The 142,771-nt window shown below is 50.9% G+C and overlaps 1 protein-coding gene and 1 long non-coding RNA gene across 8 annotated transcripts; one reads left to right on the top strand and one right to left on the bottom strand.

Moving 5' to 3' along the window:
• Window positions 1-38,742: 38,742 nt before the first annotated feature.
• On the bottom strand, window positions 38,743-49,183 carry LOC116659397. The gene is made up of 3 exons (XR_004314769.1): window positions 49,101-49,183; window positions 42,488-42,494; window positions 38,743-38,752 (listed from the first exon to the last, which is right to left on the bottom strand). It is a non-coding gene; the product is annotated as an uncharacterized LOC116659397 (long non-coding RNA).
• On the top strand, window positions 39,747-100,167 carry LRRN2 (leucine rich repeat neuronal 2). 7 transcript variants are annotated; one of them, XM_032466990.1, is made up of 4 exons: window positions 39,747-40,098; window positions 72,881-72,961; window positions 74,335-74,379; window positions 97,102-100,167. In XM_032466990.1, exon 4 carries the CDS (start codon window positions 97,345-97,347, stop codon window positions 99,481-99,483), a length of 2,139 nt encoding a protein of 712 aa, XP_032322881.1. In that variant the 5' UTR covers window positions 39,747-40,098; window positions 72,881-72,961; window positions 74,335-74,379; window positions 97,102-97,344; the 3' UTR covers window positions 99,484-100,167. The 7 variants fall into 7 exon arrangements, with proteins under 7 accessions (XP_032322881.1, XP_032322883.1, XP_032322882.1 ...); XM_032466992.1 differs by lacking the exons at window positions 72,881-72,961; window positions 74,335-74,379 and adding an exon at window positions 93,661-93,954; XM_032466991.1 differs by lacking the exon at window positions 74,335-74,379.
• Window positions 100,168-142,771: the final 42,604 nt, after the last annotated feature.

Genomic DNA, 142,771 nt, shown 5'->3' with positions numbered 1-142,771 from the left:
TAAGTCCTGAGCAGTGAATTTCTCTCTTGCTTCCTCCACTTCTGAGCTATGAAATTATCTGTTGAGCCATTCAGTAATTCATCAGATTATCCACATTTAGTCTAAATCAGATCTCATCTCCTCAGGCTAGACTTTGAAGTCCACCTTCACCTGACTCCCCTCCCCAGCCAGCTGTCCCATAGAGACCAGCCAGCTCGCTCACGCGCCGGGGCCCTTCTCCCCATCACGTGTTCCCCACGCGGCTGTGTCCCCTTCTGCCCAAGTGTAGCCCAACCTGATCCCCTCGTTCAGAAGCCCACCCTTCTCCGTTGTAACCCAGCTCGCTCTCAAAGGTCTCATCTCAAGTCCGGCCTTCACCATGAGCATCCCCGGGCTTCGGCAGCAAACAGAAGTATTTTACAATTAGAAGCACACCACTTGGCATTTGATTGTGCTCTCTTTGTTTTACATTTGTAAACTGTCTTCCCCCATAGGTGTTAAGCAACACAAGGGCAGGACCCCTGAAACCATCTCACCACGCCAAGCAAAGAACACTCCATGTTCTTCCCATCACGCATTCCCTGCACTGGTGAATTGTCCAGCCTCGTTTCCACCCTCCTCTCCAGCGCTCTCTCTCTCTCTCTCTTAATCCAAACCTTTAAGCCTTGCAACCCTTGGTCCCACTTCTCCCTGCAGTGCTCAGGGATTAGACAACCCTGGGTACATGGTCAGACTTCGGATTCTAGAAGATCAAGCTGGCTGTAAGCCCACTAAAGAGTTTATAAGTGGGGCTGGAGTGGATACAAGCCAGTCGGTAAGGGCTATGGAAGCAGGCTGGATGAAAGGTGGTGGGAGCTGGTTCAAGGAGGCACTGATAGAGATGGAGACAAGTGGGTGGATTCAAGAGATTATCTGAAGCACTTTCGCATCTACCAGATCCTGTGAGATCTGTCTCCTTCTACAAGCCATGAGTGACACTGAGTAGTAGATACAATTCGGATCTCAGTCTAGGTGATGCAACGGAGACTAGGAGGAGTGCAGTGGACTGCCCGGGTTCACACAGCTGGTTAGGATGGCCTTGGCACTCACACCCGGATCCTCAGACATCGCATCCAGGACTCTATCTGGTCCCGTGTCCTGGGGACTCGCACTGGAGCTACCACGGGGTGGGGAGCGGGTGTAGAGCTGAACGTCCCTGACTCTGCCACCTGCCTGAGGCTGTTTACACAGTTCTGATTGATTTGTTGGAACGTGTAATTATTTTTGCTGAATTTTTCCCACGCTCTATTTGTCTTTTCACTCTCCAGCAGACAAGCTACAGGAAGAAGCAGCTTGGGAGACAAGTGGGAACAGAAGAGCCTGCCAGGTCCTGGGATAGAAGGTGAAGGGATTCCAGGTGCCCGTCTTCTGGCCGCTTCCCCTTAGCTCCCTCGGCCCCTCCCTTGGACCCCCTTCCTGCCCACAGATGGGAGTGGGAACTCTTGTGCCCAGTCTGTCTTCCCAGGACCTCTCAGGTCTGTCTCTGACCAGAAACGTGCCAGAGGAGAAGCTCTCCAGAGTCCCCAGCTCCCTTTCTGCCATGGAACCATTTCTTATTGGCACATCTCTCAAGACACCGACTTTCTGGAAGAAAAAAGAAGGAAAGAACATTGTGAGGATAAATTGTTAATTTTCTAAGTTAAATATAACTCTGAGATGCTACCTCCCTAGCTGGTGGGACATTCCACTCCGCTCGGGGTAACCCCTTCCCCTCTCTAAGGCGGTTCGGGTGTTTAGGGTACTTACTCAACTCAGAAAACTTGGGGAAAGGCTTCTGCCCATTGTCCAAACCGGTAGGGTCCCTTCAAGGAGATGAGGGCTGCTCCTGGGGTCCAGTCCCTCCATGCCAACTTGGCCTTAGTGCTCTAGGCCCTGTAAGAGGGTCAGCTGTGTCCTGGGTAGCTGTGTGGGTGTGGAGGGCAGGTCTCCACCACTCACAGAGCCTGCCCAGTCCTCCCCCCCCCCCACTCTCCGCTGGGGTTCAAAGCACCCCCCCCAACCCCCACTGCAGTCCAAGCAGCAGCCTCTCTCTCCTCCCCTTGGAGCCAGCTCTGTCCCAGCCATGGCTTTGGTAATTTGCATGTAGATCTTCTTTTGTTTTCTGTTTTAAAATTAGAGTAGAGGCACAAAGAAGTGGTTAGCTCTCACCAAAGGGTAAGAAGAGCCTAAACCCTAGTATTCAAAGCTTGGATGATCTTCCTGGGGTGGATTCGTGGTGAAGTCGGACAGAGCGCTCACTTTTTTGTGACACAGTTTCTCAATCTGGTTTTCCTACCACACTGTCATTTACCCAGTAATTCACAAACACAATTTGTGATCCTCACCATTGTTATCTTAAGGTAGTTGTTATTAACCACATTTTACATGTGAAGAGGCTGGGAGAGATTAAAAAAATTTTTTTTTTTCTGTTCAAGAACATGCAACTATTGAGTGATGGAGCGAGGATGCAAAGCCTGACCTGGCCAAAGGCTTTTTCCACTACTCCAGCCACCACTGGGTGCAGTTGAGTTCTCTTCACCAAAGGTATCTGCATTATCAAAGCCCTGATAAAGTCAGGGAAAGAAATGCCCAAATAAAGTCATCAGGGCGCCAGTGTAATGGGGAACTGTTTTCTGGAGGCGCCTTCCAGAGCCTCTAAAACGTATACCAGGCCATAAATAAATAAATAAGCACAAACAAATACTGCACTCTAGTTAATGATAAGATGATAAAATGTTTAGAATTTAAGTGTACCAGTGTCTGCAACCTACACCAAAATGTGTCAGAAGCATAAGGACAGACAGATGGATGGATAGATGGACAGATCTGTGATCAAATACAGCAAAATGTTAGTTATAGAATCTAGATGGTAGGTGTTCACTACACAATTCTTCAAGCTCTTCTAGATGTTTTAAATTTTTCATAATAGTACAATCAGCGGGAGAATAAATCAGACAGGTGGGTGGCACTGATCTCTTGGCACACATCACCATGGCTTGAGGGAGTTTAGCCATTAGTCACTGAGCTCTTCCTACAACAAGAGTCCTGGACCACACACTTGAGAATACGCAATATTTGAACAGAGAGGTAGCCCTGCTTTGTGAAAATTTAGGATGCCTGGGAGGAAATAGGACAGTCATAAAATCAGCAGTTGTAAAAACAGTGGGTTCTTTATTTTCTGCCATAACTGAAGGGGAGCAGGGTTACAAGTGGCTTGTAACTATGCATTGTCCCCGAACCTCTTCTGATTGACTTTGATGCATAGGAGGGCCCAGGACAGTTAAAGAGGCAGAAAAGCACAGTGAGGAAAGATGCTCTTCAACCCCCTAGGGATTACAGAGAATTCCACAGTGGAAAATTCGCCCCCAGGTCCTTCAAGATGTATTAAAGGTGAGGGGAGGGTATGGCTCAGTGGTAGAGTGTGTGCTTAGCATGCATGAGGTCCTGGGTTGTCTCCAGTACCTCCATTAAAGAATAAATAAATAAATAAATACCTAATTACTACCCTCCCCCCAAAGATGTATTAAAGAGCAAGACTGGCTCCTTTTCGTGACAGGTTGGTTTAGTGGAATGTTTAGCAGAGTCCAAACCAAGCCAGTCCCAATTCTGCCCATTTATATCAACTTCAATGAGTCATATTCTCTTTGAAGCTTAATTTCTGCTTCTGTTAAGGATGCTAAACTACTGCTGGCAGGTCAGATTCTGCCTATGACTTGTTCTTACATAGCCTGGGAGTTAAGAATGATTTTTATATTTTTAAATGGTTAAAAAAAATCAAAAGAAGAAGAATATTATTTTGATTTCTTGAATATGTGTAAGCACATTTGACTGTCCTTTAGGATTGGATTACTGCGTTCTGTTGATTCTTATTTTGTGGTTGGCTTTATTCCTTTGATAACTATGTAAGTTTAAAAAGTTAAAGATCTAATCTGTTCTTTGAAACAATAATTAGTACATATATGAAAACTAAAAAAAGTGCAGTATACTGTGTATACATATTTATATGCAATATAAGGTGCATGTGCAGTTGAACTGTAATAATTCTACATAATAAAACTGGAAAAAATGGAAAAAAAAGAAACAAAAAAAAGAAGAATTCGTTACACATGAAAATTACATGAAATTCAAATGTCATCGTCCCTAGGTAAAGTTTACTGGAACACAGCTGCTCTAGTGTTTTTACCCATTGTCTATGGCTGCTTTCAGCCCATAGCAGCAGAATCAGTTACACAGAGACCATATGGCTTGCAAAGCCTAAAACATTTACTCTCTAGCCCTCTGCAGAAAAAGTTTGCTGACCTGATGTGAAATGGTCCAGCCCCTAACTTCACTGCTCCGTCTGCTTCACTTCACAGAATTGCTGTGAGAATTAATATGAAATTCGGGCTTAGTAAACTGTAAGGTTTCATAAGATGCAGGGTGTCACTACTGCCCTGACCTCATGTCTCTCAACACCATCCCAACAGAGGAGGGAGGGTCTGGGAGGAATGTTTTATATGACAGACGAGGAAACTGAGATTAAAGAAGGCAGACAGAACAGGCATGCAGAAGTCAACGCCCCTAATTCACCCAAGGCTCCCACAGCAAGGGCAGCTACGGACCTCTGCAAATCTTGGCGTGTCTGAGAAGGACGGAAGTGGGAGGGAGGACCATGCATTTTTCAGGCATATTGTGAGACAGCTGTTAAAAGATGCCCATTACTAAAAAGCAAATTACATAAAGTTAAAATTAAATAAATTATAAAAGGAAAGGCAAGAAATACTCAGAATTCCTCACTTCCTAATTATTTTATTATATTATATTACTCTCTCTGCTTTCGTGGTTACTTGTGTCTAGGGTATCTGCATATGAAAACACTATAGAATGGTGCACTTCTGCCCATCTCTTCCTGGCTTTGCATTCAGTGATGTTACGTTTGGTATCTTGAAATTAACTTTGGTGGGAGCATTTACACCTTGGCAATTGGCAAGCCCTACAAACCAGGCATGTCCCTCACCTCAGTGCTGGGGTGAAACATTTACCTGCACGTTTGCTGGGATCAGAGCTTCCAATTACAGGAGATTCAAAAGGCGGGAATGAGTGAGTGAGTGAATGACAGAGAACAGAGGGCGAATGCCATGAGTGTAGAAGAAGAGGGTCCTGGCCACTTTCTTTCTTGTCCCAAGAAGACTTTGAACCAGAAGAGGAGTATTTGGAAACCAAGTCTCCAGTATTTCCCCTGGGGAAACCTAGAGCCTTAGTGTCTGCACCATCATTCTTTGGTTGTACCTCCAGAATGGTGAGGCCTGGAAGAACGTAGTTGCATAAAGATGGGGACACTGAGGCTCAGAGATGTGAGTGACTCACTGGGAGTCAACCAGTGCCTCCAAGCCAGGTCTAGAATCCTGACCCCTTCTCCCAGACTAGCTCTTTGTAGGACACTGATACTGTTTTACCAATCATGTGCTGATGGCAGGAAATAGATGTGTGGGGTGAACCTGCATGGCTGTTGTCTTCCCATCAGTGAGGACCTGTCTCCCTCCCCATTTGCCAATAGGTGCCTGGAGGCTTTGCCACCCAGGAGAATCTGAACACCCATGTCCTCAACTCATCTGTCTGTCTGCAGCCCTCTTTCTCACAGCCCGTCAGTCATCTCTCTGGACCATTCTTCCCTATAACACAGACTCATTAAGAACACGGGGAATGTTCAACACATGAAGTGTTGGGCACCTGGCTGGAGTGACTGACTGTGGTGCCTTTGGGAAGCTCCCAGTCTTATCAGGCAGGCTGTCAGAGGGCACCTTCCTTCTCCAGTGAGAGGACCTTGCATCTGGACTCCTGAAGGAGCCATCAGCCGAGAAGGTGCACAGGAGGAGGCAGGAGACGAATGTTCAGGAGGTAGTCTGCCATCTAAGCACGTGAAATGATTTTAGATCATTGCTTCCATCTGTATCTTGTGACACAGTAGGCTCTTGGAAAGTCCTGTTTGGAAGAAACCCAAGAGATCACCACATCTGGTACTTCATTTTACAAACAAGGAGACTGAGGCCAGAGGGAGGAAATGCCAAGGGCAAAGTTGCATTTACTAGCAAGTGATGGTGCCAGAATCAAGCCCAAGTCTCTCTGAAGTTTGTTCTTTTCTAAAAACAGAGGTAGAACTTGGTCTCTTAACTCCAGACGCAATTTGAAATTCACAGAACCATTATTTATTTTTAAAAGTAATCTACTATATATCCCTGGAAGTGTGCTGAGTGCTATGAAATGAATTCAATAAATGCAGCCCCTGCCATCTATAATCTGGCTTAGAGTTTAAGCCTGAGAGATGAATGTAGACAGAAAGAGGGGCTTAGACTTAGCTAATGGGTATGTGAACGGAATTTACATTCTGTGACTGGTGATCATAAGGCTTGGTGGGGAGGGGAAGGCACAGGCGGGGGAAGCAACAACCTGAGTTCAAATCCTGTCTTTGCTGTTTATTAGCCCTGTGACCTTGGCCAAGCTACTCGGCCTCTCAAACCTCAGATTCCTGACAGTAAAATGGGGACAGTGATAGTCATTGAACAAGGATGTTGTGCAGATTAAATGAGATGTTTATAAAATATTTAGTATAGTACCTGGAACATAGCAGACGTTCAAATAATGGTGACTATGACTTCATGACGGATAGCGCAAGGAGCAGTGGGGCCAGGAACGTGTGAACTGGGGAAGAAAATGATCTGGTTACCTGGTGTTGGTCATAATAACCACAAAAATTCCTCCTTTTTGTGTGTCTCTTTATAATGTACAGATAGCCCTGCGACACAGAGCAGTGTTGGTCGTTTCCCAGGCTGACATACATTCATATTTATCAGCTGAAATGCGTTGTCCCAGTCAGGTTCTGGACCATGGGCTGCAGGGATGCAGAAGCAAGGCTGACGGGAAAGGCAGCGGCCCAGACTCCACCTCGGGTTCTCCGAGCTGGTGTCTCTTTCGGGCCCCACTCACGCTTCTCTTTTGGAGAAGGTCTGGAATACCCCCAAATGTCCAGGAGGAGAAAGGAGGGATGGGAAGCAGGTGCCACGTGCGGACTCACGCCCGGCCTCCAGGGCTGCTTTCCTGATGGCCCTTCCAGAGTTGGCAGGCATCCACCCCAGGCTCAGGGAGCCTCATTCCCACAGGACAGCTGCTTCTGGACTGCTGCTCTGGGCTCGGCGCCAGGCAGACTCTGGCATTCAACCCAGTCGAAGCCGAGTGCAAGGAACTAAGGACAGGACAGGTGAAGCATGTCAATGACAGGAGGGAGGTGGCTCTGCTGATCTGTGCGGAGAGAGTGTGCAGACGTGGGTGTCCACATGTGGAGCGTGGGCCGGCATCGGAGTGGCCGGGTCTGGTCAGGAGCCTTCGTGCGCGGTGGAAATGGAAGAGGCACGTGTGTCTGTGTGTATGTGAGTACATTTGTGGTATGGGTGTTTGAGTGTGTGCTGTGCATTGTGAGAATGGTGGGTGAGTGTGAAAGTGCGTGTAAGTTCCGTACATCCGAGATGTAAATAGATGGCAAAGAGGCTGATGCCATAAGCCACAGAATGAAACTCTGTAGACGAATGCTTTTTGCATGTACCTGTATATGTTGTATGTACGTGCGGTTTGAGCCCAGGTATTTGGCCTAGTGTGCTGTGTGCGTTTGTACACGAGGCTCTGCGTGTGAATGCTGAGTGTGTGACGTGTGTATCTGTGTGAGTTTGCGTGTGCTTCTGGCCAGGGCTGGGGACAGATGTTAGTGTGGGACAGTGATGGGTTCCTATTTTCCTATAGGCCCAGGATGCCCTGTTCCATAGTCTATTACAATTTATCCATCCTGAGTGAAATCCTAAAGGTCCAGATAAATCAAATAAGGCTTGGACTCCTAACACTGTATCCACTTGGCTGCTCACACCCAAGCCACCCGGAGACACCTCCCTGGTAGGTCCCACCACTAGCAGGAGTCTCTGACCCCAGGGTCGGACAACACAGTCTTTCTTGGCCTCCCCTCATTTCCTCCCTCAATGAGCAGGGCCTGCGGCGGGACCCCACCAGTCCACACTGGCTCCGCTCTGCAGTGCTTTGTCGCGAAGGGCCTAGAAAGGCTGCTTGGAAGGCCCAGATAAATTCCTTACTACCTTGTCATCTCTGAAAACTGCTTGCTCTAACAGGCCCCCTCAGCTCTGGCGCTGACATCCTTCTTTGCTCATTTCTCTCTGCTTTTGTCTAATGAGGTACAGGAGGCTGCTGAAACTGACAATAGAATTACCTGGGTTGCTAGATCCTGTCAGTCTCCATGAGGAGCCCAGGGAGAGAGCAGTCAAAGCACTGGGACGCCTTGGCGCTGTGACTGCGTCAGGGCTCACCGTGAGAGCAAACCAGCCAACCTCTCCTCGGACGCTCACCCCGGGGCCGATGAGTCAGCTTGGCTTCTAGCCCAGGCTGCAGCGTCCACCTCACCTGGCCGTGCCAAGCAGCCAGCGCCTGGGAGAGAGACGCACCTCACTGCTGGGGTCCTCAGATGCCACTTAGGCTCATGCTTCCGGAGAAGATCTGCCTGAGGTTGGCTCAACAACCTTTCCCCAGGGTAATGACTTGTGGAAAGTTCAAAGTCTTTTTGTGATTTCCTGGGTGACTTACCTCTTTTTGACCACCTTTGGTTTCAAGCTACTGATGGATTATTCGATACCTGGACCACCTCTCCGATCCTTCCACCATCCTTTTCCAGTTCCCATCTGTGATATTGTGATTTATCATAAGAAATCTATATTTGGTCTTCATCCTTGTTTCTGCCACAGAGCTCCTAAAACCTGTGGAATTTTCTAAGCAGTAAGACTCATAAAGGTGTCTTGATATTCATATGACCCTATAATCCTCATAGAGAAACGGTAACTCACGTTCACACAGAAAGCTCTGCATGGATGTTTGCAGCCGCTTTATTCAAAATCACCCAAAACTGGAATAACCCAAATGTTCTTTACCCAACAAATGGATAAACAAACAGTGGTACCTCCGTAGCGTGGAATACTACTTGACAATAAAAAGTAACAAACTACGGGTTGACGTATAAGGTGGATCAGTCTTAAATGCATTTTGCTAAGTGAAAGAAGTCAGATCCAAAAGGCTGCATATTGCATGATTCTGTTTATTTATATGACATTCTGGAAAAGGTATAACTATAAAGACAAAATATAGATCCGTGGTCGCCAGGGGTTGGTGGTGAGGAGTGGGACTGACCATGGAGGGACAGAACAAGGGCATTTTTTTGGAGTCATGGAGTTGTTCTATATCATGTCTGTGGTGGTCCATACACAACTATGTATTTGTCAAAACCAGTTGGAGCAAGGAGGGTATAGCTCAAGTGGTAGAGCGCATGCTTAACATGCATGAGGTGCTGGGTTCAGTCCCGAGTACCTCCTCTTAAAGTAAATAAACTTGATTACCCTTCCTCTGCCAAAATAAAGTGGTTAAATAATACAATAATTTTTTTAAGACTTATTGGACTATACACCACAGGAAGTTAATTTTACTGTATGCAAAGTTTAAAGAAATAACCAGAATGCTAGGGGAACTCAAAATGGAATACACTAAGAAACCAGGTTGTGTATAAATGTATACAGTGTATATCCCTACACAGAAGGGGATGGGAACGAAGAGAAGTAATCTAAGTAACTTAGAAAAACACATTTGACTGGATATGATAAGACGGAAGACAAAAAGGGTCCCGTACTCTAGTCAGTAAATCTGCTTCTCATGGGGCTCTGCATACTGGTTTTGTTTTGTTTTTTTTTTATTTTTAAAGTTTTATTTTTTGGGAGGGTGAGGCAGTTAGGCAATTAAGTTCGTTTATTTGTTTGTTTGTTTGTTTATAATAGAGGCACTGGGGATTGAACCCAGAACCTCGTGCATGCTAGGCGGGCATTCGACCACTAAGCTAAATCCTACCCTCCATACTAGGGTTTAACAAACAACTAAGTACAGTTACTTCTTATTCACAGTCGTTGTGGTCTGTAAATCACTGTGAACACTGAATTGGCAAATCGTGCACCATGCTCCTGGGGAAATACAGGGTTGGCTTCCTGTGAACCCCTGGTCACAATATTTTCATCAGTCAATACATAACTTTGTTTATGTGTGTTTCTAATTAAAGTCACCTTATTAATATGCATTATTGATTGATGAACACTGAGCTCACGGCCAACAGCACCATCGCCGGAACAAAGCTCACCTAACTCGCCTGTTTTCTCCGTCAGGCCATCACAGCCTTCCTCCTCCCAGAAACACCAGGCGCCACTTCAGCACTGTGCTTGGGGACCATTTTAAACAGCGAAATCACCAACAAAAAGCACAAAAAGGAGACCAAGTTTGGCACCAAATAGACCATGAAAAGGACAATTTACAGTATGAGAGCTGAAGTAAGGAGGCAGAGGGTTGCCTCATTTGACCTCAGCTGGGAACAGGCGCCTCAGGCAACTCAAATTTTTCCTCAATCTGCACCAGTCTGTGAACCACCGACAAAGCGCCCTGAGTGTTGATTTGGAGGCTACAAAAAAGTGTTAATGAGTAGGCAAATTTGCAAATTCAGAATCCTGTTATTATTAGGGATCAACATACACTGTTGATTAGGGGAATGAGGTATTAAGCCAACTGTCTCCCTGAGGTCAGATAGGTCTCTAGAGTGCAACCAGACTGTCTGGAGGTAAAGTCAGAGAGTTCAAGCTGGAAGGACCCTCTGAGAGCAAGCACCTACCACGCACCTTCTACCGAAGGGAAGCTGCAGTCTGCAGAAGGAAGGGCAGGGACCTGTCCAGGTCCCAGTTAGCTCAGTCTGGTCTCCATTTCCCTTGTTGACATTCAGATGCCTCAGTTCCCATGTCTGCATCTGAGGCCTGAGAATTTTGTAGGAGTTGGGGTGGAGGGGAATAGGATGCTTGAAATCTAGGCCTCAGTTTACGCAGACTGATCACTCTCCTAGACCACCCATCTGACAGAAAGCACTTCTAAACACCTGCAGCCTCGGGGATCCCTTCCTTCCCATCAGCACTCACTCCTTAGGTGATCTCATCCATTCTCATTACTCTAAGTACCATCTATATGCAAATTTATATCTCCAGCCCAGACCTCTTCCCCTGAACTCCAGACTCCAGTTTCCAACTGCCTTTGTGACATCTCCACTTCGACATTTAACAGGCATCTCGAACCTAACGTCTCCAAAACAGAACTTGTATCCTCCCCCCCCATTCTTCCCCAACTCAATAAATGGGCGCTCCAGTCACTCAGGCAAAAACCTTGGGCATCCTCCTTGAATCCTCTCTCGTATTCTACATCCTTCCAGCCACCAATGCTGTCGGCTCCAAGCACTTCCTACCACCTCCATGGCTACCACCTGAGCCCTCTGACTACTGCATCTGCCCCCTGAGCTGGGATCCCTGCTTCTAGCCTTGCCCTGCAGCTTCTGCCAAGCCGCATTTGGAATTGTCCTTATGAAAAATCTTGTCGTGTCCCTGCTCTTCTCAAATCCTCCAATGGCCTCTCTCTCACTCAGAGTAAAATCCAGAACCCATATGACGTTGCCCAAGGCCTGAGTGAGCTCTGATCTCTCAGCCCACTCTTCCCTCTCACCACCCCACTCCCTGGCGCCAGCCACGAGGCTCCTCGCTGTTCTGGCCATCCAGGTATGCTTCAGCGGGGCCGGTGCTTACTGTTGCCTTTGCCTGGGAAATTTCCCCAGAGAGCAGTTTTGTGGGTCTTTGACACTTTCCCCCTGGATCCGGACTAGCAGATCTGGGTTGAAAACCCCTGCTTGCTAGCAGGATCGGGCCTGGAGTCAATGAGTTCTCCGGTTCCCGCCACCCACTAGTAACCCTCAGTTCTTTATGTGCTTTTTCCACTTCAAGGCTGGATTTCCATCTCCTCTCCCCAGGTTTGGAAAGTGTCCCTAGTCACTGGAGAATCTAATTACACTCCTTCTAAGCGAGCTCTCGGTCTCTGTTATGCAAATATGGCTATAATTGTGTCAGGCAGGTTTTGTTGCCTTTTTATCTTTCCTCCACCGAGTGTCGCCTCCCCCCAACCCCTCCCCACCCCTTTCAAACTGGAGTTGCAGTTCCCTTTATTTTTTTTATTGTGAAGTTCCCTGAGGTCCCCAGCTCCCCACCCACAGAAATCGCCCGATTACCCACCTCAGATCCCAGGAGCCATAACAGTTCTGCCTCCGGGCAAACAGAAGGAAAAATAAACAGCATTTAGTGGAATTTATTTTATTTCTTTGGAGATGCAAATCGGAAGTTTCCAGATGAGCTCTGGGAGCGTCACTGCAGGGTGGGGGAAGTTGGCTGTGGGGACGGGAGCAGAGACAGCGGGAAACCAGGCCCCTCTGCAGCCGCAGGGGTTGCGCTGTTTTTATGCAGAGCAGGATGGGGTGGGGGGGAGGGGAGCAGGAAGAAGCACCAGACCCCAAACTGTTACATCTGCTATTTTGTCTTATTGAAAGATTCCGAGCTCTCTGAGCAGAGGCAATTGGGAAACTCTGGCCCATTTCAGCCTTGAAATGGTCCATGGGCAGCCTTGGCCATGGAGTGCGTGCTTCCCCGTGCCCCTGAGAGGGGGCCAGCTCACTGCCACGGGATCATCCTGGACCACTTCCTTAGCTGCCACCTCCTGGTGACCCTTGGTGGCTTCCCCAAAGCGAGCAGAGCAGGAAGCAGGGAGATTCTGTTTAGGTTCTATCTGTTCATTCATTCACTCACTTAACAGACACTGAGTGCCTACTACACATCAGGCAATATTCTAGGTGCCGGGAAGACAGCAGTGCACAGGTTAGACGTGAGCTTCCACGCTGATGAAGAGGGATAGACAATACACAGATAGGTGGGTATGTTACAGCAGGTGGCAATGAGTATGAAGAAGAAAATCCAGGATAGAGAGAGACAGAGTGATGGGAACCTCGCAATTTGGAAAAGGCAATCAGGGAAGAACTCCGATAAAGGGATATTTGAATGGAACATTTTGCAAAAAGTAAGGCTGGAGGTCCAGGCCTGACTCCACCTGGCCACCCAGATCTCCTCCTCTTTGTGCAGACCCAAGGGTGAAAGTGTCGAAGATCCGCAGACCCTCCTAGGGGGAGCTCGGATCCCACCCCAACCAGCTACACGACCTTGAGCACAACAGACTCCCAGTAACTCCCCCTGTTAAATGGAATGTGAACGTGTGTGGAGTTTAAACCCGCAGGCAGTGTGCTCACCTTCCCAATGCGGGTCTTGCAGAAATTGTGTTGCTCCCAGTAGGGCACAAGGTTGACCCCCTTCAGGAGGAAGGTAGCTTTTGAGCTGAAAAGGCAGTTAACCCTGGGGATGGAGGAGGTTGGCAGCTGTGTGGCTGGGGCAGGTGACTGCAGAGGCAGAATGACTGAAGACAGAGGAGCTGGATGGGCTGAGGGTATTAATAACGTGGTCTTCGATCAGGCTCTCACCCTTTCCCAGCCCAAGCCCCAGTCCTCACTGTCTCCCCTCAAGGAAGCATAACTTCATAAGGGTCACCTTGAAAGCAGTATTTGTGCATATATAAAAATCATTTACAAGTGTCGGATTCTTTACTATTAGTAACAGATAATTTGTGTTATACCTCCCACTGGGCTATGCCCTTGATGACAGGGACCAGATTTTTATTATTCATATTATCACTTTTAATTTCTGGCACTTTAGCGCATAGTGGGTGATCAGGAAATGTTTCATGACTAACCAGATTTGACACTCTGTTCTTCCCCAGTGCTGTGGCATCGGCCAAAGGCAGGGGACTCCTTGAAACCAGACAATTTAGGTCTATAACCGGCATGACTCAGCAAAGGATTAAGGGCCTCTGGGGATGTTGTCCTCCATACGTGACTTCGGGGCAATGTTAGGATGTTGGAACCAATGCCCCTGGTTCCCAAGAAGACAGTGAATTGCAAGGGGCTTCTCTGAAACAGAACAGATCCGTCTCATCCTCACCTCTCATCTGGACTCCAACACTAGAACCTAATTGCTGCGATTAGAGAAGGAGTCAACAATTCTTCCTCTTTAACGGGTGTGTGTGTGCGTTTTCATCTAAGTTGTGGTTATGGCAGTATTTCTGCAAGTCAAGTGTTAGCTGAAGCTAGGAGTTTGTGTTCAGCTGGTCTCCATGGTAACCCATCAGCTTCCTTTGCTCCCCCCTCCCCCTCCTCTGTTATGGGGATACTCCTTTTCTAAACGGGAGGACTAAGGTTAGTGAAAGAGAGAAGGGGCGCTCAGCCACGCTGGTCCCTGCTGCTCCCCGACGCTCCCCTTGCTGAGGAGGTGTTGCTGGAAACCCGAGGCGTCTGCGTGTGGCGGGGCGCAGGTGGTGGAGGGCCTGAAGGGCTCCCAGCTCCAAGGTCACTGCCTCTGCCCCGCCAGGTTCCTGCTCAAGCCCCACCCCGCCCTGACAGCTGGGCCAGTGCTGTAGGCACAGCTGTGCCCAGGGACTTAATTACACACTTGGGATTCTGTTCTCTCCCAGACCAGGTATTAGTTTTTAAAACAGAAGGACGGCGAGGGGTTGGGAGGAAGACAGGAGCTGAGAGAGGCAAAGAGAGGGAGAATGGCAGACAGACAGAGTCGGAAAAGAGCGCAATAACCTTTTGACTTCTTGCTATTTTGAACAAACAGTAGTCCCCAGAGATTCCTGGTGGAGGGACAGTCAGAAGACAAGGGTTCAGACTCAGGACAAATGTAGCCTTAGCCCAAACACTTCCCAATTTGGAGGTATTGCAAGACATATGAAGCCATAAAACTTCCCCCTTCCCCCTGCAGTATATATATAAAGAGGGTCCCACTCTTTTTGCTTAATATTTTTTCTAATAATTACCTTCTGAGAACATGGGGACACATCCAAAGAATCACACATTTGAGATTCTATTTAGGCTAGATGACCACGTGCCAGGCACTGCTCTCACGCCATCACATGTATTAATTAACTCATTTCATCCTTAAAAAGCCTTTAATATAGATGCAATTAAGAGCCCTCATTTTACAGAGAGGGAAAGAGAGGCACAGAGAGGTTATGTAAATTGTCCCAAGTCACACAGCGAGCAAGTGGCAGAGCCAGGATTCAGACTCCAGGGTTTGTGTTTACAACCTCTCTATTAATGCAGCTAGGAAAGAACTTAGAGAACATCGTGTTCACCCATCTATCTCACTTTACTGGGAGTAAGGAAGTGACTTACGCAAGGTCATACAGCTCACGAAGCAGCAGATGCCAAGGGCAAGTGCTCAGATAATTAAGCCACAGCTGCTCCTTCCTCGTTTGAAAAAGGTCATCTGGGGTAAAGATCTTCCCCCCACCCCAGTTGCTGCCTGTCCCAAAGTTCGTACTCGTTGCTTCCTCGCCTTGGCGCTGCCCCTTCCCAGATGCCCCTGTCAGCCTTGCCTGGGTCTCACTGTACTGGGTGAAGGGGAGGAGGCTCTGCCCGGCCGTCCTGCTAAGAGTGACAGCGCCGCCCACCACCCTGTCATCTCTGCCTCGCTCATCCCTGTCAGACGCCTCCCAGCTCCCAGCTGTCTGTCAGCAGCTGCTCCAGGATATAAATAGCCAGCCTTTGGCAGAAGCACCCTGGCAGAGAGGGGTGGGGGAGGGGGGAGATGGAGTGGGGCTGCTGACAGGCAGGGAAGAAACTCGAGGGTCTCCTTAGGGCTCTGAGCCACTCCTCAGAGGCTGAAGAACAGGAATTGGGGTTTAGCAGGAAGCAGCCAAGCAGAGGCCTGGAGCAAACCAGCTCCATCATTCACCCCTCGGGCACCTGATACCAGCGGCATGACCCAAATTCGTCCCTCTGTCACCTGATTCTTGAGGAAGTAGATGAGGACCTCCTCTCCCCACAGTATTTGTGGGGTGTAATGATGCTAATTCTGTAAAGAGAAGACAGTTCTGGAGAGGAGAAGGCCCCTGAGCCCTGACAAAAGCCCAAAGCAAGGACAGAAATAAGAAGTAAAAGGGAGATGCTGGCCAAATTAGGAGGACAAGAAAATAATTGAAAATTCGACTAGCATTTATCAAGCCTCTAGCATATGTTGGGTGCTTTCACACACATCACCTCATTTCATCGTCTCTATAAGCCTGGGGGTGAGCCTTATCTCTGCTTCACAGATAAAGACACTGAGGAGTGATAAGGAGAATCAAGCAAATACAGGACTGGAAGCTTGTCGGGCTCAGGCCTCATGTTCTGCTGAGGCGACAGACACAAGAAAGTTAGTGACAAGCCCAAAGACACACAGCCAGGCAGTGGCAGGACTGACTAGAAAGGGCTTGACAGAATAGGAAGATGAATACATGTGTATGTATGTGCATGACTGGGACATTGTGCTGTACACCAGCAGTTAACACATCGTAACTGACTATACTTCAATTAAAAAATATATATATACAGAAAGGGCTTGACAGCCCCCAGCAGCCCCGGCGGCCCGCGCTCTCCTCCCCGGGCCCGGCACACGTGGCTGGCGGCTGCCGGGCTGATACACCGGCCCATCCAGCTTAGGTAAAGCTAGGGGCAAGGGCTTCTTAGTGGAAATGTTTAATAGACCTATTTTATCACTCGACAATGCTGCCCCCCCTAATATCTCTTGGGGGCAAGACGGTCCTCACACTTCAGTGTACATCAGAATCACCGCAGAGGGTTGAAACAGAGCCCCACCTGGGAGTTTCTAGATCCACCAATGTGCTGTTAATAGTTTTCATTTTCTCTATATTACAATGTTTTGAAATCTTAAAAACCTTCCTGGGGGGAGGGTATAGCTCAAGCAGTAGAGTGCATGCTAGGTCCTGGGTTCAATCCCCAGTACCTCCTCCAAAGATAAATAAATAAGCCCAATTACCTCCCCCATAAAGAAAAAAGAGAAAAAAATCATTTGAAATATTTATTAAAAAAAAACAACACCTTCCTGATGGAGGAGGGTGACTGCCCCTCCTGGGGTGAGTCAGTTCTTAGAGGTGGCAAAGGGCCTGGCTGAGAGTACATCTTCCTTTGATATGCAAACTAACCAATCTGGAGGCGAACCACCCAGGCCTGGACACCCCAGGAGGCAGTGCTTCTGCCTTAATCATCTGGACGTCAAGTACCAGGCAACTAGGGACACCCAATGGCTTGGAGCCCACTAGAATTATTCAAACTAGCCAGGAGCTCTGGCCTGCCCTGTCTCGCTTTTCCCATAGAAATCCCCAACAAAGGTCTTAGCTGACACTCCTCTTCCTCCTGCTCCTCCGGCCTCTGGACAATGCCGATGCTGTCTCGTGTGGCCCTGTGTGGCCTGCTTCCTGTTTCTAGAAGCTGGAAGTATAATAAACACGTTTTCCAGAGCCTCTCCTGCGTCTCTTCCTGTGGCCACACCTGACCCACTATCACATAAAAGAACTCAGTACAATAGGTCTGGGGTAAGCCCTGAGAATTTGCATTTCCAGCAAGTTCCCTGGTGATGCGGGGGACCCCACTTGGAGAACTATTTGGTCTAGGGGGCTCAAAGGTGACTGGGGAGGAACAGACAGATTTTTGTGGGGGCCCAAGAAACTTCTTGAAAGGAATGGAGTTAAGTCGCTGATCTCAGCATTTACTCAGATTCAGTTAAGTTGTGGTGGACTGAGCTGGTGGTGACTTCAGATACCACTGGTGAGAACGGACACCAAGTTCTCCAAGGGAGAACTAGACAGAGCTGCATAGTGTGGTCCCTGGGCCAGCATCTGCATCCTGTGGGGCTTGTTAGAGACGCACACTGCCTGGCCCCATCCAAGACCTGCTTGGTCAGAGTCTCTGAGGGTGTGGCCCCAAATCTGTACCTGAGCAGGCTCTGCAGAAATTCTTTTTTATTTAACATTTTTTTTATTGAGTAATAGTCATTTTACAATGTTGTGTCAAATTCCAGTGTAGAGCACAATTTTTCAGTAATACATGAACATACATATATTCGTTGTCACATTTTTTTTTCTCTGTGAGCTACCACAAGATCTTGTATATATTTCCCTGTACTATGCAGTATAATCTCGTTTATCAGAAATTCTAATCCACAATAAAACGTGGGAAGCCCTACCCTGGACCGATCATCTGCCCTAAACACTGGAGCCTAAGGTTACCTTGGTTATGGAGAGGCTGGTTCTGGCACAGAGTGTGGCTGTGCCTAGGACCTCTCCCCAGTCCAGCTACTTAGCCAGTGAACTTTGGGGACAGCAGCTGAGCACGTGAGTATACACTCATTCGCAGGATGTTACGGCCCCAAGAGTGGATCATCGCTTCACAGGTCGGTGTGGGAAACTGATCAGCCAGGGCATCGTGGCAGCAACCAAAAGCCCCACTGGACTGCCTGAGGCCACTGTCAGAGCATCATTTCAGGAGGCAGTGATGGAAGCATGGACCCGTCAAGCCCTCTAATTATCTACTCATGGGTCTCTTCCCATTTCACAAGCCCTAGGACTTTTCAAACAATTAAAAGGGGTGGGAATTGGGGAGGAGAAGAGGGCCTACAGGAAAGAGATACTGGACTTCCTGCTAAATTGGAAAGATGGATGCATAAAGAATTAACTACCAAAAAAAAATCTGTGACTTTATTCATACTCTAAGCCAGGGAAGAGCACATCACACCGGTTATCTTTTGATAAACTTCCTATTTTATTTATGTCTCTAACAGAGAGAGTGGTTACTGGTACTTGTAACTGAGAGTTCTAGGTAACCCTAGGACAAGGGGCAAGGAAGGGGGTCCTTTTAAGCCCAGCTTCTTCACCCTGCCCTGAAAAACCACAGAGTCCATGGTCAGAGATCAGCTGAAGATGATTCCTTGGAGGTTTGCTGCAAGGGAGAGTCCAGGCGAGGAGGAGGCAAAGATGCCCCTGAGCACTGGGGCACCTCCGGCCTCATCCTCCCTGCCACACCCACACCCACACCCACCTACACGTCCCTAGTCCCCAGGCTGGGTCCCACCCCCTGTCTCTGCCGAGGCTGCTCCCTCAGTCTGGAAGGTGGTCCTCCACCCTGCCCAGATGACAAAAGCCTATGCCTCTTTCGGGACTTGGCTTGGGGACCGGGTCTCGGAAGATTTTCCAGACCTGCCCTTTGATGGTGTTGTCATTGCTTCCCGGGACCCCACTGGGCACCAGATGTACTTCTGTCGGAGCACAAACATCCTTCTGCCAGACTGTAAATCCCCACGGGCAAAGATTGCTTTGCCTTTCTCTTGAGGCTCCACACCTTGCACGGTGAACAAGACAGTTACTACCCAGGTGGAGCACTTATAATCAGGTGCGATTTTTATAAAGTTGTCCAAATAAGGAATCAAACCTTGGATGATGAGCTTTGAAACGCCTGATATTTTGCCAATTAAACTACCAAGACTTCATCATCTAATCTGCTTCAGAAACACTCCTACCTGGGGAGCTCCCAGCTTGATGGGGGAACCCAGCTCCCTGCCCACAGGGAGTGCCAGTCTGGTAGAGGTGACACATCTCTTGCCCTCAGGAAGTTCCTGGTATGATGGGTAAATATATTGGTCATGACACTGTTGCCTGCCATTTATTGTTTCCTTTTCATGCGGTGGGAAAGGTGGCCCTTGGAAGTGCAAGGCTAAATTGTCACAGTCCAGGGGAAGAGTCCCACATCCTAGTACCAGATCTCAGAGAAGGCAGCTGGCCAGGGGCTCATCCCTCGGTGGGTGGAGCGGGGTGCAAGAGGGGCGCTCAGTCCTGCCCATCTACACAGAACCACTTTGCCATAGGAAAGAGCTCTGTTACAGGAGCGGGAGGATGGCCCGTTGTGCTGGACAGAAAAAAACACTGTCCCAGGCTGCCAGGGAGTCCTGGACATGTCAGTCCAGCCCAGAATGTAGATGTGGGGCACGTACGGCAGAAGCAAGTGCAGATCGATTCTCCAGAGTGCATTTAAATGCTGAGAGGGATCCTGGTGGTGGAGGTCAGCTGGAGTTAAACGGGGAATGCTCATAAGCGAAGGCGAGTCTCGAACGGAAATTGGAAGGAAGAAGTCACTTTGGGACAGAGGAGGCTGAGGGGTCCTTTTAGATGCCTGGGGACTGGAAGAGGGTGTGTTGGGGGGTTCTCTGAGGAAGGAGAAGACAGTTTCTCAGAGGATGCTGGAGACGTGGGGCCCTAGCGTTCCCACAAAGCTCGCCGGGGTCCTTTGCCCCTGGCTCTCAGTTACAACACAGGACGCCTCACCCTCAGTGCTTGGGACCAGCTTTGCTAACTGACAATCCTGGAAGGACTAAGAGAAACACGCACAGCTTTTCCCCTTCCAGGAGGAGAGGTGGGGCAGGGCAGGGCTTTAAGTCCCATGGAAATTATGAATAATGGTGGTGGCGAGAAGGAATTGACAGAGAGAAACAGACAGAGAGAGGTTTTTAGCCTGTGAAAGGAGCAGAGTATGGGATGGGAGAGAGAACAGGGGCAACCCTCACTGTTGTCATGGCAACACAGACAAATCCAACTGTGCCATAAACACCGCTGCTGTGTGTCTTTTCCTAAGCCAAAGCCCCAGGACAGAAAGGAATGGGGACAGCAGAGCCTGAGGTGTGGGGATCACCCCCAAAGAGCCTTCACCCCTGTGGCTGGACACTGCCGGGGGCCAGCGGTGGGGGGGGTGAGCAGGATCCCTTGTCAGGGGTGGAAATGGGGGCCTCCATTCAGAGGTCACCTCTCTCTTTGGAACAGACAGAGGAACGTCCCTCAACAAAGTGCCTTCATCTACAGAAAAGGATCTAACGGTGTGGTGTGTGCACCAAGAATGGTGGGGCTGGGGGGGGGCAGGGGAGGAGTCACCCATCAGGTGGGCACAGAAGGTGGCACAGCTCTGCCCACGCATAAGCCATGAAGCCCAGGACTCCTCACCAGGACCAGGGATCTGGCTAGGCAGGACCCTGCCCCATCCCCCCAGATCCCAGGAGGCAGAGCCCTTCAGTTGGCTGGAGGAGGGATGGCCTGGGAGGAGTCTCTGCCGACCAGAAGGAAGCTGGGTTTTCCCTTGCTCCCCTCTCCCCCTCTCCCTCCCTTTTCATCTTCTCGCTCCCGGTCCTCAGCTTATCTTCTCTCCACTCTCATTTTCTTTCCTGCTTACCTCTCCTCTCTCCCCGCCCACCCTGCTGCTCGGTCTCTTCCCTTCCCCTCTCTGCTTTAGTCTGCCTCTTGTTCCCTCGGTCGCACTCTTCTCTCCCCCCCCCCCCCACCTGCCTTCTCTCTATTTAAATCGATAGGAAGCCGGAGGAGTAGGTGGAAAACTACCACGCTGGGGACAGCAGGGAGGAAGGCTTTCGTGTCAGGCCTTTTTCTTCCTGCCACAGTAGAACCAGAGCAGAAATCCTGCGGGGGCATCACCATGGGGAGCCGGGTTACCCACGCACCCCACCCCAACCCCGCCCCTCGTGGGCTGGGCATCAGGAGACCAAAACTCTGCAGAGGAGGAAGGGTCACATCCCTGCCCCCTTTTCTGAGCCACCACCTTGCAGCTAATTGGGATTCCAAACTCCAGGGGAAACTGGAACTTTCTTAAGTGTGGTTCATCTTGGGTCCAGCCCCACAGAAATCCCAGGTATTCTGCATTCGTGGTTTGGCCAAAGCCAACCGAAAGCCCTCGTGTACAGAGTCTGATGAACATGGGAGGGGGAAGACATCTGGGTCCCTGCCCTGGGGAGCTCCCCGAGTTGCAGGAACCCCGGTGGCAGGCCTGTGTGTTGGATGGCCCTAGAGCTGGAGCTGGGAGGGAGGACGTGGGTTGCCTGAATGTCTGGTGTGGACCAGTTAGTTGGGAAGACTCTCCAGACTCGAAACTAAAGTTCAGTAATGAGGAAGGGCCTTTGAGTCCCATTCTATCAAAACAGAAATACTGCTTAATTTGTAAACCCACCCAGTGTGATGGGAGCTGTTCCTAATGTCAGTAAACACATTTCCTGAAGTTTACAGACCCATATCTTTGGGGGGCAACTATCCACCAAGGAGCCCCCACCGATACAGTGTATCCCAGGATGTCACTCTGGCCCCTTGTAGGAACTATTGGCCCAAGAGACACCACCAGATTGATCCAAACTTACATCCAGAGTCACCTCAAAGTCTCCCGGGTTCTAGAGTGTGGGCTAAGAGTGGTGAGAAATAGGCCTGTCACACAGAGAGCCTTCACTCCTGGTCCCGGACCCCACCTTGGGGGGAAATAGGGGTTCCTGGGTACCCTGGGTGGCAGGGGGGGGTCAACCATCAACCACCAACATCTGAAGCCGTGTGTGTGTGTGTGTGTGTGTGTGTGTGTGTGTGTGTGTGTGTGTGTAAAGACTGAACCACATATACCACAGAAAGAGAAAAAGATCAGATGAGGCTAGCCAGCGCAGGTGGTGAGGGCACAGGACGGGTAAGGCCTTAGGGAGTACTTAGCTTCTCTCTGCTCTCGGCCACAGTCTCTACCTGTTGATCATAATAGTTGTGGTGGTTGTTACAGAATTCTAGACATTCTAGACATTCTAGAGCACTCTGACTCTTCAGAGCTCTTATCTATTATCTCATTTGATCCTCAAAGCAATTTCACAGGGATCAGTTGCCTAACTTCCAAGATAAAAGCTGAACTCAGAGAGGTTAACTGACTTGCCTAAGGTCGCACAGCTTATTAAATTTGATAAAGTACTTCCCAGATGTTTCCAGTGGGTCAGAAATGTCCTCTTTCTCAAAAATAGATGGCATATTGCTCTGTAGCTCGCAGGTCTAAAACACATCAGGTCTAACACTGGTCTAATACAGCTCGGGAATTTGCCCCTCCAAGACGTCCTGAACTTAGGCCAGGGTGGAATGTGTGGGTAGCTGCCTTGCAGGACAAGGGAATAAGCGAAAAACTAAAATGCCTGGGTAAAAGCAGGCCCCGCAAGATTTGTGAACTGCATCTCAGTGGCAACTTGTTTGCTTGTGTGAATGCACACACACACACACACACACACACACACACACACACACACGTCACCTGGGTGCCCTCTCCCTAGGTGTCCTGGGCATCCTCTCCCTGCCTATTGGCATCCTGTGGCCAGGCCTGCTCGAGAGCAGGTCCTCGATCTAGAAGAGGGAGCAGCCCCCGTTCCTGTTCCCCGGGCCCTCCTCCCGTGGGCTGGGAACCCACACACAGTGACTTGACACCGGCTGAGAAAACACATGAGCAAATGCAGGGTGATCCCCCAGCTGCAGGCGCTTTGCACAGCCACGCCAGGGCGCGGATGGCAAGAGCAGAGTGCAGAGCTGGGGGTGCCGAGGCCGGACAGCTGTGTTTGGGGTTCAGGAACTAACTCTAAGGAGGAACGCTAGTCAGTGCCGCGATACACAGTCTGCACTGAGCACAGCTGGGTGGATGCTTAGAGCTCGCCACCCCCAGGCTCTGACCCAGATCCTGAGGAGCAGCAAGGTGAAGCTGCCAGAGTCCAGATGTTGTCCCTGCCAAGGGGGTAGAGAGAAGGCACTTCCACAGAGAGCTGGGCCAGTGGCCTCCTGCGGCCAAAGAGCCCCGTCCCCAGTTCTGTGGGGCTGGCCTTCTGAACAGGCTGGGAGAGAGGCCACTGCTCAAAGGAGGACACATAAATGTCGCATCAAGTCACTCTGAATTCCCGGGGGTCAGGCCCCCCGGCTTCTTCTTGCAGCCCTTCCTCCCCGCTGGCATCACCTGAGATCTTCTGGAGGTTGATTTAAACCAAGCTTTTAAAAAAATCCCCGCCTTGTATCCCTTGGTTTATGTCCCCCAGGCTCCAGCTTCCTGCCTGTAATTTGGACCACACTGAAAAGATACAAACATCTCTGTGTTTGAAGAGCCTCTGAGGAGCGGACAGCGGACAGAGGCTCCCTGGTCCTTCTGCGATGGGGGAAGCGCCCGGAGGGCCAGGGAAGCTGGGAGAGGAGGGGTCCTGCCCTGCTTGGGGAGCGGCAGGGGACAGCGGGAGGAACGCTCCCTGCTCCCCGCGCCACAGCTGCTGCCGCAGTTTACAGCCGAGCACCTAATTTATAAGCTGTTTTTACTGCTGTTGTCAAACAGCCACAAACCAAGGAAATAAGTAGCCAGAGGAGCAATGCCTTCCCTCGGCCTGGGCCCTCCCAGCCTGTCTGCTGTGTCAGGGCCTCTGCCTGAAGGCCTGGGGAGCTGAAGTGCTCTGTGACACCCCCTCCAAAGTGGCCCCCTCAGGGCCCTGTGAGGGTGGGAGACACATTCAAAGCTGGCTGCCTGCACTGGAAGCCTCAGCTGGGCACTCCTGGCCCCTCCAGACAGTGAGGGGGTGCCCGAATCTCCCTGCCTCCCGGCCGAGCCTACAGGCAACTGCCCTGCGGGTCCTTTCTCCCTGGTGCTGCCGGGCGGAGAAGTGCCAAGGATGATGATTGGAAGAAGGAAGGCAGGGACAATATCATTACCCCGGGGTTCCATGCTGCCTGGGGACAGCCCGGCCACCTCCGCCCACCCCCACCCTCAGGGTTCTTAAGTGACAGCACTTGACTGTGGGGTGCCATGTGCTTGTGTCTTTTATGAAACGATACTTTGCACTGCTTTGGGGCGCCCTTCTTGTCACTTCTGGGCTGGGCCCATAGTGGGCAGGTGACCTGTACATACGTGAGGGATTAAACAGTGTGATTCTGGGAGGGGGAGGGGGCGAGAGCATGTGAAGGAGGTGCTGAGTGCTTGGTGTGAGGGACCACCCAGGGAGGAGCTGGGAGTCATCCCGGGACACTCCCGCTGGACCCTGGGGAGTGGGGCCGGGGGACTGGCCGCATCTGACAGCTGCTCTTCTGTGGTGGGCCTGGAACAGAATGTGTTCGGTCAGATGTCGAGGCCCCAACAGGTCTCTGCAGTGAGCAGTGTCAAGGCTCCTCTCCTCGGAGCAGAGAAGCAGGACTGTGTCACCCAGGGTGTCCAGGAGTATGTCACCAAGCTGAGTATTGAAGGCTGAGGCTCCAGGCTGAGAAGGGAGACTGCTATTTTATGCCATGGAAATCGGGATTGTCGTGGTGACTCCATTGCTGAATCCTTTCTGCTGTGGCTCAGCAGATAGCCCAGGTCCAGCCAAGCTCTGAGTCAAGACCACCCTCTCTCTACAGCCACCCAAACCACAAGCTCACCCACGCCGTTCAGAAACCCCTCTCCCTAGAAGGGCCGGCCCCTTGCCTGCATCCTCTCACCCAGGCCCAGATGGACATCGGAGCCCCTCTGCCTTCTCCCTCCTGCCCAGGCCAGGCTCCCTCTGCCCAGCTGGGTTCCACTCGCTGCCTCATCACAGTCCTTCAGTTTGGGCAGGTTTGGGTAATTACGTTTATTTATTTTTGTTTATTAGCGGAGGTATGCGGGATTGAACCCAGGACCTCATGCATGCTAAGCATGCACTCTACCACTGAGCTCTGCCCTCCCTTCCACAGCCCTTCACTCTTAACCAGCATCACTTCCTACCTTCCTACCCACTCACCACCGCCCCAGTTAGTCTAATGTCCATTCAGCAACCTGCGTGGGCCTTCTCTGTGTAAGGAGGGTGGGAGATGCTGGGCAAGGGACGCTGAGTGACACCTTGTGCTTGCCCTTGAGGGACTCACAGTGGGGTAGAAAATCCTGTGTGATAATCAGCAATGATATCACAGAACATCTAGCCCCACCGCCTCACTGTGCGGAAACTGGGAAGAATTGAGCGGCTCACTCAACGTCGCAGAGCAAGTCAGTGGCAGAGCAAGGGCTAGGCCTGCGTGCTCGTTCCTGGATTATATTGTCATATGTATGGATTTGGCATCAGAACAACCTGGATCTGACTCCCAGCTCTGCCATTGTCTAGCGGTGTGACCTTTGAAAATTTCTCCAACATGCCTGAATCTTGGTTTCTTCATGTTTAAAACAGAGGGACCGATGCCTTGCTTATAGGGTTCCCACGATGATCAGAATAAGACGATGGAAAGCGCAGGGAAACAGAATGAGTTCAGCAGACGGTAGCACATGGGAGCAAGTGTCCATCTGGGTCTGAGCGCTGCTTCCTCACATCAACCCTCTGGAGTAAGCACTTTTACTTTTCAATACAGCTGAAGAAAATGGGGCTTCAAGAGAGAAAGCAACTTGCTCGAGGTTAGCCAGCTAACAGGGGAAGACGCACCACTGTGGGGTCCACCCTGCAGTCCTGCCTGTGGCTCTCCTGGTCCCCCTGCCTCATATACGTTCCCTCTGCCTCTCAACCTAGGAACATGTATTGAGTCCTTGAGGTTCACAAAACACTCTGGGGATATAGACCCGGATACAGTGAAATCCTTGCCCTCTAGGAACCTGTAGTTTGGGGAGGAAGGCCAGAAATACAAAAAGGCAACTGACAGTCCAAGTCAATGCCAAATAACTCCCACGTGAATTTGAATCCAGGAGGGATCAGAGCATGTTGGAGTAATCACGGAAGGCTTACAGAGGAGGCAGAGACTCCAGATGGGCCGTGAAGGAGGGGAATGTTCAAGGAAAAAAAATGGAAAGGTAGGAATAGACATTCCAGAAGGTAGCAGTGGAATGAGCGAAGGCCCAGAGACAGGATTAGTCTCAGTGTGGAGAGGAGATATTGTCCCACATTTACGTTATCATCTTTTCACTCACTCATTCGTCTCTTTACTTATCCATTTGTTCAACAAGTATTTCTCGAGCACCTACTGTTTGTCAGGCATTGGGCTAGACCTTGGGGATAAAGAAATGAACAGGGTGGGGATGCCATTCTCAAATAACTCAGTCTACTTGGAAAGACCAACAATACGATGTGAAAAGAGTTTAAGGGAGACAAGTGTGGGCGCTGGGACCAGGGGAGGGGCCCTCCCTCCATTCTTGTGGGGTCAGGCAGGAGTTTCTAGAGGAAGTAGTGACTAAGCTGAAAAGTGAAGGACACAAATATAGAATGATTTTAAAACACTCATACTCACTATCACTGGGCTCAGCGTTGTCAAAATAACTTACGTTGATGGAGTGCTCACTAAGTACCAGGGACTAGAGACTTACATATATTCTCTTCCAGTACTCATGACATCCCTTTGAGATAGATGCAATTCATTACCCCTGTTTAGAGGTGAAGAAACGTAAGAGTAGTTACAAGATTGCAACAGAAATTGACACAACATTGTAAACTGACTATAACTCAATTAAGGGCAAAAAAAAAAAAAAAAAAGAGTAGTTACAAGACGTGCCCAGAGTCACATGGCCAGGAAGTGGCACAGTCAATGTTCAGACTAGGTCAGAGGGATTTTAACCATTATGTCCTTAACCATTCACCATCCTAGAGGTCCGGGAGAAGTTTTCTAAACCCCATGGTGTGCGTGTTCGCGTACATGTGTGCATGTGCTTGCGTGAGTGTCGGTTGGGGAGGGTGTTTGTTTAGCCCACAGTGCTCCCCTGCATCACTCCAACTGCCCACAACCTCAGGCTCAGCCTTCCTGCCCTGGGGCTGGGCCAATCCTTCAGTGTAAACCTGGTGGTCCAAAAGGCTGGAGCCCCAAAATCAAAGAGTCCCCCAGAAGAGCCAGAGGCATCTCCTCGTTTTTCCTGAGCTTTCCCCATCCCTGCAGCCCCTTCTGAAGAACCAGCCCCAGGAAAAGCAGGAGGTGTGGGCACAGAGCTGCAGGGCTGACTCTAAATTATCGCCAGGGCAGCTCAGGGAAAGTCCGTCATCTGTTGTCACCAAATTCCCCCAATTAACAAACCAGAACGGTCAGCCAGAAATAAATTTGTGAAACTCTTTCTCCAAAAGAGGCAGCACGAAGTACCACAGTGGGCCGTAGACCAGCTCTGCCGTGAACTACAGCAGGGCCTCAGGGTCTTCATCCACAGAATGAGGGGCTTTGTCTAGGCAAGCCTAGTCTGCTTGTAAGGAGACAGGAAAAGGGGGGAGATGCGCTCCTGGATAATTGTCTACCTTCTGGGAGCCCCACAAGATCAGGATGCAAAATATGAGGGTGGGGCGAGGTGGGCAGTAAGGAGATGGTGTGTGACCAAAGCAGGACAAGCCTGTGTCTTTCCACGCAGAGACTTAGGGCACGAGAGAGATCAGAGCTACCAGGGCTGTTCACATGGGGAGGGGTGAGGGTGGCTAAATGAATCAAGCCTTAGGGTGGCTCTTTCAGGCCCCCTTCCCTGGGCCCCCCAAGGGCAGGCGGCGCTGTGTCCCATGCCAACTGCGGGGTGGAGCCTTGGATCACCAGCAACACACCATGGGTTCAAAGAATGCATGCGAACTTGGCCCCCAAATAAAGCAGCAGCAGAAGCAAGTCCTATGGTAATTGAATTCAGAAGCCTCCTTAAACTTGAAGGTGAAGCTGATTAGGCTTAGAATAATCAAATAAACAAAATATGTTTATAGTCCTACTTCACAGGGTAGATAATCCACTTAGAATACAACACCCCAAGAGGAGGCATAGGCTGGAAATACATAGAGCTCCCAAGCCAGATTACATTGATTCTGGGGAAAATGGATTCATTGTAGGTTGGAAGGAAGACTTAAAGTATTTTAGCTATACTCCTAATACTTAAGAATGCCAGGAGAATCTGGCCCTTCCAGACCCACCCTGGACATCATGCCAGAGATCAAAGGCAGACCAGGGGCCGGCAAAATCATAGGAACGAAAGCTGGAGGTTCTTTGAATAGAAACAAAAACAAAAACAGGAATTGGACTTTGGTATAATCCACAGACCTCATTCAGATTTCACCAATTTTACGTGTGTGTACGTGTGCATGTGTGATTCTGTGCAATTTTATCATGTGTGTAGATTTATGTTACTAGCACCCCAGTCAAGATACGAAACTGTCCCATTCACCCAGATCCCTCTGTTATCCCTCATCTCCTCCTAAACCACCCCTCCTCCTCGAACCTGGCAACCACTAAGCTGTTCGCCATCTGTACAGTTTTGTCACATTGAGAATGTCATACAAACGAAATCATGCACATTGTGAACTTTTGAAATTGGCTTTTTCGCTCAACACAATGCCCTGCGAGCCATCCAAGTTGCTGCACGTATCAATAGTTCATTCCTTTTTTGTTGCTGAGTCGTATTCTGTGGCGTGGATGTACCAGATTGTGTAACCACTCACCGACTGAATGACATTTTGGTTGTTTCCGCTCTGGGGCTATTACAAATAAAACTGCTCTGAACACTCATGCATAAGATTTTATGCGAACGTAAGTTCTCATCTCTTTGGGACACATGTCTAGCAAGGTGACTGCAGGATCATATAGTAAGTATATGTTTAGTTTTTAAGAAACAGCAATTGGGGGCAAATACACAGGAACATCTGGGAAGTGCAGGTTCATGATCAGAGGTGTCCAGGCCCGGCTGGGAAAGTTACTGACACTTATCACCCTACAGAGACAGAGGCTGCAGCTGACACAGCGGGAAATGGCCAAGAGCAATTGGAAGGAAGAGCTATCCGGACTCCAGAGCTATTCTGAGCAATCTAGAGAGAACTCAGAAACAAACTTTAAACACCAAAGTAACACTGGTCTCCAACAAAACCCTAAAGACACTAGAAAGACTGGCTCACCAGAATGATTTTCAGGCTGTAATCGTGTGCTGGTAAATCAGCATCCTTTGCATAAAGAACACAGTCAGAAAAACTTGCTTATTCGCTAAGAAGCTGTGTTGTGGTCCAGCCCCCACCTCCCTGGGATCTGCCTCCTCTGACCAGAGGGGCTGCCAAGTGGAAGCCATCAGACCACTCAGTCACTCCCTCAACAGATATTTTTTAAGACCTACTATGTGCACGGCACTGTGCTAGGCTTTGAGTCAACCAAAAGAAGCTGGTGCCTGGACAGGTGGTCACCATTTGGAGGTGAAACTAAGTTCTGCAGACCAAGAGAATGTCGAGCGCTGTCCCAGGGCGCCTTGAGAAAATTAGCATCTCCACCAGCTGGAACTTCCTAACAGAGGCTACACTGACTGCAGGACATGTGGAGAAGGCAGGGTGTCAGGGACCTTAGGAACAATGGCCAACTCTTATTGGGTGCCTTGTCACTGCCAGGCCCCAGCACAGTGCCAAGCACTTGATAATACAGATGGTCCCCGACTCAGGATGGTTCAACTTATGGGGTTTTTTTGACTTTACAGTGTGCAAAAGCGATATGCATTCAGCAGAAACCGTTCTTCAAATTTTGAATTTAGATCTCTTTCTGGGCTAGCAATACGCGGTATGAGTCTCTCCTGATGCTGGGCAGTGGCAGTGAGCCTCAGCCCCCAGTCAGCCACATCCTCACAGGGGAAGACAGCTGATACACTTAGAACTGTCCCTTATCCGTGCAAACTTTCTGTATTTCACTTTCAGTACAGTCACAATCAATTACGTGAGATACAACACTCAACACTTTGTTATAAAACAGGCTTTGTGTTAGATGATTTTTCCCAACTGTAGGTTAACATTAAGTGTTTTGAACACATGTAAGATAGGCTAGGCTCAGCTGTGTTGTTGCGTAGGTTATATTAAATGTGTTTTTGACTTATGATATTTTCAACTTACGATGGGTTTATCTGGCTGTAATCCCACTGTAAATCGAGGAAGATCTATAATATAATAGTGTAGGGTTCATGCAATGTTTACTTAATGAGCTTCCTACTATGTGCCCAAATGACTAAAGAAGACACCGATTTTATGAAATGGGAGAGTGACTTGGACAAAAGACAAAAGTGCCCTTGAATAGTCCCAGCCTGGATGGCTAATGCTTTTCTGCTTACCTTGTGCTGGACATTAGGGCAGTGAATCAGTGATTCTCCAGTGGAGAGGGGTGGGGAAGTTTGATCTCCAATTTGGGATTTATATAGAGATTCAAAGTCCATACTCAAAATGATACTATAGAGAGTGTGGGGCATAGCTCAGTGGTAGAGTTTGTGCTTGGCATGCACGAGGGTTCAATCCCCAGTGCCTCCATTAATGGGAAAAAATAAAATAAAAATGTTCTTTTAAAAAAATGATTCTAGAACTCTATGTTTGGAAATTTTACAATAAAAACTAGCATTAAGTGGGGCTTGATAAATGATCTTAGCTAGTGCAGATATATAAAAATAACCCAATTCTCAAAGAGGGCAAACTTCCGGGGCACGATGCAGAAGGTATGTGTGCTATTTTTATGCTCATCACAAAAAGAATTAGAGTGGAAAGAAGAAAATAATAAAAACATTGTATTAGGAGGTTATCATATTCAGCCTGGCCCATCCCACTTTCTCAAAAAGACCCTCTTCCAACCAAAGTCAGAAAGCCCCGGCCTCGGAGTACCAGGCAGGGGGCCATCCCATGTTGCTTTGATTGACACTATCCCCTTCCTCCAAGAAGCCCTTTGTGGATGGATGTCAAGTTGTTCCCTTTTTCTCTGAAGGTTCTGCAAGGAGAAAGGCATCTCACCGTTTGGAAGCTAACTGGAACTGGTCCTGCCTGAAAAATCCCCCCTACTGGTGAACTGGTCAGAGGGTCTATCTGAGAGGTAAGGGTCCTGCTGCGTCAAGCATTCCCTTCGGCAAATCTGATAGCAGGGAGGGCAGGGATGCTGGGGAGGGGAAGACCATGTGGCCTCCTCCCTGAAGCACCCACTAAACAGCATCTGGCAGCCCCTAGAATGTTCTGAACCTCAATCAGTGGAAAAGGAGCAAGATCAGCTTCTTCTCTTTGTCCTTAAGAAAAAAAAGATACATTCCAGATAATTTCACGGTGATGAAAGCGGAAGAACCGCTGAAGTAGCAAAGGAAATAAATTAACGCCATCTCAGCTAAAAGCACACACAATTAAGACCTGGATCTAAATGTGCTTTCCTGTGCATAGAGCATCTTGAAAATGACTTGCATTAGTCATCCACTCAAGCCACCTTACTCAGTGTGTGGAGAGATCATCTCTGACTCTGCAGGGCGGCAGGGAAGGAGAGGGGCTGGGTGCCCGACCCGGGTCCTCAGCTTTCTGGACTCCCATCTGGGGCCTGAAAATTCCACTTCTGTGCGGCAGGGGCGTCCAGGTGAGCCAGGTGCAACCTCTTCCAGAGGCCATCTTCCCTTCCAGGTGGGACCCACCCTGCAGAGGCAGGGGCCCGGGTCCATGAAGGGATGTGGACCATTAGCCACTCACGTGGAAGTGCACAGAAGCGGCCCAAGCCGCTGGACTCTCTGCCAGCATCCTGGCCTGCAAGGGACCCAGCATTTTGGGGGCTCACCCCGTCAGGTCCTGCCTTCTGAGCGATCAGTCTCCCACAGCTCAGGACGAGATGGCGTTAATTTACATCCTCAGCGCTCTCCTCCCTCCTACTTTTCTCCTCCTCGCCTTATAATTTTTCTTCTTCCTGAAAAGAAAATACCCAACAAAGGAGATGAGCCTACAGTTTCTGAAGAAAAGAAGACAGAAAAGCCTTCATGAAGTAAAAGACCCTGGGGTCCCCACATGCGGAGGCTGGTGGCCAGTGACAGGCTGCTCTTCATCCCCCCCCCCCCCGAGGTTAAAACACAAGTGTGGTTCGTGGCAGAAGGAACGATAAGGATAAAACATAAGGATGAGCTTTCTGACAGCGAAGATTTTAATCCCTTTAACAAGTGGCTCTCTGGTATTGTGGGATCGCTTCCGCGAGAGGCAGAGGAGTTGTAGAGGGGGAAGAAAAGGAAAAAATGAACAAGCAAACAAAAAACCCAGTGGACTTCGACCCGAGGACACGGGCCTGAGTCTAGTTTGTGCCTCTTCCCACTGGGAGACTAGTCACCGTGGCCTTCATAGGGACCAAGTGAGACCACACGCACTGAACCCTCTGAGCACGGGATCAGGGACTCAGAGTCAATTTTACACAAGTTGCTTATCATGAAGGACAGGAGAATAGACCAAGCTGACCTCTGCTGAAGGACTGTCTCATTTATGAATAGGACAGTGCCCAGGCTATGCCTTCCTCAGCCCTCTGTCCCTCTGTCCATTTTAAGACCTATCTATTAAGATTTAGGATCCAGGATACTTGCTTTAGGCTGCCCAGCCAGGCTGGGACTAGGGTGAGGCAAGGAAGTGCCCAGAACTGAAATTTAAGGAGGTGCCCACTCTCAGCCTCCTGCAAGTGCAGGGTTAGCACCTGAAAGCCAGTGCTTCCTTAAACTTCCCTCCCTGGGCAGCTAGTTTGCCTCATTCTAGCCCGAGCCTTGCTGCTCAGCCCTCTGCCTTTGCTGTTCAATGTGTTTCTGGATGGGAAGCATATAATAGCCTTTGATGAAGCTACAATCCCAGGGGGGTCATCGGGACTCATTAGTTTTTACTGATTCACTTCTCTCTAAAACTGTGGAGGTGAGGTGGAAAGGACAAAGCCAGACAGAGCTGAAGTCACCTGATCAATAAGGCTGTTTGATCCAGGGAACAACTCAGACACTTACCCCTGCCCTGAGCACTCCAGGGTGGAGACTAGGGGCTGAGAGGGGCAGGGGGCTATGCGGGAGGATTCTGTCCTGTGCACAGAGAGCATACGAGAAGTCTTCCATGAACAAGGTCCTCTGCTGGGCATTCTGGGGAAATAGCAGTGAACGATACAGTTCCTAGGGGAAGTTTATCATTTAAATAGGAAGGCAGGATACCATAAAATAACTTTTCAGACCAAGTGCAAATGATTGCAAATAAACATGAAGTGGCGTAAACAAGACTTCCTGCAGAAGGGAAACAGAGTGGAGTGACTGGAATCAGGAGCGAATTGGGGGAAACCTTACTGGAGGGAGCTGAATTTTCTCCAGTGTTTGTAAATAGTGTTCCTCAGAATGTGGCCCTCAGAATCATTTAAAGAACTGGGCAAAATTGCTGTTCAGGAGCCCCAGTTCAGACCTCGGGATGGGATCCATGAAAGCACATTTTAATCAGTTCCCCACGTGGTTCTTTTGCACACACCGTTTCAGAAGCATGAGTTTGGAAAGCAAAAGTAGGCTCAGGTGCTGGCTGCTGGAACAGACCCTGGGGATGATCTCTGGAGAGCCCTGGGAACTCTACGAGCTATGCTGGAATTAATTCAAATATTGGAAGTAAGACTTTCTTCTCTGAGAGAAAATAAAAAAGAAAATATAGGGGTCAGAGACAGTGCAAAGAGAAAAGGACAGGATTAGGATACATGGAGCCCCAGTTTTCTTGCTCTGTCAAACCATTTCTGAAATAAAATGTCCAGAAAGGAATGAGTCTGATTGGAAAAGAAGACATCCACAGAATTAATAGCAAGTAAAAAAAGCTGGATTTGAGTAAATACTTTATTCTTAACATATAAGATACCCCGTATGTATCTTGTTTGCAGACTTTGGGAATAAATAGCCAAGGTTTGATAGAGACCCTTGGCAAGAAATACATTGAACATCATGACACAGTACACGCATATGTTTTCATGAAACTAGAGCAGAAGTATTCATGAAATATATTCTATTCTATTTCATTTTTCCCAAAGTTCTTATTGTAACCCACTAATGGGTCTCCACCTGCAGTTTGAAAAACACTGAAGTAGATGGGAGGTGGGAGATAAACCCATTGGGACAAAGTCTTCTTGGCAACCTGTGGGTCACAGTGAGGTGGGTCAAGAGTCAAACTGAGACAGAAAGGAAGCAGGTGGGGCACAGCCATTCAAAAAATGACACAGCAATTAACATCAAGATGGCAGGAGATTCAACTCCCTTGAGACCTTGAGGCCCAAGATGGTGGGAGACTTGACTTTCAGTAGAACTTGAGCTTCACTAAACGCTCATTGTAATAAATTAGCATGGTAAATGGCACGCCCACCAGCACCATGACAGTTCTGAGGCTGGCCATAAAAGGTCAGAAAGTGGGCGGTGGCCCAAATCCTGGGAATCCCTGCCCCTTCCCCCAAAGACGTTGACATAATCCTTCCACTTGTTAGCATATGAAGTTACTCTCACAGAAACTAACAACCCCCACAGCTCCTGGCCTGTCTCAAAATAAAAAGGTCCTTGAGGACCTCTGGCACTGACCTCTCAGGAAGCCTAACCATTCTCATCTCCTGCCTTCAAGTATCTTCTCAAAAATGTCCTCCTCCAGAAAGCCATCCCAGATCACCCTCATCCAACTTGAGTACTCAAAGCCCTCTTAAATTTCCCCCATTGCTGGTGTGCATGTAGGCAGCCCTTAACTTAAGTTGTCTTAAGAGACATGCACTTCCACGTTGGCCAGGTGTCCCCACAAGTGATGCTGCCAGGTTGGGCTGTTTTTAGATGTGCCATGGGGCACAAAACCCTTGTTCCCAGCTCCGACCTCTGAGAGTCTCCCTCTTGCCAAGACAGGTTCCATGTGGCAAGAAGGGGGAGTCGCTCCAGTCTTCTCCATGGCTCCCTCTGCCGCCACGCCACCCCCTAGCATTTCTCCCAGGAATCTTCTGAATACATTAAATTAAACAGAATGGGATTTGGTTACCATATTGCCCAGTTTAGCTGTTTTATATACTCAAATTCAATTTAACAAATACAGAGTGCACGTGTATTATTTACAGTTGATTAAATATGGTGTTTGTGGTGTTTATACTCACTCTACAAAAAGTTGGGAGCCAGGACCTTGGTGAGGAATGTGATTTCCACGATCACATTGTTTCTGGGCAAAAACAGATTCAACCTACATCATTCTCACCCGCAGTGACTTTCCCAGGAATATGACCTAAGATACACTGTGAGGGCTCCCCGCTCCACACAGCTCTGCCATCTGCAGCGTCCTCCTGCCTTCCTGGTTCTCTGTGCTCCAGGGATGTCTGCATCCTGGGAGCTCCTTGAGGGCAGGGGCCAAAGGAAGAGCCAGGTTTTGTGCGGCCCTCTTAAGCAAAAGAACAAATGCAAAATTAGGTCCAATGGTGATATTTCTTTAGAACTAGAAAGATCACAACAATTTAGGCGAGACTTGGAAATTCAGAGCCTTTTCTTCTGACGTCTCTTCATTCAGTTTGCATGAATGTTTGCATGCAAATGCTTCCTGTTTGCAAACTGGCCTCCCCTCCCCACCTAGAACACTCCACTCCACCACTTCCAACTCTCATACCCTCCCCTCCCCTCATCCCTGCAAGTGAACAACCATAAAGCTGAAGCTTCATTCCCTTCACCGTGAACCTGCCTCTGACAGAGACCCTTGTGTCCTCCTTTCACTGCTGTTTGCCAATAGCCAGAATACAGGGCTCTGAGCCAGGCAGGGAGAGGTCAGAGAGCAATGGGCACCCCAGGCCAGTGTGTCTCAAAGCAGGGTTCATCCACCACCTGACTCAGAATCACCTAGAGAGCCCCTCACACTGGGGTAGGACCCACAAGTCTGCATTTGTGCACACGCTCCAGATGATGCATAAGCCTGAGGACCACTGCTCTGGGGCCACACTCTCTCCCTGTTTGGGTCATTGGTGGAACAACAGTCCTCAGTGACTCCAACGGCCTCATCCAGGGCCTCCTGAGGTGGGGGCTGGGCAGAGGCTGCATCCAGCAGTGGGGGCTCCACTGAAGGAGGTGGCGCCACACCCTCCCACCAGCCTCCCTTCTCTGACTTGGCTCATCTGCCAGGCTCCAGGAGGACCCCCTCCTCTCCTCACGCCCCCTACCACACAAACAGCACACTACTAGCCCTGTGTCTGATCCCTACATTAAAGAACCAGTGGAGTTGAGCCAACCATCATTTGTAGGGGTGTGTAATCCCAGCATCCTTCTCCCAAGACACTCTGGTCTCACAGAGTCCCAGGCTTCCTGGCAGTAAGTTATGCATAGCTAAGCCTAGAGATTAAACTTGGTGGGCAGAAGGTCAGTAACAGGGCCATTAATCCTCTGGGTAATTACCTAAGAGCTTCCAAAGGACCAAACTGACTATCCATCTTTTCCCAGGGAAGAATCTGGCTCAGAGTGGCAGTCATGGGAGATAAGTTGAGAGAGAGGGGGGCGGGGGGGAGACAGAGAGGGAGAGAGAGAGACCACCATTTACTGAGACATGCTATGTGCTAGACACATGTAACCCCTGTTACACCTCAAAGGAGCCTGTGAGTCTGGACGAACGCTCTTACTGCTGCTTTCATCTTAAAGACATGGTGCAGGGCAGTGGTTCAGCGCCTGGACTCCACCATCAGATAGCCCTGGTCCAGATCTCAGCTCTATTACATACTAGTTCTATAAATGTTAAGCCTTTTTTTCTTCTTCCTGTCTCCAGAGACCTAGAGTTGGAATTTTCAACCAGCCAAGGTATAAATGTGCTTAGCATCATGCCTTACATGTAGCAGGGTGCTCAACAAGTAGTAACTGCTATTACTCAAATTCCTATTTTTGCCCAGAAAAGAACTGGAGCTCAGAGAAGTTAAGCACTTTCCTGAAGCAACACAGAGTGAGTGATAAGCAGAGTTTCTAACCTCAGGCTCTAAAACCTACACTCAGTCCTACTGGGTTGTAAGAAATTTAGAGTCGGCTCAAGAGAAAGTTTCCTCCATTCTCTGCCCTCAGATGAACGCAGTCCCCAGCATGTGTCTTACAGGGCCTGCCACTTAGGAACCAGCCAAATGGCAAACGTGCCTTGCTTTTACCCCACTGATTCTTCAGTAATCAGTTATTGAACGTCTACTATAAAGCACTAGTCTTGATCTGATGCTGTGTGGGACAGTTTTAGCCCCCCAGAAGTTTACCATCAGCTTGGGAGCTAAGACCCACTACGCAGCATGCATAGGAGTGACACTTGAGTGTCACTGAGCTGGTAAAGGACTGGTAACGTTTCCTCCTTTCCATAATCAGTCTAAATACATTCACATTGTCATTCCGGATGGTGAGGTGGCTCCACTGAATTGACAAGGGACCCCAACACTCATGCTCAAAAGCTTGGAGTCAAGTTTTGAACTCTTTCAATTAGTCAGTGTCAAAATTCTGCCAAGTCTTCCTTACAAAGACCCATTGCATTTACTCTCCATTCTCACTGCTCCCCTCCCTTCGTTCCCACACAGCCTCCTCACTAGCCTCCCACCTTCCTGCCTCTTTCATCCCAAATCATACGTGCATGAGGCCATGGTCAAATTGCTCAGCCTGGAAATCCAGGCTTTTCATCAGCTACATCCACTCTGTGGACCCAATACTGAGTTGTAGCAAGGGCACTGTGGTTCCAAGAAGAGGGTTCAAATTCTGCCTGTAGATCTTAAACTCTCTGAGCCTCTATTCTCCTCTGTTAAATGGGGTAAGAGTCAACTCAGAGGATAAAATGAGAGAGATGTGTGGAAAGGCTTGGCATCCAACAGTAGCTCTATAGATGCCTTCCATTGCCCCATACCCTCCAGGTAACCCATCTGCTCTGCTGGTTTCCACTTTCCTGCATTTGCTGGTCCCTCTTTTCACTGCCAGTTCAAATCCTATCCCTCCATCTGGGCTCAGCTTGAAGCTCAACTCCTCCATAAACCCTTTCATGAATAACCCTAGCCTATAACAGCCTTTTCTTTCTGTATTTCTATGGCACTTCCTTTGCCTTGAAATGTTAAAATTTGTTTCATATAGTTCCAACTTGTCCCTCTAAGCTCCTTGAAGCCATTATGCCCCACAGCAAGGGTGGAAGGTGGGGGCATGGGAGTGGCTTAGGAAGTACAATGGGAACTTAATATGTGCTTATTGACCATATGAAGGCGAGAACTCCCTCTGTGCACAGAGAACACACAGACCTCCAAGCCGATTTGATAAAAGCCTCCAGGACGGAGTTACCATTGGCTGTGTCCTTGGAGAAGACAGAGCCAGAAACCACAGTTCCTGTTCTGTCTGGAGCTCAACTTACAGGAGGCACTGAGCTCAATCCCTGGATGCCTTCCTGGATGAAGGAAGGCAGACGGGACACTCTTCCTGGCAGGACTCCCGTTCCTTGGGCTCCACTCCACCTACTCCCGTATGGTTGCTTCTGCAGGCTCTGGTCAGATCCCATCAGTGGGGTGTGACCTGTCATGAACCTGGGCTTGTCAGTCCATTCTGAGTGGTCCAGGTTGAAGGCCCCATTAAGGCCTGGGCCTCAAGTAGTTGGCTCCAGCAGGAGAGCCACTCTCCTAAGCCCGGACCAGTGACAGTGACCCAGCCTTTCTAAGCCACCAGGTAGCAGCCCCGCATCCGCCTTCCGCATCCTGCCCTCCTTTCCCAGTGTTCACAGCGTCCAGCCTGCAGGAGGGACAGCCCCCACAGCCAGGCCCTTGAGTGGGCGGGCCAGTTCCTGCCTAACACCTATGTATGTACCTTGACATCTTTGCTAAGGGTCAGGATGGGAGCTTCCAGAATGGCAGAGCTGCCCAGGTCAAAGGGCAATGCTGGAAGGGAATGAGAACTGGTGGTGATGGGGGGTGGGGTGGGGTGTAATTCACTCCATTCTTTAGGATGAAAGGTGCCTGTCCCGTGGACAAATTCTAACCCACTCTCTGCATTCCTAAGTCCGCCGTTAACTTGGGGGAGGGTAGCACCACGCAAAGCAAGAGCCTATGCCTGTGAGCTGCACCCATCCTCTGAAAGCTGCTTGACTTCCCCTCTGTCCTCCTGGCCTTTGCGAGAGAGAAAGAGGCAATATTAGAAGAGCTGTTCCCTTCCCCTCTCAGATCCAGGCGCTGTGCCCCCTTCTTCCTTCGGCCAAGCCTTGCGGCTAAAGGCACAGAACATCACCGGCCCCAGATACTCAAGCCTTAGCATCTGGCCCCACCCAGCCCCTCCCTCCCGGTGTGGAAGTGTGTTAGGGAGAGGGGCCTCTGGCCACTCAGGAGTTAAAATGGCAGCGGGACTGGAAGAGGGGGGGTGGCGTGGCAGGCAGACGGGGAGGAGGCGACCGGAGTGGGCTGGGGAGGTTGGGAGAGCGGCGGAGCTGCGAGCGAGGAAGGCGAGCGAGAAGCCGGGAGGAGGGGCGCGCGGCGGGCGCGGGGCGCGGCGGGGGCCTGCTCGCTGCGCTCGCTCGCGGGCGGCGCGCGGAGAGGGCGCCGGGTCTCGGCCGCCAGCCTCGGGGCGGCGCGGGTGGGAAGGTGGTCCTTCTGCCGTCGTCGCCCTCACACGGCTCAGCCCCGGGACCACTCCCAGGAAAAGTCCGCGGCGGGGAGGCGCCCGCGGCCCGGCCCCGGCCCCGGGCTGCGCGGGCGGCGCGGACCAACCCGGCCCACAGCCCCAGCACAGGCGGGAGCCGAGCGGCGCGCGGCGGCGCGGGCAGCGGACGGCCGCCCCGGGTGAGTGTGCGGCCCGCGGCCGGGCGGTCCCCCGGGCGGCGGGGCTGCGGGCCCCCGGCGGGGCTGGGGGAGGGGCGCGCTTCCGCCGCGACGCCCGCAGCGGAGCCGGGGACTCGGGCGGGGAGGCGGCCGCGGGCGGGGAGGGAAGGTGGACTGGAGACTGGAAAGAAGGGTGCCGCCTGCGCGGGCTGGACCCGAGGAGGGGGGCGTTTGGGCCTGAACCCACCCAGAGAGGCACGAACCGCCCCAAACTGTTGCTGGGCAGGCAGAGCGGGGCCGGGAGCTGTCGGGGAGGTGGCAGAGAGGTTAGGGAGGGCGTGACAGGGGCGGACTCGCCGGCGGGAAGCGCTCCAGAGCCGGGGGACTTCCCCTTTCCTTGCAGCTCGGGTGTCTGTGCGGAGGGACTGGGTGGCCTTGGCGTCCGTCCGAAGTATCCGGAACCCGGAGCCAGGCTCCTCCCGGGCCGGCAGGGGGTCTGTCCGCAGCCGGGGATGGGACCTTTGGGGTGGGGGATGGGCCGGCCTCGGGCTCAGCCTGCGGGCTCCGGGAGTGGGAAGCCGAAAGGAAGGCCAGCTCGGGCCCACCGCGGCGCCCCGCAGGCGGGAGGGGTTGGCCAGCCACAGGTGGTGCGTCTGTCCTGCGGGCGAAGGGCGGCGCAGGCTCCGGCTGCCCAGCCAGCGAGGAGCCGCCGGGTGATGGGGAACTGAGCTCGTTTGGGGGCTGAGCTGAGAAGCTAAAGAGGTGCCGGAGACCTGGACTCTGGGGGGTGGGCGCCGGGGGCGTTGTTGTGCACCCGCTCTGTCCCTGTCCTTCCTCCCCCACCAAAGGAACAGGAAGGAAAATGTCAGCTGGGCTTTGTGCTCTGTTCTCAGGCTGCCGCAGCTCCCATCTGTTGGAGCCAACGCAGCTTCTAATTGGGCAACTGGCAGGGTCGGGAGAGGCTGGGCCGGGCATAGCGCTCAGTTGCCAGAGATGGACCCGACAAGCCCTCTACTTGAAGACCCCAGGAGGTGGGGTGGGAGAGAAAAGAGCCTCCCCAGGTCAGGGGAGTGGAGGTGGCCCTCTGCCAGCTTGGTCACTATCTTTGGGGAGATCTGGGTCTTTCCATGCACTCTGTCACATGGCAGGCTCCCCCTTCGCTGCCAGCTTGGGAAGGGCTCTGGCCCATGTCCTGTTCCTGAATGAGAAGGCGGGGATCCCTTCCCACTGCTCCTTAATGGTCTCTCCAACAAAGAGCACTGGGCATGGGGTGGGCAGGGCTGTGTACAGGGCGCTGAGGCCTCCTTGCCTCTGGGCCCTGCTGATCAGAAAAAAAGTCACATGTGGGTGGCCTGACCCACTTTCCTGGCTGGCCAGGTGCCCTTGTAGGTTGAAGACAGAAAGAGAAGGGCACAGCCAGGGGTCTGAGCCTTCTAGGCCCCTTTCTTTCTCCTGGGCTGGCTTACACTTTTGTCCTTCCTGCCTCGGGGGAAGGGGTCCCTCTGGACTTGAGATGAGACCTCATTACTTGGAAAGGGTAAAACTGAAGGCCTCAGGCGTCAGGGTTTGAGACCTGCCTAGGGTCTGGCAGGCACCTGGCATCTAGAAGCACCCTGAAATACGCACCCTCCCCCTGCACAGCCCACCGCGAAGGAGACACCGAGTGGCAGGGGTAACGCAGAGGTCTGCTAAAATGAATTCCACCCAGGCTGAGACAGCAGGTTTCCTCTGTAACTCTCCACAGTTCCTCCCCACTACCCATTCTTTCTTCCTTTTGCCTCCCCGCTTCTGCTTCCTCCTTTCTCCTTCACTCTTCACTCTCTTTCCCCCTCAAGCATCTCTTCGTCTCTCTCCCTCCCTCCCTTCCAGGTCTCCACCTTTGTCCCCTTCTCTTCTGTATACTGCAGCTTCAACCACAAGCCGAGCACTCGGCCCCTGAGCATCCTGGCTCCTGAGCATCCTGACGGTGGGAACGCATGCACTGTTGGCTCTGCTGCATCCCCTTTGCAGAGGAGGAGCCTGGGTGGCGGGCCTGGCAGCTGCATTCCCCTGGCACGGCTCCTGTATCCTGCCATTTGCCCCTCCTAACCACCCTCTTTTTTTTTTTTTTTTTCATTTGGAAGGAGAAAGAAAATCTATTGCTTTTTAAAAATAATTATGTATTCAACACTTTATTGAGTACCTACTCTGTGCTTAGCACTGTTTTAGGAGCTGAGGATACAGCAATTAAACAAACCTCCATATCTCAGGGCAGAACTGAACTTGTGTCTGGACCGCCCAGCTGATTAGTTCTGGGCCTACCAGGCTCTTTCGAAGATCCAGTGGTTGCGGGATTGGGCGGGGGAAGGGTGTGAACAATCCCACTGAGTTGTCGTCACCCTCATACTGAGTGACCTCTAGTATGACAGACCCATCTCCTTACAATAAACCAGGTACAGCAAAGCTTACAGACCCAGGGTCATCCTGCCCTTAAGACATTTCCGACCTCAAAGGATGGACCAGCTTGTGTCTCACCATTTATCTGGAGGGCTGAGTAGAAGGGAGAAAGAAACATTTATTATTGAGCATCTATTAAGCACCAGTCATCAAAAATTATCTCATTCATTCCTCCTGTCAGCCTTCTAAGATCTGGATAATCATCCCATGCTTTATAGCCAAGGACATTGAGGACCAGAGAGGATAAACCATATGTCCAAGGTCACAAAGGTCTCCATTTGCAATCACAGTACATTGGCCCCTATATCTGTGGCATCTGGTAGCTTATACAGTTATTTGAAGATTACATTTTAACTGAATTTTTCAGGAGCATGCCTTGTCTCCTCAGAATATTAGAATATATAAGGATTTGCTGAATGGTTGCACAAATAAGCTTTCTCAAGGGATCAGGGAAGGCTTCCTGGAGGAGTTGGGACCCTGTGAGAGGAGGCAGGGAGGGCAGTGGATCTTCTGGATCCCACACAGATCTATAACAAACTCTACGCAGGCAGTCACACACACACACACACCCACACACCCCCACACACACACCCACCCACACCCCTGCAGGCAGACACACACACACACACACACACACACACCCCTGCAGGCAGACACACACACACGCAGACACACACACACACACACACCCGCATCCAGGTGGTGTTGATGGGAAATCGCTGTTTTCATTCAGGGTCAGTGTGTAAGAGCTTGGATGGCCAGTCTGATGAGTCCATGTCACTGGTGTTCTCAGCCTCCTTGAGCAACTCTGGATTCTAGAAAAGCTCCCAGGCAAAGAACAGAGGATGGGAGGCTTTCAGGCCTGCAAGAACTACAGGGAAGGGTAAGGACAGTGGGTGGAGGCTGGATAGAGCAGGAAAAGGGGAGAGTGACCTAGGAACAGGCAAAAGCAGAAGATAAACAGAAACGAAAAACAGAAGGTAGGAGACGTGCAAGAAAAGTCACAACTCGCAGAACAGACAGCAGCGTGCGGGGGGATTGCTAAGGGAGGGCGACTAAGAAGAGTGCCTTTATGTGATGCTTCCCAGAGGGCCTTGGTCTCTCCGTCCTGCACCTCAGAGGCTGGAACATTCACCCGGTTAGCCTCATGCAGGCGTTTGCTTCCTCGGTCAGCCTGTCGTTCCCAAGCACCTACTGTGCACTCAGCCCTGTGCTGGGGCCAAGGCCAAAGACAAATTAGATTCCCTGCCTTCCAGGAATTCACAGCAAGAGCATAGAGCTGGAGCCCCACTGCTGGAGCTCGTGTCCAGGCCCCTCCACTTACGGCTGGGTGACACTGGGCAAGTTATCGAACCTCTCTGTGCCTCGATTTCCTCATGTATAAATGCGATAATAATAGTACCTACTTCATAGAGTTGTTATGATGATTAAATGAGTCAATACATGTACCGAGCTTAGAACAGCGCCTGGCATAGTAAATGCCACGTAAGTAGTAGTATTGTCATTACTGTTAAGTGAGGAGGGGAGGAGGCTATAGCTCAGCGGCAGAGCGCATGCTTAGCAAGCACAAGGTCCTGGGTTCAATCCCCAGTACTTCCATTAAAAATAAATAAACCTATCCCCCCCCCCAAAATGGGTTCAAAATCCAAGGGAACTATGAAGTGAGAGAGTCAGTCTTACAATAATGAAACAAATGCTGTAATACAGGGATAAGCAGATAAAGAGGTGACTGTCTCCATCTGCAGCTTAGGAAATGGTCCTCCAGGGACATGATACTGGGGCAAGGCTTGAAAACAGCCAGGCAGAGGTGGTGGCCTGGAAACCCTGAGGCCCAGGAGTCGTTCGTGCGTGGAGAGGGGCCATGTTGTGAGCGCGCCTCCTTCTGTGGGTACCAGCAACACTTCGGCCAAAACCCGCTTCAGCCCCTTTGTTTCCAGTGCTCGGAGCTGAGCCTCCAGCAGGACTGACAGGTTGCCCAGAACATCCTCACACTCTCCAGCCTAAAACAGTTGGCCTTTGGGCAGGGGACCTGGTGCCTCCCTGCTGGGATTGGTCTCATGACCATGGCCTCCCAAGCCGTCATCAAGCAGTCTCTGCTCCAAAGCCAGAGCCGCCCTGGCCCTTGTCCTCTGGCTTCTTGCACTTCTGGGGGCCCTGGAGACACCTTGGCCTGAGGGACCTGCCTTTTAGATGGTGAGATGAACCAGGCTTGATTTAGAATTCGGTTCCTCTCTGTACCTTTCTTCCACCCACACCTCCCCCGCTGCTCAGCATTTGATGGACTTGAACTGGGTTCCATCAAGATGAAGAGCAGGCAGAGGGTTCCTGGGGCACTGACAGTTCCTCGGCCTCCCCCTCGCGCACTGCAGTGGCACTAATTCTGGTAGCTGGCGTTTACTGAGCACTTACTGCGTGCCAGGCACTGTGCCATGGCTTCACCTGCATGATCCCCTTAAGTCCTTAAAAGATACCCCTTTGGGTGGGTCCTCTTGTTATCTCTGATTTAAACGTGAGGAAAACGAGACTCAGAGAAGTTCAGCAACTTGCTCAAGGACATGTAGCTAGAAAAAGACCAAGGGAGGACTTAACCTTCTCTCTGACCCAAGGGCTGCTCCTGAATGCCCCCCAGAATCCAGAAGCCCTCGTGCCTGGAGGTTGCTCTGGGGGCATCCAGCTCATTCTCCCCCCGCCCCACAGTGAGAAGCTCCCCGAGTCCTGTCCAAGCCAGGCACTGCCTGTCCCTGTTTGGGGACCTTCAGAGAGGGTCTGCCCTCTGCCTCCTCCCATTGTCTCATGGAGAGCCAATGTTGTCTCCTCCTGTCTCAGCCAGCTGCACTGGGGGCCACATGGAGCCAGTGGCCTCAGAGAAGCTGGACCCTGAGAGTCAGTCCCCAGGGCCACAGTAGTGGGAACTAATGCAAAGGTGACTTTTGGGAGATGTGAGGATGGGGTACAGACCCCAGACAAGGTGGAGGGAGGTGGGGTGGCTTGGGGTTAGCACTGTCACCAGGGTGTCTCTAACAAGGGAGTCTCGTGTGTTTTGGGAAGAACAGGTACATCTCACAAGGCAGATCCTTTGGGAGCAAACACGTGGAAGAAGGGACAGCGATTGTTAGGCAGCCAGCATGGGTCCCCCAGGAAAAGTGGGTCTGCCTTACCGCATCCTTTCAAGGGGGAAGAAAGGGATGAGGAGAGAAGAAAGACAGGGAAGGCTGTGTCCCTTTATAAAGTGTTCTCAAAATGAGCATCTGAGGTGGGTGACGGAAGTGTCTGTCTTTGGCCTGGGAGGGCGGGGGTGGTGATGCCCAGGGGACGGTTCCACCACAGAGGGGCCGCTGATGGGCACACTAGGAACTTAAAAGCGGTGTGTGCGGAGGGGATGGACTTGACACTTTACCTTACCTGGCGGTCACCCCCACCCCCTCACCTTCTGCTTCTGGACAGACCTCCCAGTGGGATGAAGGTCACTGGGGTTCACACACACAGCTCCAGGCCTTTCAGCCTCAGAAAGTGCTTCCCCAGAGTTGGTCCAGGGGCGGAGTGGTAGAATCCCACACCTAGGGGGGCACCTACCAGGTTCCCTGTCCAAGGCCCATCCTCAGCCGGGCCTCGGCCATCTCAGACCCAGGGTGGGACTGGGTCTCCCTAGTCAGCAAGCATTTATGAGTATGTGTGCCAGGCACTGGGGGTGTAAACAGCAGTGAGCAACCAGAGATGCGGCCCTCATGGAGTTTATACTTTAAATTTATTGTCTGGGGAAACAGTAAACCAACAGTACAGTTGGCCCTGGAACAACACAGGTTTGAAATGCACAGCTCCACTTACACGTGGACTTTTTTCATTAGTAAATACTGTAGCACTACACGACGCCATCCGCAGATGGCTGAATCTCTGGATATTGAGGAACTGCAAATATAGAGGGCTGACTATAAATTATATGCACACTTTCAGTTGTGCAGAGAGAGATCAGTGCTCTGAACCCCCGCATTGCTCACGGGTCAACTATATGTTAGAAGGTGGCAGGTGCTAAAAAGATAAAGCCAAGAAGGGGGATAGGAGAGTATTGTTAGGAAGAGGAGAGTTTGTAGCTTTGCACAGGGAGACCTCGCTGAAGAGGCGACGTAAGAGTGAAGATGACGTGGAGACCGGGTGGTAAGGATGTGCCTGGCACTGCAGGTGCGAGGGCTCAGGGGCGGGACTGCACCTGGTGGGCTGGAGGGGTGTGGAGGAGGCCAGACCTCAGGGAGCCCTGGAGCTGGGGTGAGGAGTTGGCTGTTTTCTCTGAGTGAGGTGGAGCCTTGGCAGGGTTTAGGGCAGGGGTGATAAGATCTGACCTTTTAAAACCCTAAGGCTGAAGGTTCATGGCCATCCATCTCCACATTTCACTAGGTGGCTGGCTCATCAGGAAGTTCTCCAGGCGCTGAAGCTAATTTAGTCAATCAGTACTGACCCACCAAGTCCTTTCGTGATGGGCACTGCCTCCTGGACAGTGGCGGGTGGGGTGGGGGAGAATAAAAAAGCAGAAGACACAGCCTTTACTGGTAAGGAAACCTACCAGTCAGTTGGAAAGGCAGAACTTAGACTCACAAGAAATAAGGAGGGAATAATATCAGACAGTATTTAAAACCAAGCGCTAAACTGTGTGATTTAGACTCTAAATGTTATCAGAACTGTGAGCTCTGTGTGGGAGTATATAGGGAACACGTCCTCGAGGAGGTACTGCTGATCTGGGCCTAGAAAACAGGGTGGGGGCTTGGATCTGCAGAGGGGAGGATTCTTGGGAGGGGAACTTGGAGCTTGTGGGGTGGGAGGGGGCCAACCAGGAGGAGGGCAGGTGAGTGGGAGTAAGGCAGCTGGTATGTGAGCTGCCAAGGGCCGCCGCTTCCTCTCTGGGGCAGCCCTTTCCCCCCCATCTGGGTTTCTCATGTCCCCTTTATTCTCACAGGGGACAGGTGGCAGCCCTCTGGAGCATCATTAGCCGGTGCGCTCGGCCTCTCCTTTGCAGAGCCAGCTGACCTGTCACTTGAAGCCCTCTTACTCTGAGAAAGTCTTGTTTCCAGCTCTCTGGTTATTTTCATGGGTCTGCTCTCTCATAACCCGGTGCCATCCATCAGTTCACCAGCAGCCCCCAGTGTCTGGGGCCCAGCTCTCTGGGATTCCCTTGAGCTCCGTCTCTCCGCCTCATCAGCAGCCGGCTTCTCTCCTCCCTCCCTCTCGCTGCCTGGGCTCCTGTCTGCTAGGTTACTCCTAGAACATTCCAGTTAGTGTCACAAATAGCGAAAAGGAGATGAAATCATGCCCAGAGGAGCCTGCATCCCCCATAAGGGGTGAATCTGTCTTTACCCTGGAGAGAGGCTTAGGGTCGGGCTTCCTTCTGATGTGCGGGGAGAGAGCACCCCGGAGTGGAGTGGGATCCACTGGCGGTGCCCTCACCACCCAAGACACAGGCAGACGCTGCTCCTCCCTCCCTCTCTCCAGCCAAAGGGCAGGAGCCATGAGTCCCATGGGCAGAGCATTCTGCTCAGCAGCCTCCTCTCCCTCCCCTGGGCCCTCAGCAGCCCGAGAAAGGAGGGCCACCAGCCCTCCCCCAGGGCTCCCCGTTACCCCTTACTGATGCAGGCCTGAGCCAGGACCTTGCTGGAATCCAGAGGAACTGGAATCAGGGCCGGTTAGAGCCCCTCCCCTAACCATATGCTCTTGGGCATTTTTCTTAACTTCTCTGAGCCTCAGTTTCCTCATTTCTAAAGCTAAGTTAATAGTGCCCCCTCCATAGGGTTGCTAAGGATAAGGGCTAAGTTGTTGAAATGCTTATGAAGTGCTCAAAGCTTGCCTGCATTTATCTCACTTCATCCACAGAACAACTGTGAAGTAGCTGTCATTTCCCCCCATTTTTCAGTCCAGGAAACTAAAGCTGGGAAACATTAAGTCACTTGCCCGAGGCCGCACACAGCCAGCGAGTGGCGGAGCCAGAATTCAGCCCCAAAGCTTTGGGACTCCAGAGCCCTGGTTCTCAACCACAGCGTTCAACGAGCTAATCCGTGGAAAGTGCCTGCTACAGAGTAGGAGCTCGATAAATGCTAGTTCCTTTTCTCCTGCCTCCCCAGGGCTGTGCCTCCAAAAAACATAACTCTCCCTTACTGCATCACATTTCTGTCCCGGGATCCCCTGGGACATTCTAGAAGTAGGAATGGGAACGAGCTGTTGCTTTATACCGAGGTGGGGAAAGGCTGAGCGAGGGTGAGTAATCTGCATAAAATCATAAAACACCAGGGCTGTGATTAATACCCAGGGCACCTCTCTCATAAGAGTTTTTGTTATTCAGCCCCACCAGGTCGCAGGCAGAGAGTATCTTGCAGAGGCAAGAACAGAAGTTGTGCCGTATGGGAGGGGAGTGAGAGGCCACCATCGCCCCCAGGGGCAAGTGTTGATCCCTGTGGGCCTGGAAAGATGCTAGAGGAGCATGCTGAGGCCTGTGCTTCCTGAACTTGGGCGCTGTTTCTAGAGTTTATTGCAAACCATCTGGGGACTCGTCTGGATGAATTTAGGAAGGGGACAGTGTTGAAGGTCACAGTATGGGAAGAAGGGACGCCATCTCAACTTTATGACTATCAAATCCGGACACCTTCTGCACCAGGTGCAGTGCCAAGGGATGGGAATGGGTAACAGGGAGCAAAGGGAAACAAGGTCATGGCCTCAGGGGCCACCCAGTCTGAGGGGAGCAATCACTGGGCACGCATGCACACATGGCTCCATCTGACCCGCCTGGAAGTAAGAACAAGGACAGACAACTGCAGGGTCATTGAGTACGTGGATATAGACGGAGCAGAGGGGAAAGAGTTGAGATGGTGGATTCCCTGAAACGTCCCTCATGCTTTCCTCTCTGGAGACCTCTTTTCTGGTGGGCACAGAGCCCCGTTTCAGCATGCCCCACCCGGACAGCCCAGGGCTGCCAGCATTCACATTTAATGGGCCGGCCCCTGAGTTCCTCTCAGTTTCCTTATGAGGATCCCCCAGGGAGAAGAGGAGGAGACCAGGTCATAGCATTTAAAACTGGTGGCAGCTGAGAGTCCTCTGGTCATGTGGCTTTCAAACATCTCTGGATCCATTTTTCAAGGTTAAGTTCTATGTGTGCGAGGCAGAACAATGACCTCCCAAGGATGCACACCTCCTAACCCCTAGAACATGTAAATATGCTATGTTACAGGGCAAAGGGAATTAAGGTTGCGAGTCAGCTGAAACTAAAGAGATTATCCTAGATTATCAGGGCGGGGGGCATGTAATCATGAGTCCTTTAAACGTGGAAGAGGGAGGCAGAAGTCAGTGTCAGAGTGAGGAGATGTAAAAAAGACTTGACTGGCTGTTGCTGGCGTTGAGCGCGGAAGGGGCCGTGAGCCAAGGAGTGCAGCATCTCTAGAAGCTGGAGAAGGCAGGGGAATAGACTCCCCCCTGGAGCCTCCACAGAGGAACACAGACATGCTGACACCTTGGCTTTAGCCCAGTGAGACCCATTTTGGACTTCTGACCTTTCAAAGTGTAAATAATACATTTGTGTTGCTTTAAGTCCCTGAATTTGCAGTGATGTGTTAACATCAGCAACAGGAAATTAACACAGGCTGCTGTGGTTGGAGCCAAGCCGGTGGACCAGAGCCCCACGGACTTGGCCTCTTCCTGACCCTTGACCCCGGAGGAACTGCTTCACAACTTGGAGGCTCTGAAGAGCCCAGTTTGATATACACTGTGTCAAAAACACAATCTGGTTATTTTCCTGATGATGACACCAGGGCCCAGAGAAGCAGGGGCTTTGTTGGAGGTCACACTGGGCTGATGGACTCCGTCCAGGGCCTGCTGCTGTCAGAAATCTCGGGTGCTTGCCTGCATTCTCTCATCCATTCATCTATTTGCGACAAATGGATATGTGTGCTTTTGCCCACAAAACCCTCGGCGCTATGCTAAGGACTGGGCAGAAGCACGAGTGAGTTACGAGTTCTGGAAGATGGGAGAGAGTGTGGTTGAGTGCTGGTCCTGCCCTCAGCCCCTCGCTGAGGGGCTTCTTCCTCCAGACACAGGCCAGCAGCTCGGGTCGCTCAGGTCGCTCAGGTCGCTCAGGTCGCTCAGGGCTGTCAGCTTTCCTTGGCTCCGTGCTGGTCCCTGGGTGGCTTTATCTTGGTCGCCTCCTCTGGGTGGAGACACAGCTCTATGAGGGATAGGGCTTGGCCCACTGGCCCAGGCTGCACCTGCCCTCTGGCAGCACACAGGGCCTTGAGGAGAGGGGGTTGGAGGCGACAGAGCCTGGTGCCCCACCCGAAATCAGCACCCTGCTAGGGCCTTATCTCCCCTCTGCCAGGTGGTTTGGCCTTCCCAGCTCCCCCCACAGCACACCTGAGCCACGGGCCGGCCCCCAGGGCTGCCAGCTCCGGGTGTCGGTCTCCATGGCAACCCCACATTTGCCTTCTGGTTTCTAATGACTTATTGGCATGTGTGGTAATTTGCGGAGCTTGGCAAGCAGAGCTAGGGGGCTTGTGATGGGAGGGGCGGCTGCAAGGGGGACTTGGCAGTGGGGAGGGGGTTCAGGTTTGGGATGGTGATGGAGGCACACCTTTCTTCCCACCCCTCCCTTCCTGTTCCCTGCTGATTAATATCTGGAGTAAGGGAGCTGCTTCAGGTCCAGGGTCTCCCCTCTCTCAGGAGCATCAGCTCTCTCCAGGCCCCTGAGATGGTGACAGATGGACAGACAGATGTAGAGCACAGCTGCTTACCTGTCAAGCAGCGACCAGCAGGAGTGAGGGGCTGACAGCCATGTTCATCCATGCAGGTCACCACTAGTGTTTTCTGACACTCTCCTGCCTGCTCCCTGGGCCCGGTAGTCGCTCTCCCTTGTGGGGAGGGAGCAAGGGGTGGCGTATCCACAGGACAGGCCCTTGCAGCTTCTTGGCCTCTCACACACTCAGAGAACCCAGCCAGGCAGCACTGAATGAAATGCCAGATTGCATAGGCAGTGGGTGAACCAGCCAAGCAATCAAAGGGGGAGAGATGAGCGAGGGCCTGACCCTCTCCACTTCCCCTCTGCAAAGCTTACCCAACCTCAAAACTGCTTCCCCAGGGCAAGGCAGCGGGGAGCCGCCGACTGTGCCCGCAGTCTTTCCGCACACTTCCCTGCCTCCCCCTTTGCTCCTGTCTCCTTTCCGGCCTCTGTATCTGTGATTGGAAGAAGCAGTCTGGTATGCTGAAAAGAGCTCCATCTTTAAAGTTGGATACCTCTGGGTTAGAATCCTGGAGCCACTCATTGTCTACCAGCTCTATAACTTTGGACATGTCTTAACCTCCCTTTGTTTCAAGCCTCAGTTTGCTTATCTGTAAAATGGGGTTAACATACCCATTTCCCAGGGTTGTGAAAATGAAACCAGCTCAGACTTCAATACTTGGCACATAGTAGGCACCAATAAATATTAAAGAATTAAAAAACTTATCTTCTATCTACTCAAATAGATAGGAGCAAAGTGATCAATAATTTAAAAAATTCTGGTGGGCTTGGTACGGTTTTCTTTTTAAAATATTTGAGAGTAGTCTTCATTTACTCAGTAAATATTTACTGAGCATCTACTGTGTATAAAGTACTGGGCCAGGTGCTGGGTCTTTCCTAATATTTCACGATTCAGGTGCAGTTAGGTTGCCTGTGCATTCTCCAAGCACAGAGCATTCGCCAGCAGATGGAGGGGGAGGCCAAGGAGGGCTAGGAGCAGAGAGAAGGTGGCCCAAGGTCACCCACGTAGAGATCTTCCATGGATTTCTGAGAAGTGGCTGGCCTCAAGAGAAAAGTCTGCATTATGAAGGCTCTGTCCGGGTCATGTGCAGTGAGACGTTCTGCCTGGCTCCTCAGAAATGGTGAGTCTGTTTTTAGAACTGGAAAACAGATGAAGGAGCCAGTGGGAGCTTGCTCCTCCACTTCCATAAGCTGCTGCTGAGGCTTGAGGGGGCCACCGGCCACCACCCAACCAGCAGACGGGAGAGGAGCAGGTGCACCTGCCCTCACCTGGGCATCTGAGCAGATCACAGCTCGCTCAGCTGGTGCTGGGAGGGAGGCAAGGAGCGCAAGGGGGAGCTGGGAGCTTGGCTCCCATCTCTGCCAGCAGATGGACTTCTGCCTGCAGCAAGAGTCTGTCTCTTCTTCTGTCAGCCTCCCTGCAGCCTCGTCCAAGATGGAGCACCAGAGATGCGCAAAGAGAATGTCAGAGACGGCTGGAGCCCTGGAGAGTGTCTGGCCCACACCTCTCCACCCTCTCGTTCACAGTACAGCACACAGACATGACCACAGTGGCTCAGACTCGGACTGACCCGAGGGCTAAGGGGATCAGTGTCTCAGCACACCCCTAACCTATCTTTGGCTCCCTGACATTGGTGAGGGAGCTCTAGCTTAGCCAGTTCCCCCAACCGTTTTTATTGATGCGAAATCTGAGGCCCAGGGAAGGGCAAGGACTTGCCCAAGGTCACACAGCATGTAAGTGTCATCAGGACTAGATATAAAATCTCCTAACTTCTGACCCTGTGCTGTATCTGTTACCTCTCCTCAAGATCCTTCCACTTTCTTTCCTGACCTTTCACTCTGGAGAACGTACTTCAGGTGCAAGGGAGCATAATTTCTCTAAGAGATCATGACTCCCCAAATCTCATAAAATCAGGCTGCATCTTCCCCTCCCCTGTGTCATCACCAACCACCCTTTTGTTCCGTGAAGCCTTCGGCATCTTCCCGTAGACATCCTCGTCTTTCCAAGTCCATCCATTACCTTGGGTGAGACCAGTGACTGGATTCTACCCCTAGACCCATGGCTTCCCCACCTCAGCCACTCACTCCCAAGGGCACACCTTGATCTTGACATCACCTGAAAATCACTTAATGGAGCGCCCTGCCTGCTGGTCACGCCACCTCCTCGTCCCCAGCTTGTTGTCTCAGACTCCCACACAGCCACTCTTCAGTCCTCATTGGGACCTTTGGTCTGTTGGTTCCTCTACTTTCTTGCCACCTGTTACCCTCCTCGGCCTTCCCTTCTCTGAGTCCAGATAGATCCCACATTCTATCACTTTGAGAACTCTCCTGCCAATATCCTAAACTCTCCTGACCCTCTGTCTTTTTATTGCCCCAGTCTGGCAAAATCCCAGTTCTGCATTAATCACTCTGTCTACTGCTTTCTGCCTGCAGCCAGATCACAGATCTGCTCGAAAAAGACACAAAATGAGGCAGATTGGTATCACCTCCCCAAATTCACCATCACCAACCCAGCTTATTCTTCAGAAGTGCCTGGTGTTTCTACCACATTCCTCTGGTTAGCTGTCTCCTGACTCTCCACAGTGACTGTCCCACACTCCCCTCCCCAGAACTCTACCTCCATCCTCACTCTCAGCCAAGGACCTCACCCCCTACTTCACAGGAGAACCGGGAGCGCACCTCAGCTCGTCCCACCAGACCCTCAGAGCCTCCGCAGCAGCTTCTCCTCCCTCCCCCCTGTCTGGAGAGAGGCGGCAGCACTGCCAGTGCAGCCCCTTCCTCCACGGTGTTCCACACCCTGTCCTCTGGTCTCCTCGGGAACAGCCTTCCCGCCACGCTCAAGGTCCTCCCATCTTCAAAAACGACAACAAAAACAAAAACCTTCCTCAAGGCCCAGCTCCACTTCCTGCCACGACCTTGTCTCTTCCCTCCTTATAAGCCAAGTTTCTTGGAAGAGTTGGCTCTACTCTCTCTCTTCATTTCTGCACCTCCCACTCCTTCCTCTGCCCCGCTTCAGTCTGGCCGCCTCCCCCATCGCTCCACTGAAACAGCTTTCCATATCACTAAAGGCAGGGAACGTTTTTTTTTTAGTTCTCAGAAGCATTTTTCATTCCTTTCTGACACTTTTCTTTTCCCTTGGCTTCTCTGACCCCGTATTCCTGGCTTTTCTGGTTATTCCGAAGTCTTTGCTGACTCATCCTTCCCTTCTCTGCCTTGAAACGTTGTTGTTCCTTATGTCTGGTCTAAGGTACGCTCTCCTGACTGCATACCTGGCCCTACCCCATCTCACAGAAGCCTTCTGCTGTCAGCCACGTGCAGGTGACACCCAGAAGCACACCTCTAGCCGGCATCTTTTCAGCTGAGTTCCATAGCCTTATGTCCACCTGCCTAATTGACTGAGTTGCATTTCTTAAGAAACCTCAAACTCAGGGTGGAGGGTATAGCTCAGTGGTAGAGTGTGTGCTTAGCATGTACAAGGCCCTGGATTCAATCCCCAGTACCTCCATTAAAGAGCAACAAGAACAACAACAATAATAATAATAAATTAATAACCCTAACTGCCTTGCCCCTCCAAAAAAAATTTTTTTAAGTAGAAAATTAAAAAAAGAAACCTCAGATTTGGTGTATCTAAAGGCAGAGTCACGATTCTCCTAAATCCCACTGCCACTCCACCCCTCCAGTGTTGCCTGGTTTTTAAATGGTGCCACCTCAAAGCAGTGCTGTATACCCAGAGTCTCAAACTGGGAGTCATTGTCAGCTCTTCCCATTATTCCCTTATATCCAGTCCATCACCAGGTCCTGTCTAATCTCTGAAACGGCACCCACATCCGTCCACTCCTCCCCATCTTCACAGTCTCCACTTTACTTCAGGCTGCCCTCACCTCTCACCTAGGCCACCGGAACCACCTTCGCACTGGCATGCCTGCATCCACACTTGCCTGTTCAGAATCCAAATAGCTGCTAGAATGATTTTTTAAGAGCACAAGTTGGATCTGGTCACAGTCTCCCATACTCTCAGAACTCGTCGGTGATCCGCAGCGCCCCCTCCTCCACCCTCTCGTGCTCTGCACGCTCACATTGGCTTCTTTCCATTCTTTGACTGCTAAGCTTCTTTTTGCCTCATCATCTTTATTCACATGCTGTTCCCTGGCCCTCAGTCACTCCTCCCACTCCATACTTCTCCCTAAATTCTCGTTATCTTTCAGATCTCAGCTCAAATAACCCTTCCTTAAAAAAGCTTCCCCAGGGTACCTCCAGAATTTGATCAGGCCTCCGTTAAACACTTATAACATCCTAGATGCTTCCTTCATAACACACATCGTGGTCTCTGATTATATAATTGTGTGCTTATTAGATAAATGTCTGGCTCTGCCCCTAGACTATGACCCATGAGGGCAGAGACCCTGTCTGTTTAGTTCATCATTGTAACAGTGGTACCTGGCACAGAGCAGGCATTCAAAAAATACTTGGGGAGTGAATTAATTAGTGAAAGGTCTTTAAATACAGAAAGGATCGCATGAAAAAAAGCTGGAGGGGAAAGCTACCGAGAGGGTGGCCTCGGTAGACCAGATGGCCACTGCCTTGCTCGTGTTCTGCCATAGAAAGAAACAGGGCCCCTGCTCCTCTCCCCTTTCCTTTCCCATCACTGTCCTTCCCCCGCTAAAGACTTCGCCTAGATTCAAAGGAGATTTACTCTGATTTCCCAACCAGAGATGTAGACTCCTCTTCACCAATAGTTCTTTCAGGAACAATAACAATCTTTCACATCTGAACAGTTGTTTACAGTCTACAAAGCTTTTCCACATACAATTATGATGTTCTGATTTTTTTTACGTCCCTTTGAGCCACCCCTGCGAGGAAGCTGGGGTGTGTGTTATGATCACTTGTTTCACCACAGGGGTAAACTACTGCCCAGAAAGGGTTAGCAACTTGCTCAGAGTCAAGGGGCTGACCGACGAAGACTTAGACTCGAGCCTGGAGCCTGTGGCCCCACTGCTGTGCTGTCTGCACGGCTGCAGGTACGTTCCTGTAGGAGAGAGGCCGCTGCAGGTTCAGGATCACCCACAGTAGTGGAAGGAGGACTGGTACCAAAAACAAAGAAACCCTCATGGGGTGGGAACGAGGAAGTGGGTCTAGAATGTGATGGGCAGTTTGCGGTAGATTTACCCTTTGTGTGGTTAAGGCCAATCCAAGTGGGCTTTGCCGAGCCTGCGCTAGGCCTCCCACTTTTCTCATACTCGTGGTCCCTCACTCTGTGCCAGGACAGAGTGACTGATCAGGCTGAGTCCCAGGAGCAGGGCTGCCTGGAAAACCCAGAGTAAAGAACCGGGGTGGCTGAGGCCCATGTGGGACAGTGGCCCCTCATGCCTGCCTCCTGGGGGATGATGCCTGGGTTCTTGAGGCATACATGCCAGCCTCTTCCCTGCCACTCTCTGCCTCCTAAATGCGGAACTGAAACCAGCTGCCCCTGGTTCCTGGCCCTTCCCATGCTCTCCACACCTGCAAGCTTTGCTCATCTGTGCCTTCGCTGGGGTGCCCTTCACATGCTCCTCACCTGGCTGTCTCTTCTCATGCTTCAGTCCTCAGCTGTCGTGACATCTTTCCTAGGAAACCTTCCCCAAAGCCCCGAGACCTCCCATGTACCGAGCGCACTCAGCGCATCCTATTGAAAATCTCATTGCTGCGTCTTCCTCTTCTGCTGGACTGAAATCTCCTTAAAGACAGAGACTGCAACTTACGCGTGTTGGTGCTCCCAGCGCCTGGCACGTAGCAGTAACAATAGCAACGACACATGACAAAGTCTTGCTGTGTGCTAGGTGCTCTGTTAAGTGCTTTATATTAACTCATCAAATCTTAAAAATAACCTTACCCTGTAGGTACTATACCCTATTTTTAGAAAACCTTTTTCTTTTTAAATAAGTATAGATTCCCTGGAAGTGCAAAGAAATGTGCAGGGAAGTCCGGAGTACCCCTCATCCAGCCTCCCCCAGCGCTGACGTCTTACATAGCTGTAGTGCAGTATCAAAACCAGGAAACCGACGTTGGTAAAATTCATAGCGCTTATCCACATTTCATGTGTGTGTGGGTAGCTTTCCGTAACCACCACCACCACAATCAAGATACCTCACTGCACCATCACAAGGTCCCTGGCACTAACCTTCATAGCCACACACCCTCATCCCTGACCCCTGGCAACCACTAATGTGTCCTCTGTATCTGTGATTTTTTTTTTTTAATTGAAGTATAGTCAGTTACAATGTCGGTTTCCGGTGTACGGTGTAATGTTTCAGTCGTCTATGATGTTATTTCAAATAACAAATGTTATTTGAACAAACAAATGTTATATAAACAGAATCATACAGTCTATAATCTTTTGCTATTGCCTTCTTTTTCATCAGCATAGTTTTCTCGAGGTTCATCCAAATTACTCCCCTAAATCAATAGTTTGTTCCCCTTTGTTGCTGAATAGTGTCCTGTGATTGGGATGTGCCGCAGGGTAGCCGCTCACCCACTGAAGTACATTTGCATTACCCCGTTTTCAAGTGAGAGAACTAACGTGCCCAGGGTCACTCAGCTAGTAAGTGGCATTTAATAAATGTTGAGTAATAGGCACCTAATAGATGTGTATTGAACTGAACTCAACTGAATGAGGGCACTTCATGCTCTTCTCCTAGTGCCCAGCCTGGTGTTTTACCCAGAGTAGGTGCTCAGGAGTGCTTGCCAGTGGGGATGTGGATGAAATAGCGTCTGTGTTTACATAGGTAGCGGTAACGTCTAACTTACCCCTGTGCCTTGACATTCACCAGACAGAAATACATTCCTCTCAGTACCTTACATGACCGCACTTTCAGTTTTACTTGGAATATCAGAAAAGGAAATTGGGGCAGTAAATATGATCACATACAGGGCTGGCATTTTATTACCTAAAATGCCCAAAGCTATTGGTTCCAAATTAATATACGCCTTATTGGCGTGGTATTTTGCATCTAATTTGCAGTTTGTACATTTTAACACCGTGCAGAGAAACCCTTCCAGCTCCTGCTTCTTGTCACCACCGCCCTCTCAGTTGCTTCCCGTCAGGCTGTGCTGGTGCAGGCTGCACAGACAATGGGTGGGTCCGGCCAGGGCCCACCCTAAGCTGAGAAGTCCATCGGGGCATCTTTGCCTGTAGGAGAGGAGCCGAGTTATTGCCACTCGGCAGGGGCCTCCGGAGGTTTAATTAAGGAGGATTTGTGGAGCAGTTGGAAGCCTCAGGTGTGGAGCCTAAATGTGGTTAAATGATTGGAAAGGCACTGTGGGCTGGACTAGTCACGACCCGGGCCCAAGGCTCAGGGGACCGGCTTGCTTAAGCATCTCTGCCATCCGGCTGTTTGGAGAGGTGAGGTGACAAGAGAGCCAACCCCAGCCCCCTGGGACATGGTGGGGATAGGTGGGGTCTCCAGGGTGGGACTTCGACGGAGAAAGTTTGGAAACATGTCCCATGGCCTCGGAGGGAACCTGTGATTTTAGTCCAGCCAAGGCCTTACCAAGGGCCGTGTGTCAGAGAGACAGACAAAAGGGGTGAGCCTGCAGGCCCCGCCCTCCAGGGACGGCTAATGGTGTTGACCTGGCCTCAAAGCAAGTAAGAATAATCAAAGGCCAAACTAAATGGCACGGGCCCTAAAGCCAGCGATAGCTGGTGGAAAAGAGAGACCATGTTAATGGGAGAAGGTGTCCCCGAGGAGGTGCGACTGGCTGGCTGCTGATAAACAGGCCTGGGACGTGCCTTTCGGGGGCGGGACCGCCTTGACTCAGAGACTCAGGGAGGAAACAGGGGAAAGCAAATACAGATCTGGTAAGAAGTTCACAGAGGTTTAAAACAAGACTTCAAAGTAATTTTTACCCTTCCTGCAGGCCTTTTGGGACTGTGTCCTCAGACCCCTGGGAGTACACGAGCACCCTGTCGTCAGAGGCACTTCCAAGGAAGAGTTGACTCATCTCCCTGAAGGGAGTGGAGTGATGCTCGGGGAGGTGGAATGGACTGTGGGGACGATGGGCTTGCTAGGAGGTGGCAATACTGGGGCAGAAGATGTGGCATGTCTGATTTAGGACCCGTGGTTTTTTGTTTATTTCCTGATTTCTTTTTTGCATTTATTTGTCATGTCTTTGCCAGTCAGACTTCCAGACAATAAGCATTAAACAAGAGTGTTTATCATCATCATAACATTCTATCTACAATGAAGAAATTAACCACTGTTATATTTTACATTCCAATTATTGTAGCATAAGAACACATGAAGCTTGGGACCAGTGTTCCAAGGACTCGAGCTGAAGTTTGGTAGCTGAGGGAACTGAATGGAGAGAAAAGATGACAGCAGTGGATGGTCACTGGGGTGGCACTGCCAGTGTGACCAGAGAGCACAGGAGGACGGAGGGGAGGCAGCCGGGGAAGAAGGGGCGTTGGGCCTGCAGGAGAGGCTGGTCCCAGAGGGAGGGCGAGCGCAGAATACAGACAGAGTTCCAAGAAGGAAGGGCTACTAGCACTGCTGGATGATTCCGTCAAGAGCTCCTGGGGGTTGAAAGCTGAGAAAATGCTATGAGATTGAAAAGCAACCCACAGGCATCTAAGCAAGAAGGGCCTGTGTTCGGGGGGAAGACCAGAAAAAAGCGGCATTTTCACTGTTGATTTTAAAGGTGGAGAGAGGGTGAGCGAGGACTGTTTCCTGAGGAGGTGGGAAGGGATGAGATTGATTTTTATTGTTTTTAAAAATATTTTATTTTATTTATTTTGGTGCAGGGTAATTCGGTTTATTTACTTACTGATTTTAATGGTAGTACTGAGGATTGAACCCAGGACCTCGTGCATGCTAAGCATGCACTCTACCACTGAGCTAGACCCTCCCCCACCATGAAGCTGGTTTTTAGAAGGAGAAAACCCTTTCCTTAAGCCAGAGGGAAGGAAGCGAGAATGGGCAGCTGGGCAGAAGTGTGGGAAAGGAGGCACAGTGCTGAAGGGCAGCAGAGGTCAGGCCTGCCCATCCATCAGCCCGCCAGTTGGCAAGGTCACCTGTCCGGAAGACAGGAGCACAATGAGCAGCAGACCTAGAAGAGGGCTCTGCAGAGTGTGCCAGGGCGGCAGTGAGAGACCGAATCAAAGGATTGCAGCAGAGAGGGCCTGGTGAGACTGGAATCATGCAGCTGTCGTGTGGTTGGACCGTTGGCTTCCGTAGTTCCTTCCTGCAAGTGGTTTGGGAGGAGAGCAGCGGGCAGGGGCAGGGAGAATTGTTCATCTTTCCACTGAGACAGGGGCGGCACTGACCGCAGGTACCTTTGCCTCACTTCCTGGGGCCTCCGCTCCTAGGAGGCCCAGCCTTCTAGAGACCCTCCCAGCCTGGCCTCTTCCTCTCGCTTTCACCTGGCCTTTTTGTCTGGGGAGGTCCCCACTTCTCAGAGCTTGAGGCTGTTTCTTCTTGGCCTGACTTACAATGGATCCTGTTCTAAAAGAGCCCCATTTGCCCTCACTGCTCTCTGTGCACTGTTCTCATTTTTCTGCCCTGCTCAATCTTGCAACAGCAGCTTAATAGCCTGCGAGAGGGTCAGACTGGGAAGATGAATGCCAGCCTGTGGGGGACTGCGCCCCGCCTCTCCGTTAGGGGGGTGATGGAAGGCGGGAAGCAGGGAGTGGATAATCTAAGGAAACACAACAGTCACAACAAGCACCTTGCAGGAGAATCCAAACAGCGTTTCCACTCGTGCTTGGAGTGCGCTGTGATGACTTGAGTGCCCTGATTTGCTGTTCTAACTAGATCTGATTTGGAGAGCGCTGGTTGCATTTCCCAGAGTAGCGTAGGCAGTGAGGAGAAACCAGGATGGACAAAGAATGTTTGCTGGGGAGAAGCCACCAAGTGAATAATCCCCGAGTGCACACACAGGCAGAACAGAGGGTCTATGATGGCTGTCCCTGTACGAAGACTTGGCACATCAGAGCAGTCCAGATACTGGCAGGTCACCCCCAAATACAGCATTCCTCTCTTGTAGTGTGTTGACCCCTGATGGCCAAGTTAACCAAGGGCGAAGTCTTGGGAAAAGCCCTTGTGGGTGGAGTCAGGGCAGGTGTCCAGGATGACACATCCCTGTTCCCACCTGTTCCTTGCTGACGTGCCCCAGGTCCGTGAGCTGAGGCCTCTAGATGTTTTTTGCCAGAGGAACTCTGAAGGCTCCCAGGGCTTCTGTCCTGCCCTCCCATCCAACCCCAGTGTTGGTTAAAGCTTCTTTTGCACCGTTGGCATCAGTCCAAGTGAAGGATGGAGGGGAGAGCCCCTGAGGCAAAGAATATGAATGAGGTTGAAGGAATATCCCAAAAGGCCTTGGGAAGTGACCCATTCGAGAAACATGGGCTCTGTCTCAGCTCCAGCGTCAATGTCCAGTGTAGTCTGGAGCGACTCACCAGAGCTCTTTGGACCTCCATATCCCTGCTGAGGTCATTTTTCCATCTCAGTCCCTAAAGGGGTTTAGCAAAACCAGTCATCATGAAACCAAGCTGTGCTCTAAGCCGTGGTGTCTCCAGATTCTCTGAGACATGACCAGGCTGGACTGTGTTTCTCAGTGTCCGGACAAGGGATTGTGGCAAATTTAGAGCCATCTGGCCTGTGCCTTAAGGCCCAGTTCCCAGCTACTTACCAGCTGTTTGATCTCGGGCAGGTTAGCCTTTGCCTGAATTTCAATTTTTCATCCAAAAAATGGGACTTATACCTGTGTGACACAAAGTGTTCATGAAAATCAAGTAAGATAATGTCTGAGAAAGCATTCTGCAAATTCCTAAATGTCTGATAGCGGTTTGAGGTTGAGAGGGAGAGATAGCAGGAAATACAGAAAGACTGCAGCGGTTTGAGTCACACGGACCCGAGTTCAAATTCCAGCTGTTCGTGAGTTTGTGGCTGTGGACAAGCTGGTGAATGTCTCTTGGTCTTAGTTTCATCATCTATTAAAACAGATGTAAGTCACGTCAGAATTACGGTGAGGATCAGATGACATGGTGTTTCGATAAGGTCTGGCATATGGTGAATGCTTCCCAAATGTTGCTCCTTTCCCTTTTCTCAAGCACCATATCTGACTCCCCTCCCAGGCCTCCAAGTCAAGGGCAGCTCAAAAAACATAATTTGCCATTTCCAGACACTCATCCGTGTAAATGCCGCATTGTCTCCATTCGCCCCAGGGTCTCCTCTTTAGCCCCGTGTCTCAGTCTTGGGTTCCTTCTTCCTGTCCAAGGACAGGCGCTTGCTGAGGAATGCACAACTGATCAAACACAGTCTCGTCCCTGTGGGGTCATTAGGCCATTCTGCGGAACTCCACCTCTGCTGGGGACCAGCCTTCCCCAGCCACCACATCTGCTCGACGTTCTCCTGGCCGTCCTGGGGCAGGGTCCCTGGGGACAGGAGTGCTGGAGAGGATTCCTTGCTCAGGGTAATTCTCTTCCCTGATGAGGGGCCCACTCCCTGTCCTGATTTTTGTTAGGCCAGAGAGCTGCCTCTCACTCCCCACTGCCACGTCTATCTGACCACAGTGCTTCCTCAATGCTGCAGTATGGCCAGCCCCGGACCCTTTCTGCCAAGGGTGTCTGGGAGCCCTTAACCCCCTAGCTGCCCACTGTGGCTCCCAGCAGGATGGCACCTAGGCCGTTAGACAGGACAGACCTCCAAGCCCCATGTGGTCTTGTTTGATCCGTGGACCACTGTCTCAAAATCACTCTTGGGGGGAGCAGGGGGTTGTTAACAATGCAGATGCCCAGACTGGCACTCCAGACCAACTCAATAGTTCCAGGGTGTCCAGAAATCTGCATTTTTAAATGCACTCCCATGTGATTCGAATGCACAGTTAAGTTGGAAAACCATTGGTGTGACTTTCTTTTCCTCGTTTGTATTGATGCAGAACTCACACAGTGACGCGCACAGATCCTAAGCAGGCAACTTGGCGAATCTGTCCGCAGGGTATACCATCCCCCCCGTGTTGCCACAGCCCAGATCAAGACGCAGAACGCTTCCTGCCCCCCAGGAAGGCTCCCTCGTGGTTCCGACACTCAGTGGCACTGTTCAGAGTTCTAGCAACATACATGAGTTAGGCGATTTTTGAATTTCATGAGACTATTCAGCTTTTTTCCCTCAACACTATGTCAACGCTGACTACTTTTAAAGGCCCCAACAATTTATCCTCCATTCCCTGCACTTTAGCGAATCTCTCAAGATAGGTTGGTAGATACGACCCAATAAAAAAGGGAAAAAAGAAAACGGATTTTTCCAGGGCCTAACCCTAACTCTGCTCATTGCAGTCTCTTCCCTGCCCTCCCCTCCTTAGGCCTTGGAGGAATCGCGTTTAGTCGCCATCCTTCAAGCCTTAGTGCTGCAGGAGGCTCGGGGCCCATCACTGAGCTGCAGTCAAAGACCAGGGCTTGTCCCCCTGCCAGTCTCTCTGTCACAGCTGCTGGGGACACGCATTTGTTGTGTGTGGATTGCTAGAGTCCAGGCACATTCCAGACAAAATTGGCCAATTTAAGCTACAAATGAAAAGACAAATGAGATGGAAATTGCACAGAACAAGCCTACCTCTCATCAGTAGGTATCAGTCCTGACGTGCTGAGCTGTGCAGCCTGTTCAGGCCTTTCCCTGCAGCTGAGGTCAACAGGGCTTTCCCGGTGCCGGGGACCACTAGCTCCTTCGCACCCAGCCAGGAAGAGGAGCGGCCGAGGCTTTGAGTGGAAGCCAGCAAGGGTGTGGGGTCGGGGGTACGGGCACAGGACCCAAAGCAGATACGGATACAGGGCAACACAGAAAGAGGATTCTGTCATTCTAAAAAGAAAAAATATGTATACATATTTTGAGCATCTACTACATGCCAGGTCCCATGCTAGGTGTTCAGACTGTAAAGAAGGAGAAGACCTGCCCTCAAGGGGCTCCTGGCCCAGGGAAGAAAAGAGAAAGTGAGATGATGGTGACAGTGACAGAACAGGCAAGAAGACACATTTGTAGAAGGGAGGAGCTGCTGAAAGAGAGAAGTGGGGGTGGACAGGGGAGCTGGAGTTCAGCTCCCACCACTGGAGTGGAGGAGCGAGAACCCTATGGCCAGCCAAGGCCATTTCCCGACCAGGGATGTCCTGGAACCACAGGGACAAAGCCGGAGGAAGGAGCCGGGCCTGCCTGTGAGCCCTGGACCCGGAGGGGCCAGCCATCAGGACAGCCTGGAGAGGGAGCGTCACAGATGGCGTTACAGACATCAACTAACTGGTTCCTGGTAAAGTGTCAAGGGGTAGGGTGGACAGGGAGTGAGTTCACCAGTCCAGGGAATGGGGAGAACTAATAAGCAAGATATTTGGATGGTGGTTTATTTGCTGTTGTGTCAAGAGTCAGAGACCCAGGAGTTCTCAATCCCTGGGTCTCCACATTTTGCATTTTCTGAGTTGAGGGAGTTGCAGAGAGACAGGGCAAATTTGTTTTCACATGGGCCCAAGCTAACTACAATTTTAATAATAATAATAATAATAATAATTAATAATAATAATAATAGCAAACACTTATAAAGCACTTACCTCAAGTCAGACTGTTCTAAGCACTTAACAGGTATTAATTCTTTTGCATAGTAAATATGCAGGGGTGGGTGGGAAACTAATGAATTTCAAAGCCAAACACAAGTGACTTTGGAACAATACGTCTCCTTCTCCCCTCCGCACTCTGAAAGTTGATTATGAACTGCCGGCCGCTGGAAGAGCTCTGAGCCAACTCTCCCTCGCTTGGGTGAGTGTGAAGCAGAAGTCCTGAGGGCTGGAAGCAGTGCAGGAGTACTTGAATGATTCCAGATCTTAGGGCTCCAGACAGGCTCACCCTCTCCCTCCTCCATCTCTGAGCCAAAGTGCTTCAAGCCAGGCCCCATGCCAGGTGCTCAGGGAGGGAGGAGGCCCAGGAGACGTCCTGAAGGCTATGGCTGGTCATTAAGGTGAGTGTGGCCATCTCTCCAGGGACCGCTTCCTGTCCATTACCAGAGCCAGAATCCATGCGCACTCCACCACTGTGGATGTCTCTAAGCCCAACTGTCACCAGACAACTAGTTTCCATGGTGACACTATGGTACGCTAGACCCTTGACATTCTCAGGGGAGACATCATAGCCCTTCATGAATCCATGGATTACAGACTACCCTGTAATTTCCCCCATAAAATGCAGTGAAGTACAGCTGAGAAATGTAACGAGGCTGGCAATCGAGGGCAAATTCACCTACAGCTCAGCTTGCCTGGGGGTTTCCCTGACTCACTCTCAGCTCCTGCAAGTCAGCACTGTACACTATTTCATGCCAGACTGGGGTTGGTTGTTACAGTGGAAACCAGTTTATGATAAACCTGGAATGCCAAATGTCTGCTGCTTTTCAAATGACAGATAGCAGAGAGGGGCTTCGATAAACGTGGTGGACTGAACACATCCAGGTTTCTCTCTGCTGCCACACTGACACTGGGGAAAGGAGCAGACGAGGGGTGAGCCCACAAGGGTGAGGGAGTGGGGACCACAGTGGACCCGTGATGTCCGTGCAGCTTTGGAAGTTGAGGAGCTAACTGACTTGGCTTGCTAGAGAAACTAAAACCTAGCGATCCCACTGGAGAAGGAGTGGACATTGAGAAGTGGACAGATTCCTGCCATTGAACCACAGAAATCCTCAGAAATCAGTGACATCTAGAGATGGGATGTGGAGGATGCCAAAAACAGGAGAGTGAAACCACAGAGTGATTCTTCACCCTGTTTCACCACGGAGCTATCCCCACTTTAACAGCATCCTGGAGAGAACTTAATTTCGCTGGAGATGCAGGAGACTAAGATGCACTGGTTTGGGGATGTGGGTACAAGTGTGAGTGGAGATGAGACAATGTATTGAAAAATGGGGATTTGCCGAATGTTTGCAAGCCAAATGGGGGAGCCCCTTGCCCTTTTCCTCCTGTTGGCTCTAGGAATGCTGGTAACTGGGCAAATGGTGACATTTGGGGAACTCCACTGAAACCTCCCAGGGCGAGACCTCCCAGTACCAAGCTCCGCCCCTGCTCACAGAGCTCCCAGTCAGCTTCTAAATACCTCACCCATGAAAAAGAGCCATTGGTCAGGCACTACTAGATTTTTAAGGAAAGCGTCCAATAAAAAAAAAAAAAAAAAAGCATTAGCCAAAACAAACAGATTGAAGACAGTAAATACTATGCAAGGAGCAAAGGAAAACATAAAAACCACCACCACCACGATTGATATCTTCAAAGAGAGGAGAGAGGATTTTATGCCTACAGAACAAGAACAAGGAGCCTTTAAAAAAAAATTGAGGTATAATTCATATACCATAAAATTCTCCCATTAAAAATGTACAATTTAATGGTTTTTAGTAGATTCACAAGGTTGTGCAGCCATCACCAGTGATTCTAGAATGTTTTCATCATCCCCCAAAGAAACCCCATACCCATAAGCAGTTACTCTGCATCCTTTCTCCCCACCCATTGGCAACTACACATCTACTTTCTGTCTCTCTGCATCTCCCTATTCTGGGCATTTCATAAGTGGAATCAGGCAATTATATGACCTTTGTGTCTGGCTGCTTTTGCTTAGCATAATATTTTCAAGATTCATCCACATCGGAGCATGTATCAGTACTTCATTCCTTGTATGGCTGGATAACATTGCATGTGTCGTCAATATTGCATGCATGGATGATATGGCATGTGTGGATATTTCACATTTCATTTACCCACTTATCAGCTGATGGACATTTGGGTGATTTTTGTTTTTTAAGGAAAATGCAGAGAACGAGAATGGAACTCGTAGAAATTAAAAATATATTCCATTTCCTTGAATGAAAGTGATTACATACTTCCCAGATTGCAAGGATCCATTAGGTGCCCAGCACGATTAATGACAAAGGACCCTTGCAAAGACACATTTTGACATTTCAAAATGTCAAGGATTAAGTGAAGATTCTGCAAAGAAAAGACAGGCTTTAGGATAACAGCAGACTTCTTAATAGAACCCTGGAAGCAAGTAGATAATGGAAAAATGCCTTCAAACATTTGAGGGAAAATTTTTTCAATCTGAAATTATATTTTCAGTCAGTCTATCAATTCATTATGGAGATTAAAGGAAGACGTTTTCAAACATGCAAATTTTTAAGAAATTTACTTCTTTTTGAAAAGTAACTTGAGAATATGTGCCACCAAAACAAGAAAGAGGACATGAAACCCAGGCAGAGGGAAAAACAGATTTACCACCACAGGAAAAAGCCTGAAAGGACATACACCAAAATGTTAACAGTGGTCAGTTAGAGTTGGGAGGTCGAAAGGGAGGTCATTTAAATTTTCTCCATGTTTTTCTCATTTTTTGATAACAATGCTGTATGGTACCTAAGTAGTTACAGAGAGCCAGAGGCAGGAGAGAGGTACAGAGGAGAAAGAGGAAGGATGTGGCTCTCACCTCCATCACCTGCCGTTGCAGATACCCCTGTTGGCCACATCTCACAGCCCCTGGGGCCATATCGGACCTGTGTCCTTCTGTCTGCCCTGCTAGGCTAAGAGCTTCCCCAGGACAGAGCTGGGTCTTAGCTATCTTGTATATCCCTGGCAGAGAAAAGGCACAGAACCAATGCTTGAATAAACATACAGACAGAGAAAGGGAGGAGAAAAAAGAAAAATAGGAAAGAGCAGAAAACTCCCACCAAACATAAATCATAAAGTGAATGAGACCTGGGAGTAAGGATGCGGTCAAAGTTTCACAGACCTCCTGGTCTGGAAATCAGAGAGTTTGAAAGATCAAGGAAGGCAATCAGCCCTGGGCTTCCTTAACTAGGGGCCAGTGGAGCCAGCTCCTGGAGTAAACAATCCCTCAAACACAGAACTTCAGAGTTGAGACAGACCGGCAGTCATGTGGCCAGACTTTCATCTTGCAGATCAGATTCAGAAGCTCGGAATTCCAGTGAGTCCCTTCCTGCTCTGGGCCTCAGTTTCTTCCACTGAAAAATGAGGAAGGAAAACGCTGTGGCTGGGCTGGTGACTCCCAGCTCTAACCACCTGAGGCTCTTACAACATACATCCCAGGAGCCTGAGGACCAACAGTGCGGAGGCTGCCGAAGGCGCAGGCTCCCGGGTGAGGGGAAGGCTCCACCTCCCAGCAAGCTCTCTCCATCTGTGGAGGCAGCTTCTGAAATGGATGCAGGTGCAGGACAGCCTTGGGCCGGCTCTTTCTCCCCCAAGAGGTAGACACTGGCCTGGGACAGCAAGTGTGGACCCAGCCGCCTACTTCAGAATCACCTGCCTGGAAGCACATTCAATCTGCAGGTTTCTGGGCTCCACCCCCACGCCTGCAGAATCAGGGACTGGAGGAGTGGGAAGGGTACTTGTGTGTTAACAAACGCTGCAGGTGATTCCTGGGCGCACTCTGATTTGAGAAATGTTGGATTCAGGGGGCTGGGATTCGATTCAGGATGGGAGGTTCAGTGCTCACAATCGAAATAGCCACCATTTCTGCAGTACCTACTCCACGTGGAGCACTGTTTGACATCTCTAATCTTTACAACAACCACCCTGCGAAGTAGGTATTATTATTCTGATTGTACAGAAGAGAAAACTGAGACCCAGCACGATTAACTTGCCAGACATCACGCAGCTAACGAGATAAAGAGCCAGAATTTTAACTGGGTCTTTGCATGCCCACTGCACAACTTTGGCTTCCTGCTTAGGCCAACAGCTGCTGTTTACGTGCGTGCCTCCAGTGTTTGGAGGTGACCTGCTGCTCTGGGAGGGGGATGGGTTCGTGTAAAGGCGGGGCTACCGTGGGGGCGGAGCGGAAGGGCGTGAGGACCCCACAGTTTGTCTCTGCTTCTCCCTTTCCCTCTACCTCTCAGGCTTCTTCAGGCTCACAGGCTTGAAGCCGCCCGACCTCTGTCTTCCCTTCTTCCTAGCCTCCTATTGTCTCACTAATTAAAGGCGCCTTGAGTAATTCCCCCTGCTGCGAGCCGCTGGCGCTGCGCCAGCATCCCGCTGGGGACAGCAGCCGCGGGCGCCTGGTACCCGGGCGCCGAGGAGACACCTGGGCGCTGGCGTGGGACAGCTGGGGAAGGAGGCAGAGAGGGGCAGAGAGGACGTAGCCCAGGGACCGGACCGGAAAGGCAGAGGTAACTAAGCTCCGCAGCCAGGAGGAGAGGGTTCTGGAAGGAGCCCTGAGAATTCTCCCCAATGCTCCACCTCTGAGCAGGGACCTCGGAACCCACCCCTCAGCTGGGCAGATGGCAGGAAGTCAGGCAGCTGCAGTGCCTCCTCCTGGCAGCTAGGCTGGAAGCCCCTGGCACTGCTGGCTCCTGACCATCTGCACCTTCTGACCAGCTGTTTCCCCAGCCCCACCTCTCTGCCAACATTCCCCCCTCCTCCTACCCAGAACCCCCAGACCCTCAGTCTCTTCCTGCCTGAGGATCCCAAAGGGCAGAAGCCTGAGGCCAGGTGGCTGCCCTGAGGGGTGGTGAAGAGATGGCGGACCTGTCCAGAAGGCAGGGACTGCCTTGCCTCAGCTGGGTTCAAAGCCAATTCACCTGGGACTTCAAACAATTAATTTCCCCAATCTGCAAAACGATCAGCTTCAGAGGGAAAACAATTAGCCTGCTGCAAATTGTAATTGTCATCTCACTCCTGATTTTAATTTGGACTAATGAGGGCTAAGTGATTCGGGCTCCCTCCCCTCCCACTGCCCCATGGCCCTGGGTCCTCACCTGCCAGCGGGCATTTATCGCTGGGCTGCCCGTTTTGCACCAGAGGCTGAGGGAGGCCTGGGGTCTGGCATGGGGCAGGGTTGGGCTGAGCAGGGGCTGGCAGGAGGGAGGCAGGAAGAGAGCACCTGGGGCCCACAGGGGAGCTGCCTGTTTACAAGGCTCCTAGGCAATCAAAGTTTTATTGAACGGAATTGACTACCAGCTCCATCCTCTGTCACAGCCAGTTACCTCTGGTGGCGCGGTCCCTGGGGACCCAGCTTCCAGGAGCAACTGCCTACCTCCCTTGGTCCAGGCGCCTCTGCCCTGCCTTGCTCTTCCCCACCCACTGCCTGCTCTCCTGTGGTGAGGCTGCGATTCCGTGCAGCTGGGAGAGGGATCCAGTGCCCGCCATCTGCTGCTCATGGGGGCTGCTGTGGGTGACTTTGCATCATTTAGCCTAAGCCCGCTTCTGCTAAACAAACCAAGGCCTGGAGCAGGGACTTGCTCAAGGTCACACAGGGGGCCGGCCTCAGGAGGAGGAACACACCGCCCATCATCATGCTTCTTATGGCTTACTTGTCTCTCCTCTCCTTGGGTGCTGCTTTGCGCTCTTGCTCATGGCTCCGCCCCCAGCACAGTGCCTGGCATCCTCAAGGATGCAGGACAGGAGGCACCGATAAAGTCTGGAGTCTGCCACGCCCCTCCCCCCACTTAGCCTCATTTCCGGTTAGGCTGGTTTGATTCATTCATTCACATGTTACATTCATTCATTCATCACTGCAGCTGTGTGCTGGGAACCATGTGAGGTGCCGGGATACAAAGACAAATAAGACCCATTCCTGCCCTTCAGGACCTCACAGCTCGTGGTTTTCATGTGTGGAGCTGTTCAGACCTGGGTCCTCAACCCCCAGTAGGTCACTATTTAGTGGGAACTGACCCTAATCCAGCAGGTAAGGGTATGGACGCTGGCTCCTGCCCCCGCTGTGGTGTGACCCTGAGCTCCCCCACGTTGTTAAGTTGCTGCTGCTTGAGGAGTTCTGTTTGGAAGCAGGAATTCTGAGTTCTTACCCTAGCTTTGCCATTGGCTCTCTCGGTGTCCTTCACGAATCCCTTCCTCCTTCCTGAAGCCAGGGTCTTGGGGCTCCGGTGCCTCCCTCGCTACCTTTTATGACTCCGGCAGAAGCTCACCCCGCTGCACGCTGGTGGCAGCGCCGTGGCTGGTGGCAGGCCGTGTCTGGGCAGGAGCTGCCGGGGTCCGGGCTGCCCCCACCACGGAGTAACCTGAAGTCTGGAGCCTCCCATTCCTCGTAGGTAAAGCAGGGCTGGTGGTGAGCAACGGCGTGCTTGGAGGCCAGGCAGGTGACATGTTTGCACAGCAGCGGGCGGGCGTGGAGCGCCCCACGGGACCCCTTGAACAAAACCCGCCTTGCCGCACAAGAGGCATTGTTGGTTTACCCTGGTGGGCGCCACTGCATCTTGGGTGCAATCCTTCAGTTTGGGGGGACCACTGCCCAGAGGCACGTGGGGATGTGGAAAGCACATGGAACTAGTTGAGAAGGGATTTCCTCGCTGATCCACAGCTTCCTGGACCACTGGATTGAGTCCTCTCCCAGGCTTCCATTCGGGCAGGCTGCTGGGCCGGTAAGCTTTATCCCCCAGGGAGGGCATCCTGGGGAGAGGCCACAGCTTCACCCGGGTCCCGCCCAGGCCCCTCTGTCACCGCCTCCTGAGGGAGGCACAGGTGGTGGCTCCTTTCCAGTGTTCTCTGCATTTTCCCGGTTGTCTGCCCCCTACCTGGACCCAGCTCCAGCCCTGTACTGTTTCCCCACTGTTCTTCTTGCCTTTGGTGGTTTTAGCTGGGACACCTGCCTGCGTTCCTTCCCTCCCTCCCGCAACACCCTGCCACATCTCCCTCCTCGGCCTGACCTGAGGGAAGGGCTTGGGGAAGTTGGGTCCACAGCCTCAGTACCCCTTGCCCTTCAAGGGCACTTAGAGCTCATCACTGTATGTCTCCTCACTAAAGAAGAGAAAACAGTGTGGCTGGTTCCTCATCTCAGGACAGCCTTCCCGCAGCCCCTGCTGCGGCAGTGTGACCCGTCTCCCGCCATCTTGGGCTTAGTAAGTCCTAACCAGTTTTTGTCATACCCTCAATAGCTAGGGCCTTCTTTTAATAATTGTGCCTTTTTAAAAACATTTTTTATTGAGTTATAGTCATTTTACAATGTGTCAATTTCCAGTGTAGAATTTATACACACAATTTTTATTTATTCACAATTTTTCAGTTATACATAAACATACATATATTCATTGTCACATTCTTTTTCACCGTGAACTACCACAAGATCTTGTATATATTTCCCTGTGCTATACAGTATAATCTTGTTCTCTATTCTACATATGCCTGTCAGTATCTACAAATTTTGAACTCCCAGTCTGTCCCTACCCACCTCCCCTCCCCCTTGGCAACCACAAGTTTGTATTCTACGTCTATGAGTCTGTTTCTGTTTTGTATTTATGTTTTTGTTTTTGTTTTTTTTTAGATTCCACATATGAGCGATCTCATATGGTATTTTTCTTTCTCTTTCTGGCTTACTTCACTTAGAATGACATTCTCCAGGAACATCCATGTTACTGCAAGTGGTGTTATGTTGTCATTTTTATGGCTGAATAGTATTCCATTGTATAAATATACCACATCTTCTTTATCCAGTCATCTGTCAATGGACATTTAGGCTGTTTCCATGTCTTGGCTATTGTAAATAGTGCTGCTATGAACATTGGGGTGCAGGTGTCTTTTTGAAGTAGGGTTCCTTCTGGATATATGCCCAGGAGCAGGTAATGGTTGTACCTTTTAATGCTTCCCTCCTGTCTCACCCTGTCTTTAAGGCCTTGGAGTTCAGGGTCAGAGAGAGAAACCGTCAACCCCCAGCCAGACTTGGTCAGAGGCCTGGAGGACTGGCTAACACTGTAAGTCTTCAGATTGCTGTCAACACCATTTTCCTGCCTTGGTCCCCCTGGTCATCCCGACCTTCATCCCTACCCTGCACTCGCCTGTAGCACTAGGAGACTCGGGAGAGAAGAAGGGCTGGTTGCTGGCAGCAGCGGGAGCCCAGACAGCTCTGTAAGAAGGGTATTTATTTCCCCAGGGGTTAGGCAATGCTGTGATGCTCCTGGGTAAAGGCTTTAAGGCCATCTCCACATTCTCTAGACACTTTACGATCAGAGCACTTTGAGTTCCTCAGCTGGCCATAGCCCCAGGCTTCACACACTGAGGGTGAGGGGGCTTCAGCACCACTCCCAGTGGTTCCAAATCCCAGCCCAGAGGGCAGTGGTGCCTGCCTTAGGCACAGGTGCATCGCGTCACCCTAGGAGGTCAGAAGCACCAGCACTGCACCTCTGCCCTTCAGGCCACTACTGCCGCTTGCCCCTCATAAAGATTCAGGTGGGAAAACCAGAGCACACAGAAGTCAGGTAATTCAGACAAAGGGTCATATAGCTTTGGGGAGGATTCAGAAGTCATCTGAATGAATCCCTTCATTTTACACTTGAGAAAACCAAGGTCTACAAATGGGTAACAGTTTCCCGGATTCTCACAGACAGCCGGGAAAGCTCAGCGTGCAGCTACCTAGTGATGAGGCCAGGAGCTCCTTCTGTCCTGGCTCCTAGGAATGGGGCTCACATCTTCCACGTATCACTTTATTTAATCCTCACAACAACCTCACAAGAACTCACTCCCATAATGTCACATTTCACAAGATGAGGAAACTGAGACTTGAAGAGCTTAAGTGACTCAACCAAGAGTCCTTGAGGAAGTGGTGGAGGTGGGGTTTGAATTTTTCTGATCCGGTCTGTGCTAATGCTGTTCAACAGAAGTATAATGCAAACCACGTGGGTGGTTTTAATATTCGGGTAGCCCCATTAAAAAGGTAAAAAGAAAGAGGTGAAATTAATAATATTATTTAACCCAATAATATATCACCCAAATTATCATTTTAAAATGTCATCAGTATAACACATTTATTAATGAGATATTTTGCATTCTTTTTGCACATTAAACCTTCACAAGCTGATGTGCATTTGCGTGTACAGCACATCTCCGTTTGGACCGGCCACATTTCAGATGCTCCGTGCTCTCTTACGGGGCTACCATGTTGGACAGTGCAGGCCTCTGTGCTCACCGCTGCTCCTTTCTGCTGAGTCACAGAGTGACTTAGCATGGAAATCAGAGCCAGCTCCCTGGCCTCTGCTGCCCCGGACTTCCTCCTGTTCTCAGGCTGCAACCCTCCTCTTCCTTTAGGCTCTTTCAAGATTGTCTCTTCCTCCCTCCCCTCTCTCCTTAGCTCTCTCCTGGAGGACTCGTTGTCAGACAAGAAACCTTTAAACAGGTGAGACAAAGGTGACAAATATGCCTCATTTACATTCAGGTTCTATCTGGCTTTTTTGGCTCTGTTGAATGGCACCTCTATCAAAACATCTCATTTGGAAATGTCAGTGTGGCTTTTGATAAGTCATCAGTCACCCTGATGGCGGCTGACAGGCGGGGAACCGTGTGCTGGTATCTAATACACTGTGGAACAGGTCTTTTGCAATTGCGTACTATTTTATTTATTCAACGTGGCATGAAATCTCTCTTGAAGGAAAGAAACTATTAACCCTGCCACACCAGGCTCCTTGAGGCCTTCTTTTCTCTTTAATTTTCCAGCCTCTTTTTTTTTTTTTTTTTTTTTTTTTGCCTCCTTGCTCTATTTCTACCTGGAGTCAGAATCTTCTGGTCACTGCAGGCTCCCTGGCACCGTCCTCTCCCGCTCCAGCAAGAGTCAAGCCAGCCGCCCACCTGGCACCCATACAGGAGCTGTAAAAGCTGCTGGCAGCTGCTGCAGGGCCCTGGCTTTGGATCCAGGTGCTGAGGTTGCCTGTGAACCTCACCTGGGCCTGAAACAGCTCCCTGCACCAGGAAAGCCAGCCTTCTTCATAGCCATTGTTTATTCCTTGGTGTGATTGCTGGTCCCCCCTCTCTCCCCCTCTCTCCTTCTGGCCCTCCCCCAGCTCCCACAGTTCCCCAGTCCCCTCCGGGCTGTGCTGCTCCTGAAGGCACCTTCAATCCCTGTACCTACAATCCCTGTTTTCTCTCAATTTCAATGGAAACAAGAGTAGATTTTTGAAAAGGAGCTTTCACTAAAAATTTAAGAAAAACAGTTACAACAGCAGAATGCAAAAAGCATAGAAATAAGCCCCAAGATTTTTTTGGATCACCTATTTCTGATCAACAATAAAGGCTCTCACATCCCTGAGATGGGTTGGTTCAGTCCAAGCAGCCTGGTTCCCAGCTCCTTCCCCTCATTTCACCCCTGTGTCTGGAGTCCCCCTCTGTCCTCTCCGTGGAGGGCTTCCTCCCCTGCTCCCCACGCTTCCTCCTCACCCTTTTGGGGTTGAGGCTTTGACCAAGTAGTGCAAGGAACCAAACATGGTGGGATAGACGTGTGGGCTGGCTGAAGGCCCCTGGGCTGGGAATTGCTGTGCTGAAAGAGGCTTTCCTCACCGGTCCCCGGAGATGGTGATGCCTGCTCAGAGGCTTGCCTTATGAACCTAAGCCCCAGCGTGAACCCCTCAGACCCGCCTCCAGCCATGTGGGAGGAGAGGCTGTCCAAAGCGCCTTTGACAAGCATCCTCCATCCGTTCTCTCTGTCTCCGTCATTGGTGAAGGAGAAATACCACACACACGCGCACATGCATACACTCAGTTTTTCAGCGTGGGCCTTTCCCCATTCCTGTTGCCTCTGGGTGCTGTGTTATGACTTCTGCAGAAGACAGCATCTTGAGAAGAACTCTTGTTCTAGAGTGGACCGACCTGGCTCCAGCTGCAGCTCTGTGCAACTTCCCTGCATGGACCCGGGCAAGTGAGTCACCACTGAGCCTCAGTGTCCTGATCTGTGAAATGAGTTAAGGACGCCAGCCTCACAGAGCTTGCCCTAATGCTGCCAGTGGTCATGACGGTTGATTCCCTTCCATACCCTCTTCCTATCAGTCTCCTCTCCCGGTGCAGGGACAAGGTGGACAAGGCCCTGGCTTCGAGTAGGCAAGTGCAGAATCCAGTGGTATGAGCACACCAGCCTAATTGTCACCCGCCTACTCATCCAGTCTAGACACAGCGGTAGGCCTACTCCAGCAGGACCCAAGCTAGATACCCCTTGATGGGGTCTGCCCCCTTTACAGGAAGCCTCCTATTAAGGGGAACCCCACTGCCAGCCATGGAAAATCACACTTGTTCTTTTACCCCAACCCATGTTTATTGCGCACCAACCACGTGCCAGACCCCATGCACAGTGGCGGGAAGCCGGGACGGAGCAGGCCAGCCCCTGCTCTGGAGACCCTCAAGCCAGTCCGTGCTATGGGAGCAAGAAAGGGGAGGACAGGAGTCACTAAGGAGATGACAACTGAGCTGGCACTGGAGGACGATTAAGAGCTCCACAGGCAGAGAATGGAAGGACATTCCAGCGCAAGTTCAAAGGCCTGCAGGCACAAAAGAGAACAGCCCGTTCCCAGAGGAGGGGAGGGCCTGGAGAGGTGGGCGGGAATGGGATGGGGGGTCGGGTCTGCCCTTTGACCAAAGAGAGCCAGTGGCCTCTCCCATCACCGTGAGAGAGATGGAGTGGAGAGACTGCAATGATCCAGATGGAAAGCCCAGATGGCATTATGGGATGTCGGGAAAGAGCACTGAAGCCCCCCCACTCCCACCCCTCGGTGAGCCATGAAGGATTAGGAGATTCTGATCAGTGTAGGCGGAAGTGGCTTCTGACTGCCATTCACGCATTACCAAGCAGCCGTTCCCCACAGGGCCCCTTTTCTCTGATGTTGCCGTAGTGCAGCAGATGGGTGTAAGTGTACATGTCCCTACCTATGCCTGCTGGGAAAGAACTCATTTACTGCGCGCCTGCTCTATGCCAACACTATGCCAGCTTCTCTGTCAGTATTACGTCATTGAATCCTCAAGATAACCCTGTGAGGTGTTATTCCCATTTTACAGATATAGGAACTGACACTCAGAGAGGTGAAGTCATTTGTTCAAGGTCACACAGCTAGTAAGAGGCAGAAGCAGGATTTGAACTCAAGTTTTTTATATTCTAAAAGCTTTGTTCTCTGCACTCTGCTGGGCAGAGCATTTGGTTCCCAGCCTCCTGAACCTGATTTCCTTCTAGCCCCTGAGGTTCTGGAGGAATTTATATGACATTGATGCTGCCCTCATCATTAGCAGGCTGTCACTGGGGTGACAGAGAACAGTAGATAGGGAGCTGTCAGGATAGGAGAAATGAGGGGATGAGGAAGGCACTTCATCACCGCCTCTAGATTCATGGCGGCCACAGCTCTGCCTGGCGAAAGGCTCTCTGTCATGGTTCTGCTTCAGTTGTGTCCCCAGACTCACCCCAGCCCCCCTTCTTCAAGCAGGTGGAATCCAGGCCTCAGAGTCCACTGCTGGTTTCTGAAAGATGAAGAGACCCTTATGGAAAGGGACCAACCCTCCATCTTCAAATGACCAAGGAATAGAGCAGGTCTCCTTGTTATCTGGGGGCCAGAGACCCTGCTGTGATGCAAGCTACGACGGTCTCTCCAGAGTCACATCCCCAAACACAAATGCTCACACTCACACATGCGCATGCACACACACAAACACGCTGGCATACAGTTACAGGGGTTTTCCAGGCTTTCGGTTCACCTGTAGTCTTTCTCTCTGGAGATGCCGGGGGACTATGTTTATGATAAACACAGCCGCTGACTGTGTTTACCCTTCTGACCCCTTCCTTGTCTGGCAGCTCCTGGAGAAAGCAAAGGAAGTGTAACTCGGATCCAGTAATTGCTTTTCAAGAGTGTGTTTGGGGAGGTTGAGGCCACACAAGAGCTTGGGCTTTTCTGTCTATTTAAATTGCTTAAGGTCCTTCATGTCCATCAGGGTGTGGGTGGGCTGCCTGGACAATCAGGATTGGGCTCTGTGTCTAAAAACCTGTCAGTCTCCGAGCCACTCAGGATGCTGGCTCTCAGAACGCTGGGAGCTCCCTTCCTTGTGCTGAATTCACTGGAAAGTGCTCTGGAGGAGAAGGCCCATTGCTGCCAGGCCCTGGCCTCCCCCTCCCGCTCCCCCTCAGCCACCTCTGGAAGTTCCAGTCCCTCCCTGGCGGGAAGCACGTGCACTCTTAATAGAGCTGCCTAATCACTTGTTTAAACTAGACATTTGGTGCATAATGACTCCTGGCTGGGACCAGAAAAAGCCATCAGCCATCCTCTGCAGGGACTAGACCTACCGGCTCCATTGGCTGAAGGAGCAGGGGGACCCCCTCCCAGAGGCCATACCGGCTGTGTGGGCGAACCCAGAGATTGATGGGGGGGCTTTTAAAGGTTGGGCAAAGACAGCTGATGCTTCGCTCCCTTCCTTACCTGCTCTCCTACTCCTGGGCATGGGGTGGTCCCAGAACGTGATGGAGTGAGAAGGTGGGGAGGCAGAGTACTCCGGGCCACAGGACAGCTCCTGGACCAGTCTCCTGTGCACCTGCCCTGGCACCCAGCTGGAGGAGGCAGGAAATCTGGCACAACCTAAGGCTTCCCAGTCTCTGGGAAGTAGCTAGAAAGCCAGCCAATTTGCTATTTGCCCAGAGTTTTGAGGTCTAGGGGGACAGAGAGAGAGAGGCTGGAGAAATATTAGCCACAGCTGTGTTAATTATTATTGTTTTTATCATTATTACAGAGGAGAACGTTCCCCTGTTAATTTCCTGGGAAAATAGCGGTGAAAACGAGCTGGCACCACCCAGGCCTTGAGCCCAGGGGAGCAAGCAATGGCAAAATACAGCCTCCAAACCCGCTGCCCTCCAAGCTGGTTCACCTGGCCGGGCACCGCGTGTCTCCACCTGCTGCCTCCCCAACTCAAGGGCACACACTCGTGCACAGATACACACACTCATACACGTGCTCACATACTCCCGTGTGCAGCCCCAGGAGAAGGGAGGGTCCAGACCCCCCTGGAGCACTTGTTCTCATCTCTCTGGAAGAAAATTAGCCAAGATATAGCAAAGCCATATGTGAGTCGAGTCGGAGGGGGGAAGACCCCTGCTTTAGTTGCTCTGGAGATTTCTGTCGATAAGCGCTTTTGCACACCCATCCCGTAGGCTCCCTCATGGCCTGGCACTGTGCCGAAGACTGAGGGAGCAGTGGCATCTCACTAGCTGTGGGACCCTGGACAAGTTGCTAACTTCTCTGAGCCTCCATGTTCCTTCAGTACCCACTCTCAGAGAGTTGTGTGGGTTCGATAAGAAATAAGCTTTGTGAGAGGCCCAGCAAAGTAAGCATTCAGTGAACTGTACCTATGAAAATTCAAGGCAGATATTCTTATGCCCATTTTATGGGTGAGAAGAAACTGGGCTCAGGGAGCTTGTCCAATCGTTGGTAAGTGGTAGAGCTGGGGTTAGAATGCCGCTGTTTCCCCGGGAGAGTTACATGCTGGCAGCGTGGACCTGGGCATCCATCGAGCTGGCCCCCTGGCAGCCCTCTCGGCAGCCGGCTCTGTCCTCCCTGGCCTGCCCGCAAACATGGCCACCCCTCTGGGGACTTCTCCAAAGGGTCACTTGGACAGCACCTGCAGCTGTGGCTCGGTCTCTGCCGGGTGGGGGCGAGGGAGTCAGGATGGGTAGAAACCCTAGAGCCACATGGGAGCTGCAGGGTCTGGCCAGGGGTGGGGAGAGGATGGTGATGGGTGAAGAGCAATGTGGGGGAGGCCCAAGAAGCGAGGGGCATGTTGAGAAAAGAGGTGGTGAGTGGGGGAACGCAGTTGCACAGCTGGCTGGGCTCCTGGCTCCGTTTGTTTGCTGAGACTCCTGAATGCCCCTTCCTGTAAATAAACATAAAGAAAACATCCTTAAGCTTTGGTGGCAAATCCAGCTATTAAATTTATGTCTCAAATATCATGTGATTATGAATTTATGAATTATATCTCAAAGCTGTTATTTATATATAATTAATAATTATATAGTATATACATATATGCTAAGCATGCACTCTACCCCTGAGCTATAGCCTCCCCTCATTTTGCATCTGTTTTAGCTAGACAAGGCATATGTCATTGCCCCCAGTTTAGGATTGGGAAAACTGAGCCCAAGAGGACAGTCTACAGGTCTGGAGGGCAGGCACCGGCTGGGGCTCTGAATGTTTGCAGAGTGGAAGGCATTCCACCCCTTCCTGGCGCAGCTCTGGGCTCCTGAGGCTGACCAGCTGCAGAAGCTGAGGAGGCCCCGTGGCTCAGGAGCCCACTGGGTCCCCAGAGGACAGTGGGCCTCCCCAGAGCTGCCCGGGCCTGTGCCGGACTCCCCTGTGCTTGCTCACATGGGAGGGACTCTCCCAGGTGAGGACCCGAGGAGGCTGCCAGGGGAGGGCAGCTTCAGAGTGGGGTCCTTGGCAGGCATGGGAGCCCCAGTCACCCTTCCGCAGCCCGCTTGGGGCAGATGAGCTGTCGTGCGGTTTCTTGGCAAGTCGTGCCTTTTTTATTTCAACCTCTCTCTCACCCAGGAGGTTCTTCCCCACATCCAGCCGCAGCATCCTATGGCATTTCATCTGGTTTCCTGATCTTTGGTTCTTAGAGGAGATGGATTTGGCTTCAGGTCCCAGCCAGACCCTCTCCCTGGGGCGACCAGGAAGACAGGTTGGACACCCTCAAGCGTGTCGGCAAGTTCTCGGGGCCTGGGTGTGACCTTTCAGGAGGCACGTTCACACATTCTAGGTGTGATGGCTTAGGAGGTCAGGGTCCTGGAGAACCCCTGGTCCCACCCCAGCTTCACCCTGGAATTAATCTCCTGGTTGGGCTCCTGGAGTGGAACCCATTCTGAAAGCTGAAATAGGAAAAGATCAGTCACCTTACGAGGTTAACAGGGAACCTTGGCCCCTGCAGTCATGACTGTTAGAATCTGAAAGGATCAGAGACAGCTCAACGGCAGTCAGGTTTATTGCAAGAAACCCTCAGACACGTTCTCCAGTTAGACCTGCGCCCACCAGCTCTCTGCATACAGCCTTGGTTATTTATGCCTGGGGGTAGGAGCTGATTGGTGAGTTCTTATGCAAATGAGGGCTGCTGACCGTGAGAGGGGCGTGTCTGAAAGAGATGGGGGCGTGTCTGGTGACCTCTCCGGCCAGTAGTTCTCTCTCAGGTCCGGGGAGGGTTTTACAGGCAGAAGGTGGAAACTGTGACTTGCGGTTGTCTAGGTTTGTCCCGAAATGGCGGCAGATCATCAAAATGGAGTTGGTCTTGTCTATCAATGACTATTTACAAGGTCCTGGGCGAGCTTCTTAACCTCTGTAAGCCTCAGTTCCCTTATCTGTAGAATGGGAATGCCAGCACTTCCCACTCCCAGGGTGTGGGAGGATTCAGTGAGACTATGTACAGGCAACACTGAGCCTGGTAGCGCTGTAAATACCGAAGCTCGGGTTGGCCTGACCTAACGCTCTGAGAGTGCCCCACGGACGAGGGTATGCAGATCAGTGCTGGGGATCACACCCCCACACTGTGCCTGCAGACCTCGGGCCAAGGCCTGACCCGCAGGCTTGGGGGAGCAGGCAGGCACAGTTGGGATCGCCCCTACGTTCAGTGAATGCATTCACGAAGCAGAAGGGAGGCCAGGAAAAAGCAGAGCAAAGAAAACCCCAGCAAATTCTCCTCTGTCCTCCCTCAGCTCGGCAGCTCCTGGGGGAACTGAGCTGCATAATACAATGGGATTTAATAAAATGCCTTTAACTCACAAAGTTTGTCTGCTGCCAGCTCCTTAATTAAATTGCTTAATGCTGCTTTGCGATGGCAGCACAAACTCCGGTGTTTAAAGAGCACAGTGTTGCCATGGCACTCTCCCGACAGGGCCAGCAGGCTGTGGAGGAGCATACAGATGAGGCACAGGGCCTGGCCCCTGCCCGCAGTGTCCGCCCCACCAAGCGCGCGCGCGCGCGCACACACACACACACACACACACACACACACACACACACACACACACACACACACAGCAATAGACTCTGGTCTGGTTTTCCTGGGAAAGGATTTAATCCCTGCTAAGAATGCTGAGCCGGGGGCTTTAGAAAGGGGAGACTCGGGGACATTTGAGCAGAGCAGGGCTGGCCGACTGGTATGGCAGTGGGTCCTGGGTACTTGGGGCAGCCCTGCGAGGCCTGAGCAGCGGGCTGTCTCCCCAGCCACCCACTCCTGCTGCAAGCAGCCGCCTCCTTTTCCCCAGATGCACCATACAAATACACTTGTCTGCTTGTGCCACGACCCAGGAAGGGTTGGAAAACCCTGCACAAGAGTCCGATGAGTTTGATGAGAAAGAGGGTGTGTTTTTTTTTCACAAATGGAAGGTGGAGGAAAGAGAAATTCACTTGCTTATGGATTTTTTTTTTAGATGCAGTGGTTCTCAGTCCTAGCTTCACCGCAAAACCAGTGGGGATTTTTTTTCTCCAATATTTTATTATGAAAGTTTCAAATGTACAGCAAGTTTGAAGGAATTTTACAGTGAGCAACCATATACCCACTGCCTAGATTCCACCATTAACCCTTTACTAGACTTGTTTTATCCCCTCTCTCTCCATCTCTCCATCAGTCCATCTTATTTTTGATGCATTTCAAAGTAAACTGCAGCTGTCAGTACATTTTTCCCTAAATACTTCAGCAACGATGGAGTTCAACTTTATTTACAATTTTGTTTTTCTTTTGGTGTAAAATTTACATACAAAGAAATTCTGGGGAGTTTCTTTTTTTTTTTTTTTTTAATACAGTGCCTGCATTCTACCCCCAGAGATTGGTTTAATTGGTCTGGAGTGGGATGTAGGCATCAGTATGTTTTGATAGCTCCCCATATGAACCTATGGTGTAGCCAGAATTGAAAAACAGAGATAACAGGAGGCAAAGGAATGTCATTTTTATTTTCCCCAAGGAGAACGTGGAGCTCTCGTTGGCCTGTCCCCTGCTTACCCTTCCAACCCCACGCCCCTTCCCCCGGTGCTCTCCGTGTGGGCATCACATGTCCACGTTCATGCCTCTTTTAGGGTGGACATTCTGTGTACGTGTGAATTCACTCATTCTCATGTTAGCATCATAGGGTCTCATCATCTAATGTGTATTTGCCAATGGTGAAATTCATACCTGTTTCCAGCTTCTGCACAAGTCACAGCAGTGAAGCCGTACAAATTTTCCTTTGATGATCAGGGTACTTACGATGCCCGGGGTTGTGGCAGTGGATGGGGGGATAGTGATGCTAGTGGAGGGTGTCCTAAGTGATGTGTGGCGCTGGCAGTGAGCCTGGGTGTCTCGTGATCACAGCTGAGGGCAGTGGCGACAGTGGGGCTGGTGATATTAACAGAGATGATGTGCTGCAGGTGGGGTGACCACCGTGGTGGCTGCAGGTACATCTCAGGTGACAGTATCGTGGTGGTGGTGGTGGTGATCAAGGTGAGGCTTCTGATGTGTTCCTTCCTGTGAGGGCAGTGCGTACAGACGCTCACTCACCACACAGATACCTGCCTGAGAAGAACATTGGTTGTCATATGGTCTGAAGGTTGGTCCCCCATTTGAGAACCCCACTGCTGCAAGGTGCGGCTCCTTCCAGAATTCTGAGAGATCACCTGAGAACCTGGTCCCCACTGGAGCCCTGGAAGAAGCCCGGACAGAGTGGTGGCAGCCCCATGCTCAGCCACCCTGTTCCGTTGCACTTAAACAAGACACAGCCCCAGAATTAAGTACAAGTGGCTCATTAGGAACATCTACTTAAGATGAACAGCTCTGGGAGCCAGCCGGACTTGGGATGCCAGCCATCTCATGATCGATACAGATTTTATTTGCTGCCTGCGTGGTTTCCTGTTCCTTTCATGCCTGGTAAGCTTGAGGGAGGACAGGGGAAAAGTGCTCTGGTTCCTCCCTTAGCCCAGACATAGGGGTACCAAGCCGCAGCACGCCTAGCTCTCACCGCAGTCCTTAGCTGGCACCCCTCCGCCTTGTCCTGGGTTACTGGGATGAGGATGAGTTTAAGCTGTGAATTACTACTTAAAAAAAAAGACCAGGAATTGATGCTGAAAAATACCTTAAAATAATGTTATTCAACTCTTTCATCTTACAGATGAGAAAACTAGGGCCAAGTGGGCAGTAAATAAAATCCCTGTTGAGAACAACAATCAGAAATGCCCTTCGTGTATGTAATATCTCTAACGCGACAAAGATACCTCACAGCTGTGCTCTGATTGGATTTCTGGACCAGCCCTGCTAGCCGGCAGGGACCTTTCTGGCCCACCCAGCAGAGGGCTCCTGAGCCCCTTCTTTCCAGTAGCAACGCGCCTCGGTGATATTCGTGTGGCGCTTACAGCTCATCTTGCATATTTCACACTCATGTTTTCATTAGATCTGAACCGAATCTCTGGACAAAAGACAGAAGGCACAAGTCTTAGCCCCATTTTTCAGAGGCGAAAACTGAGGCTTATGGAAGTTAACATTTTGCCAAGCACACGCTGTTAGTAAGTGGCAGAGTGGGAGCTAGAATCCAGGATCCCAGCGTGAGTTTCCAGGGGCTGCCGTATCAAAGTACTGCAAACGGCCCGGACAGCTTAAAACAACGGAAACTTAATTGTCTCGTGGTTCTGGAGGCTGGAAGTCTGAAATCAAGGTGTCAGCAGGGCCATGCTGAAACCTGTGGGGAGAGTCCTTCCTTGCCTCTTCCAGCCTCTGGTGCTGGCTCGCAGCTTCAGCAGTTCGGTCTCCAGCACCATGTGGAATTCTCCCTGTGTCTCTGTCTCAGTGTCCAAATTTCCCTCTTCTTGTAAGGACACCAGTCATTGGATTAGGGCCCACCCTAACCCCACATGACCGCATCTTTACTTGATTACATCTGCAAAGACCGTATTTTTAAATGAAGGTCACATTCACAGGTTTTGGGGGTAGGACTTCGCTGTCTCTTTTGGGGGGACACAGTTAAATCCATAGCAGCCCCTGATCCAAGCCAGCAGCCTTCCGCAATGCTGTTTGCATCCTGTGCTCCATCCGTCCGTTTTCTCCTCCCCGTCTTCCACTACCAAGGCTGAGGTGGTCCCCTCTCCTGCAGTGCAGAGAATGGGGCTGGCTGGGAGCACTTTTCATCTTCCACTCTTCCCGAATGATTACAAGCTACTAAGGTGGAATCATGAAATATCGCCAGGCTTTTTGTCTTTTTTATTCCCAGACAGTAAAAATCATTAAGGCTTGCTCTTAATTAGTTTCATTTCGAAGCTTCTAAATATTGATTTAACCTACACTCCTTTGTACTTGCCGCAGTTACTGAATTATGCCTGTTATTGATCGTGGAATGGAAGTGTTTCCATCCAGCAGGCTCTGGGCCCTGGGAGACACTGGTCTCCCAGTGGGTGTGCAGGACTCAGAAGGCAGGGATGGGCTGGGAGGAGGGAAGCCCCTGACGGACTGGAAACGGGCCTTCCCTTAAAGAAGGGTTGCTCAGCTTAGGCTGGGGGCCAGTTTCTTTCTCTTGGGTTGTTGGCCCAGGTTCAAGGGAATTTGAATAAGAAGTCCGCTGGAAATCTCCCTTTCCATTCCCAACCCAAGGAGGGCTGGGCAGTGGGAGCCGAGTCCTGGCTTTACCAGCGGGGTGCTCTTGGGCGAGGTACTATCCTCTCCCATCTGTGACATGGGGCTAGTAATCCCCCCATATTGTAGCGTGGTTATGAGCATTCAGTACAACCGCTCATGTCAGACACCAGACGGGCTCATACACAGTCCTCAGTCAATGGCTACCGCTATTAACACTGCCGTCACACTGGGAAAATAAGTCTGGACTCGGAAGCACACTGTATCTTTTAGCCCTGGCTCCATGCCTTGTTCATTGTTTCAGTTTTTTTGTATTTGGTGAGGGAATGTAATTAGGTTTATTTATTTATTCTTAGAGGAGGTGCTGGGAATTGAACCCAGGACCTCATGCATGCTAAGCATGCGCTCTACCACTTGAGCTATACCCTCCCTCCAATTCCTTGTTTGCTGTATGATCTTGAGCAAGTCACTTAATGTCCTTTTCATTAAAATAGAGGTAAAGGGATCTATGACCTTGCAAGGCTTTTGTGAGAGTCACATCGGATCATGGAGATGGAAGAATTTAAATTTCAAGGTGTGCCCGGTCATGATAGATACTATTATTGTTGGCTGTACCAGTCACTGCCTTCGGTGCCTCCCCGGCTGCCCTCTGCCTGCAGCATCGTGTCCAGACTATTCTGGTGCCAACCTGCTGCTGCAGCCTCTTCACCTCATCTACACTCTTGGGAACTAAAGGGGACCACTCAGTTCTTGGAATTCACTTCATCATTTTTATCCCAGGACCTTCACTCCAGGTGTCCCCAGCATGTATAGAATGTCTTCCACCAACTGTGCATCTGCTGACCTCTGTGATCAGGAAACACTTTCTGGGGATTTTTTTTCTGAGGGGGTGGTAATTAGGTTTCTTTGTGGACTTCTACTTGGAGGAGGTACCGGGGATTGAACCCAGGACCTCTCGGGTGCTGAGCATACGCTCTACCACTTGAGCTACACCCTTCCCACCCTGGGAATTTTTTTAAAACAACTTTATTGAGGCACATTGCACACCATCAGATCCACCCATTCTTTGTGTATAATTCAATGACTTTAGCCATTTCCTCTAGATTTTTGCCCACCTTCCCTCAGGAGGCAGAATCGTGTTCTCTCCCCTAGGCTGGGCCCCCGTTGCCCTTGGTAAGTGCTTCTGTGACAACTTGTATCGGACTTAGAAGAGTAGTTGCTTTTGTTTTTTTTAAATCTGTGACTCCCACCTGCCCCCCCATAACCTTGTACTCCAGCCCCGCACAGTGCCAGCATGCAGTCGGTGCTGTCTTAATGCTCATGGGGTAGGGAGTTTCCTTGTGGCCAGGACAAAGAAGGCAAGAAGGGTTGAATACTCAGCTCTTATCTGTTAGGATAATGATAAGAAGCTCATGATACACGCAGTTTTCACTGAGCATTCCTGGCTGGCACTCCTCTTGTTTACAGAAGTCTCGTCTCAGCTGGAGGGGCCTTGGAGATGATCTAGCCCAGTGGTTCTCAGACACGGGCATACATCAGAATTGTTGCCGAAGGCAAGTTTGTGTGCCGAATGCACCATGAGGCCAAACAAACTGAAACAGAGTCTGGAGCAGAGAAAGGTTTACTGCAGGGCCGAGCAAGGAAGACAGGGTGGCTCATGCCCAAGAAAACCCCAAACTCCCCGAAGGGTCTCAGCAAAGCCTTATCTAAAAGCCACATAAGGGAGGGGGGTCACAGGGTACATGATCAGCTGTGCACAGTCCTCTCATTGGTTGATGCTGAGGTAACAGGATGGTAAACACTATTAATCCCCAGGCACCAGAAGGTCTGGGGGCCACATTCTCTCGATCATCAAGGAGTTAATTTCTTCCCTTTGGTGGTGGTTTGAAGCGTCTGAAAAACTCAGGAAATATACATGAGATCCTGTTATCTGGGTACTTCAGAGAGGAGCTGCAGCAGAGGATACGGGGGAGGGGTCTGACCCTGGAAGGCCGCCCAGGGTCCTGCTGGGTTACAGAATCTCCAGAGGGTTTGCTCAAACACTGGTAACTTGGCCCCATCCTCTGAGTTCCCGATCCTGGAGGTCTGCGGTGGGCTTGAGAATCTTCTCTAACAAGTTTCCAGGTGCTGCTGATAACTGCTGGCCCAGGGGCCTCAGGGTGGGCTCTGGCCCAACCCCCTCCCTTCACAGAGAAGTAAGAGGACACGTTCCAAGGTCTGTCCCCAGGCTGGGACTGGAACTCAGCCCTGTCCTGTCTAGCGTCCTCTCCCACCAGTGCCCGTACTCTGACCTCTGCTTCAGAAAGGCTGGATGTGGGTGCAGAAGGTCGGCTAGGGCTTCTGACAAATGCTCTCCACAGCCCTGACCCCGAGCTGGGGAGGGGAGAGTGAGGCGGGGCTGCTGCGGGAGACGCCTGTGTGGGGGCTGAGGAGGGGAGCTGAGGAGCGGGGAGAGCCCTGGGGCGGCGGGGGGGGGGGGGGCAGGTGAAGGAGTGGGCAGGGCAGGCCTGCAGGAGGCGATGAGGACTGGCAGGCCATTCTCACTGCAGTGAAGGGGGGAAAACTGCCACGGGGCCTCAGCTGCAGCCATTTATCTGGCAGGCCTGCTGAGACAGCTGACAGGGGAGCAGGCAGCCAGCCCCACCGAGACCAAGGCTCCTTCCGCCGCGTGATTTATCTCTGAGCTTCATCTGGCAAACCTGCTGGTGAAACGAGTCTCCTTTTCTCTCCGCCTCATCAATTTTCATTCTGATTTCATTTTCCTTTTCCTTTAGAAGAGCTTTGGCCTTTCTCCTTGTTTAACAGGTCTGTTTCCCATTTGTTCTGCCTCTTTCCCCTCAGCCACCCAGGCCCCAGACCCTCTCACGGCACCCCTCCACAACCCCCACCATGCACACTTTGGTGTTTCCCTGGCCATTAGTTCTGGGACCACAGGCCACAGAGTTGCCCTCGAGGGGCTCACTGTCTGAGAGAGGAGTTGAGCATCATAGTGGATGCGGGTTCTCTGATGATGGGAGAAGGAGCAAGGGGGTGGGCGGTGGTCAGGGAAGAGAGGAGCTGTGTGAACTGAGACTTCAGAGACGGGAAGAAATTCCCAAGGTACACAAGCAATGAAAGGGACTCCTGGGCAGGGCCTCTGCATGTGCAAAGGCACAGGGGCAGGAAAGAGCATTGCTTGCATCTCTGAAGCCTTCCCAGTCCTTCTGCCTGCCCTTGCACCTAGCTCTCAGGAACCCACTGTGTCTGAAGGGCTGTCCTGGGGGCCTGGCTGCAGGAGGGAGCCTTTCAGGGATGCTGCAGGGTCTGCCCAGCCCCTCCACCTGATTCTAGGAAGGGCAAGGGGAGTTACAGGGAGGGAGGTGGGAGAGGCTGGTGGTCACCATCTGGGCTTGGCTGCCCCTCTGGCTTGTGGCTGTGGCCAGTGTAGGATGTCTGTGGGCTGCCATCAAGCTGGGACATTTAGAGGTCTGCTAGGAGGGGCCCTCTCGACCCATCCAAGGAGCACCAGGACAAACGGAGGAGCTACTCACCTGAGCCAGGAAGAGTGGGCTGCTTATTGGATGAGAGTGTGTCAGACATTGGTGAGCTACAAATGAACTGAGTTCAAGGGCCTTCTAGAGTCCTGAAGACCAGAAAAAGGGTCCCAGTTGGAGGCCCCAGGGTGTGCTTAGAATTGACCCAGGAGAGGTCAGTTCCATTGGGAAGGAGGGTCAGCCTGGGGTGGAAGGGTTCCTAGGGGAGGATGCCTGCATTAGTGACCACACGACCATGGATGGGCCATCTGGTGTGGGCCTGGGACACAAGCGGTTTAGATAAAAGGAACAAAAGGGATAAAAAGAGAAGGAGACTCTACTGAGTGCCAGGCACTTAGCAGGCATCATCTTTTTCAGATTCCCCCTCATGAGGTAGGCTCTCTCCCCACATTACAGAGGGATTAAGAGGAGGAACCTAAGGATTCTCAAGGTCATTCAGCCAGCATCAGGACTCAAGGGGAGCCAGCTCCGAAGCCCTTCTTCGAACCACTAACCTGAGCTCAGAGAGGTGGGTGGAATCCTCTGAATTTCCAGAGGGGACACCCTGAGGGAGCACCAGAGACTGAGGATCATCGTAGGATCATGTGGAATCCAGAGGCAGAAACCTGAGTCAGAGAAGTGCCTTCTCCACAGAAGGAAGTGGCCCGAGCCAGGGTGAGCGCCTACAGAAGATGCGCTCTGGGCCGAGGTGTGTCTCCTTCACAAGGCGAGGAAGGAGGCAGAAGGAGCCTGAGCCTGGACTCTGATCCGCCTGGTCTTCAGAAGCCCTGAAGCAACCAGCCCACCTCCTTTCTTCCTGCCCTGCCCTGCCCCTCCTGTAGACATTTTGTGAGCTCCTACTGTGTGCCAAACTGCTGGGGGAACTGGCAGCTTGGAGCACAGTTTCTTCCCTTGAAAGTCTTGCAGTCTGGAGGAAGAGACAGGCAGATAAGCAAACAGCCAGGAGCCCAGCAGAGGTGTAGAGGCATCAGAGAAGGTTTCCTGAGGATGGGCAGATAGTCAGCAGAAGTCTGGCAGCACATGGCGGTAGGACTCAGCCCGGTGCTGCTATCGGTGCCCAGGCAAGCTGGCTCCGCTCCCCTGCCGCCTTTTTGGTGCAGTGCAAGCAGACAAATGACTTTGTGTGCTACCTACTGGCACCCTCCACTCCTAATTAAGAAATAACGAGGCAGGCTCCCTTCCAGGGATCCGAGCGCTGACACCTCTTCCCCGGGGCCAGCCCAGAGACCTACGGATGTAGACGTTTCTTCCTGGGAGCAGGTCCCTTCCCTCCCAGGCTAGGAAAGGGTTTTCACTGGAACGTTGACGCCTCTTACTCCAGAGAGGAGCGGAGGGCAGGGGTAGACAAGACAAACCTCATCCTTTCCCCTGGAGATGCCCTCCCAGTGTCCTCCCTGCTCTCCTCCAGTCTCCCAACCATCCTCCACTCCTAGAAGTCAGCATCTGGCACCAGAATCACAGAAAAGAAGAGCTGGGGTATGAGACACACCTGGGTTCATGGGCGGGATCTACATTCTCTCTTTGGGACCTTGGTCTGATCCCTTAGCTCCACTGAGCTTAATGTTTCTCTAAAAAGTATCTACTTACTGGGTTGTTGGGAGGATGGGCTGAGGTAGCTAAAGTGGCCAGCAAATAGAAACCCTGCACAGAGAAGACACTCAGAACACCGTACCTTCCCTCTGACACTTTGAGTCATGTCATCCTTCCAGCGTGTCAGCTAGAAGGGACTCACCTCACCAGAAGAGAAAGGCTCTGCAGAATAATGATTTTCAAGCCTTTACTGCTGTGACCCAAGGGCAGAAATACATGATTTTGCATCATATCCCTGTCCGTATGTGTGAGTGTGTAAAACAGAGGAAAAGACATTTCAAAACCATGCTTAGTCTGGCTACACACAATGCACTCTACTTTCTATTTCTTTTTTTTTTTTTTTAATGTGGATTGTTATTCACTTTAAATTGTTTTCTTGACCCACTAATGGGTTGCGATTCACAGTTCATGGCGGTAGAACACCTCCCACCCCTACCGGGAAACTCTGGCTCTGAGAATACACAAATCAATAACAAACCATCCTTTCCTCCAGGAGCTCACAGCCTCAGCTGAGAAAACAGACTCACAGAATGACAATAAGGAAGGAGTTATTACAGTGGAGGTCTGTTCAAAGAGTCTCAGGAACTGCAGTGGACGTAACCACCCTTCTAGGAGGGACTCTGGGAAAGTGTCACAGAGGAGGTGGCATTTGGGACACGTTTTTATGGCTGGAGAGGAGTTTGATCACTGAAGTTGGTGAAGGGCTTTGCTGGTGGAGTGAGAGGCCTGAGAAGGGGAATGAAGTAGCAAGCCTAGTTTAGCAGGAGTGTGGAGTGCCTGAGGACCAAGAGATCACTCGAGGGTGAGGAGGAGACACCAAACGAGGCAACCGTTAGGGTCAAAACAAGCAATGAAGCGGGAAAGTAAGTGTGCTCTCTGTGGTGGGTGTGTGTGAGGTGAGACAGGGATGGGTCACGATGGCGGAGGTTCCCAGTCTGGAGACTGGTGGGTGGCGGTGCCACCTGACAGCAAGAGCAGGTTTGGTAGGAGATGTTGGGTTTGGGACAAGTTGAATGTGAGAAGCCTCCGACATGGCCAGGTGGCGAGGTCTGGGGCAGTTAGAAGTGAGTCAGCGCCCCTCCTTCCTGGCCGCTCCCTCATTTGTCCTCACACCTGGTGCCCCAGACTCTGTAATGAGAAGACCTAGGGATCTGGCAGCGGGAAGGGGGCAGCAGGGCTGCTCCACGAGGTGGCCAAGCCCGAGCAGGGCTTTGGGGAAGGGCTGCCAGTGGTGGGTGGGGCCAGGAGGTCATCCTGTCATCTTCCTCCTCAAGACAGCAGGGCCCTGGCAGGCCCAGGTCATAAGGATTCCAACCAGAGAGGAGACTGTAAGGCACAGAGCAATTTCTAGCTATGGGAATTGTAGAAAAAGAAAGAGGAATAAGAGGAATGAGTCTCCCTTCCTGGAAATCACTGATTAACTGTGAGACCCTGAGAAGCTAGAGCCACTATGAAGCAGAGGATGCATTAAGTGAATTTCAAATCTGGTGCTCTAGAGTCCGCTGAAACTAGAGTCAACTCTTTCCAAAGACCCTGGTCCCAACTGTGATGGAGAAGGAAGAATTCTGGGCTTAAAAGATGATGCTGATTGATGATGACGATAGAAGTTAGGACAATGGTTAATTCCAGGTGGGGGCTGGACACTGGGAAGGACCACATAGGAACTTCAAGAGGGCTGGAAATGTCTGTATCTTGCTCTGGGTGATGATTGTACTGGTATCTCCTAATGTGGAAGTTCAGCAAGCTGTACACTTGAGATTCATGCCATTTATTCTCTCTCCTGTACATGTGTTATCTCCTGTACATACGTCAATAATGGGGGGAAAGCTGACTACAAAAGGTGAGAGATGAGAAGTTGGGGCTAAGATGAGAGGCAACGGTAAGGGGGGCAATGAAGGCAACTAACAGGCACGTCCTAGACCCTATATCCTGTGCTCCTCACAGCCCTTCTGTGAGAAGGTTTCATCCCTAACTCGGCCCAAGGTCACCCAGTGAGCCAGCAGCATTGCCAGGCTCAAACCCTGAACGCAGAGCCCAGGCTCCTTCCACTGCACCACTCCTCCTTTGCATAAGTTATTTATGGAATTCAGACTCTGGAAGGCTAGATAAATGCGGAGGTCTCCTCCAGCTCTGAGGTCCTGGTTGTCTGTGATTAAATGGGAGGCGGGAGTGAGGGGCCATGCTCACCTCCCAGGAGGAGCTGGAGGCCAGGTGTACAGATGGAGTGCTGGCCTCCCTTCCCGCTGCATCCCCCCCCCCCCCCCCAGGGCTTATCTGCTGGCGAGGAGGCCGGAGTTTATCAACGCTACACTCAATTATGCTGCCCATCTGTCTCCGCAGCTCAGGGGGACCTGGCACCGAGGCGGCGGGCCGGGAAGGCTAGGCAATCGATCACTGCCCTGCCCGCTGCTCCTCCCTCCAAAAGGCTCCAGGCTTGTGGGGCGGAGGGGGGATGCTGGGCGAAGGCTGCCGGGAGGCGGAGGGGAGACAAGGATTGGGGGAGGTGGTAGGAAGAGACTGCATCCAACCACCACCGGGAGGAGCAGCGTTGTCGGGACTGGCAGGAGCTCCGGGACTGTGCTGGGGGCGGGGGCGGGGCCAGACACGGAGGGGCGGGAGGAGAGCCGCGCTGGTTCCCGACAACAGCTTCTCCAAAATTCTTCATCTAGTGCTTTGCCAAGTGTCGTAGTTCAATGAGGAGTGTAAGAGATCAATTCCATACTTTCTGCTAAATCCAGAGCAGCTGTCCAGAAGAGGTGGCTCCGCGGGGGCTTGCAGTGCCAGCCCTTCCAAGAGAAACTTAGTCCCTGGAAGTGGGCAACCCTGCTTCCCCGACTGTGGCCCTGGGGCTTTCCCTCTCCTGTCACTGAAGGCCATGGCTCCAGCAATCCCTGCACAGAGAGCAGCCCCTTTGCTTCTTCTGCAAAACGAGACTAAGAAATCCCTTCTCTGCCTCCACCCAGGGTTGATGGGAGGATGACACGCTTCACTGTTTGCCTCCACTCACCAGTACCTTCTGCCTGTTCAGTCCTACACCTGGTGCCGTGGGGACACAAAAAGGATGCAAGCCATGGCCCTGCCTCAAAGAGCTTGAAATCCTGTTGGGGGAAACGTACCCGCGATAGTCTGAACTCCCGCTCAACCCGGGAGATAATAGATAAAAGACAATTAGCTTTCTCTGCAGCTCCCGGCAGAAATTGCTAATCAACCTTGCATGAGTGGGCCATGTGCAAGACAGCTTTAAGTGGTGATGGCAGGTGAGTGGGCAGCTCCGAGTTCCATCTTGGGAGGGGCTGCGTGCTCAGCACTGAGGGGGAAGACTTGCCTGGGCCTTTGCCGAGCCTTGGGACCAGAGGTGCACTAGACGTGAGTCATCCGGCCACTGCCCTTCTCTGGAAACGCCGAGCCCAGCCCTGGGCTCCTGGATGGGGGCCAGGAGCTCCAGCCACAGGGACACGGAGGAGGGTGAGCCTGGGGTGAAGGGAAAGGTGTGTCTCTAGATGCTTTTTGGGGGGAGGGAGATTAGGTTTGTTTATTTATTATTTATTAATGGAGGTGCTGGGGATTGCACCCAGGGCCTCACACACACTAGGCATGCGCTCTACCACTGAGCTACACCCTCTCCCCTGGACATTTTTAATTAACTTTAATACGGCTTCTCAGTCCCTCCGTACAGTTGAGCGTCTACAGGACAAAGGGGCTAGGTCAGAGGTGTTGGAGACAGACCCCGGGGCTCAGGTGGGGTCTCCAGGCCTCTCCACCCACTGCAGCCTTCTCTCCCTTTGTGAACTGTCTTGGGCTCTCCTAAGCATTGTGCATTTGTGGTCCTGCCAGAGTGGCACTCATAGAGGTGTGACATTTTATCTATTTCTGCTCACAGCTCTCCACCCCACCTGGCAGGGGGGTGGGCGCGACACTGGGTCCACAGTGGGCAAGCTTAATAGGGCCTTACTGAGCCCTGGGATTCAACTTCTTAAAAGTCCTATAGCTGGGGAGCCTCCCAGCCCTGGAGGATGAGGAGAACACTTATTGAGCTCTTTCTGTGTGCACCACATTCAGCTCCTTTAATCCTAATAATAAGCTCATTTTATACACAAGGAACAGATGCTCAGAGAAGTCAACAACTTTTCCTAGGGTGCTCTGTTAGGAAGTGGTAAGTAATAGTAAGATCTCTTTGCTGATGGGTTCTGCTCTCTCAGGTCAGTCCTGGAAAGGAAGCAGAGGCCACTAGTATGTACGTGTGGCAGGACCACAGACCTAGCTCCATGACAGGGCCATCCCAGGGCTCAGCTTGTCTCTGCTGCCTCTCTGCCACATGGCACACTGCAGAATCCCCACCCCACCCCCTTCCTGACCACCTCTCACCGGCTTGGATAGCTGAGTTCCCTGGACTCCCCTCTGCACACGTATGCAGGTGTGCATGCGTGTGCACGTGTGTTTGTTTGCCCAGAGTTTTACGTGTCAGTATACATACCCCCCACGCAAAACCTCTGTGCATTTTCAGTCATGTTGTTTTTTCCACCTTCAGAAATAGCTGCAGAGGAAGGTGGGAAGTAGTCAAATGTAAACAGCCATGCGGTTCCCGTGCTCAGGGGAGGTCTTCAGTGGCTCCCACCCAGCCCCAGCATCCTGGGAGTGAGATGAGGTGGGCAGCTCAGAGACACCTGCCGAGAAGGTGGTGGGAGACACAGCGCCCAGCTTCCCACAGCTCCCTGGAGAGGAATCATCTGCCTCGGGGGCAAGAACAGGCACCCAGCCTGCTGCTTCAGCAGCCAGTGCAGCCCAGGGTGCCCAGGGTACAGACGTCAGGGCCAGACGTGGGGGCAGAGAAGTCCAGTGTCAATGGCACAGCCTCTGGATTCCTGTCTCCTGCCACTTACCAGCTATATAGCTTGTGCCAAATTCTTTAACCTCTTCCTAACCTCAGTTTCTTCATCTGCAGATGGGAGGTATTAATGCTTATCTTGTAGACGCTTTATGAAGGTTAAATGAAATAAGAGATGCAGAGTCTTTGAAGCGTCCTGGCAAATCGCAGGTGTTCAATAACTATGTGCTTCTCTGATGCCTGCAGCTGGAAAACCATCCAATCAGACCTCCACTCAAGAGTCAGAGCAGGCTCAGGAGGCCCTGTTTCGTTCCCCATCTTGATTCTTGGCCGAGACTGCACTCACCTCTAGGGTGATGCAGCCTGGCTGTGGGGTCTGGTAGAGAACCCGGATTGATTGCTCATACCCAGGAGGGAGGAACGGCTTGAATTCTAGATTGGGATGGGGGTAGGGGCCCAACCTCCTGGAGGAAGGGGCCCTGAGACCACAGAGATTGAGTCATATAAACCCTTACTGGGCACCTGCCCTGGACTACAAGGATGATGATGAGCGAGACAGGTCCCCAGCTGGGGAGACATTTCCATGTGATGTGGTCAGGGCTGCAGTGAAAGCAAGAGGCAGGCCCCTTAGCCATCCAGGGGTGGGAGGGTTAGAAGAAGCGTTCTGTAGGAGATGACTAACATTAAGTTGAGTCTTGAAGAACAAATGGGGGTTGACTGGGAGACTGAGGAGGAGACAGGGGGAGGGGGTGTGTCAGGGTAACTTCGACCTGAAAGGTTGGTCACGGTGGGTCAGCAGGGTGGCAAAAGCCAGGAGAATTAGCTGAAGCCAAGTCACATAAGGTCTTACCCGCAGGGCTGACGAGCTCAGACCCAGGCTTCGTAGCCCCACAACCTCCTCCTGGCAGCTCGGCCAGGCTGTTGGGGAAGGGGAAACCCCTGCCTCCAGTAGGGAAGTTGGCAAAAACCAAAGCTGCCCCCCACCCAAGGAGAGCCTCAACAGACCCCAGACACAACCACCCCGCCCCAGCCTGTCTGGGTGTGGGGTCAGGGTTCACTGCCTTTCAGCTTCCAGTCCCAGGAGCTCACTGTGGGATTTAGAAGCTGAATTTGTTTCTATCACTCTACCTACACCATTCAAAGGGACATCTGAAAACTATTGCTTTATTCCCCATTTACCCAGTGAGCCAAGGAGGAGGTGGGGAGAGATGTGAGAAAGTCTGGAGAACCTACTCCACATCTCTCTGGGCTCAGAAGGACTCTCAAGATGATGATTATTCCAGCCGCCCCTCTCCTCCACATACACACACCCCTTTCCTGAGTTATTCTGAAAGCTTCTGAGGCTCAGTCTCTCTCTTGGTCCTTCCCTGAAGACTCACAGTCACTCATTCCCCCAACGGATCGTATAAAAGGACAGTAAAGCCTAAGGACTATAGGACAGAACCCAGGAGCCCTGGCTCTGACCCTGTCCACCCCTCCCAGATCCTTTGGCCTCTTGAGTCAAACAGAGGAGATGTGGGAAGAGGGAATAGATTCTGCTTCTCTGCAATCTCCTTAACCCTGCATCCTCTTCTTCCAGGGCTGCCCAGACAGGATGTGGCAATGAGTGAGCAGACCCTGCGCCAGTGGACAAGGATGGAGAGCCACACCCAGGAGGGCCGGAAATAATGCCCACCCATCCCCACGTAGAATGACTACCCTGGGAGGGTGATTCCTTCCGCCCTGGCAGGGCTGCTGACTCTCAGCCTGCAAACCACTTCTGCAAAGAGCAGAAGGACTCAAGACTCTTCTTGTGGATGGTCCCCTGCCCTGCAGCGCCACCATGAGGCTCCTCGTGGCCCCCCTCTTGCTGGCTTGGGTGGCTAGTGCCACTGCCGCTGTACCCGTGGTGCCCTGGCGCGTGCCCTGCCCCCCTCAGTGTGCCTGCCAGATCCGGCCCTGGTATACACCGCGATCATCCTACCGTGAGGCCACCACCGTGGACTGCAATGACCTATTCCTGACGGCCGTGCCCCCCGCGCTGCCCGCGGGCACACAGACCCTGTTGCTACAGAGCAACGGCATTGTCCGAGTGGACCAGAGTGAGCTCGGCTACCTGGCCAACCTCACAGAGCTGGACCTCTCCCAGAACAGCTTTTCAGACACCCGAGACTGTGATTTCCGTGCCCTGCCCCAGCTCCTGAGTCTGCACCTGGAGGAGAACCAGCTGACCCGCCTGGAGGACCACAGCTTTGCAGGGCTGGCCAGCCTGCAGGAGCTCTATCTCAACCACAACCAGCTGTACCGCATCGCCCCCAGGGCCTTCTCTGGCCTCAGCAACCTGCTGCGGCTGCACCTCAACTCCAACCTGCTGAGGGCCGTTGACAGCCGCTGGTTCGAGATGCTACCCAACCTGGAGATCCTCATGATTGGCGGCAACAAGGTGGACGCCATCCTGGACATGAACTTCCGGCCCCTGGCCAACCTGCGCAGCCTGGTGCTCGCGGGCATGAACCTGCGGGAGATCTCCGACTATGCCCTGGAGGGGCTGCAAAGCCTGGAGAGCCTCTCCTTCTATGACAACCGGCTGGCCCGGGTGCCCCGGCGAGCGCTGGAGCAGGTGCCTGGGCTCAAGTTCCTAGACCTGAACAAGAACCCGCTCCAGCGAGTGGGGCCCGGGGACTTTGCCAATATGCTGCACCTCAAGGAGCTGGGGCTGAACAACATGGAGGAGCTGGTTTCCATCGACAAGTTTGCCCTGGTCAACCTCCCCGAGCTGACCAAGCTGGACATCACCAACAACCCCCGGCTGTCTTTCATCCACCCCCGCGCCTTCCACCACCTGCCCCAGATGGAGACCCTCATGCTCAACAACAACGCTCTCAGTGCCTTGCACCAGCAGACAGTGGAGTCCCTGCCCAACCTGCAGGAGGTGGGTCTCCATGGCAACCCCATCCGCTGTGACTGTGTCATCCGCTGGGCCAATGCCACGGGCACCCGTGTCCGCTTCATTGAGCCACAGTCCACTCTGTGTGCCGAGCCCCCAGACCTCCAGCGCCGCCCAGTGCGAGAGGTGCCCTTCCGGGAGATGACGGACCACTGCCTGCCCCTCATCTCCCCCCGCAGTTTCCCCCCCAGCCTCCAGGTGGCCAGTGGAGAGAGCCTGGTGTTGCACTGCCGGGCACTGGCTGAACCAGAACCCGAGATCTACTGGGTCACTCCAGCTGGGGTTCGACTGACGGCTGCCCGGGCAGGCAGGAGGTACCGGGTGTACCCCGAGGGGACCCTGGAGCTGCGGAGAGTGACAGCAAAAGAGGCAGGGCTGTACACCTGTGTGGCCCAGAACCTGGTAGGGGCTGACACTAAGACGGTTAGTGTGGTTGTTGGCCGGGCTCCCTTGCAGCCAGGCAGAGACAAGGAACGGGGTCTAGAACTCCGGGTACAGGAGACCCAGCCCTATCACATCCTACTGTCTTGGGTCTCCCCACCCAACACCGTCTCCACCAACCTCACCTGGTCCAGCGCCTCCTCCCTCCAGGGCCACGGGGCCACTGCCCTGGCCCGACTGCCACGGGGCACCCACAGCTACAACATTACCCGCCTCCTTCAGGCCACGGAGTACTGGGCCTGCCTGCAAGTGGCCTTTGCTGACGCCCATACCCAGTTGGCATGTGTATGGGCCAGGACTAAAGAGGCTGCTCCTTGTCACAGGGCCTTAGGGGACAGACCTGGGCTCATAGCCATTCTGGCTCTCGCCGTCTTCCTGCTGGCAGCTGGGCTGGCGGCCCACCTCGGCTCTGGCCAGCCCAGGCAGGGAGTGGGGGGGCGGCCTCTCCTTCCAGCCTGGGCTCTCTGGGGCTGGAGCGCCCCTTCAGCCCGGGTGGTGTCTGCACCTCTTGTCCTGCACTGGAATCCAGGGAGGAAGCTACCCAGGTCCTCAGAAGGGGAGACACTGTCACCACCATTGTTGCAAAATTCCTGAAGCTCAGCCTGTTCTCAGAGGTAGAGAAGTATCTGGGACTACTATTTACCAAAAGGGACGCAATCTGGGCCAGATGCCCTGCCAGGAACGTGACACGGACTCACGAGCTTGAGGCCTGGCAGCTGGACCAAGACAGCTGGCTCTGTGGCCCCAGGGGGTGCCCCTGCAGCCTCCAGAAGGCCACCCTTACCTTCTGGGCTCCTCTGCTGCCATTCTGAGGAGCATCTCCAAGGAAAAGGAAGCACTCTGGCTAGAGCCTCCCACCTCCCCAGTTGTCTATATGCCCAGAGGCTCCTGGGCCTCTGCCTGGATGTCCGCTGCCTGTGTCCCCAGGCCCTTGGCCCGCAGGCCGTGCCCCCTCCTCTTCTCTGTCTTTGTAAAGTCTCAGTTGCTTGCTCCTTCCCCTCCTGGGCAAGGGCTGAAGGAGGCCTCTCCTCCCCACCTTGGGGGACTGCTCCCCAAGTGGGCCCCCAGCTGGATCTGAAGGACATTTGGGAGCGGGATGCCCGGGAGTGCCTCGTCCCGGCAGCCCAGGTCGGCACCTCGAGGTGGACTTTCTACAGGCAATTTTGTACCTTCGTGGAGAAATGTGTCACCTCCCCCCAGCCGAAGTCACTCTTTTCTCCTGTTTTGTAAAAAAAAATAAAAATAAATAAGAATAACAATCATAAGGGGAGGGGGAGGAAATGAAAGGCAACGAAGGAAACCTTTGAAGACTGAGTATAACTAAAGAGTTCCCTGCTCCGAATCTTGTCAAAGCCTGAGGGTGACAGGGCAGGGGCTGGGATGGGACAGGAGGGAGGAGAGGAGGAACGCGATGCAAGAAGGCACAGGTTTTCCCTCCAGGCTTGAATTCTGGCCTGCCAGGCGCCGCTGGGCCTGCTGCCCGGAGAGTCCCTGCAACTGAGCAGGAGGGCTAAGGGAAGAGGGAAGAGGCGGGGTGGGGTGGGGGGGGGAAGGTGCTGACAAGAGAAGGAAGGAGCACAGGAGGCAAGGAGAGGGCGGGAGAGGAAAATGGGGGGAAACCGGGAGAAGGAGAGAGTGGAAATTTCCATCAGCACACATCGGCACCCCTTCCCTTTCTGCGATAAGCAATTAACATGCCAGTGCAGAGGAAGCACTTCCCAGCCTACTTCTAATTAAACAAACCCAAGAGGCAGAGTCATGCCGAGAACTGCAAATCATCAAGACAGCAAGAACTTTGGCTCACTGGGGCAGGAGGGGCAGTGGGGGGTGATGGAGGATTTGGGAAGGGGAGGGCTCTGGGACAAGGAAACTGCTGCATTGATCTTTCTAGTCCATTTCAGTGTAATTTGCAATGAGCCTGGTTTGCTTTTGCAGTATTTAAAGAAACAAAAACAAAAACAAAAAAACCCGACTGACCTCTTAGGACCAAATGTGAAGGGCGGCATCTGTTGGGAAATAGAGCCCAGGGGCGGTGCCAGAGCAAGAGGCCACTGGACCACAGCGCTTTTTTCTGAGATGAGTCTCTTGACACTGAAAAGAAACATGTGCCCCTGAGGACTGTGCGCTATAGACACATTTAGCAGACTTGTTGGACGCCACCGTCGAAGTGGCAAATGTGTACACAGGTGGAAGTCAGACCAGTAGACAGAGCATCAGGCCCCACGGAACCGAGAAAGAACACTCACCCCAAGCCGGGGGGTGATGGTCCTCCCTCGGTGAACACAGAGCCGGGTTCTCCGAAGGCCTTCAGACAACAGCCAGTTTAGGAGCCTTTTTCCTCTCAGGCAGGGGTCCTCACACGTCGGCCTGCATCAGAATCACCTGAGGGCTTGCTAAGCACAGACGGCTGGTCCTACCCCCAGGGTTTCTGATCTCCATCTGGGTGGGACCTGTGTTTCTAACACATTTTCAGGTGATGCTGTTGCCACTGGTCTGGGGACCACACTTTGAGAACCAGGGATCTCCAGCCTGTGGTGGCTACAATGTTTCTCTCCTTCTGCTCCAGCCCCAGCTTTTTTATAGACAGGGGTATAGGTTATGGCCCCAAGTGAGAGTTGAGGGAGAGGGAGGTGCTGGAGGCTGGCCCATTGGCTCCTCCATCCTCTACTGGTGGGCTGCTCAGCCCCAATTCAAAATGACAGCCTTCTGCCCTGAGGTCAGAGGCTCCATCCACGTGTGCTCTTTCCCACAGGCAACTTACATGTTCTTCAGGGGAGGGGCTGGGAAAGCATAGACGTGAGACACACATGCTCCCCTTGCCCTTCCGGCACCCGTGGCTGACAGTCCTCAGGCCTCCCAGGGTCCTTTCCTGATGCGCTTTGGGACCATCACAGCCATGTTCTGGGCAGCCATGCTCACGAACTGGGGCGGGCCTGTGGGATCCAGCCTGCTTGCCGTCAGTGAGGGCTGGAGTCATCCTCTGTGATACAGAAGCTCTGTGGGAAAGAGGCAGGGATGGGCCCGTGCTGACCACGGAAACCCGGAGTCAGAAATCTACACCTCTCCTGTCTAGGACAGAGAGCAGGCGCTGCCTTTCTTGACAAGCCCCCATGGCAAGGAAAATCCTGGTGCTGTTTGCTTAAATAAGCACCCAGAGCCCTGCAAAGCCTGTGGGCCCCTGCAACCCTCTCCTATCACCACCTCCCTTGTCACCCCAGAACTCCCCTAAGTGCTCCAGGCGCAATACAGGAACCCCAAAAGTGATCCAGCACGGCTAGTGGGCCCAGGACCTTAGATCCTTCTAGTGCAAAATACTTGTAAATGTGCCTGGGGTTGGAAGATGGAAAGGCTGGAAGATGGAAGACCTCTCTGCCACCCTCCTTTGCCGCAGACTCCTTAGTTATGACAGGAAGCCCTGAGGGAACGGGTGGAAGCCGGAGCCCTGAGGAGGGGGTGCAGCTCTGGCTCCCTGTCTCTGTGTCCGCATGGGCTTCTGCTTTCCTGCTGCGGTGGCTTACAGGTGGCGAGTCCTTGAAAATGAATCCCTTCTTCTAGGGGAAAAGGAAGTTCTGCCAACTGAACTCCTGGGTTCTGAGCATGTGGCTGCCCCAGAGAAGTAGGTGAGCGGTGGGGACAATGGGAGCGAATGGCCTCTTTCCTCCTGGAAAGAGAGCTGATGCCAGAGGAACAAAGCCAACTGGGGAGAGGGAGGAAGAGGCACTTTGTGGGTTGCTGTGTCCTGGAAGAGCTAGAAACTGAGCAAATGAGAGTGAGCAGCCTCTCCCCGGTGCAGAATGGGGCACGTGGCTCAGGTGTGTTGCGATCAGGCAGCGCGACAGCGGGACCCTGCCCTGTATGTCTATTAACACAGCCAAAGTGGCATTCGGGGTCTCAGCTTTCATATTAGACTGAGTGTGTGGGCAACTAAACATGCTGGGTTTAAAACCAACAAAATGGCTATTTAGCCTGGTCTCTTCTGTGCATCTAAGATTGCTTTTTTTTTTTTTCCCCAACCCTAAACAGAAAGCAATACTTACTATTTGAATTTTAAGTTGTTACGTAGGGCCTATGATTTCCATCTATTGAGATGATTTCAAACCCAGCTCAGCTGTTGCCCGTGTGGACTCTCCCTCCCTAGGACATGCCGCTGCAGGACTCTGTCCTGCTGTCGGTGTCCTCAGCCACGGCTCGGACAGATTGTGGAGCAGACCTGGGTCAGGACACGGTTCTGCGGCTCACCATAGCCGCCTTCCCACCAGCCTGACACCGGTCCATCAATCAGCACGTCTGAGGTGCCCTCTCAGCCAACCACAAACCACTTAAATATGAGGCTCTTGCAGCCTGCATTTCTGCGTCCCCCCACAAGGCCGGCTTCCCGGGAGGCGGTACCAACATGAGGAGACAGTCTGAGGCGTTCCTGGGGACTCTCAGTCCAATCCCCGGATCACAGAGTAAATGAAGGTGGCTGATGTAGTGCAGGGCGGCCAGTGGGCACTTTCCTGTCTTAGTACTAAAAGTCCCTTGTTTCGGGAACTCCCCTATTCCTGGCGGAACCAGGGTGGTCGATCACCCTAGTCAAGTGACCTCTTTCCAAGTGTACCAGTCACCTTCCTTCCTCCCTTTCTCCTTTCTCCCTCCCAATCAACAATTATTTAATGAACATGACTATGTAGTTGGCACAGTTCTAGGAACTGGGGGTGCAAATAAAAGTCTCTGAGCCCGGGTACCTTACATTTTAGTGAGGGAAGAAAGCTGATGAACAGGACGAGCAAGTGGGAGTATGTAGCAGGCTGGGGGCTAGTGAGCACCGTGGAAAAAAATGTAAGTCAGGGAAGAGGAGGAGCAGGGGGAGGGGGCTTACACAGTGGGCTCGGGAAGGGCCTCGTTGAGAAGCTGACATTTGAGCAATGTTTTGGGGAGGGAACCAACCAGTTATCTGGGGGAAGAGTGATCCAGACAGAGAACAGTAGGGGTGAACGCCAAGGGCAAGGAGGCTAACGTGTCCGGAGCAAGAGAGATTCGGGGAAAGGGCACCTTCTCACCGAGGGCAGAGAAGTAGCCGGGCAATCATGCTGGGGCCTTGTAGGCCACTGGAAAGACTTGGACTGCTCCTTCCAGTAAGAGGGGGAGACACTGAAGGGTCTTGAGCTGACGTGGCATGATTTGACTCGAGCAGACCCCTCTGGTTCCTGGGCTGAGACCAGAGCATGGGGGTGTCGGGTGGCCGAGGGCAGAAGCTGAGGCCAGTTAGGAGACACGACAATAATCATCTCAGTTTAATCATCACTTCTAGAACTTTGCCAGGAATGGACACTAAGTGTGCCTCTGTATTTCCTAAATCTATCCTCTCCCTATTTTTGAAAATCAAAGCCACATTTACTCCTTTGCAGGCTCCGGACCCACCCGCCATCTCCCTGTGATTCTTCAAAGTCGCTCACATGGATCAAGGCTCCTCCATCACGTCTGCAGGTTCCATCAGTGCCCTGCCTGGTAACAGAGACTAGAACCCGTGTAAGGTAGTGAGGAATGATCTTCACTGGCCTGCAAGTTCATCTTAATCGTGCTTGTCATTCAAACACATCAGTCAGCCCTAGGGAGAGGCAGCACCCCTAGGGAGAAGCCCTTCTCCTGCCCTTCCCCGGACAACGCAAGGCGGGGGGGTGTTGCCAAAACATGGCAAAAGCAACACCGTGACAACGCGTTGGCTCCTCCAGGCCTGGCATCTACCTTCCTTCTTGATGATGTCACCAAAAGAACCCTTGTGTGTCCCTCATAGATTTCACACGTTGTCAGATCACCCTGTCCTTAACCTTCCTGGGATGACTCTTCCCCATCTGGGCTATCCTTTTACAGAAGCCCTTTGATTAAGAGCATCTCCTGCTATTTTTTTAAAGAATGGTGACGGTGGCTAACACGGAGCATCTACTATGTGCTCGGCACTCTAGCAGGGATTTCACGTGCGCCCCTTCACTTCATTCACAGCCACCTCATAAAGTAGATCCAATCATCCCCATTTTACAAATCTAGGTATCGGAGCTCAGAAAGGCTAAAGGGCGCATCCAAGGCCGCACAGCCAGTGGGCGGCACAGTCAGGATCCGAGCGCCGCCTGGTTCCCAAAGCTCCGTCTTTACTGTTCTACTATATTCGAATTTGTATACTTTAAAAGTATGTCAATAGTTTTTCGAGAACATGGAACTTCTAAAATCTGTGTGCAGATTTCAGACAGCTCCCTGTGCAGCCACGTTTATTTTTAGACACTGTCCTCTTTCCCCCCCCCCCTCAGGATAATTTGTGGCTTTATTGTCAGGACTTCAGTTTTAAAACCTCTTGAACTATATTCTCTTGAGACTCACAGCTTATAATTCTTTTCACTGAATTTTTGGAACATGCTTTTTAGAAGCCCGGGTGTCTGATTTTTGCCCCCTCATCCTTTCCTTCCTTGGATACTGTGAACTCTCAAATTCCATGGGGGCTTACTCTGAAGCTTTTGTTCTCTCCCCTCACCAGTCGGTTCTTCTTTGTTGATCAGAAATGCATCCAGGGCAGCCTTTGCCCACGTACTTCCTTTCCCTCTGAGCTCAGATGTCGGCTGGCCAAGTCAAGAGCTCAACTTGGGGCTCGACTTTGAGCCAGGCAATGCATCCATCAAGTACCCAGGTGGCAGGAGTCCTGTGCCTGCTTCATCTGGTCTCTGTGCCCATTTTATAGCATCAATTAAAAAACAGGGTCCCCATGGCCTCCTTCTGACCAAGTGGCCATATCCTTCTCACACTACAGTGCCCTCCTGAGCCATTCTCCTTCAACCATCATCCAAAAGTTGGTTCTGTTTCTTGTGACCTTCCACTGCCCTTCTACAGCCATGAATCAGTGTCCCCATCCTCCACCTCCACCACACACTCCAAATCTTTGTGCCCTCCAGGTCCTTTTCTCCAGTCCCCAGCCAGGGAACTCTGAGTTCCCCTCTGCATTGTTTGTAGAAATTTCCAAGCACCATTGTCCCCACCCCTGTCTTCAGCACCACTGTGCACAAAAAGAGACCCGGTTGTCTTGCTTGTGGATGTCTTAGAGTGCGAAGAGCCAGTGTTGGAAAATGGCAGCTCTTATGGCAACAAGAGAACACGAGTAGGTTGAGGAAGTGCTAAGGGGCTATTCCTCATTCCCTCACTGCCACCCTTGGGGACCAAAAAGGATCAGGCTATCAGCCGGTGAGGAGGGAAGAAGGAACCCAGGCTCAACCTGCGTGATGAGAATGGTGTGCAGTACATTGTGGCACATTTCTAACCTCCTTAATACCTACTTTCTCATTTGCTCTTCGTAATAACTCAATGAGTTAGGCAGGACAGATATGATTATTATTCCCATTTTACAGGTAAGGAGACCGATGCTTGGAAAATTTAAATAACTTACCCGAGGTCGCACAACCAGTAAGAGTAGAGCTGGAATTTGAACCCAGGTCTTCTAATTCTGAATTCCCATGCTCTGCTCACCAACCCACACTAAGTTCTACATAAAAAACAAGGAGTTGGGGGCAGTGAGGGTATAGCTCAGTGGTAGAGTGTGTGCTTAGCATGCACAAGGTCCTGGGTTCAAATCCTAGTACCTCCATTAATAATAAACCTAATTACCTCCATCTCCTCAAGAAAAAGAAAAAATGCTTTAAAAAATAAAAAAGGAAAGAAAGAAAAAGAAAAAGAAACCCAAGGAGTAAGTGACGTTCGCTCCTCTCGGGGTGGAGTCGGGGGTGAAGGTGGACGGAAATAACCAGATACTGACTCCAGAGGACAGAGAGGAGGTGGTGTCACCCATGCTGACAAGGATCACAGGAGCTGGGAGTGTGCACACGAGCTGGAGCCCACGGAGGGGTTCTAGGACTCGTGGGGGTGGAGCTGACCCAGGCAGAGGAGCCATAGCTGGGAAGTGAGAACCGTGGCAGTGCCTGGCTCCACAGCTCAGCAGCCACTGCTTGGCAAAATCCCAGCTCTCACAGTTAAACCCAGCCTCACAGTCATCTGGTTCCCTCTAATGGCCTCAGTGTCGTGCTTTCCATTGACTGACAGCGAGAGGTGGAGGGGAACAAGCATCCGGATCTCTCGGTTCAGGGCAGGGGCTGGACTGAGTCCTGGGGAGATGGATGGCCATCCTCCCTCCTCAGGGCAGTCATTCAAAGATGGACTTGGAGAGTCCAGGGGCCTCTGTGAATTGCTGACAGATTTTTCTGTGTACATATGCATATGTGAAGTTTTCTAGAGAGAGGGCGTCTTGAATTTAACAAGACTCTGAAGTGGGTTCAAAGCCCAGAAAGATCAAGAATGACTGCATCGAGAATGACTGGTCCTCGAGCCACACTCCCAGCTGTAGGACTGAAGACTGCAGATGGGAGTTGCCAAGGGAAACAGAGCCGCCCACAGCAATCTGTGGGACCGTCAGGAGAGGCTTAGATCGATGAACACTGCTGTCTGCACCTCAGTGGATTCAGATTCAGATGTGCATATACAGACATTTCCTTTAAAATAAGGTTGATGACGTGAATTCTCAGTGTTTTCATTTGCAAAGCAGGGGCTTCTATGTCTGACCCTAACCTTCAACCAAAACTTCAAGCTTTTAACCCATCAAAACCCATCAGCTTCCTGGAACTCTGCTGCTGCACCACCACCACCCCCACATCAGCTCCATGGGTCCCCCAGTCCTGAGAGCCATATTAGAGCTCACGCAGCCCCTGAACAACTTCTGTCTGCCCAGCATGTGCCCAGGGAGGCCATAGGATTCACCCAAGAGCCTAGGGAAACCCGGTCTCAAGCCCTTCTCCTTTTTAATCTTAAGTAGATTTGACTCACCCGTCCTGTTCTATTTCTCCTTTACTCCCCTTCCCAGTTCCTCAACTTCTCTGACCCCCCCCCCACGCACACACGTGAGCTGTGTCCACACGTGCAGTGTCCATGTGCTCGCACAAACACACACAACTTTGTAAATGTTATTGGCAGCTCTGTTCCAGTTCCCATTCTACCCGCCATCTGCCAGAAGCTATTTTAAGCACCTAATAAAACTGTTTTAGAGCGAACCCCGGGATGCTCTGCCCTTTGCGTCCCCAGGGCAAGAGCAATTGGGCTCCAGATGGAGCTAACGTGTTGGCACCAAGCGAAGAGGAGAAAGAACCAACCCAGGGCTAGCGAGAGATGGCAGTCACCTCCCCACACACAGCATGGTATGTCTGCACAGAGACATCAACCTGGATTTAAATCCCGGCCGGGATCCTTGCTATCCCTGAGACCTTGGGCCGGTGACTACACCTGCCTGCCTCATCCATGAACGAGGGCTGCTTTGTACCTAACCCCGTGGTTCTCAGCCTGGAGCGCGCACCCAGAATCACCTGGACGTTGGTCAAAACACAGACTGCTGGGCTCAGCTGAGAGGCTCGATTCTTTGAGTCCGGAGTGGGGCTTGAAAATCTGCATTGCTAACACAGCCTCCCACGGGATGCTGCCGGCTCTGGACCACGCTCTGAGAGGCAGTGACCTAACTCATGAGTTCTTGTGAGGATTAAATGAGCAAAGATATGTAAATCACCCGGCACTTAGTAAGGGAGCTGCTCTCAACCTTGGCTGTGCATTAGAATCACCTGGGGAGCTTTGCAAACTCCTGGTGCCAGCACCGCAGACCAATTAAATGAGTCTCCAGAGGCGAGGTACAGACACTACCACTTTTTTTTAAAAGCTCCTCGGGTGACTTAAATGTACAGCCAAGGTTGAGAGCCGCTGGAGTAGGAGCTTGGGACATTGCAAACACTCTTTCTGAGCTCCCCAGCGGCCCCTCTTTCCAAGACCTCTATTCTCTCCTCGGGGCTCCTTTGCCCACTCTGGTTCCCCTGGGAAGGACTGTGGGGACACCTAACCTTAGCTTTGGTGTCTAGAGTGCCCAGGTGCTGAGGACCACTTGGAAGCTGAGAACTGGTTCATTCATTCAATCCACCAGGACAGACATTCATTCCCTAACCATCAACCAAGCTGCTATGGCTGTATTTATGAGATGCCCAGGGGACGAGGGGATGAATGGAATTCAGCCCCAGCCTCAGCACAGAAGATGCAGGGTAACTGACTCAGGTTTGGAAGCATTCTCTAGCCTCACCTCTCACCCGGCATAGATGTTCTCTCCACACCTGCCCCATCACCTTGTCCCCTGCTTTAAATACTTTAAGTGACAGAGAGCTCATTACCTCATAAGGCAGCCCTTCTCGTTTAACAATTCTACTTTTTAAGAAGTTTTTCCTTAGACTGAACTGAAACCACAGCCCTGAGACTCCCACTCATTAGCTCTAAACCCAGGAAGAAACGCACCCCAGGCTTCCCCTCCCACACACAAGGCTCAGCTCTGCAGAGACTCCTGCCGGGGTCAAGGGAAGTTACAACCTGCAAATCAAGCATACGTTCCTAATTACCATCAGGTGTCAGAAGGGCAAGACAGAGGTCCTTGTTAACTGAGCATTAACATTCTAGCTCTCACAGGTTGTGCTGAGACACAAAAGTCAGCGTGACACAGAGGGGAGGGTGTAACTCCATGGTGGAGCATGTGCTTAGCAAGCACAAGGTCCTGGGTTCAATCCCCAGTGCCTCCATTTAAATAAATGAACCTAATTACCTCCCTCCTCCAAAAAAATTTTTTTAAAAAAATCAACATAACACAAAAATACTCACTAATGAGCTGACCACATTCTAACCTTAACCCCTGACTCTATTTTGTTCTTTCCCATTTAACTGCATCCTCAGCCAAACCCAACCCATGTGTCAAAGGTCTTTGTCAGTTTGCAGACTGTGGGTGGTTACCACCACCGCCACCCCAAACAAATATGCTTCAAACCAATTGCAAAGTGAAATTGCATATCTTCCCTCCCCAAATGCAGGCTTTAATGAGGTTTTCGAAATCAATGTTAGAAAAGTATTTAAGTCACCCACAAAACCATTGGAAAAATAAGGCTGAAGAAGAGAAAATCCACAAGGAGCCGTGACACAGAAGTTACCTCAAAAGTAAATGACTTGGATGTCCAAAGTTAAGAGAGACTCGTGGGAAATGGATGAAACACTACAATATTTTTGCAAAACAAAGAACCTCTATAAGAGCCTACTACCAAAGTCAAATAAGAAATGAAGAGCATTTCCTGGTAGGAATCTATCATTTGGTTAAGGAGTCATGTCTCAGCCTATGAGAGAATTTCTATGTCATGCCAATAACACAAGACAAAGATGATCAAGAGTTGGACTGAGGAGAACACAGACTCTGAATTCGGGGAAGGGTATAGCTCAGTGGTAGAGTGCATGCCTAGCATGAATGAGGTCCCGGGTTCAATCCCCAGTTCCTCCATTAAAAATAAATAAATGAACCTAATTACCTCCCCAAATTAAAAATAAATAAATAAAAAAAAAAAAGACTCTGAATTCAGAGGAGGAGACCCAGAGAAGACTAGAGAGGCTAGTGAAGGCTTTGCTGAGAAAAGGATGGTTTTTCAAGCAAGATGTACACACACCATTACCATGTCTTCCTCTCTGACTCCTCGGTGGATATTCACCACATCCTAGTCAAGATGCCCCAAAGCGTAGGAGAACCATGCATATCTAACCTCCCCAGAACACTGAGGAATTCACCGCAGTGTTTACGATCAAGAACCTAGGAAAATAAACACTCATGGGGGTAGGGTATAGCTCAGTGGTAGAGCGCATGCTCAGCATACATGAGGTCCTGAGTTCAATCCCCAGTACCCCCTCTAAAAACAAATAAATAAACCAAATACCTCCCCAATAAAATAAACACGCAATGGACAGCAGAAGTCTGAGGGCTGGAAGAATCCCTGAGGTGGCGAGACACCACTCAAGCCCCCGGGGGGCCTCAGTCCAGCCACCTGGGGGTGCTGACATCAGGCCCATCCTAGGACCCCAGCAGGTCTGGCCACTCTAGCCAGAGGGGGCGGGATGGAGGCAACAGCACATCTGAGCGAAGGGACATCAGCACAGCCTCCCCCTCCGGGCTGACCTTCTCCCTGTGGGTGAAAGGGCTTCCTGCTCACGAATCCATCCACCCCCAGCCTCCAGCGGGACCTCAGCTACAGGTTTCTGAAGAGACAGAGCAGGTAGGGAGAAGTGGGGAGGCAGAGATGCCCCTGGATGAGTGTGGGACCAAGGCAGCATCACATTTCCTACCTCGCAGCACCCCCACTATTTTAACAGAGAAGAAGCAAGCTGAGACTAATGTTCAAGGGAAAGTAAGTTGAAAACATGTGCTCAGAGGAGAGAGAGTGTGTGTGTGGAGGAGGTGCACTTGGCCGTTGCCAAGCCGTGACCTTGGCTGTTTCGGTACCAACTAAAATGCTCAGCACGCCTCCTGCCCCTCCAGGTGCCTCATGTCTTCACCAGTCCTGGGAGAGCAAGGGGACACCTGGGGATCAAGGGTCCTCCGGCGAGGAGAGTCAGAATCTGGGCTGCCCTCTCACTCCCTACTGCCCTCAAGAAAGGGGAGCTGCTAAGACCCCACCCTGCCCTCTTGCCCCTGCTTCGCTTTTTTAAAAAAATTTAAATCAGCTGATTCTTAAAATTTTCCTTTTAAATTGTGGTTTAAAACATACAACATATAATGTACCATTATGACCATTTCTAAGTGTGCAGCTCAGAAGAGTTAAAGGGTATTTTACATTGTGCAACCACCACCAGAACTTTCTTCATCTTGCAAAACCGAACTCTATCCCCATTAAGCAAGTCCCCGCTGCCCCCTCCCCACAGCCCCTGGAAATCACCATTCTACTTTCTGTCTCTATGAATTTATTCTAGACACCTCGAAAACACAGCCTTTCGGTGACTGGCTCATTGCACTTAGTATAATGTCCTCAAAGTTCATCCATGTGAAGCATGTGCCAGAACTTTCTTCCTTTTTAAAGCTGAATAATATTCCACTGCACGTATGCACCTCATTTGATTTATCCAGTCATCCGGTGACGGGCACTCGGGTGGCCTCTACCACTTAATTATTGTGAATAACGCTGCTATGAACATGGGTGTGCAAATATCTCTTTGAGATCCTGCTCTCAATTCTCTTCTATATATTCAGAAGTGGAATTACTGGATCCTATGGCAATTCTGTTTTTTATATTTTTGAGAAATCACCATGCTGTTTTCCATAGCAGTTGCACCATTTTACATTCCCACCAACAGTGCACAAGGCTTCCCATTTCTCTACCCTGCTTTGCTCTTAAGGAGTCACTGAGGACGAGGGGGCTCCCCCAGCAACTCTGGACTTGAAATGAGAATCCGGGGCCTCAGATGATTGCAGTCCTGCCCTCTCCTGCCTTCTTCTCGGAGATCTCAGGGTCATTCCTCAGCCCTGGAGGGGTCCTACACTCCAGCATGCCTGGGAGGAACCAAGAAAAGAAAGGCTTCCAAGGCAGTGAGTGAAACAAACACCCAAAAGCAATGGTGCTCAAGTGACAGGGGCACTCAGCAATGGGGCAGATCTGGGCTGAGGGCAGCAGTGGGCCACCACCCTCTCCTGAGCTGGCTGCATGGGGCAAACGGAGCACAGGGTGAGGGGATGATGGGGGAGAGGCCAGCTGAGGAGTCCCTCATTCTCAGTGAACGTGGAAATCCAGGCCACAGTCAACTCTTCCACCATGACAGCCTCCAACCTGGCCTCCTTGCCTCCCTCTATTTGTGGTGGGGAATCAGCAGCCAAAGGGCTCCTTGGAAAATTCAAATCCAGTATTCTGGCTTCCCTGCTTAGAGTGTTTCATGGCTCCTACTGCTCTCGGATAAAACTCTTTGACACATAATCACAGCCCTCCACAACCCAGGCCTGCCTAGCTCTCAGTACATCTGCTCTGTCACCCGCCTCTACTCCGAGATCCAGCCAAACACATGTCTTTCGATTGCTCGAGCACAGCACACCCACTGCCTCTGCTGGGCCTTTGAACATTACATTCTCCCAGCACAGAACATTCTCCCCCACAACACCCTCCTTCCTCTCTTCATCTAACTAGTTCTGGTCACCCTTTGGGCCACAGCCTAGATGTTGCTTCCTCCAGGAAGCCTTCCATGACCTCCAGGACTCTGAGTCAGGGCCTCTTCTCAGTTTTACCATGGGAGTCATCACTCACAGGACTTGGCCACTGGTGTGTTCCCTGGTGACTCGCCCGTGTTCTTAAGACAGAAGGTTTTGCGAGCCGGGTCTTGTCCACGTTTTATCCCAGCACTTAGAACACAGCCTGGCTTGGGGTAGGTGCTCGTCACAAGTTTCTGATAGTAAATTAAGGCCCAGAGGCTTGAATCATGAAGCTAATGAGACACAGAGGCTCAGGAGGATGGGGCTGGCAGACTCCCACCCTCTTCCACCCACGTCACCATGGAGCGCAACCACTAACATCAGGTTGAAAATTAGCCAGGCCTTTTGACCACTCTCCTGTCTTCAAGCCTTTAGTGTCCCCCAAAGTTATGGGGAAATGAGGGTGGGCCAAAAAGGGGGTGGGGACCAGGCAAAGGAAGCACCGGCCCTGGAGTTCCTTTCCAAGCTATTCTGAAGCTCTGAATTATCAATATAGTTGAAGGTATCTGGCTGTTCCCTACCCTGTGACACTGAGTAGTGATGAGTTTACGGTTTCTTCCACCCTCTCTGGTTTCCCAGCTTCTGCCCAGTGATCACGTCCTGCCCTTTGGCCCTCCGCCCATTGCTAGGAGACGGCTGTGATCTATGGTCACTCGCCCAGGGAGCCAGCCTGGCAGAGGGGCCCAAGGACCCAGGTACCACACTGATGCGTCTCTCGGAGCTGGGCTCTAATTGGCCACTCCCCACAGAGTGTAGAGACTTAGCAAGACATAAATCTCCCCTACGGCATCCTGAATCTTTTTCCTGCGGCTGATATAAAGCAAGTCCTGAAAGCGGGAACATTCAGAAGGGAAGAGCAGTGTTTGGGGGAGAGGAGTGCAGAAAGGGGTCCGTCCCCAAAGGCCCGTGCTCTCCCCAGAGCTGCACATCCTGGAAACACGAAGTATTAGAGAATTTTCTGTAACTAGTACTGTCATTATCACTCTAATAACAGCCCGTAGGACCCAAAGAAACATCCCTATCTGTGAGCGCTTCATCCCCACGCCCTCCCTGAGATGGTGGTGGTGCAGAAGCGGTCCCCTCGCAGTGACAGCCATGGTTCTTTATTAAGTGTCTCTGGTGAGGCAGGTGCTCAACAGCTATACTTGAAAATTACTCTGCTACACTACACACAAACTTACACACACACACACACACACCCCGCAGCTCCACTCCAGAAGAGATCGTTACCAAGCATCACCCCACAAACCAGGAGTGGGCCTCCAGCTCCTGTGCAACCTCTCCTCCCTCCCTCTCTGCCCAGCACTTAGACCCAGAGACCAGAATCACAGATAACTCAGGCCAGACCCGGCAGGGCTTGTTCTCCGTGCCCTCCCGTGATAGTTCCTGCTTTGAGCTAAGCTCCTCAGTAACTCAGTCATGCAGGTCAGAGCAATGGAAGAATTTCTCTTGCCAAAAAAGCTGCTGGGAGATGAAATGGCATGAACAACAGCAGAGCATCCAGCCAGGCAGCAATGGTCCAGAAGCTCTGCCCTGGTCATACCTGTCTTTGCTCGGCTTGAGAGCCACACGCAAAGAGCGTCGGTAAACATGAGCCCCTTGGGCGAGGGCCCTGGAAAGCAGGGTGGGGGTCTACGAGAGCCTTCCCCACACGCACCTCAGACAGCTGAAGGGGGAGGAGAGTGGTTCTCCCAAGTTTCGGAGAGGACACTCAGAGCAGGGCATGCAAGTTACAGGGAGGTAGGTTTCAAGTCCAAGTAAGACAGCTCTCCAATAGTCAGAGCGGGCTGATGACGGCACGAGTCGCCTTGTGAGGGGGCGAGAGCTCTGTCGCAATATCTGTTCAAACAGCACAGCACAGTTTTCAGGAGCTAAAGCTATGGCGTCAGACACATCTGGCTTCAATGCCTGTCTGCCATTTACGAAGTGTGTGACTTTGAGGAAGTTACTTGAATCTGCTTCTTCATTAGTACATAAGCATAATAATTACCTCCTCCAATTTTGAAGCATTCACAAGGTTAGTGCATATAAAGTGAGCACCTCACAAGAGTAAGCACTTGATGAGTTTCAGCTAGAACTATTATTACTCACAATAACAAGCAAAGTGAGGTGGCTACCCGTCGGGAGGTGCCAACAATGGGAGTCTCAGAATGGCTGGGGTTGGGGGTAGATAATGTCTGAGATCCCGTCAACCCTGAAGGATACACAGACCCACTCATTCGTTTTTTTTTTTCTTTTCTTTTTTTCTCATTCAACAAATGAAACTAGTCTGTGACAAAAACTATGCTGGACCATGAATAAACAAAGGATCAGAGACTGACTCGCACTCATCCTTCGCTCTGAGAGCTCTCGAATCATTTCTTGCCTTCAGGTCCTGGGGCAGTGGGGCGGGGTATAGCTCAGTGGCAGAGCAGCGTGCTTAGCATTCATGAGGTCCTGGGGTTCAATCCCCGGTACCTCCATTAAAATAAATAAATAAACCTAATTATCTCCCCCCAAAAAAGGTTTTTTAAAAAAAGCCATCCCCAGCTGATCAGAAGGATGAGATGTTGGCATGCTACACACACACATACACACACCCCGCCACACTGTTTAGCCCTCACAAAGCATAGACAGTTCCATCCCTGGCTTTTCATTCCCTGTAGCTGGCTCTGGCTCCTGGTCCTGGCAGTAAGATCACTCTGCCACAACCTGGTTTACCAGATATCCATTCCTTTGGTAAACAAACAAAGGGCTGCAGACCTCCATCGTTGCAAAAGTGACCCTGGTTAGCAGGAACCCTCATTCCTGGGAATAAGTGTCTGTTCCAGGAGAACAAATTGTAACCCCTCCAGGGATCGGGAGCCACATGACATCTTCATTAGGAGGAAATCTGAGGCAATTATCTGAATTAACCAACCCGGCCTAAAGCAGCTGATGGGTCCCCCGAGGGTGTGGTGCCAAGTCAGGAGCTGAAGGGTTAGTTCCTGCTTTTGGAATGTTGGACATTTAACATGGGCAATAGCCAGGCTGGTTTTGGTGAGACAGTGTGGCTGAGCCTGTGCCAAGCCCTCCACTTGGCCACCATGGCCACTCTGTTCTCAAAGTCCACTGAGCAAACCCTGGGGGTGCTGAGGGAGAATTCTAACCGATACCCACAAAGTGGACCATCTTGTCTACCTGACTGTTGGTAGGAGCTTGGTAAAATCCACGTGGAACACACGTATTTTCGTATTCTGTGCCCATTCCAAGAGGTGCCCATCCACACGTCTAAACATCCCTGTCACCAATTCTTCAATCTTATCCCTTCCAAGTTCTTGACCATCTGGTGGAACCGTTAGTAAAGCACATGAATTTGTGAGAGCCTTACCTCAAGGCATCTCTCCTTCCAAGCAAAGTAGTCCACAAGCTGTCCTGCTGGCTGTGCTCCCCTGGGCAGTGTCTGTTCTGTCCTTCGGGGGCACTCCAGGCTGCGCTCTGATGCCGGGGTGGGTGTCAGTGTGCCCTGGAGAGTCCTGCAGAGCGGTTCTCCTCCTCAGGCTACAGGTGTCCTGAGGCTGCAGGTATCGACAAGGAAGAGGTGGCAGAGCAAGAGCAGCAGCAGTGGGCGCTCAGAGCTTGAGCGACCTGCCACGCAAACTGAGATGAGCCACTGGTACTGCGCGGCCCGGCCGCACTGAGAGCACCTGCACTTGCTGACCGAGTGCCGCTGGGCGGGCCTGGACTTCTGGCTTGTCAATCACGATGGGTAGCTTTGGCTGTGAGCTCAGGTGGTACCCAGTGGTAAGAGATGGGGGTCTATGAGGGCCAGCAGCAAGTCAAACTGTTTCTCAAAAAAATAGTGAGCTGGTTTCCGGTCAAGATTGCGGATTGGAGCTCACCTCTCCTCGCGGCTACAATGTAACCACAGCTGACTGCTAAACAGCCATTGGGGAAAAAAAAAAAAGACTGGAACCTAGCAAAAAAGATCGTCTTCAACTGGAAACATAAAGAAGGAACCACAGCAGGATGGTAGGAGGGGCGCACTCACAATATAATCGGGCCCCATACCCCCCAGGTGGGAGACCGACAAGCTGAAGAATAAACAAGTTGCAGGGGCCCTCCCACAGGAGTGAGAGCTCTGAGCCCCACGTCAGGCTCCCCAGCTCGGGGTTCTGGCACTGGGAGGAGGAGGAGACCCCAGTACATCTGATTCTGAAGTCCAGTGGGCTTAGCAATTGGAGCCCCATGGGACTGGGGAAAACAGAGACTTCATGCTCTTAGGAAGTGTACACAGAATCTCCTGTGTGCCAGGTCCAAGGGCAGGGGCAGCGATTTCATAGGAACCTGGGCCAGGCTTGCCTGCCGGTTTTGGAGGGTCTCCTGGGGACGTAGGGGATGGCTGCGGCTCACCCAGGGGACATAAAAGCTGGTGGCGGACATTCCAGGAGTGTTCATCTACAAGAGCTTTCCTGGAGGCTGACAACTAGATTGGATCATTAGCACAAAGACCCAGCCCCATCCAACAGCCCGTAGGCTTAAGTGCCGGGAAGCCTCAGGACAAACAACACACTGGGTGGGAACACAGTCCCACCCATCAGCAGACTTCCTGAGCCACAAACACCTCTAAACACAGCCCCACCCACCAGAGGTCCAGGCCAAGCTTCACCCAGCTGTGGGCAGGCACCGACTCCTCCTGCCAGGAAACCTGCATAAGCCTCTAGTCCAGCCTCATCCACCAGGGGGCAGATACCAGAAATAAGAAAACAACAATCCCAAAGCCTGTGGAAGGAATCCACAAACGCAGGCCAGTCTACACTGGGACCAGCTGGACCCTCGCCCTTGGGTGACAAGAGAGGAGTGTACTGCTGGGACACATAGGACGTCTCCCACAGAAGGCCGCCTCTCCAAGGTTGAGAAATATAACTGACCTACCTAAAAATACAAATAGAAAGATAGACAATGTGAGGTGGCAGAGGAATATCTTCCAGGCCAAGGCACAAGATAAAATCCCAGAAAAATAAATAAGTGATGAGATAGACAATTAACCCGAGAAAGACTTTAATGATAGTGAAGATGTTCAGAGAACTCAAGAGGAGTATAGATGCACAGAGCGAAGTTTTTAGCAAAGAGTTGGAAAATATAAAGAATACCCAAAACAGAGTTGAAGAATAAAATCACTGAAATGAATAACACACTAGAGGAACCAAGAATAGACTAAATGAGACAGAAGAACTGATCAGTGAGCTAGAAGACAGATTAGTGGAAATCACTACTGCAGAGCCAAAGAAAGAAAAAAGAATGAAAAGAAACGAGGATAGTTTAAGAGAACCCTGGGACAACATGAAGCACACTAATACTCTCATTACAGAGGTCCCAGAAAGAGAAGAGAGAAAGAACCTGAGAAAATTTTTGGAGAGATAATAACCAAAAACTTCCCCAACTTTGGAAAGGAGACAGTTACCCAAAGTCCAGGAAGCGCAGAGAGTTCCACACAGGATCAGCCCAGAGAGGAACACATCAAGGCACACAGTCATCAAACTGACAAAAATAAAGGATAAGGAGAAAATATTAAAATTAGCAAGAAAAAAGCAACAAATAACATAAAAGGGAACTCCCATAAGGTTATCAACTGATGTTTCAGCAGAAAGTCTACAGGCCAGAAGGGCATGGCACGATATATTTAAAGTGATGAAAGAGAAAAATTTACAATCAAGAACTATCCAGCAAGGCTCTCATTCAGATTTGATGGAGAAATCAAAAGCTTCACAGATAAACAAAAGCTAAAAGATTTCAGCACCACCAAACCAGCTTTACAACAAATGTTAAAGGAATTTCTCTAGTTATCAAACCATAAGAAAAGAGAACAAAAAGAAAGAGAAAAAAAAAAAAAAAGACCTACAAAAGATTGCTTTGGCAGTTCGGGGTCTTCTATGGTTCCACATAAATTTTGAATTGTTTGTTCTGGTTCTGTGAAAAATGTCGTGAGTATTTTGACAGGATTTGCATTGGATCTGCAGATTGCTTTAGGTAGTGGGGCCATTTTGATAATGTTGATTCTTCCAATCCAAGAGCACAAGATATCTTTCCATTTCTTGGTATCATCTTTAATTTCCTTCATCAATGTTTTAGTTTTCAGCCTATAGGTAACCTCCTTGGTTAAGTTTATTTCTAGGTATTTTATTGTTTTTGATGCAACGGAAATGTTTATGCCAGTTATAAAATTCTGGTTTTTGAAGTGGAAAAAAAAGTGAGTGGAGGGCTGCAAATGGCAAAATACCCTTCTTTCTTATGGGTGAGTTTTATTCCATTACGTATATATGCTGCACCTTCTTTATCCATTCATCTATTGATGTGCACTTAGAATGCTTCCATATCTTGGCAATTACAAGTAATGTTGCTATTAATAGTAGGGTGTATGTATCTTTTTGAATTAATTCTTATTTTGCAGTTGGCTTTATTCCTTTGATAACTAGGTAAATTTAAAAAGCTAAAGCTCTAAACATTCTTAGAGACAATGAACAGTACATATATGTAAATTTTAAAAATATGTGTAGTATATTATATATATGTATTTACATGCAATATATTGTATATGTGCAGTCAAATTGTAACAATTCTACCTAATAAAACTGAAAACTGAAAAAAAAAGTGAGCTGCCCAACATGGATGGACCTGGAGATTTGTCATTCTAAGTAAGCCAGAAAGAGAAAGAAAAATACCATGTGATGTCACTTATATGTCAAATCTCAAAAAAAGACAAAACTAACTTATTTACAAAATAGAAATAGACTCACAGACATAGAAAACAAACTTACGGTTACCAGGGTGGGGAAGAGAGTAGGAAGGGATAAATTGGGGGTTCGAGATTTGCAGATACTAATATATATAAAATAGAGAGACAACGAGTTCATACTGTACAGCACAGAGAACTACATTCAATATCTTATAGTAACTTGTGGTGAAAAAGAATATGAAAACAAATATATGTATGTTCATGTATGACTGAAGCATTGTGCTGTGCACCAGAAATTGACACAACATTGTAAACTGACTATACTTCAGTAAATATATATATACCAGAAAAAAAAGAAAAAGAATAGTGAGCTGCCAAAGAGACCATGTGTTTGTTCCCAAAGCCTCAGAACCTCCACTGGGATTGTCCTCTTGAGTTTGTCTCTGGTTCCACAAAGCATCTGAAAATGTTCTTCAAAACTCAAAGAGACCATCTTTGAGCCAAGATGGAGCAACAGAGACAGGACTTACCCTCCCGCCTAAAACAACCAAAAACCAGACAAAATATACGGAACAGCTGTTTGTAAGACATGGCATAGCAGGCACCAACGGGCAAGGACCCTCTGAAGTGGGAAATACCTGGGGTCATCCCCCTGACTGCCCCAGCTCACCGTCGTAAGAGAGGGTCCAGGCCGCAGGCAGGGAGAGGGGAGCCAGGTGGAGCCTGCTGGGCTCCCTGAGTTAAGGAGACATGGCTGAGCACGAGGAAGGGAGAATGCACAGGAAGGGAAACGGGGGAGGAAAGAGCTGCCCAGAGGGAGAACTCTGGGGACCTGAAACGAGTCCCCCTCAGGTACTTAGCTGAGTACTGATCAGCACGGACGTGTGAGGAATCTCTGCAGGGCTGGGGGAAGAACAGACTGAGAGGATTAAAGGACCCAGTGCCCAACACACACGAGATGGGAAGAGTGCCTGCTCCTCCAGGCCAGCCAGGAAAAGCCCATGATTCGTGGGGCCTTGAATGGAGCACGTCAAAGGGTACCTAGTACCTAGTACCTCAGTACCTAGACTATGACTTCTCAACTTTCCCAGTTGACATTTTGGGCAGATCTTCAAAACACATGAAGCAAAAACTGATAGAGCTACAAGGAGGAATTGACAAATCCACAACTACAGTGAGAGATTTCATGCCCCCTCTTCATAACTGACAGAACCAGCAGTCAGAAAATTAGCAGATAGAAGATCTGAAAACACACTGGCAACCAATTTGACCCAATCAGCAGTTACAGCCGAGTCCACCCACCTACCGAGTACACATGACTTAAAGTCAACAAGAAACTGTTATCAAAAGAGATTGTCTTTGGAGGGGTATAGCTCAGACATAGAGGCGTGCTTAGCATGCATGAGGTCCTGGGTTCAGTCCCCAGTACCTCCATTAAAAAATAAACAGATAAATAAATAAACCTAATTACCTCCCCACCAAAAAAATAATAAATTAAAAAGATTTTTTTTAAAAAAACCAGATCATCTTCTGGGCCATGAATACAACTCAGTGCATTTAAAAGGATTTAAGTCATACCTACTATGTTCTCTGACCTCAGCAGAAATAAATTAGAAATTAACACAAAAAAGTAACTAGAAAATCTTTAATTTGGGGGGAACTGAATAACACACCTCTAAATGATCCGTGTGTCAAAGAAAGGGAATGTAAGAAGTATTTCGAACTGAATGAAAATAAAGACACAAAATATCAAAATCATTGGTTTCAGGATAGTAGGACTTACATGACTTTTATTATTAATCATAATAACTAAAATGTGAGTGGGGAGGGTGTAGCTCAGTGGCAGAGCACAAGACTAGCATGCATGAGGTCCTGGGTTCGATCCCCAGTGCCTACACTAAAAAAGTAAATAAATAAACCTAATTACCTCCCCCACCAAAAAAAAAAAATCAGAGTCAGTAATAACTAAAATTTGTTGAGCAGCTACCATTATGTGCAGGCATAGGGAAGCACTTTACATATATTATCTCATTTAATCCCTATGAAAGTTTCATATTAATAGGGTACTATTATTATTCCCATTTTACACATGAAGAAACAGAGGCTTAGAGAAACTAAGAATAAAATAAATCATCACTGGGGTGCTGCTAAGGCAGTACTAGTGGGAATTTATAGCCCTGAACACTTAGCTTAGAAAAGAAGAGAGGTTTTAAGTCCACGTTCAAGCTTACGTCTGTCACGGGCCTGCTGTGATGATCCGCCTGTACCTGCCCCGACGTGAGTGCACGCTCTGAGGACCGCACGCGTGTCTTGTCCATCCTTAGTCTACCGAAAGCAACACAGCGCCTGGCCTGCCACAGGCCTCCAGAAACACTTGACCAAAACTCCCCGCTCACTGGTTTCCCTGTCGCGGGAGCTAGGAGCGTGCCTCTAGACCTGGCCCTTCTAGTCTATTCCATTTGGAATAAACAAAATCTGGCCCCATAACATGGCCCAGGGGGACTCTGAGGACTGGCGGTGGGCCCGTTCCCAACCCGAACCTGCGAGGGAAGACAGAACCAGCCACCCTGACCCCTGAAAATCCACTGAGCTCTTTCCCCCAGGGCTTTGTGCTTGCTACAGCCTCTGCCCGGGCTCTTCCTGTGTCTGGCTCTGTCTCAGCACTTCGGTTTCAGTTCATGGGCTCAGAGAGGACTCCTGTGCCCATTACCTGTAACCCTTTCTTTCATTATCGTCACTCAGAGTTTGCTTTGGGTAACTGCCCCTTCCCCAGTGGATCCAGGTCTGGTGAAGCTGTCAGTCCAGGTGCCTTGGTCCCACCTGGCCAAAGAGTTGAGGACCTTCTGTTCCTGGGTTGTGACTCCTGAGCAGAGTGTCACAATAGGACAATGTCCGGGGACGTTTATCCCAAAGGCTACCCCCTGAAGGGAGTCTATTGGTGCCACAAAATAACCCTGGCTCCCGTTTCCTCCCAGAACTTCCTTTTGCTGAGTCAGTTTCTATCACTTGCAAGAAAGAACCCTGATACTAGTGTCCATCCTTAGTCATTATCTGTTTATTCTCTTACAGCATTTTTCAAAATCCAAAATGACTTTTAAAAATTTATTGACCTGTGGATTGTCTGTCTCCACCACTAGAATGTGAGCTCCGTGTCAGAAGGTTCGTCTTCTGTCTTGCACCCTGCTGTCCCCCAGCACCTAGCCCGAGGCTGGCACAGGCAGGGTCTCCAGAGGAAGGCAGGGCCACACTGCTGCCGTGTCTCACTGTGAGGCCGCTCCCTGGACCACCAGCACTGGGCTGTGTGAAGCAGGAAGGAGAGGGAACCCTGGAGGGAGCTTCCGAGTCCAGGCAATAGATCCCCAAACCAGATCTCTCTTCCCCTCCCCCTTTGATCTCTCTCAATCCTTGGTAAATCTCGAGCAGTGTCTTGTAAATCTTTAATTACAAGAAAATTGCAACCCAACCAACGAACACACGAACGGTGTTGATAAATATTTAAAATTGCTACAGCAGCAGATCTGAAGGGATTAAGAAAAGATATATTGAAGTGACAGTTATTAAACACTAAATCCCAGTAAATGTTACAGCACAGATAAATAATGCAAACTCCTGACAGCCGCTCCGCTGCTGACAAGACAGGAGAGACATCTGCTCGAGGACATGGCATCAGGGGAGGGAGAGGCCCTCACTGCCCGTGGCAGGGGTGTCAGGGGAGGGGACAGCCCTGGACTTAGCTCCCTGCCTCACACTCCCTCGGCACCACTGTGTCCACGGAGGGGTGGTGCATGGTGGCCGGGAGGAAGGGGAGAGAAGGCTCCAGAATGGTTGCCCTTCAAGCTGCCCCAGCCCTGACTCTTCCCGGGGCTCTGGAATGGGGCCATTTGGGGCTGCCACCACCACACAACCCTTCGGAAGGAAGGAAGCCAGCATTCCTTCATTCATTCAACTTTCTACTCAATCAGTGATTGACCATTCACCTCCCCCCTACTATTTACTCTCTAATAAGCTCATTCATTTATTGATACATTCACTAGTTTGTGCATTCTTTCACACATGTATTCAGTTACTCATGCATGCACTAATCAGCTTACCAGTTACTCACTCACTCACTGGTCCAACATTTATTGAGCACTTATAGCCGAGGAGATACAGTGCTGAGCAAGACCCAGCCCTTGCCCTCAAGATCTGAGAGCCTAGTGGGGGGGTCCGGGAGGGTAGAGACCAGAAGGATAAAAATATGGCAACATAGATGGACTCTTGGCATTTGCAGATTCCATATTTTCAGTCTGACTATTCAATAAACAACTGCAAAGATCTGACTGTCAGAGATGTGCATTGTTGTTGAGACACAGATTTAAATTACACATGCACTGAGGCTGGTATGAGGGAATGAGGAAGGTACTTGAAAAGGTCTGGAGAAGCAGGAGGCCTTCCTGGAGGAGGTGATGCTTGGGTACCATCTATATGTCAGGCAGTTATAACTTACAACAATCCCCCAGCCCATTGTAAAGATTAGGAAATCAGAGCTCAGCTTGGCCAAGGTCACAATGGTATGACAGAACGGAATTAACGAGAGACTGCCTGACCCCAAAGCCAACGCACTTCCTATTACACTCAGTACCGTCCAGGGGGCCCAGCCAGTCACCTCTCTACAGAGAAGAAGAGCAGGAAAGACTTTTCCTGCTAACAACAGCAAATCAAGGTTATTTTGCTTATTTATTTGAGATATAATTTACGTTTACAGCACAGATCTTAAGTGTACAGTTCAATAAGCTTAGACAAATGTATACACCCACATAACCAATATCTAAATCCAGATACGAAATAGTCCCAACGCCCAGAAAGTTCCTACCAGGGGCCACCACTGTTCTAATTTCTATCATCATAGATTGGTTTGGCCAGTTCTTGAACTCTACATTAAATGTATAGATGGGTTATTTCCCTTTACATAATAAGAAACATTTTTAAAAGGGATTTTTTAAGAAGTTAAGGGGAATCCCTCAGAAACCTCCAACACGGTGAAGTGACATATTACCAAGGCTAGATTGGTTGGCGCTGGCCAGGTTCCATTCGCTTCCTCAGCCCTCTGGGGCGGGGGGCAGAGGTCAACCACAGAAGTCCAGGGGTCAGCCCCCCACATTCTGGGTCTGGGGAGCCTCTTACCTCTTCGCAAGGTGTGAACACCTGGTCATACTCGGCTGTGCTAGGCCTCTGCTCTCCTCCTGGACCTCAGGAGGCACCCCAGCCTCCTGGATAAGGACAGCTCATTCCTGGCCCCCTGCATTTTAGGCTGTCCTGTACTTGCCTGGCCACACCTTCATGTCTCCAGGAAGCAGGAATCCAGGCTGTTTCAGGGAGACACACACACACCCCCCGCCCCCCCGCTGAGGCTCTGGGCGCCATCTTGGTTCTGGCCTCCTAGGCGCTCGGCAGCCTCCGCAGTGGACGCCACCTTCTCAGGGGGCTTCTGGTTTCACATCAGCTTCCCCGTGGGGCGGCACCTGCTCCATGCCTCTGGTCTCTGTCAACACTGTGTTGTCTCTCTGGGGGCCCACCAAGGCCCTGTGTGCCACGTGGAAAGTGCCTCTCTTTAAAGAGCAGGGACCACAGAAATGGCTTGACTCACAGAAAGAACAAGTTAGCTCGGGGAGCCGGTCCTGCTGATGGCGGGCTTGACGCCCAGGTGCTGACCAGGGAGGAGCAGAGCGTCCCCCAAGGCTGCTCGGTTACAGTTTCGCCGTCTGGGAAAACTGCTTTCATACGTGACAACTGGACAGCAAAATCTCCTGGCACAAGGTGACTGGGGAAGGCAGGGCAGGTGTGGGGTGGGGGGTGGACTCCCCCCAAGGGTCTGCAACAACGGAGACTCCAGATGTGGTCAGGCTTGCGGCAGGTGCAGGAATGGGAGCAATGACCTTGGGGCCCCTTGGGTGCTTCAGTGTCTTCTCCTAAAAAGGGTTGTGACTGAGCCAGAACCGCTGCGGGTGACTGACCGCATCTTTTTAATTGATGTTCTAGACGTCTCAGCGGTAATTATCTACGGCTTAGGCTGTCACTACGCGAGGCAGCTCAGTATTAATGCGCCCCGTGGCAGCCTTCCAACAGCCCCTCACAAAGAACTCAGGCTTGCTCCCGCCAATTATCTGCCTGTGCTGCTCACCCCAGAAGGAAGGAGGGGCTGGGGCAGAATAGTGTCTCTGTTCCAGAGTCCGTTCATCAGTCAGTCAGCAACCATTAAGGAGCCCTTCTGAGGCAAATGCCTATTTCATTCGCTCTGAACTTTAGCCACCTGCTCTCTCATACTATTTCCTAATTGGCTCCTCCTTCTCTCTGGCATAGTCATCCATTCAACAAAGATATAATGAACTTGAGAGTCAATCCAGGGCGATAAAGAGCACTCACTTCGGAGACAGATTTTCTGGGTTTGACCCCAGCTCTCCTACTTACTAGTTCTGTGATCTTGGGCAACCTGTGCCTCGGGTACTCCTCTGTGAACCGGAAAGAAAAGCAATTACTCACTCATAGAGTTATTGCAGAGAGCAGGTGAGCTAAATACTTAACCTGCTTGGAGGGTTTCTCGCACATAGCATTGTAGATGCGCCTGCTGCTAAAATAATAATCATTACTTTGTGCAAAGCGTTCTGCTAGACTGTGGATGAACAGTAACCAACAAAGAAATTCCACCTGCCCCCGTGGACCTTACATCTTAGCAGGGAGCCGTCTCTGACGATTGTGATGAGTGAAAGGAAGCCGAAGTACACAGGCTGGGAGGGGTGTGATGGAGGGAGGGGCCGCGTAGCTGAGCATCCCCGAGGAGGGTGATGGGAGTCGGCCGGACAAACATTTGGGGGACAGGGGAGCAGCGGGTGAGGCCTGAGGTGGGGAGGGGCATCTGAGGGAGCAAAAGGTCTGTGTTAATGGAGGTGACAGGGCAGGGAGGGCAGGAGATGAGGAACCTGGGGGAGTCAGGAGCCAGCAGATCTTGATGTGGGCCATGTAGAAGTAGATTCATCACCAAAGGCACGATCCATGAAAGAAAGAATTGATAAGCTGAACTTCCCTACAATGAAAAATGTCTGCCCTGTGAAAAAGATGTCAAGAGAACGAGAAGACAAGCCACAAACTGCAAGAAAATATTTGCAGAAGACACAGCTGATAAAGGACTGTTATCTGAAATATACAACAAACTCTTAAAACTCAACCATAAAAAAATGAATAACCTGATTAAAAGATGGGCAAAAGGAAAAAAAAAAAAAAGATAGGCAAAAGAGCTGAGCAGAGACCTCACCAGAGAAGATACACAGGTGGCAAGAAAGCATGTTAAAAGATACTCTACATCATAGGTCATTAGGAGTTTACTTGCTTATTTTTGGAGGAGGTGCTGGGGATTGAACCCAGGACCGTGTGTATGCTGGCCATACCCTCCCCTCTAGATGTCATTAGGACAATGCAAATTAAAACAACGATGAAATACCACTACTCACTACACATTAGAATAGGAAAAAAATCCAAAATACTGACACCATGTTGTGGGGCAACAGGAACTGTCATTCATTGCTGGTGGGAATGCAAAATGACACAGCCACTTGGAAGATAGTTTAACAGTTTCTTACAAATCTAAATTTATTCTTACCAGATGATCCAGCAATCACAATCCTTGGTACCCAAAGGAGTTAAAAACTTATATTTACACAGAAATTTTCAGGCGAATGTTTATAGCAGCTTTATTCATAATTGCCCAAACTGGGAAGTAAACAAGATGTCCTTCAATAGGTGAATGGATAAATAAACTATGGTCCACCTAGACAGTGGAATATTAGTGCTTAAAAAAAAAAACCCAAACCCCAAACCAAAATCAAACATGTCATCAAGCCATGAAAAGATATGGAGAAAACTTAAATTCATATAACTAAATGAAAAAAACCAGTCTGAAAAGGCTACACACTGTATGATTCCATAGATGACATGCTAGAAAAGGCAAAACCATGGAGAGAAACAGTAAGAAGACCAGAGCGGGCCAGCGGTCAGTGGGGAGTGAGGGGTGGATATGTGGAGCACAGAGGAGTTTTTTGGGCAGTGAAACTGCTTTGTGTGACCCTACAGTGATGGATATTTATCCACATTGTACGTTTGTCCAAACCTGTAGAATGTCCAGCACCAAGAGGGAAAGAGCCCTAATGTAAACTGTGGACTCTGAGTGATTAAGATGTCTCAATTCAAGTTCTTCAGTGTACAAATTACTACTCTGGTCAGGGATGTTGATGGTGAGGGAGGCTGTGCATGTGTCGGGGGAGGGAGAATTTGGAAAATCTCTGTACTTTCTGTTCCATTTTGCAGTGAACCTAAAACTGCCCTAAAAAATATTAAAAAAGAAAAGTCAAACATGATAGCAACAGTAGAGAGGGAGACAAATTAAATATGTGAATGATGAGCCGGGGGCAAGGGAGGGAGGAGGCTGCAGGGTGACTCCCTTGTTTGGCCCCAGGCCGTGGGGTTCTGATGAGGGACTGGCTGAGGGGCTCCTGAGGGAGGAGCCGGCCTGGGAGAGTGATGGGATCATTTCTACCTTAGTTTTTTTGTTTTGTGTTTGGTGGGGGAGGAGGTAGCTAGGTTTATTTATTTTCAGAGGCAGTACTGGGGACTGAACCTAGGACCCCGTGCATGCTAAGCATGCGCTCTACCACTTGAGCTACACCCTCCCAGGCTGATGGTTTCTGCCTTAGACATGCTGGGTTTGGGAAGCGTGTGAAACACCCAGGCGGTGGGGGTGTCCAGCAGGCATTTAAATTTCTGGCTCTAAAGTTCAGAGATGAGGGAGCATCCACATATAAAAGGTGGTTTAAGCCAGGAGAGCGGCAAGATTGCCCAGGACAACATGAAAGAACAGGAAAACAGGAGGCCTGGTTTCTGCAGGGGTTACACATGGCCCTTCCTGTGCACCCCGGCCACGCTCTGAACCCCAAAGCCGTGCCTTCTTACAGTCCCATCAAAGCCAGGCAGCTGGGGCTCCCCTCTCTGGAGAAAAGAAACCTGGTCAGACTTCAGGGCCCAAAGTGTAGGAGGGGTGGGCTTCCAGACTGAGTGGGGATGGAAGAGGGGAGATGCTTGAGGGACAAGGGGCTATGGCCCTAGTTGGGAGGGGAGGAGGACAAACAGGAAAGGAAATAGGAGGGTGAGGGGAAGGAAGGGATGGGGGTGAGGAGAGAAGGAAGGAGAGACAAGGCTAAACCAATCCAGCATAAATAACTGACTTTGGAAGCTAACATTTATCTATAGTGGGAATGAGCACTTCTAACCAATATATGAACACAAACATGAATGAGAGTGTAGGTACGAACATGGACAATGACAGCACATAGACATGGACGTGGATGCAGGTGTAAATGGGATGGAGAAGTGGATGCCTTGATAAGGAAAAGAGAAATGGGGAAAAGGTCTAAAAAGCCCTCATGCATCTGTTTTCGTTTCCTTGGGTGCCTTCCCTGTCCGTACACACGTGTGCATCAGATTCTACCTCCCTGTAATCTCAGTGAAGACGGCGGAATTGTATATTCGGCTCCCCCAGCACACACACACCTGAGAAGCGAGCCCCTCTGTATTTGTCTGCCTTGGCAAGACAAGGGGGCCAAATGTTTTAGTCTCTAACTCATTAGACTCCTTAGCAGAAAGGGTTGCCTCCTCCAGCAAAGTCCTGGACCACAGAAAGCAAATCCCTCACTAGTCATCTCCTCCTGGCAGGCCCCCTCCCTTTCCTGGCACCCCCCACCCCACCCCAACCTGGGCTCAGCTGTGACCTGCAAACACCAGACTCTAAAAGTGGGCTCGTGGGGTCGGACCTGCCTGAGTAAGCACCATCAGTCGATCACAGGGAGACTGACCCCTACACCCCGAATGCTGCCGAAACCAAAGCCTGGGATCACAGCAGCTCCACCCCCATGCCTGAGTCTAGGCTAAGCTGGGAGGGGGCGCCAACTGAGAGCACAGTCCCTGCCCTCTTAGGAGAGTGTGCGGTTGGGATGTCTGCTAGTGCACGTGCACATTCGAGAAACCCACTCTGGATCAATGCGCATGTAGAGGACTCCTAGGATCAGCTGCCCCGCAGCTCCTTTTCTAGAAACTGCGCATCCGCATGGTTATAGTGGTTACGGTTAGTGCAACGTCTCTGAAGGATCAATTAATGACATGTGTATCAAGGTCCTTAAAATGTTCACCCTTAGATCCAGTAATTGACTTTGTAGAATTTATTCTTGGTAGAAGTATTAATTCAGAGATACGCACAAAGATTTATGCAGAAGGACGTTCATTGCAGCTTCATTTATGACAGTGAAAAATGCAAACAGCTTAAATACCCAACCATTGCATACTGGTTACATAAATTGTGATACATTCATAGCATAGAATTACATATGTAGCCCTGAAAATTATGTTTTGTAAAGATTATTTAATAATAGGGAAAATGCTCATTATGTTAACTGAAAAGCAAGAATATAAAAATTTTGAAATATATATAAGCACAGAAAAAAGGCTGCAGGGAAATATATCTACACATTAACCATGGTCGTCTCTAGAGGGGACCACAGCTAGTTTGTGTTTTCCTAGTTTTAAGAAATATTTTTCTATTTTTCTACAATTAAACATGTATTACTTTTATAATTAGGAAAAATTAATCCTAAAAATGAATCCTAAAGTGAAAATTGAAGGCAGTGTAGATTTGTTTATTCACCCAAAAATAAGTATATACATAAGATCCTTCTATGTACCAAACATTGTGAACAAAAGGCAAGGCAACTGACCTCATGGGGTTTCTAGTCAAAAAGGGGAAATACTCTGGAGTTTCCAATGCCTTTCAAATTCATTCTCAGAGAAATCCTTTGAAAAGGCATCATTATTAATAGTTAAATAGCTACCATTTATTGAGAGTTTATTGTATAAGTACCAGATGCCTTACAATTTTGATCTCATGATCTCTGCACAACACCCAGGAGAAATACAGTCACGTCTTGATCAAGGTCACGTGGCTGTTGGCAGTGGCCAAGATTCAAACCAGATGCACTTACCCCGTGAACAGTTGCCTGTCCTTTCTGCTCCCTGCCTCAGTGACTGAGCATTTGCAAGCCTGAGGAATAGGTAGACAGGACTCCTTCCAGAACCACATGAGGTGGCAAACGGGGGTCACCAGGGAAGATTTTAGAAAGGGACGTGCAGGGGGCAGAGGAGGCCACAGACAGGGCATCAGGTTACAGGGTCAAGGGTTAGTTGTCGTGTCAGGGAAGGCAGCAGGGCCAGGGGTCTGCGGCACTGTCACAGCGGTGCTCTGAGCATCCCACGGGAAGGAAGGATGAGAGCAGCCAGAGGCAAGCAAGAGAAAGTCTCCTGCTTCCTTGGTGGTGGAGAAGCCCGGGGCCGGTGGGTGTGGAGGGACTGGGAAGCCCCAGAAGTGAAGCTGTCGGCTTGGGATCACCAGGATAAGTTTGCAAACTGAATTAATTAACAGGAGTGCAGGTTGCCTGGAGTGGAGAAACTTGGGCAGTTTGTGCCCAGGACAGAGGGAACGGTTTCTGCACTTCCAACAGCTGGCTGACTGGGCAAAACGCTCCGCTCAAAGCTCAGCTCCCTGCAGGGGCAGTGACAGTCCTGGCCCCTTCAGTGGCAAAGGCAGAAGTTCGTCGGTGGAGAAATACCAGGGCAGCCCGAGCTGATTTCCACTCACAATCCGGCTGTTTGCTTTGGTTCAGATATTTTGTCCTGAGAGGCAGAGAAATTCCCCAGAAAAAGCACCAGGCTAGGAGCCCAGAGGCCCGAGTTCAAGTCCCAGGTCTCCCACATGTCACAGGACCGGACGTGTGTCACCTAACCCCCGAGCTTCCGTGCACTCAACTGTAGAGTGAGCATCACAGGGCCCTCTCCTCCCCTCCCCTCCCGGAGAAGTCAGGTCTCGGAGCCCCAGCGTCCCCTTCCATACAGGGGAGGTGCTAATAGTGTCCCCCTTCTCCGGTGGTAACACATACACCGCCCTGGGAAAGGCCTGGAGCAGAAGGAGTTTGCTGCTGCTGCTGTTTTTAGGCTAATCTGAGATCATAGATGTGGATGGGCTTTGAGAAACACAAATCAATCCATGTTCAAATAAAAGGAGTTATTTCCGTTCTTCCTTCCTCCCACTTAGAGCCTCAGAACGCCTCTCCCCATCCTAGGCGGCTGCCATGCTGAACTGCTGACTGTGCACAATGCCCCTCCCCCACCCCAAGTTCTCCCCCATCTGACGCCCCCCCCCCACCTGGCTGGCTTGCTCCTGCCTGGCCCACAAAGCCCTTCCTTGCTTCCCTGGTCCCCAGACTGCGCTGGGGGCTCCTCCTCTGAGCTTCGCCGGCACCTGTGCCGACTCCTAGCTGCACATGCTGCAATTTTCTGTGTTTTCAGGTTTTGATTTGTTTTGTTTTGTTTTGTCCTCCTTTTCATCTCTTGCTGTCACCAGCTCCCCTACCCTCCCCCTCCCCAACCCCCCGCCACGATGAGCGCCCTCTGCACAGACAGGTGCCCAAAGGGTCTTTGCATCCGTGGAATCTGGTGCAGTCTAGACATATTATCGCAGGCCCAGCAAGCGTGTAAGGACTTGAATGAGTGGGTAAACACGGTAATGTAAGTGATGGCACTTTTGATAGTCTTAGGAATGATCTTTTTTTTTCAACAGACTTAATTCTTTTAGAGCAGTTTCAGGTTCACAACTGAATTGAGCAGAAAATACAGAGAGTTCGCACACAGCCCTCCCCACCCACACATACATACTCCCCTACCCTCAGCATCCCTCATCCGTGTGGCATATTTGGCACAATCGATGAACCAGCGTGGGCACATTATTATCAACCAAAAGTCCGCCGTTTACACTGGGGCTCACTCTTGATGTTGTGCATTCTGTGGGTTTTGACAAATGCATAATGACATGTAGCCCCCACTATGGTATCACACAGAATAATTTCATCGCCCTAAAAATCCCCTGTGCTCCATCTGTTCATCCCTCCCTCCCTCCCTCTCCCCAAACCCCTGGAAACCACGACCTTTTTATTGTTTCCGTAGCTGTGCCTTTTCCAGAACGTCATTTGGTTGGAATCGTACAGTTTGTAGCATTTTCAGACTGGCTCCTTTCATTTAGTAATATGTCTTTTAAGTTTCTTCGATGTCTTTCATGGCTTGATAGCTCATTGTTTTTTACTGCACGTATTTTTTTTAATTTACATGTATGTACTGTTCATTGTTTCCAAGAATGTTTAGAGCTTTAGCTTTTTATACTTACATAGCTATCAAAGGAATAAAGCCAAGCACAAAATAAGAATTAATTCAAAAAGATACATACACCCTGCTATTAACAGCAACATTATTTATAATTGCCAAGATATGGAAGCATCCTAAGTGCACATCAATAGTTGAATAGATAATGGAGATGCAGCATATATATATATGTAATGGAATACAACTCACCCATAAAAAAAGGATATTTTGCCATTTGCAGCTCTTCAAAGAATGATCATTTTTAATAGCTCATTCCACAAATACTCATTGATCACCTGCTAATCTTTGCAAAGCCCCTACTAGGTGCCTTAAGGAATACACATGGAGTCCCTGCCCTCAAGGAGTTTGCCGGGGAATGTGGGAGAAGCCCTAGTGTAACCGCATTTCCTGCAAGCGGCAACAGTATAAACGTGTTAGCGTGAAGATGCTCCGGCTGCATGTGGAAGTACATTGAGGACAGCTCTCCCAGGGGCTCCGGGAAGACGTTCTGAAGGGGAAGGGAGGTGTCTTGAGCACTGCCTGTCAAGCAGCCTCCCCCAGCCCTGGCCCATTCAGTCTGTTTCCTCCCTCTTAGGAGGGGAGCTCTGGGGAGAGGGAGCTCACAGTCCTGCCCTGCCTCCCTCGGGGCAGCCACCCCTCTCAGCCCCTAGAAGCAGCTGTCCCAGGACCGCAGAGAGCCCCTGCCCCAGGCCTCTGCAGCGCCCCCTCTGGCCAGGGCCTCAAGGCCAGCAGAGGCTGGCAGTGGAGGAACAAGGCTTTAGAGACACCAAACCCTGGTTGGAGTCCTGGCTCTGCCCTTCCCTGCTGCGCGAACGGACACATTGACTTTATCCAAGCCTCATTTCCTCGCACATAAAATGAGGACCACAATTATAATTAGTGAGATGGTGACACTTGAATGAAACAATACATATGAAGAACCTGGAAAAATTTTTTTAAATCTCTCAATACATGTAAACTCTTTTTACCTCTAGGAGCCGTAAAACTGCAGTGCTTCTCAGCCAGGCTGGGTCTCTAGGCCCAGAGGCCGAGTCACTCAGGCATCTCTCAGGCCCTGCCCCTCGCTCTGGTCTTCAGGTCCTTCCTGGGACCTCGGGAAAATGACGCAGGTTAGCTAGGCCCAGATCGCCTAAATTTTACAGGCACGTGTAAGAATCTCTCCCGTCAGCTGGGTCAAGAATTAGTCTGTAATTAAACTGGAGCTGTCTGAAAAGACAAAATGGTCTCATTTTAGCCTCTGACCCCGTGAAGCACAAAAGGGCAGGTCTAATCACCCCAGAGGAGGATACCGGGCCTGGAGAAGGGAAATGACTTGGCCAAGTTCACACAGGGAGTCCAGACCAGTCTACTCTCACCTCTGCCAGCAGAGTTACTGTCTAACAGGCTTGATGCCAGGGCTGAAGTTCCCAGCGATCAGAGGTCACACCTAAGAGCCACCCTCCCTGACTCAGGGATTGGTTAGGTTTGTGGGGAGCTACTTCTGGGGGAGGATCCGAAACGTCTAAAACCCTCAGCAAATAGATCTAGCACTTAACTCTGCAACTTAAAGCCCGGAGGCCTTGAGCACATCTCTCTTCCTCTCCTGGTCTCCCCCTTCCTCCTTGTGGAACGAGGCTGTTGTCCTTAACATCCCTAAGATGCCTTCTCCCCTGACTCTCAGGGGGTCCCAGGCATTCAGCGGAGCAGGCATAAGGCCACATCTGCAGCTGGGACCTCGTTGTCTTTCACAGGACACAAGCCTCGGGGATCTGGCCATTCATCCTGCTCCCTGCCCCGCCCCCTCCCTTCTGCCTCCTGCTTCCTGAATGGATCTGTCCCCTGTCCCCGGGTTGTCAGTGCTGCAGCTGGTTGGAGGGGAGGGAAGGAAGATGCCGGATTCACGGCAGCCTTGCAGGTATCTGCTAAGTATGTCGACCCACAGCCTTCATCCATGCCCACCCCACTCGCTCTGCAATGGTATCGTCTCCAGTCTCCCCTCTCCTCCCTGCACCCCGCGCCCCAACTGCAGGAGCCTAACAGATTCCAAGGTAAACAGCTGGAAGCTCCTTGCTGCTGGACCCTTTGCTGGAGAGATGGGAGTGCTCTGACCCGGGCATCTCAGGGAGAATCCGGCTTGGGCCTCTGCTTCCTGGGTCTCCTCTCTGTTCCATTTGTCCCTGTACGTGAGGTTGGGAGGAGCCATCACAAGTCACCTTGCCTGCTGTCCTAAGGGGGATGCAGAAGCCCAGGAAGGCTCCGTGGCTTGCTCACGTTCACACCAGGAGCAGGAGGAGGGAGCCGATCACTCAGCATCTGATATTGCCGGCACTCGGCCAGGACACCAGCCTCCCTGTCCCCTCTCCACAGCCACACGGGTCAGCGGCTGGGTAGACGTGGGGAGGAGAGCTCTGTCTTCTAAGTCAGTTCGCTGTGTGGATTCAAGGAGAACTCAAATTTCAAAACTAGCAGCGGTGGGAGAGATGAGGGGTAAAGGGGAAAAAGATAAAGACCACACGCCCTAAAGAAAAGAGTTTTCAGATCCACTGATCCACTCCTTCGGCCCCTGCTGGCTCCCAGGGCCTGGCACAGCACCCCCTCCGACTGAACCTTTAATCACAAGAACCGGACTTGCAAGGGGATGGTGTCAGGCTACATGGTTCATCTGCTCTGGATACCGCCCCTCCCCAAGGGCTGAGGCAGATCAAAGTGCCCTCCCTCCGTGGAGCATCACTCTTCAGAGGAGCTGGAAGCAAAAAAAGATTTGGAAAACCACAAAAAATAGATCAGGAAAGAGAAGAGGGTTGGGAGTGGAGGAGCGTATCCAGGCCATGCCTGTTCCCTTGTGTTGCTCCTGGCTCCTGGCCTCGGTGACAAGACAGTTGGTGTCCTTAGCTCCAGGTCAGTGCAGTGAGCCTCCTGCCTCAGTGCACCTGACCCAGGTGAAGCTCCCTCCTAGGACTTCCTTCCATCTCTCTTTCCAGTTTCTTACAACCCTCCTTGACCACCCAGCTTCTCTTTGCAACTGCTGCTTCCTCTGCCTGGAGTGTCCTTGCGTTGGGTTTCTGTCACTTGCAATGAAAAGAGTCTAACGTAAGAGAATGCTCAGCCGGGGGTCATAGAATGGATAGTTGTTAAGAGTGTGGACTCTGGAGGCAAACTGCCAGATTCAAATCCCTGTGCCACCATTTTCTAACTGTGTGACCCTGGGTAAGTCACTTAACTTCCCTGTGCCTCAGTTTACTCATCTGTCAAATGGAGTTGTAACAGTACATAACTCACAGAGTTGCTGTTAATGAGCTAATATCTGTAAATATCTGATTAGAAGGATGCACTACGTAAGCACAGGCCATTATCACTGCTGTGAACACATCCCACTGGGAGCTCCTTTCCAAAGTGGGGGTGTGAGTTCCTCATTCAGCCAGATGCATCATGCCTGGTTCTGCAAACTGGGAACTTGTGCACTGTCCTCCAAGGCCACATCTAAGAGTGGGGAGGGTTGGACCATCAATGAGGGAGGGGTTAAGTGGGAGAGGAGGGTGGAGGGAGAGAGGGGGGAGAGTTGGGGAACGAGGGAGTATGCACATGGGCCATCTCAGAAGTCCTTGCCCTCCACATGGTACCAGGGAAGGGACACCTGCTAGCTCTGCAGAGGGCAGGGCTGAGCTCTGGGCTCAGTGCTTCTTGCAGGGGGAACTCCAGCCCTCTGAATGCGGGCCTCCTACCCCACAGCAGCTGGCTTCCTCCTAAAAAATCTGAAGTCAAACATACTTCACCAGCAGAAGATTGATTTCTTTTCCAAGTGCACCGTTCGGGCTATTGGAGGAATTCTCATTTCTCCAACTAGCACACCTTTACTCTGTCTCTCAAACACTCGGACTCCGTCCTTATTTTGCAGATAGAGCATTTGTCCGCCATCCTTTACCTTCCAAATTGCTTCCAAATCTGCTCCTCAAATGGAGCAAAAGCATTCTAATCTGCCCTATAGAGGAAGGTACGGGAGGCAAGTGGGGGATGGGATGGGGTGAGGGATAATTAAATAAATTTTGCTTCAACAGGAAAGAAGGAACAGCATAAAACATTTTTTAAATTTTTTTTTATTGAGTTATAGTCAGTTTACAATGTTGTGTCAGTTTCTGGTGTACAGCACAGTTTTTCATTCATACATGAATATACATATATTCGTTTTCATATTCTTTTTCACCACGAGCTACTACAAGATCTTGAGTATATTTCCCTGTGCTGTACAGTATAAACTTGTTTATCTACTCTATACATACCTGTCAGCATCTATAAATCTCAAACTTCCAGTCTGTCCCTCCCCCTTCCCCTCCCCCCTGGCAACCACAAGTCTGTAGTCTATGTCTATGAGTCTGTTTCTGTTTTATATTTCAGTTCATTTGTCTTCTAGTTGTTTTGTTGTTGTTGTTGTTTTGATTCCACGTATGAGTGATATCATATGGTATTTCTCTTTCTCTTTCTGGCTAATTTCACTTAGAATGACATTCTCCAGGGCAATCCATATACTGCTGCAAACGGCATTATGTTGTCATTTTTATGGCCGAGTAGTATTCCATTGTATAAATATACCACAACTTCTTTATCCAGTCATCTGTCAATGGACATTTAGGTTGTTTTTAATGTGCTGCTCTTCCCAGTGAGTTAACACAAAGAATTCCCTTTCTCCTATCTGCTACTCAGTAAATATTTGTTGAGTGAATGACTGTTAACAGTGTGTAATTCTGTCTTTCCTGCTCTGATAAGTTATGAAGTCCATGCAGCCACATCAGCATTAAACCTAGTTGTTAAGCAGTCTTTGTTTTGGGACCTCGGGCCAAGATTAAGAAAATATTTGTTGAAAAGAAGTGAGAATGTTCAGACCTGTATTTGGTAGGGGAGGGTCTACCTGGCTTGGTGTTGGAGACTAGAGGGTGGCCTCCCACTCCTCTGAATGCAGTTCTCTGGTTTCCAGATAAACCAGGGTCAGGCAGCCCCTCCTCTGTGGAACTCTGTTGGGACCCCACAGGCAGCTCCAGTCAGTGACAACCATGTGGGAACCCACTGCTTTCCTGCAGAGCCCAAAAGTGTGCGGGAAAGAAGGGGCGACTCCCACAGGACATGTTCTGGGTTCAGTTGGGCCCTACCTTACTTACTGCAGATAGTTAAGGCTCTCGCTAGGGCTGTGCCCGGCCTGTCTGTCCTTGGTTAGCATTCCACAGGGGAATCACACGCAGATCCTAGTCACTCCTGTACACTGAGCACGCTGAGAGATTCTAGGGACAGTAATTTCTGAGTCAATCACCTAAGTGCAGAAGGGTCTGGGGGAGCATGGAGCAAGGACAGGAGGACAGAATAAGTGATCTGTACATTAATCACAAAGCAATCAGTGGACGATGACAAGGGATCCTTGAGCCACTAGGTCTGTCCAGCTGGACTCGATGGAGGGAAAGGTCATGCTTGCTGGGGAACCCCCATCCATCACCAAGACATTCACTTACCTGACCTCCATGTGCCCAGGCCTCCTGTATTCCAGCTCAGCAGAGATGCTGCACTGGCCTGGCTCATTGTCCTTGATCCTCTGAGCCATCCCAGCATCCACATGCCCTGCCACACCAGGCCCAGACCACAGTCTTCCTGGCCAGACCGTGCAGAGGAGGGCATGGCTTTCGCCAGTTAGCCTTTAGGAAGCCGTTTCTGGGGTTTGTCCCTCCACTCCTGAGGACGGCATCTTCCTCTTCCTTTGTCCTGTATCTTTCCAGTTGTCACGTCCCAAAGAGAGAAGGCACAGTACCCACTGCTCTCCCACTGACTCACGGAGCTGAACCTCCCCAGCTTCCTCCTGTCAGCTCCATCCCCGCCCCACAGTCCCAGTCCCGCAGAGCACAGAGGACCCTGCCCATGGAGGGAGCTCCCCTCTCACCATCCCCTGCTCCTCTCTGGCTGTGCTCTAACACCCCGGTCAAAATCTGTTCCCAGATTCAAATCAATTTGTTTCAGACATTATTTTGCTGGCAAGTGTGCTATGCCTTCCAAGGCATTTCCATTTTAATGGGAGTACTGTCTCTGCTCAGGTGTAACAGTGGACAGTGGATTTCAACAGTGGTGATGGGTTTGGGGGAGGAAAGAGTCTTGACTAGAAGGGCTATTTCATGGCTCAAATTCCCCCCACAGCTCTGGATTTCAATCCTGGCACAGCTTCCCAGCTGTGTAACCATGGGCCAGTCATTCAACTTCTTCTAGTTCCTCACCAATAACAGGGAAAAACAAACCCACATCACAGATAGAGGAGAGGATTTAATAAGTATGTATTTTAAGATCCCAGTACAAGGCTCAAACTGTTCCCCTTTGTATGGTAAGGCTGGTGCTTCCAGCTTGGAGGGGGAGTGAGAGGCATCAAATTGTCTCCTGCAGCTGAATGCCAGCAGGGTAGGTTGTTTAAAAGGCACTTGGCCCTAAGTATCTATAGCACAGCATCCCTCTGGATTTCCACCATTACAGTCATTCTTCTGGGTAAGCATTATTTTTTCCCCTAGGGTCCTCTTTTGAAATTCAAAAATCCTTGGGAAGTCAAAGTCACTAATGCTGTAATGTGAGATGTTTAATCAGAAGATTGTGTTTATTTTGTTTGTGAAAACACAGGGTGCCCTGGGGCTCAGAATCCTGAAGAAGCAAGGACTGTCCAGCTATGGATGGACATTACATTATGTGCCAGGCACTCGCTTAACTATGACCTCACTCCACCCTCACAACAACTCTCAGAGGTAGTTATTGTGAAGGGGTAATTTTCTTAAAGGTAAAATCAAGGCCTTTGTACAAATACAAAATTAACACATGTCAGTGATTTTATTTAACTCATCAATTAATGAGGGAACTACTAAGATGTTACAACTGCTCAGAAGAGAATCCAAAAAGCAACCATATATAAGCCATCAGGAATGTTGCCATTAATTTATTTAAGAGACACAACACTGGTCAATATCCACTGGATACAATTTACATTTCTGTGGGCCAAATCATTTGCATTGTGATCGGATTTCTACAATTCACAGAGTGGTAAAATAGCCCAAAGACAACGAAAGGCAAAGATTATCCAAAGTGAAGCAAGACAGGACGCCCAATAATAATCTTTTTGCCCAAAGTCTTTCACAACTTTTCCCGACATGAGGATTATCCTCCTCTCGTGACAAAAGCAGAAAAGACAGAGGCAGGCACACAAAGTGGAAAGGGGGAGGTTACCAAGGGCCAGTCCCACCTGACTGCTGAGGAAGTTCACGACAAGGATGTCACACCTAGGATGGAGTTAGGGAAATGAGCGAGGACACTTCCTCCACAAAGCTGTACGATTCCCTTCAAAGGACTGTCCTTTCTTAGAGAGTACATCCTTCACACATTTATGGCACTAAAGTGTCCTTTCCTTTATGAAATGATGGTGGTAATATATGGTAGCAGTGGTTGTTCTATTTTAAATGTACTTTAATAAAATAAAGGCTGGCAACCCCATGTAACTCCCCATCTTGAGATATATAAATATAGGAGCTTGAGATATATATATAGGATATATATATATACACATAGCTCTTATTGTTGCGTTTTGTCATTTTTAATTCCATTCATCTATGATAGCCAAAACACAATTTGTGATCTTATGTGCAATTCTGAAATTCTGTGTTACAGGCAAATCGGTTAAAGGATGATTCCTGAGCAATACTACCAAGGTCCTCTAGCCCCTCAGAGTTCTCCTTGTACTGGAGGACGGGAAGCCAACTTGGACAGGGCATCCAGAAGGAAGAAGAACTGATGACCGATGGGGTCTGACTCCCGGGGAGGCTGGAGGGTGGGATCTGACTCCCGGGGAGGCTGGAGGGAAGTTGTGATGGAGAAAAGCCAGAAAGTCACCTTCCCTCGTGCTGGCCTCAGAATTCATCCTGTGCATTGAGCTGCATGGCTTGTCAACAGCCTTTACCTAACACCATCTTCCCTGCCTGTAGCAGAGAAGCTTCTGGGGCTAATAAAAGCTGGGCTATGCTGGATGTAGGCCAGGAGGGCCAGGTGACAGGGCTTGGGACCACCTCCCTCCTGAGAGCCCGCCCTAGGGCCCAGGGTACAGGGACGCGAGCAAAGCCAGGATGGAGAGGGGTTACAGACTTCTGAAGCCAACAACTGACACTGACGAGATCTGGAGGACTGGAACAGAGGTATCCTGGCATGTTAGACATTAACATTTGCAGCCTGGTTTTCAACTCCTCCACATCAGGAGTCTGGCTGGCAAAGCCCTGCTGCCTCCCCCACTTTGCCCACCCCACTGCTACGAGTCAGAAACCAGCAGAGGCACTGCCTTTGAACGCACAGAGCTGCCTGCCCAGAGAGCAAGAAGCCCCGGCGGCCCCCGCCTCAGAGATCAGGACGCGCGCATGCGCGGGAGTTTGGGGTTCCGTTCTCAACAAGCCAGTCATCCCAGCACGGCCCAGAGGGAAGGGCGGTTGGGTCCGATGGAGGATTCACGGGCACCAGCATCCTGTGTGTCAAGCACTGCTCTCCTGAGCACCTGCTTTCCCCTGAACTCACGGCAGCGTGGGGAAGGAGACCACTCCCCACGGTTTTCTTAAGAAGTGCGTTTAAACTTAACCCATAGTGCCGCTGAGCAGCAGGGTGGGGGAATGGGATGTTTAGCTCTGCAGTTGGTGTCAGGCACCCACTGGCTGAGAGACGATAAAGCTGCTCGAGTTTGTGAGCTGCCAATGCTGTGAACCAAGGCAAAGGGCCTGCAGGGAGCTGGGACTCGGAGACCTCTTTCCCCATTTCTGCAGGTCGGGGGGAGGGACAGCACGGAGCTAAGAAGCCACTGTCAGGGGCCCGGCTGATAGCACTGCAGGCAGTGGCCAGGCTCTGGAGTTTCCTGTTGCCAGCTCTGCCTTCAAGGGCTCACAGCCCCCAGAAGGGACGGGAGGTGCAGGCACAGGGACGCCAGCCTCAGTAGCCCGGACAGGTGGTCCCCTGGCTTCTGCGGAGCCTGAAAGAGTAGAAATCTAGACGGCCGTTGAGCTGTCCAGGCCTGTGCTTTCAACTAAACAGATCCTATGACTAGCAGGCGTCCCTCCCTCTGCACTCTTCTCTTAGGATAACTTAATCCTTTTTTACCCTAGACATCTTGAAACAAGGTCATGGACGGAACCTCAAGAAAATGGGCAGAGCCTCCTAAATTCCTCTGTAACAACAAGTTCTTATCAAGATGAAAAGAATGTAACACCCCGCAAAGCACCCTGATTGTTACAGCCTTTTTTTCTGTTCCATCCAGCTTTTCTATAAAACCTCAAGACCCCAACCCCAAGAGGGGCTCACCACCTCTAAGGCATGAGGCTGCCGTGGCTCCCCTCGCCTGGCAAGGCAATAAAGCTGTTCTTTTCCGTCCTCCCCAAACTCTGCCTCCGATTCTCAATTCAGCTATCAGGGTACAGAGACCGGTGCTTTGGCAACAAGCCCAGCACCCCAGGGAATGCTCACAACTCCTCTGCCCAGGCTGCCCCGCTGTTTGCCAGCTCGGATGGGTAGTATATCACTTCCTGTGTTTGCTGAAACCCACGTCCCTTCCACCAGCCAGCACGGGGGGTAGATACTGTGGTTCCTTACATGGGATGGCCTCTCAGAGATGACCTGACTCACAGGTCACAGACCAGCCAAATTCACCTGCAGGCATTTTTTCTTGGCCTACCTAACGCTTAAAGCTCTCTGTCTTTTTTTTTTTAATCCAGTATTTCACTCCAGCCCCAGCACTCCCTGACCCAGCCGCTTTCCTTGTCCATGAGACCCGGCTGGTCTCTAGAGATAAGACCTTGTGAGGCCAGACCTTGTCCACA

The sequence above is a fragment of the Camelus ferus genome, chromosome 23, assembly GCF_009834535.1.
Source record: "Camelus ferus isolate YT-003-E chromosome 23, BCGSAC_Cfer_1.0, whole genome shotgun sequence".
Taxonomy (NCBI): Eukaryota; Metazoa; Chordata; class Mammalia; order Artiodactyla; family Camelidae; genus Camelus; species Camelus ferus.
The sequence above is the reverse complement of the archived record's forward strand: the minus strand, read 5'-3'. Positions and strand labels throughout refer to the sequence as shown.

Coding starts and splice junctions, on each gene's coding strand:
- LRRN2 (XM_032466989.1), top strand. CDS start 97,345: ATGAGGCTCCTCGTGGCCCCCCTCTTGCTGGCTTGGGTGGCTAGTGCC.